This window comes from Lontra canadensis, unplaced genomic scaffold (assembly GCF_010015895.1).
Source record: "Lontra canadensis isolate GAN:19392208 unplaced genomic scaffold, GSC_riverotter_1.0 scaffold28, whole genome shotgun sequence".
Classification (NCBI taxonomy): Eukaryota; Metazoa; Chordata; class Mammalia; order Carnivora; family Mustelidae; genus Lontra; species Lontra canadensis.
The window spans coordinates 5,582,151-5,726,329 of NW_022631022.1; the positions used below are offsets into that span (position 1 = coordinate 5,582,151).

Below are 144,179 nucleotides of genomic sequence, written 5' to 3' on the forward strand. Positions count from 1 at the left end.
CATTTTCATCTCCACTCTCAACTCTCAAGCATGATGGTAACCTTCATGAAACAAAAAAAGCCTAACAGGAAGGATAATTACTGGCAGAATTCATTTCCCTAATCACCTATTCATTACTCCCTGCTGTATGATGACATTGAAGGCTAGAATAACAACAACATGATCTGAATTTGGCACATAAATTAACGCTAAATAGCTTTTTATTTTTTTCTCATGTGAAGGTTTCATCTACAAAAGGTATTCCAGTACTACTGTCTGGTGAGAAAGGCAGCTGAGCTTTTGGCTGGTTTTGGCCCAAATGACTGGACCGAGTTCTATAACAACAAACCCAAACGGATGGAACCAGGTTCGATGCATTCAATAAGAGATGCTTTAAAATGGAAACCTTGCTCCTATTTTCTCTAACAAAAAGGCAAGACTTTTCCTAGAGGCTGCACTAGGTCTAATTACCTTTGTTGAAGAAGAAGAAGAAGGAGAAGAAGGAGAAGAAGGAGAAGAAGGAGAAGAAGGAGAAGAAGGAGAAGAAGAAGAAGAAGAAGAAGAAGAAGGAGGAGGAGGAGGAGGAGGAGGAGGAGGAGGAGGAGGAGGAGGAGGAGAAGAAGGGAGCTCAAATAAGAACAGAACAAAAAATCATTCTGTTTACCATTAGCTATCTCTGTTACACTTATATCAACAAGTTAATCTATCTCCCTATAGGTAAGCTTTCTACAAACAAAAATCTAAATCCAATACTTGTTAACTTTTGCAGACAGGGATCCCAGTAGAGGCTGGGTATTACAAACGAAACCAGCAAGTTAAAGAGTGAACTTAAAAAAAAATACATGGCATGTATTATGATGCTGATATGACAGAACCACAATAAGATGCTAAAATAAGATCTAAATGGTACATCTCTCTGCCTATGTAAAGTTTCAGCTCAAGAAGTTCACAATTAGAAACAGACAACAATGTTCAAATACGTTATGTTTTTGATCACTGAGTGGTTACAAGAGGTCAAACATAGGAGAGAATAGTAAATATAAACCCCAGGAAACGCAATATTAAGGTGATTTCCAAATGTAGCTTCTAGTGATCAGAGAGAGGTAATCAATTGAAAAAGTGACTTATTCAGCTACCCAAACTCTCCAACAAAAAGGTCGGGAATGAAACAAAATTCTAAATAACCTGAAGAAATAAAGGAATTATGGCCTCTGATGAATAGATGGACATTTTCAATGAATTTTTTTTAAGATCACTTGTATCAGAATTTAATGATTCTTATTTAAGGAAATCACAAATTAGAGCCCTTAAAAAAATTCTATCAATGCAACAACATCTGGCCACATGACCCAGACTAAACATCTTTTAATTTTAGTACGTTAACCTCTGCTTTAAATGTTTTACTTTTTTCAAACATCCTCAGGTGCACAACTTTGTCTAGAACTTATAATGAGGCAAAAGTGTGCAAATATGAGTCTGAAACTATGCTGTAGCAGGGACAGGCTAACACTGATGTGCAAAGTGAAAAAGAAAAGATAGCAGCTTCTGGGACAAACCAAAGGAAAAACAAGTTAAGTCCTGCATATGTCTCCACTTCATTGCTTCCATGTTTGAAAAAAGGAGCCTGTTAACTTGATAGGCCATGAGGCTGAAATCCACATGGCATTCTGTGTCGAGAAGTCTAGGTTCAGTGGTGCTCTCAGCAGCAGCCAGGTGGTGTGATTCTGAGGCTGGCTGACCTGTGCTTTCAGAGAAGCAGGAAAGGGTCCTTTAGGTGTGCTGCAGTCTCTCAGAAACTGAGTTTATCAAAGTAGCGAACAACGGAAGAAACTGGTCTTCTTTGATCGGTTCTCTGTTATTTTCACTGGTCCACCTGACCCTGATGAATTGCTGTCATTCTAAAAAAGGGAAGATGAAGTTACCAAGGAAATAAAAGTTTCATGGTTTGATCCCAATTATCTAAAATGTACAAATGTCAAACTATGCCACAAATGTGTCTTTGGTAGAGTATTTTATTAGAAAGGGGACTTGTTAGGCTCTGATGTTGTCCATATCTTTGGAAATGGTGGATTAAAATGAGAAACATATTTTTAGGATAGCACCTTTAAATTAATAATGTATTCGATGGGAAGCTCCCATTTCCAGTTCAGAAAAATAGCCAATGGAGTGTAAAGTTTCAAGGGTAATGATGGAAACAATGTTAGGATATCGGTATAGGCAATCCTCTTGCTAGAGGTAAGAACAGTTGCTAATGTAAGGTATGCAGTTATATTCAGGATTCTGGCGAAAACAAACTTTCAAGGTGTTCTTAATGATTCATCACTGACATCATTTCTAATTTAAGTGAACTTTAGCAACTTTAAGATCATAATTACATATACATATAAATACCTGTCACATTAAAACTAAACTAGAAAATTTCATGGCAAAAATTCGTGTCATTATTATTTTAATTATTCTGGTCAAAATTCCATTAAAGACCGCCCACAGAATTAGATGAAAGAATGGAAGCAGCCACAGTTCAGAAGAAACAGAAATAAAAATCAAAATTCAATCAGGTGAATATGTGAGTCAGGAAAAAATGAGTCACTGTGACTATGTTACAAACAGCCCTATCCTTTTAATCAAATAAATAAACAGCAAAAATAAGAAAAACAAATTTAACAAATAGCATAATGAAAGTAAAAAAAGTGATACAAACCATTTTTCTGTTGAGTTTTGTCATTATATCTCGTGCAAGTGTAAAAAATGCCTAAAGGTAAACCAAAAATTTTATTAATGTATGTTTATATTTTATGAAATAGAAATGTAGAATGTTATCATTATTTCATTATAAAATATTATTTGACACTTTTTAATTGAGAAAAGAACATAACTGTAATCGTAGTATACACCTGAATATTGTATCTTATTTTTCAATGATATCATGAACACTGTCAATCATGGGGCACCTGGGTGGCTCAGTAGGTTGAGCATCCGACTCTTGATTTCAGATCAGGTTGTGATCTTGGGGTCGTGGGACTGAGCTCTGTGCTCAGCATGGAGTCTGCTGGAGATTATCTCCCTCTCCTTTTCCCTCTCCTTCTGCTCCTCCCTCTGCTCGTGTATGTGTGCTCTTTCTCTTGCTAAAATAAATAAATTAAATTAAAATAAAACCCTGTCATTCATTCACTCATCAAATATTTTCTGCACATAATACCTAACACAAGTTCCTCATGCGACACTTGTTGAGTTATAGAAACCTTCCTCAGTGCAACAAAAGCACCTGTGGGGGCAGAGGCTCTAGGTCACCGCAGGTCCTCAGAGCAGGGTGCAGTGTCTTGTCTTGGAGATGCTGAATAGGTCTAATAATTGAATGAATTATGCTAGAGCTCTAGAATCTGTTTCCACAAAAATCTCTACCTTTTATCCCCAATCTCCTCTCTTTCAAATTGCTTTCACTCTTGTACCTGAGAATTGTATCATCTTCTATGTCTTAGCTCAGCTCGATTCCCTACCGTGGAAATAAGTTCAAACAGAAAGAGGAAAAATCTGAGTAATCTCAGTGACATTTTGTGCCTAGTGTGCCTTGACCCAAATGAAGTATTTTTTAAACCTATCATTTCTACTTTGTTTCTACAGAGCCAAGACTTTTTTTTTTTTAAGATTTTATTTTTAAGTAATCTCTACACCCAATATGGGGCTTGAACTCACAACTCCAAGATCATGAGTCGCATGCTCCATGACTGAGCCAGCCAGGTGCCTCACTACAGAGCCAAGACTCTTAAAGAATCTTCGGTTGTCTCCATGCTAAACCCACAACTGTCGGTCTCTTTGTTCCCAACCACCCCTGATGCCCCCGAAGATGTTCAGGAGAAGGTTTATGTCCAATCAAGTTAAAGAGAAACAACATGATAACCACTCTCCTCACTTATTACCAATGTTGCACTGTCACACTGGTCACCTGTGAGTCTAAGTTTCAAAGGAAGCTCATCCCAGTTTCTAGGAAAAGCTAACGACACTAAATTAAAGCTCTGGGAAAGCTGCTAATTTCTGCCAAATGCCTGGTCAGAATAAGCAGCTCGGGCAACTCTCAGCTCTGTACTCGCATAGCTCACAGCTCTCTGTAAGCCACAGATGCCATCACAGTGCAGCCACAAACAGAGACCTAAACCTGCTCCATTAAGCCACGGTACAGAGTTCACTTTGTGGGAGAAACCCTATCTGGGCCATCTCAGGGCACACATTTTCTCCTGTTTCTACTTAAGAAGTTCCCCTCTTTCTGATGGAAGGAAATCCTTTTGTGGCAAGCAGAAGGAAGCATTTTTCTGCTCCTCTATGCTTGTGTAAATAAATCAACAGAAGCCTCCTATTTCCTAACACCCATTAGCCAACCTGAAACAATTAGTGGTAGTTATTAAAAACACGAAGAAAAAGTTCTGACCAGTGTCCCTTAGCTAATAAAGTCATTTAAATCTCAATTTTAAGCCATAATGGTTACGGTGAATGGTGGTAGTCTAAGAAATGAAATGTCTATAAAACCATCAGTATTACTGTCCATCCAGTTGCACGTATTAACACACACTTATCATTTTTACAACAAGTTTTAAGAATGTTATTAATGGCGCACCTGGGTGGCTCAGTTGGTTAACCAACTGCCTTTGGCTCAGATTACAATTCTGGAGTCCTGGGATCAAGTCCCGCATTGGGTTCCCTGCTCGGGGGGGGGGGTCTGCTTCTTCTTCCAACCCTCTCCCCTCTCATGCTCTCTCTCTCTCTCACTCTCAAATAAATTCTAAAAAATTATTAATTAATTTGTCAGAAAGAGAGAAAGCACAAGCAGGGGGAGCAGCAGGCAGAGGGAAAAGCAGTCTCCCCGCTGAGCAAGGAGCCCAGTGCAGGACTTGATCCCAGGACCCCGGGTTCACGACCTGAGCTGAAGGCAGATCCTTAACCAGTGGAGCCACCCAGGCTTCCCTAAAAAATGTTTTTAAAAAAGAAAATATTATCAACAACTGCCCTTGGTAAAGAAAATTTATTCTTAGAAGACTCTAGATGATTTGTCTTTAACAATTAACTTACTGAAAATTTATTAAAACTACTCTCTGATAAACACATTTATTTCTACTAAATGCCGTTGTGTTACAATGTATCATGCTCAATCTAAGGAAATCTGTTCAATAATCAGTTTAATTCTCTCTTGAGAGAGTACAGACATGAAAGTAATTAAGATTCTCCTGCTACATGCTACTACTATAGGATGACACAAACCATGATAAATAAGCAGAAAACACTGTGCTTGTTCGGCGAGTGCAGGATTTCTGGCTTCCTAAACAAAGGGCAAAGCTGAGCTTGAACGGAACTTCTACCTTCTGCTCAGTGAATCTTAATCAAGCAATCTCATATAGCCCATGTGGGGGCCGGTTGCTAGAAATTCAACAACCTGGGTCCCCATAAAAGTCAGAAGCACAAAAATTCACAAAATGGAGGTGGAGCTCACAGAAGGCATTCACTAAGAAAAGGACAACTTTGGAGAGTTGCTTGAACATAAGCATCTCAGCTCTAATGTTACCCCATAACAGGTCACCGAACATTTCTTTCTTACCTCTTCTACATTTGTACTGGATTTTGCACTTGTCTCCAAGAATTTAATCCCATAGTCAATAGCTAACTGAAAGGCAAACAGTAACATTTAAATTTTGTTCAAGTTGCTTCAACATATAAAGCATTTCCTTTTTCTAGGTTGTTCAAAGTCCCAAAGGTAGAGGATCTAGTTGAAAACTCTTGTGGTTCTCAAATTTCTTTGCTTTCTTCTATGTGTTTGAAATGTAGACATCTAACTTAATTATCATAAGTAAAATGGCAGTGCTTCCACTCAAGACATGACTTAAATTATTCTTTTGTTCTATTATGCTTTAGTTCTCTAGTATGCTTACAAGAAAAAGCGTGAGACAGATACTTGTTCCTACCATTAATTTGGGATTCGCTGACCCCTTTCACCTGCTCCCAAAGTACAACTCTCTAACAGTTACTATACTGACTTTTCATTATTTTTTAATAAATTGGTACATAAAGAATGAAAGCTTAAAATACTAAGTACTCACTGCTTTCGTTTTTATTTGGTTTCTATTTCCATCTACTCCCCAAAAGTTCCCAGTTTATTTAAAATAACAAGATTAAATGAATGTTCTTACAGAAAAAAAGTTTGCAGTCAGATTTAAAAACAAAATACATTTTGCATGCATCACTAAAAAAAGGCCAAAGCAAAATTCCAAGACTTAAAAACTGAAGCCTCTAAGTTAATTTAGAAAATGTTATAGAAATAAATATGTACATGTAATAAATTCTTGCTTTTTTTTTTTTTTTGCAGGTACAAAATAGAAAACACCATAAATGACATCCACAGCTTGATGAATTAAAAGTAGATTAACCACAATGACCTAAATCTAATATGGTGTAAAATAGTCTTAGGAAAAAAATAATGAATTGGAATGTGATTACTGGTTAAGCTTCACCTATCCGATCGCTTTTAATTGAAGAGAATGATTTATTTGCCCTTTAAAACTGGGCATTTTCACACGGATATGGAAGAAATAGCCTGAACTCTCAGCTGCAGGAATCTGAAAAAGGACCAATTTGTATCTCCCAGAAAACAGCAAATTCTTCAGGAATGAGTCATGACTACACAATATATGGAGCTGGATCTCGAATACTAATTCATACCATTCAAGTATGGATTACATCTCTTTGTTGTTTTTTTTAAAGGATTAAAATACAGATATTCTTCAAACTGAAATCAATAATTAAGTAATACTAAGAAAATAACTGCTTAGTGTGAATAGATTCTAATCTTTACGCATTCAGTTCAAATTTACCTTCTCTCCTCTTTCTTTTGACACTTGTCTTTTGTCATTCATATCACATTTGTTACCCAGGATCATTCTTTCAACATCTGAAGAGGCATGCTATGGGGAGAAAATAGTACGTTGTAAAAACAGCCAGAGCAAAACACAGCTATTCAACAGACAAATCCTAACCTGTCAGAAACATATCCATAAATTTAATAATAAGAAAAATAATCTTTTGCTCCACACAAAGCCTGATGCAGGGAAAAATTTAAAAGCTGGGAGGAGGGAAAAGGTATAGCATAAGAGCCTATGTGAACTTTTTCCCCAAAGGCTTACAGTCATTCTTGTGCCTTTTTTGGTACATGAACAAACTGAAGTAGAACTTCTGGTTATCCAACAACAAAACTTCCAAATACTAGTTTGGGTCAAAGAAGGAAAAAAATAAGTACTGAGTGAGCCAATGAGGATGGTATTCTGGATTCTGAACTACTTAAAATATGAAATCTTGTAAGTTATTATTAATGTGTACAAAATGATTTTAAAGTCAGATTTCTTTCTGAAATGTCAAAGACATTCAAAAAAAAAGTCTTAATACCAGTCAATCTGGAATTAAACCAAATTTCAAATATCTAACGATAGAGAAAAGGTTAGAAGGGAAAAATGCTAAGTTGACGGAACAGGAAGATGTCTTTGCCAGTCAGACAGCAAGAAGCTGGGAGTCAGACTTTAAAGCTAGAGGAGCACAAGCAAGTCTCTTCTTTCTGGCCTCAGTTTTCAACATGGGTAAAATGGGGACTTGGATTAAATTATTTTCAAGATCCGGCCCAAGTTTAAAATTTGGTGAGACTGCTCTGCTGTGTGTAGCTCCCTGTTGGATACAGCGGTTCGACCTGTGGCACCAGAGATCACTCCGGCTGTGCTCCTCAGAGCAAGGGGGCCTCAGCTGCCCCTGGTGTACTTCTCAGCAGCTCAGCTGCCTCTTCCAGAGAAAGAAGGAGCCCTCCGCAAGCACCCAGAAGGACTCCTCTCTTGTATCATCATTCTTCTTCCATACATACCTCTTCAATGTTTCTTATCCAATTTTTAATATTGTCAAAGGACTTTTCATTTGTGATGTCATAGACCAGCATAATTCCCTGTAAGAAAAACCTTTATTGAGTGCGTCATACATTTAAAGTTATAGAATACAATGTCAGCGCACTCCTACCTTCCAGAAATCTTTTATTTGTCCTTTGTCTTTTTAATTAAGAGATTTATAATAAAAATTTTAAAGTACAAAGAAGGAAAAATAAATTCTTCCACTGTCTCACTGTGTGAATAGTCTATAAATCATTTTTTTTACTGTTTACTTTTAATGAATTAGTGATTATGGTGAAGGTGATACACCCTTTCTACCTGAATGCACATTGTTAAGAATCAGTACCAAATGGAGCTAAAGGAGTGTTTCAGTTAAAACAGAGATAGTGATTAGAGAAACAGGTAATCACTTCCGTTGTGTACTTTATTATTGCAAGTAGAAATGTCTTGCTTCTTACTCCTATACTAAGATCGTAACTATACTGCTTTAAAATTATTTCCTTTGGGGCACCTGGGTGGCTCAGTGGGTTAAGCCTCTGCCTTCCGCTCAGGTTGTGATCTCAGGGTCCTGGGATCGGGCTCTCTGCTCAGCGGGGAGCCTGGCTTACCCCTCGCTGCCTGCCTCTCTGCCTATGTGATCTCTCTCTGTCAAATAAGTAAATAAAATCTTTTAAAAAAAAAATTCTTTTTTAGGGGTGCCTGGGTGGCTCAGTGGGTTAAGCCTCTGCCTTTGGCTCAGGGCATGGTCTCAGGGTCCTGGGATCAAGGGATCCTCTCCCTGCTCCTAGGGGAGCCTGCTTCCCCCTCTCTCTCTGCCTGCCTCTCTGCCTACTTGTGTGATCTCTCTCTCTGTCAAATAAATAAATAAAATCTTTTAAAAAATAAAGTAAAAAAAATAGTTATTTCTTTTTATACTTAAAAAATAAAACCATTTCTTCAAATATGGGTTGATCAAAATATCACTATCTGTCTACATAAATTGCAGACACTTAAAACATAATACATTTGTTATACAAGTATAATGAAAGGCATTGTCATCGTATTTTTAAAGATCCTCATGTCTGGTATTTTTTTTTTTTTTTAAGATTTTATTTATTTATTTGACAGAGAGAGAGATCACAAGTAGGCACAGCAGCAGGCAGCGGTGCGGCGGGGGCGGGAGGAAGCAGGCTCCCTGGTAAGCAGAGAGCCCGATGCAGGGCTCGATCCCAGGACCCTGAGACCATGACCTGAGCTGAAGGCAGAGGCTTAACCCACTGAGCCACCCAGGCGCCCCATGTCTGGTATTTCTAAACGGCTTATCTCCTAAATGTATCAACTGACACTTACATGGTAACTATTCCAAAATCTGTATCACCAGACCACCCTCCTGTATTAAGAGCTAGATCTACCCATCTGTCTGTCCATTCAACAAATATTTAGTGAGCCCCCACTATGTGCCTGATCTTATACTTTGTGTTACCAGTAGTGGACAAGTAGACAAGGCCCCTTCCTCTCATGGCCAGCTAGCAAAGAAAACAATAAACCAATAATTACACAATTAGTTACAACTTTGACAGTTGCTATGAAGAAGTATGGGGAATTTTGAGTATAAATGTGGCTAATCTGGCTAAGGGGATGAGGTGGTCAGGGAAGGCTTCCCTGAGAAAATGACATTAAAGCCAAGACCTGAGGTCTGAGTAGACTTGAACTGGGCCATAGGGCTGAGGCTGCGATGAGAAAGCCCACAGTGCCTGGCACACAGCAGAAATGTTGTCAAGTACCCTGCTGACGAGAATGGCCCAGAACCCACTGGACTGAGTGAGAGAGGCAGCTTGTTAAGAGTGCATAGATCCAATGGCAGAACAGCACAAGGCGAAGCCGAAGAGAACAGTGTCAGATGTGTTTTGGAGACCAAATGTCCCGTGTGGTTACCAAAAACTCAACTAAGTAAAACACAAGGTTGTCTGTGTCCCCTCCAAATCCTGTCTTCCTCCTTATACCCTTGTTTTGATAAAGGGTGATACAACCCTGCCAGCCAGCCCAAGCAGACCCCTGAGACTTACCTCCTCACAGCCAGGGTCACTAAAACCTGTTATAGGCCCGAAAACCACACAATCTCCCGATTCTGACCCCTCAACTCCTAAGCCCGGTCTTATTCCTATTCTCGTCTATTAGCCTGAATTACCGTCATTGCCTTTAACTGGTCTCCCAGCTTTCACTAAGATATACAATTGCTCAGAATGTGTGGAGGAGTTCCAAAACATCTACAAACTAATAACCTGATGAATATTACAAAGACCAATGTCAAAGCATGCAGTTACTGAACAGAGAACATAGAAAAACCCTTTAAATGTCTTGTTTTCACATCCCAAAACCTATCTCCCCCATTATGCTAGACTGTAGCTTAGATCCTAAAATCCTGAGAAATGAATATGCATGTTTTACTCTCACCTGAAGAGTTATAAAAACCCTCAAACACACTCACCATGGCTCCTCTATAGTATGCCGTTGTGATGGTTCGAAATCTTTCCTGACCTGCTGTGTCCCTAAAATTTGAAACAAAGGAGAAAGTGGTTTTAGAATTATCACCAGCATTGCTGAGGAGAGACCTTAAGCTGTAGAGAGAATTCTGGGCAGCTCACAAAGGCAGCGGTTTAAAGGGCAAGGCGAACGAGCCGCATAGGGAGCATGCTGTGTGTCTGTGAGCTGGAGGCGGAGGTGGCCACAGGGGCCTGTCAGGAGCTCACAATGACTTTGGTGGGAAACTTGGACCTTGATGATAAAAGCAGCAACAAGAAAATACATGGCCCTGCTAGGAACTGGCATGTTCTATTAGTCAAACACACGTGGGAGAGAACAGAGAATAGTTCTAAATTCTTGGACCCCTGCAGGTAGTTATAATCCTGTTTGTAAATGCCCGATGATTAAGGCATTTTGCTCTCTGATTTCTGTACAGAGTCTGATTTCTGTACAAAGCAAGCAATTGGGTTGCACTTACTACTGTGTGAATTCTGCTCAGCAGAGCACACTAAAATGGATCTCCTCAAGAACTTTGTCAGCTGTAGAGCCTGGGATTAAATGGGAGCCTGGAGTTTCACATAGAATGGCTGACAATGTTTCTGAAGACTTTAAGATATGAACAACACCTCAAGATTATATACACGTTCATGTATTCTTGCTTTCTGGCTGGTGGCATTCTCTTAAAATCCATTCTGAAAAATTCAAAATCTCTCATACTTTGCTTGAAGTGATCCCTATAAAGGGAGTCAAATTTCCTTGCTATTTGGGAAAATCAGTATTTCTAAATTTGCCATGCACCACCAGAACTAATTCTCTCCCTGTGCTACTAAGGCAAATGAAATTGTACGACTTAACTGCAGGGGAAAGAGAGGCATTTGTGGAAATACACGTTGGCATACCAACCCAAATAAGAGATGGAGGCCCAAGGGAAATACAGCAAATTAAAAACATTAATAAATACCTTAATGTTTATTTATACCTTAGAAAATACATTTGTCTGTGCTCACGTGATACCCACCATAGCCCAATGTAGCAGTAAGACAGTCATCCTCATTCTGTAGAAGAGGCAACAGGCTCAGCTGGGCTATGGTCTACCACTGAACCATTAAATGGCTCAGCCCCTTGAATGACCCTCAAGCATCCTTGGTCTCAGCGGTTTAGGGCAAGGCCAGGCTTCCCACCACAGTCATCTTCTCCTGCCATTCTCTCACTGATCAGTATTAGATACCCAGAGCACTTGCTTGGTATATGGAAACACACCATGCGGAAAACAGAAGCCAAGCATCTTGGAGCCAGCTAACCATATTTTGGTCTTACACGCTACTGGATTTAGAATCAGCTCTGCAGTGAGGACAGAGGAGAAACCCCTGCCATACTAAATACAGGTCGTGAAGACTGAATGGAGTCTTATTTTGCTGCTAAGAGTGCTATGATATTATATTAACTTCTAATTAGCTGACTGCCCACAGGCTCCTAGTAACAACTCTTATTCAATTCTTATTCATGGTCAGGACTGTTCAGCATAGAGTCAGAAATTCTCTTTGCTTCTCCCTTAGACTTTTTCTTTAGATCTTTAAAATATTTGGTCTCTTACTAAATATCAATAGATGAAAAGGGCAACCTGTGGTAACCTTCACCATGTTTCCCAATGAATATACCAGGAACTGTTATCCTACACTGATATGTAAAGCTGACACGATGCTCCAGATCTGGGGAGTTGTCTCAGCTTTATCAGTAACCCAGACAGAATTCCTCAGATGGACTTAACCACTCTTAAGTCCTAGGTTCTTCCTCTTTAAAGAAGGACCAGTGGATTTCAACAAGATGCTCTAGTTCTACCCTGGTTCTGAGATTCAAAGAAGAAGAATGGCCTAAGGAAAAAGCTGATATATATTATTTTACTATTTTGCCCTGCCTGCTTCTTAATCTAGGCTGCTCTGAATTTCTAAGCTTTGACTACTGCTGTCATCATCACACATTAGATGGGTTCAGTGGTCCTCATTTTTTTTTTAATTTAAAGAGAAGCAACATGAAAGCAAATAATAAAATGTTAGATCTGCAGGGGCTCTCAGATGTCTTCAGGCTCACCAACCAATTTACCAATGAGGAAAAACAGGACCTAAGAAGGAAAGCAATTGGCCCAAGCCCTCAGCTGAGAGGCAGAACCTAGAATCTAGATCTGTACTTAAGAAGAACCTGCTCAGGGTTCCTACCATGTGACAACTTTTGCCTTATCTGATTTCAAAGCTGCAACAACTACAGTGAAAAAGTGTGTACACTCTTTAGGTTTTCTTTCCTTCCTACAAAATTAGTGTCTGGGAAGAATGAGTTCTCAGATCTCTTTCAGGTTTAAGATCATTCCTTACCTTCCCATTCTTGGTGGAGATACCTTTCAATACTCACCCACTCCCCCTTGGTTCTGGTAAAGAAAAGATGTTTTAGCTCTCACAGGTTACCACTAACTTACCACAATTCACATTTTAATCCCCACTTTCCATTCCAATTAAAGTAGAAACTCTGTGTATAATTTTTTTTTAACTTACCATATCTGAAGCTTAATTTTCTTTCCATCTAGTTCTATCGTTCTGATTTTAAAATCAATTCCTGCCAGAAAAAGAAAAAGAAATGCTAAATTTCTCCAACTATAATCCAAGTCTTATTAGGAAAAGGACAAAGATTTCTATTGAAAAAAAAAAAAAAAAAAAAAAGGCTCTCCAACGCACTGGAAAATGTGAATACAGAGAGGGTGTGAATGGTATGTTTCCTCTGAATACAGGCTGAAGAAAGGAATGCTAATCACTCTGCGAAGAATTCCCACACATGTTAAATGAAATGTATTATATGCCTCATTATTTTGATACAAATGGATCACATCCCTTGAAGTTACATAATTTAGATAGACTGAGAACACGCCATATTCTCGGCTTCCTGAAATACATACAAACAATGATTCTTACCCTTCCTGACCCAGTCTTCCCTAAAAATGCCATGAGACCTCTTTAGAATGTCTTCCTCCATCTCTTGCCATGTGTTCTTTAGGACCTACAACTGGCTAAGGAGAAAAACAAAACCCTAAGGCCCCAAACCTGCCTATTTAGCTGAGGGACGGGAAAACCTACATATTTATTTTATACAGCTATCAAGTATCCTATGTACAATTTAATAAACATTTCCTGCTGCTTACAGGCTGGAGCCAAAATAGCTAGAATGGTTTTTAGCCCTAGATGAACTGTAGGATTACCTGGAGAACTTTAAAAACTATTTATGACTAGGTCTGTTCCTTTCCCCAAATTCTGAGATTCTGACTTCATTGGTCAAGGGTAGGATCTGGGGCACCAGGGTGGCTCAGCATGTTAAACATCTGCCTTCGGCTCAGGTCATGATCTCAGGGTCCCGGGATTGAGACCCACATGGGGCTTCCTGCTCAACAGAGAGCCTGCTTCTTCCCCCCTCTACCCCCTGCTTATGTGCTCTCTCTATCTCACTCTCACTCTCTCTATCTCAAATAAAGAACGAAAATCTTTAAAAAGGAAAAAAAAAAAAAAGTGGGGTAGGATCTGTGCATTGGTAATTTTAAAAGCTCTCCAGGTGATTCTAACCTGTAAGTAGCACTCAGGTAGGCCAGACAGGTACCATGTAAAAGACGTTTGGGGGCCCTGGCAGTTAAAAGTCCAACCCTCTCTCACCCATCCACACCCCCAACCCTGCACTATGGTAGTTCGAAACTTATTAGAAATTTCAATTACAAAGAACCACAAAGTCCTTGACAAATATCAGAATGCTCCACACTTATCAGGAATAAGCTGCTACTCTTTGAAGGGACAAGTTAATGAAGACAACCTAGATGCAGTTTGCTAAATCTTTATCATCTGGCCACTCAGCTTTTAGATTTTTCTATTCTTTTGCATTCTGTTCAGAACCCCCTAAAAGCGGTTTCCACGACATTTCAAGAAAACGTGTCAATTACATATCTGCTAAATTGACTTAAACATTAAATGCAGTTATGCTGGGAGGAGAAAAGCCTTCAACAGCTATGTTACTACAATGTTTCTACATATAAATATTGAGAGTACCCAAAAAGACTGCCACTTGGAGGCTCCCTAAAATCTCAGTCACTCTCCATTCCTTTAAAACATTTAGGAAACTTTCTCTCGACCCAGCCTTTTGTTTGTTTGTTTGTTTTTTTAAGATTTTATTTATTTATTTGACAGAGAGAGATCACAAGTAGGCAGAGAAGCAGGCAGAGAGAGAGGAAGAAGCAGGCTCCCCGCCGAGCAGAGAGCCCGATGCGGGGCTCAATCCCAGGACCCTGGGATCATGACCTGAGCCGAAAGCAGAGGCTTTAACCCACTGAGCCACCCAGGCGCCCCGCCTTTTGTTTTTTTTGTACTTGTTAGAAGGATCACCTTTCTGTAATCTGAGGAGGTTCTACCATTATCTGTAATACTTCACCATCTTTTCACTATTCAGAGGTGTTCAGTGTTTAGAAGAGTTGGGACCAGTGGTATTTAGCTTCTGTTTACACTGCTGTCAGGAGCCAGCTGATAGACAAATGCAGAGAGCAGAGTCAAATTAGTACAACCAGAGTTTCACTAATAATGGAAAATGTCATTTATATTATTATTGAAAAGCAGTAGACCTGAAAGTCCAAAGACCTAGACTATAGGTTGGGTTCTGTCACTGACACCTTTTGGGAGGTTCTTAACGGCTCTGAACCTCTGTATCTTCATCCAGAAAAAAAGGGTGAGGGGACTTAATTAAATAACGTGTTTGAATGTGCTCTGGGAACTCTGAAATTCCGTATCAATGTAAGATACTACATATTCAGATGCTATTATCCTATAGCTCTTGTCACCTGATGAATGAATTACGGTAACAGCTTCCCAGGACTCGGTGCCAGCTTCTCTCCCTGGTCTAACTCCTCTCCATGCCACTGCGAGGGTAACTGTCAACCATCTCTGAGGTAATGGCACCTCACTATTAAGGTGTGGAGTCAATTTCCTCTGCCGGGCAATACAGCCTTTCAGAGGCACTGCTCTCCTGACCCTGCCACCCTCAGAGCCTCTCTCCAACCACCCCCCACCTCCTCCCCTCTGCACATGCCTGGCTACCTCATGCAGCAGCCTTGCCTGAGGATGCCACTCCACCCATGGGTCCTCCCCAACTTCCTCCCTCAGCTCTTTCCTTGGCCACATCCTACCCTGACATGACAAGTCCTGGCTTAATCCTGTGTTATTTGGTTTTGTTAACATATTACTCTGAATTACTCTCAAATCAAGCAAAGGGTCCATCCTCTCTTTGATAGTTCAACTGTATTCAGAAACACATATACAGTAGATAATAAAAGGTTAAATACTCTCATCTAAGTAATAAGTAAGTAAAGGTCACATTCTACTAAGTATGGGGAGAACTAAGAACAACTTGAAAGTTCAAAGTTTTCTTAGCATACTGTAGTAACAATAGTAAGGATGTTAAAAAATCTATTACAATATGAAAATCAAGATCTTATAATTAGTTTGACAATAACAGCAGTAGACTACAGGTGGATTAATATTCACTTCAAAATGTAAAGATAACTTCCTGAGACTACTCCAGAATTAGAATAACCAGTCATAATACAGTAATGTAATTATATCAATTAGGATGCTCTCTGCTGCAAATAATAGAAACCTCAAATCAAACTAGCTTAAGGTAATTTGTTGACTCATGTAATAAGCCCAGTGATGAGCTGAGGTTCAGGGATGGCTCAAACCAGTAGTTCCGGCTCATTTCTCTGTACCTCCTTTGGCTCTGCCCTCTTGGGAATGTCAGTTTCATCCCCTGATTGGTAACGGTTCCTGACCACAACAGCAATGCCAAGAAGAAAAGAGATCATCTTCCTGTGCCTCTCACTTCAAAGTGAGGAAATGTTTCCCAAAAAGCCTCCAGCGACCTTTCCTTCATTTTTCACTTCTAGAATTATAGCAATGAGAATGTCAGGTTCTAGGGGCTAATGCTGAGTTCCAAAACCAACCACGGGCCACCAGCAGTCACCAAGATTGGATTAAGCTAAACTCCTCCCTAAATTTAGATTGATCAAGACCCATCCCTGCAGCTGGGTCACTTCTCTGACCCACAGGATGGCTAAAAATAGGAGAGAATGGAAAAGCTGTTGAATTGATAACAGTATCTGTTAGAATGATACTCCAATCTATCAATTAGTAAAATTTTGTGTTCATAGCTATAGGAAATGGGCAAATCATAACAGCTATCACTACCACCCTGATGTGTAGGTTACCAGGTTTTTGATAATAACTCTAGTACTTCATCTAGCGTTCAGCCACTAACAGACAATATGAAGGAAAAAAAGGACAATGAGCAACCCAGGTAGTTGCCACGACATCTCTGCACTAATCCATGATCTTCACAGCCTGAGAGTCCCTGAGACTATAGTTCCAAAGCACTGGCCTGTGTCCTAGCCTCAGGTGATTAGAGACTGCAAAGAAGGAGGGGGCTGTCAGATCAACAGCAGCAAGAACCACAGCTCACTCTGGCAGGAAGGGAGCAACTTTTTCTTTTTTAATTTAAAAAGACCATACAATCTCAAAAATATAGCTTCTGAAGGGCATTATGCTTAGAGTAAAAAAAAGCCCTTCATATTTCAACAGTCTTTTAGAAAGCATCATTTCTTGGCTGCACATAATACGATAATTCATGTTCAAAATGACGACCCTGAGTCATCCCAACTCATGAGCAATGCATTGGCCTGCCCAGCTGGCAACACAGCCCAACATCTACTCTAAGGAGACAAGACTCCAACATTGCTTCCATGTTTACTAGAATAAGCCCAACCATTAACTTCTTGATGGCTTTAAAGCAGTGCCAGTTTTGTCATTAATATTTATCTAGTCAATAGAATAGGAAATCTACATGGTAAGAAAACATTCCCAAGGGACTCAAAGTCATTTTCATTTTGAATTTAAATACATGCACACAGACACACAAGAGTTTTGTTGTTGTTGTTGTTTTTCCTGAACTGATTCTCATGCTAAGCAGTTGCTCATCACTGACAGATACTATACTCTGTAAGGAGGCAGAGAAGCCAGAAAGGAATCACAGAATTCTAGGCTTGGAAAGAAACTTAGAGGCTCTTTAGTTTAGTCCTTCCTGTGTGCCCAAGCAAACTGAGGCCCAGGGAGGCACAGCAACTTACCCAGATTCACAAAGACTAACTCAAAAGAGTCTAAAATCAAGCTTGTCATTTAAAGATCCTTCCAAAGGCCTTCCAAAGAGATGTGTGCAAGAATGTCCATATCTCCCTGGGGAGGCCTGCTCTTTAAGGGTCAATAGCAAAAGGTTAGCAACAACGGAAATGGCCCCCAGTGGGAGAACACCTTGGTATACAGGGGATATCCAGGAACAGTGAACAAGAGTCACATGTATCAACATGATTGAATCTAAAAACATAGTATGAAGTGAAAAAAGCCAACTGCAAAATTTCCCAGAGTCAAACCATTCCTATATAATTTCAGAAATACCCAAAACTATAGAACGTATCATTTATATATACATCCATGTGTAATTAAAGTATAAAAACATATGAGAATGACCCAACAAAATCCATAGAGCTGTTACCTTTGAAGAGAAATGGTAGAAGAGGTGATTAAAGAGAGGTTCAGAGGGACTTCAATTTAATCATTTATTATTTCTAAAACTGCATGGTGGTATCTAAATGTGGGAGTGTCTTATAGTAGGTATACTCTGCATGCCTGAAATTCTTACTAATTTTTAAGAAGCAATAAGTAGTTATTTGAAAAAAAGTGATATCTGAAGATATTCATTAATGATAGCAGAAAAATCTAACCAAATTTAGACATGAAAGGCAATTTTAAAAACACAGTGGGAACTAGCAGTGGTGGAGGCAGTGGGTGGCAGGCACTACTCCATACCGTGCTGCTCAGTATACAGAGGGCCTGTGAGCCTTGGTGACCAGGTGTGGGCCACAGCAAGACTGGATCAAGTTCAGAAAGTGAGGGGGCAGATTAGGGGCTTGGGGTAGCAAGGAGTGTTGGCCATTCCGATTTTATGCAGGGAGTTCAGGGGCATTTCCTTCCCAGCCTGGAGGAAAAAGAAGGTTCTGTTTGGGCTAAGAATAATGAAAGAATACACATTTGGTCACTGCTGGGAGTGGCCCTCTAGGAGAGGAACAAAGGAGATCTGATTTTCCATTCCAGTGAGAGAAGGAAGAGGATATCCTCCCTCGACCCTCAGAACGCGGGTAGGGAGCTGTGCCCTGTACCTCTGAGGAGTAGGTAAAGTTGTACTTGAGGACTCTGCATTGTCCAGGGTGACCCACATTAACAAGAGCCAGTAGAGACCTGGCAGCGAGGCTCTAGGAAGATGTGGCGTGAGCACTCGCCTAAAGCATTGCTTATCAGATACTTCTCAGAAACCAGTAGTGTGGTTGGAAGCAGCCAAGAAGGGAGGGCCTGGCCTGCAGAACAGAGGGAAGGAAACTTTGAACTTGACCCATGTCCATAGTTAACAGACCTAGTAGGGCAAAGGAGGTTGGAATGAGCAGTACTGTGCCCCCTTTCATTCCACAAATTAGATATAATTTAACACAGAGAGGGAACAGAATGACAAAATTATTTTACACTGATGTCAGTTAGTCAGCCAACAGATGTTTATTTACTAACAACCTTTTCTGTTTTCAGAGCCGAGGGAGGTTGCTCTGGGTTTGTGCGGGAGTGTGGAAAGAGTATGAAGAAGGACAACGGCTCCAGGCCTCAACAACTCTGGAGCCAGCTAGTCGTCCTGACCGTCAGGCTCGCAGTGATCTGGATGCATTTTTGCCCTGTGGGTCCTGTAGCTTAGAACACACAGAGCTCTCTCTTCTACCTTAGAACGGTCTTGGGTTACTTGGTGAAGTAGGCTGACCCAGGACAATCAGAGAGGGGAGGGCAGGGAGAGAAACAGCAGAGACCTTTTACTGACATGTTTCACACCTGGTTCCCACTCAAGTGCTTTTATAAAAAGTCCACTTGGGCTGCAGCCAAGATATCCATGGGGGGAAAAAGTCAAATTTCTGGGACACTTAGCATTTCAATGAATGATAGCAATGCAAAATTCTAATGCTGGGATTACTCATGGTTCCATACATCAACAGCAAAAAAAACACAGGGTATCTATCCCCTCTGACCCACTTTAAGAAGCAGAAGTCCAACACTGCACTTTCACAATTAAAAGGGGAAAAATGTACTTTGCTTCAAAGGTACATTTAGAAACATCTGTGATTCCAAACTATGAGAATATGAGTTATGTGGTTGGTCTATTTACATGTCAGAGGTATTCCAGAAATAGAAAAAAACTGTCCTAAATATTGAAATCTACTTTAGAGAAATGCTACCTTCACTTCCTTACTTGAGATTTTTATTATTAATGATGAAGATGCAGTATAGATGGATACTGCTATTTTGCAACTTTGACAACTTCATTTTGCTTAGGCTTTTTTTTTTTTTTTTTTTTGTGGACTTTTAAACACCAAGATTTACTTTTAAATGTGGACTTTTAAACATGGGTTTTAGAGTACCTGACTTTAGGACAATTAGCTAAAATCTCTAATTAGAAAAACAGAGTACTGAAATGGGAAAAAATAAGAGTCACAGATTGAAGCCTCAAAATATTTTTTTTTCCCAAAATAAAGGACTTGGAGAAAATGTGTTGAAGTAGAAATAAAGTTAAGAATGTAACTTAGATTGGGGCCCCAGGGTAGCTCAGTTGGTTAAGTGTCAGACTCTTGATTTCAGCTCAGGTCATGATCTCTGGGTCCTGAGATCGCCTGCTTCAGGCTTTGTGCTGGGGGTGGAGCCTGCTTAAGATTCGCTCTTCCATCTTCCACTGCAGGCCCTACCCTCCCACCCCACCACCCCCCCCCTGCTTCCAAAAAAAAAAAAAAAAAAAAAGAAAGAAAGAAAGAAGAGAAAAGAAAGAGAGGACTTGGTTCAAGGCATTGTTCTTTTGTAAATACACATTCTGTAAGTTCATAAAAGCATGTTCACCAAGTACCAATTCTGCTGCCTATATTCAGAATCATTTAATTTTTTGTTTTGTTTATATTCAAATTTATAATGTGGTTTCCTTTTTGAAAATCAGAAAGTTTAAAGTTTAGCAGAAAAAAAACATTAAAAGTAAGCTCTGAAGGCATTTAACAACAGTTTTAAATGAACATAGTGGTCTGTGAATATAATCTGCCCTTTTAAAAAGACACCTATCATACCAAAAAGAAGAAGTTTTCAGATTTCTTTGGTTCCTCTATTCTGTGAATAGGAAGCAGTTACTTAAACCTCATTTATGGTGTATATCAATAGTGACACATAGTACTCCTTCCTACGGAAAAAGCTACACATCTTTACAGTGTTTTAAAAGTTCCTACGTGTCAGGACACCTGGGTGGCTCAGCTGGTTAAGCATCGGTTAATGCCTTTGGCTCAGGTCATGATCCCAGAGCCCTGGGACCCAGCCTTCATCAGCCTCCTTGCTCAGTGGAGAGCCTGCTGCTCCCTCTGCTTATGCTTTCTCTCTGACAAAGAAATAAAATCTAAAATAAAAAGTTTCTACTTGTTGCCGAATTAAAGTCACCTCTTGGCATTCTTGGCGTTAAGACAGCTGTACCTATACAATCTAGTCATACCAACAAAAGATAAACTCATAAACTAATTTTAGAAATTAGGAAGGATTTACTTCTTTGAGCCATAAATGTACGTGTGGCAGATACAAAAACAGTGCAGATAAGAACAGTTTTAAGTAAGGTCTCAAAGGGCTTTATAGATTAAATTATAAAGATCTAATTAACCCTTAAAATGTCTTTGGGAAATAAAAGGGTAAAAAACCAACTCATTATGTACCAAATGATAACTGCTAAAATAAGCTATGTGTTGAATGACAAAAAGTTTTCAATGCTCAAACTACAAAAATATCAAGAGGAAAAAAAACAACAACAACCTGGAAATAGCAAATGAGGTGCAAAAAGACAGCTACAACTCAGATGAAGTATGCGGGAACACCTAGGAAGGACAGAATTTTAAATCTGATTAAGGGGCCAGCAGAGATTATCCAGCATTCAGTTCACCACTTGAGAATGGCCAAATGAATGCATGACAAGTCCCTTTTGCAAATCTTGCATTTTCAAAAGGAAATGTGTTTTAAGTGTTACTCAATCTGGAAGTAGCAATGTGCTTGAAGTTGTTAAAATGTGGATTTTAGAGGTTTTCAATGAACAGATGTTTTACATTCAAAAAATCTCTTTTCATAAAGAACCTAATACATGAATTAAGCTTTCTTGAAAAATAAAAGTTCAGAATGCCTTGGAGATTTCCATTCCTTTCCCCGTTATTAATTCATGACCATCTCAAGAACCAAACTGCTCCCAAATGAAAGCAGACACATCTCCTCTGCTCTAGCCACTGTTTCTGAGAAAGTGTACCTCTGTAGCAGGCAACCCCCACCAGTCTGAGTCACTATCACTTTCCTAAACCTGGAATTTCCTTGTTTGTCTCTGACAACTCAGGGTCAGGTCTGTTTCATTTAAGGGTGAGGGAATACTGTGGTTATTCAGAAAATGAAAACAGAAAAGCAAATCCCTGATTTGACACACTGTTGCTGTGGGAAAACTCTACTGCCAAATCACTGGAATTATCACTGGAAAAAATTACAACTACATTCCAATGATGTTGCACCAAAAATGCAGTAAAACTGATCCTTTGGATCTTTCCAAGTATTGACTGTATAATATTTTCCATTCATTTGGAGGCAAACGAAAGCTAAAAAGAAAATAATACATAAAAATAATATAACTAAGTAACAACATTATGTGGTGCAACTAACTAAAAACAAATGATGTATTTTTTTTCCCTTTGAATGAGTTCTTAAGAAAAACAAAAAAGATTTTATCGATGTAATATATCGGTTAGCAACTAGGGCTGAAATAAACTTTAGCTATAATTTTATTATTTTTCAGGAAATCACTTATTTACAAAAGATTTCAGCTTATATTGGTCCAAAACGCAAAATTAGTAATTTTCCTCACCAAGTTAATACAAACCAACTTTTCTTTTTTAATGGGGGAGCAAGTGGGTAAGCGTCCATACCAAAGTACGGCAGGCTGAAGAATCATCAAAAGTCATAATCTCTTTCCTGCAACACCTACCTCACCCCTTCCCACCTTCTTCTCCCACTGATTGTTCTCAAGATAAAAGGAAAGTGATCAGAGATTATAAAGTAAAAAAACATAACTGCAAACTCGTAGTGCTGAGTCTAGTTAGCAAAAAAGCCTTTTCTTGATCAAAACCAGCATCAATGCCACAGAAGTATAGTAAAATTAAGCAGCATTTACAGCTCACTGTAGCCAGGGTGACAGATGGGTAATTATAATAAGCTACTGCTAATGAGTAAGGTTAAAACAGATGGGAGTATATGAAAGTAAAAGGACAACACAAAGATCAATAAAAATGGAATAAACAGAATATAGTTTTTCCCAGTCAAAAATGAAAAACTTCTACAAATGATTATATCACCCGGATTTGTAAACACACTCCCTCGCAATACCAAAGTTTAAAGTTCACAGCACTATAACCTTACATGCAAAGGAAGTAAAGACTTCCATGGGCCCACTATGCTATCTTTTATATATATAAATGGCTATCCACCTCTACATACTTAAGACATTTTACTTACTTTAGAGAGTGATAAGCATTCTGCACCTATTACTTCTTTGGGTTGGCTTTTAACAGAATACAATGATACCAACACCCAGTACCAACTGGGTTGGTAAATCCAGATCTTCTCTTAACTCACGTTTCAGATCTACAGGATGCAGTCTGGACTAATGAAGGACAGAATACATCATATTTTCTTTTGTTTCCCTCTTCCCCCAGCTATTGCCACTTTAACTTTCAAATACAAAAGAATGAGGGGGCGCCTGGGTGGCTCAGTCAGTTATCCTCGTCTGACCCTTGGTTTCAGCTCAGGTCATGATCTCACAGCTGTGGAATCAAAACATGCAGGAGGCTCTGGGCTCGGCACAACGTCTGCTTCAGATTCTTTCTCCCTCCTCCTCTACCTCCTGCTCATACTCTTTCTCTCTTTTTCAAATAAATAAATAATCGTTTTTTGAAAAGACAAAGAATGATAACTCTATCAAAGCATAAAATGAGTTGGCTATCAAAATATGCTACCCTCAGACTTCCCATTTGATCATTATGCTCCCTATTTCCAAATCCCAGTATTTGGGGTTAGGAGGAAAGAAAATCTAAACAATATGGACAAGAGATCATTTCTAAAAAGCTGTCCTGATACCTGAATGGCTCAGAGAATCATCCATTACCACATAAAATAATTTTCCTAAAACTGACAAATTTTGGGAAATTTTAGAAATTTTAGAAAATAAATTTCCTAAAGTTGACAAAATTTGAAATAACATTTCAAATTGTATTTTATCAGCTTGTTTTTATTAAACCGATTTCAAAGCAGAACACCCCATTCAAGGCTGTCCACCCCCATTTCCAATAACTAAAAAGAGGACCCAGGCATCAGAGCAAAAAAACTAACTGCACAGTTTCCACTCTGTAGCCCTCAATCTTGAATAAAAGAATTATTCACTTATGTTTGTCTTTATCCACTTCTTCCAAAATAGACTACTCTTTTCCCAATCCTGGAGGAACGCATTAAGGATCACTGAATGTTAGCACCTGTCTTTCTCAGGCAAGTTTTTCAAAGTTACCAATACAAAATGTGTTTTTTAACAGGTCATAAGCAGGAGGGTGCCCCAAATGACAGGCATGTAAGAAAGATACAGAAGACCGTTGGCAGTCTCCAGCCTGATCTTGGGTCCTGGAAGGCAATGACCCTTATTTCCCACTACAGAATACCGAAGAGTGAGTGATTTCTTCTTTTTCTTCTTCTTCTTCTTTTTAAGTAGGCTCCCCACCCAGCACCGAACCCAGTATGGACTCAAACTCACGACTGTGAGATCAAAACCTGAGCTGAGATCAAGAGTCAGATGGAGGCTCGATCCACTGAACCACCCAGGCACCACTGAGTGTACACTTTCTTGAAAATAACACACACACCTCCCACATCCCTACCCTCTACTTCCCAAGGCTAGAGTAGCCACTGAAGGCTGAGTCTTTTTCACCATGACGGAATATTTTTAAAGTATATACACATATATTATATATTAAGAGTACTATATTTTAATATATTAAAAGTAACCCTTGGTCATTGTGAACATATAAACTTGGAAGGCAGTTACATTATAACATTACAAAAGGAATAAGATATAAATGAACTAGGTCTATAACATTCAGTAATTTTGAAAAAAAAAATTCCACATGCTATAGCTGAAGTAGTACTCACTATGACTATACTTCAAATTCTAGATTAAAGAAGTAAAATGAGTATATGCCATTTCTCTGGGGGAAAAAGTATTTTAAAAGGCACATCAAATAACTAATTCACATACTCCATCTGAAAGATGGAGACTAAAGACTGTAACCATTATCTACCAAGGAGACTGGACAAATCTGTCCCTCTTTCCCTAATTTCTTCAGTTCCAGTTTATTTGCTGCCACCTGCAAAAGAACGTATGGGAAGACAAAGAAAGGATAAGGAAATGTGAGCTTGCTTTCACGTGATGTGTCTTTGTGGCATCTGCAGAAACAAAGCCAAGAAGAAAGACATCTGAAGATTTCATTTTTCCATGCTATCCTGGTCCCTAATTAACACAGATAATTTTGAGTCTGCCATACTATAATTTATTAATCATATTCAATTAATCTAATCAGCTGTAAAACAGGAGAGTGCAACAGAGCTAGCATTAATAAAAGTGAGCTCATTGGACTTTAAAAGCTGCTCAGCTGAGGCTCAAGGCAAATTCCCATACACACACAAGGGCAAAAGTGGCCTTGGTGAATAATCTGCTTTGTATATTTTTTTAAAAGATTTTATTTATTTGACAGACAGAGATCACAAGTAGGCAGAGAGGCAGGCAGAGAGAGAGGGGGAAGCAGGCTCCCTGCTGAGCAGAGAGCCCAATGTGGGGCTCGATCCCAGGACCCTGGGATCATGACCTGAGCCGAAGGCAGAGGCTTTAACCCACTGAGCCACCCAGGCGCCCCTGCTTTGTATATTTTTAACTCATCTTTGTACTCATAAGGCCCTACATTACAGTGTCGTTTAGAAAAAAGAAATGGCAGGTGTATACAGATTATTTTAAAGTAAATACTGGTATACAGTGGATAGAGAATTCTGGCCTTTGGGTGTATGGCAGATAGACTGAGCCAGACTGTGGTCACATATAAAAAGTTGAGAAAAAGCTAAACATAATCCACTTGACCACTAAGGTGGAAATTTTCTCTCTGCGATTGAAAAGGTGGTATTTGCCAACATTAAATTCATCTACCCAGTGTTTGGCAGAGCCAAAAGTACCCCGGCAGTACCCTAACTGTGACCCTCAGTTATCACTATGAAAAGCAAAAACAGAACTCCCCACTCACATGATCACTTTACAGACACACTGTCATTTCAAGGATGTCCTCAGGCAAGCCTGGGGCAGGATTTCCACATCTGGTAGTCACAATGTGAGTACACCCAGTTTGGGCAGCGTTGCCATTAGGTCAGGAAATGCGTACGACAAAGGTCTTAAGAAATAAGAAACATGATACACAATGACTATGTATTTCTAACCCCAAATGGTCTGTCAGCAGATTGAGGAGCATGAGGGAAAATGTCACTGGCCATTTTGGGAAAAGAAGAGATCATAACCACTGGAGTGTGATTCTTTGCATGAATTTCTGAAAATAACAGAAGAAAGCAAAAAAAACCTGTACATTCAGAAAAACTGATATTTAATCTACTTCAGATAAGCCTTTATGGGCCTCAAGGCTAGAGTCCACGTTTGGACATTATGATACAAAGGGCAGAGAAATGTCAGATTTGGCCCTTTTTCAACTGTACAACCAATTCCAATTCTATGTATGAATACAGTCTATTACTCAAATTACAAAACAGAAAACTGGCTACACAAAGATCCACGAAGGAGTGTTCAACCACATATGACACACAGTGAGGTTTAGCTTAGTCAAATGGAAATCAAGTTAATTAATGAAAGGACAAATTTCAATATGTGATTTGATAAGAAGTCTTGAGCCTGACATGAGCTTGACTCTTTGCAGGCCCCGAGCAATACAGAGATGAAGTTACAGGCCTGAAAGAGTTCCTAGGCCATGACTGGTCATTACACTCTCTTACCGAGAAAATCCTATGCTTCACTTCTGTCTTTTGTAAGAGGTAACATTGTACGGTCTGCTCCTCAGGAGCAGGAACTAACGACAGATGATGAACCCACAGAATACACGATTTCCTAAGATAGGGAACTGCCTTCTTCGATTCTGTCACTTCCATAAGCAAGCGTGTAATTATCTCCCCAAAGGCTGAAAGTAAACAAGTGGCATTTGTCTATCACAAATGGCAAACACGGTAAGAGCAAATTTTCACTGTTTAGAAACCAATTTGACTTAAGGTTTCAAGACAATTTAAAAGAAAAGGGAGGGGGCACCTGGCTGGCTTGGTCAGCAGAGTGGGCAACTCTTGACCTCGGGGCGGTGAGTCTGAACCCCACGATGGGCAGAGAGATGACTTAAATAAATAAATAAGTAAACTTTAAAAGGGGAAAAAAAGGTATTCACTATACCATCACCTTCACATTCCCTGCCAATACTCCAGTATAGATACTATTGTCTTGGTCAAGTTTGAAATTTTCTCTGAACTCTAAGAACTTTAAAGATGAGCTGAAAATGACAATGAGCAAACATAATATTCACAAGGAATGGTAATATTAAAAACTCTGCCAGTTTTAACTTACATTGGCAAAGGCTAAGGAGCTCAGCAAACCTCTGCAGCTCTGCTATAATCTTGAGTTCCTGACTCCAAAGTCCTTTGTCTGATATGCACCATGAGATCATATTAAAGAGCCACCATTTACTATGAACTTACTATATGCCAAGTATAACTCCAGGAAATAGCTACCATTCCCTCCATTTCACCCAGGAGGAAGCTGAGGCTCAAAGAGGTCAAGTAACTTGTCTAAGATGACAAGCTGGTGAGCGGCAGAGCTAGGTCTGGCCAGCTCCCTTCATTGGGGCATCCACTGTGCTAAGGATGAGAATTCTGTGGCTCAAGTGATGAGAACAGGGGGTTCACCTTCCAGAGGCCCTCCCCACCACGTGCTACTAACTCAGATTACAAAGGACTGGGGAGGAGCCAGTTTCCAACAGAGCACTGAAAGCTGAACCTATTTCCAGGTCTTCTCTGTATCAGGAAAGAAAAACAGGTCCACTCTGAGGAGACCTGAACATCAGATATTCATTCTTTGAGTCCTTGGAGTATGCACAGTGCAGCCACTGCATTAAAAATTCTTATTCTGGATTAATCTGAAATAGATCTGATCATCCTGGCATCTTCCAAACTGGAAAAGACTCCATCACTCCAAGTCTATTTTGAATCAAATTGAATCTTTCCCCCAAGGCAAGGCACCAAATAAGGGGAGTTCAGAAGAAAAGAGAAGAGGCAATTGTCTGCTCTTATGACTGAAATCCATCTCATGTTAGTCTCTAAGACAGGGGCTGTGACATGTATGCTGCCCTAGGGAAAGTGCTTGTGGTTCTGCAGGAAAGCTAGGAAGAACCAAAAAAGTTTGGGATGCCTGAGGTATTATCAGTGGTCAAATGTACTTCCTGGCCACTTGGAGGATAACTTTTACATGCACATTAATGTCTTCCAACATGAGATGAATGCTTTACATAATTTGTCTCTATCTAATTGTGTTTGGATCTTCCAACTCTGAGTTTATAATGAGGAAGAAACTATGATGGAAATAACTACAAGTGTTCATAAAAATTTTAATGGTCACAGACAGTTCTGTGACATCACCGAAGCTCCAAGCTCAGTGCTCTTTTCACTACATCACACTGCTTCATCAGGAGACAGTTGGATAATGAAATGGGTTATTTTAAACCTATTTCTGAGGCTGCACCACAGGAGAAAAAAAAACAACAACTGTAAAAGATAGAAGAAAAACTTATTTTTTGGAGCAGTGTATACGTTATAGTCCAATCAGGAAAAAGAAACCACTTCCAAATATTTACTACATAAAGAATTTAATGCAGGGAATTGATGACAACAAGCCATGAAGTTGCTGAGTTCCAGAGGAAATGGCCAAGGGTTTAGCAATAGCAGGAAGCCAGTACCAGGGCTAAGCTGGAAAGGCAAAAGGAGGAGAAGGTGTTGCCCAATAAGAGGGTGGGCCTGTCCAGTGAAAACGGGAGTCCCAGAGAAACAGTAGCTTCCTCTGCTGAAGAAGCTACCCGAGGCACAAAGGCAAAAGGAGAAATACCCTGGTGTCTCCTTGTTTCCTTCTCTCACATCTCCTGACAGTGTCTCTGTCTAAACCAGTCTGAAGCCAGCTAACCAAGGAGCCTGGGCAGGCAAAGAGGGAGGAATAGAGCTGAAGGAAAGCTAACCAAGGATACGGTTAACCCTTAGCTGCATGAATGAAATGTGTGTTACTATTACATGCCAGAGACTTGGGAGCCGAGTAACAGCAAAAGTTGAATGATAATCAAACATGATTTCCCGTTACCATGAGATAATGTTATTAATTATTTTCAATAAGTGCTTTGAGGAAAAAATTGCCACCATTAATTTGTGGGCCTGGGGCAGAGGGCAAGCACCTGTATCGATCTGCAACCATGCCCTGGTGCTCAAGGAGAAGCCCTCAGGGAACCCGTCTAGGAATGCAGCAGGACCCCCAGCTCGAGGGGGAGGCAGCCCTGGCTATTACGATCTTGCAGATAGTCAACTGGGCAGTTGGGGATAGGATGACCTGGGGAACTCTGAGTGTATGCAAGCCAGGAGCCAGGCCTGTTCCAAAAAGGAAGTCTGTCACTGAGTCAGCGATGTTGCCAAGCCCCAAGCCCAAGCAGTCCCAATATAGCTCAAGGGTGGCTTCGGACAGGGTGACTCCAAGCTTTCTACTTATAATAATTCCATCCCAGGACTGGCTTCCAGCACTGTACTTACAGGGCAGCCTCATCTCTATTTATAATCCCTCCCTTCTCCCAAAGTAGACTGTAAGCACCCTCAGGATGTGGGGTACCTTTTCAGCTTACGAAATGCTATAATTATCCATCCACCTTAAAATACATGTCCCCACCCAACATACCCAGCCTTACTTCTCACAGTTCCTCAGAACACACGCTCAGAAGTGCCTCCTTCATGCTCCACTCTGATATTCCCCGCCTCTAAGCATTTGTCTGGATTCCCCCACTGTCTGAAATATTCTCCATCCTTCCCATTGGAATGCTGACATCGGCTCAAGACTCAGTAACTCTACTTCCTCTGTCCTCCAGCTATCGTAACTGACTCTGCTCACTCTCTGCCCCAAATTCCTAGAGAATTTAGAATAAGTACCGTTGGAGATGGCATTTAATTATTCTTTTTATTTCATAGGACACAATTCGCCTTCCCAATTAGATTTAGGCAGACAAATGAGCCCAGTGATACAGCAGAGTAAGATGTTTATAGGGATGAATGAAAGGTAAGTCCTTATGAGGCAGGAGCCTCAACTTCTACTTACAGCAATTCTTTAGAAACCTCCCTCTTGTTTGCTAAGCACACTGCAGGTACTCAAAAAGTACTCCTTGACATTGATTAATTACTTCTGAATACAATCAGGTATTCATCTCCAAACTAATCTTCTTGGAATGCCATCTTAATGACCGACAAATTAAGTTACATATTTGGATAATTTTAGGTGCTAAAGAAAAGACAAACACACACACATACACTAAAATATTTTCATTATTGTTAAAAGAACAAATCACAAAACACAGTACTGAGCACACATAACATAGATGTCTTTTCATTTTAGAATGGGAAAAAAAGACAACAAGGCAGTCTCTTCTAGAGATACAGGATTGAATTAAAAGTTCTGTTACCAGAACGCCTGTGTGGCTCAGTAGGTTAAATGGCTGACTTTGGATCAGGTCATGATCCCAGCATCCTGGGATTAAATCCCCCTTCCGGCTCCTTGCTCGGCAGGGAACATGCTTCTTCCCCTGCCTCTGCCTGCCACTCTGCCTGCCTGGGCTCACTCACATTCTCTCTCTCTCTCTCTCTCTCTCTCTCTCACAAATAAATAAATAAATAAATAAATCTTTTAAAAAAAATTTAAAAGTTCTGTTACCATTGTCTCAATTCTAATCCTTAAAGTAACATGTTAATTTAGATAGGTTTAGGGGCATAGGTGATTTTTAAAAATCCACACGCAAGTAAATAAAAACCAATTCTGTAATTAAATCAGGAGGAACAATAATACAAGTGCTACCACCAGGGGGAAGAAAGAATTGGGTATTTTATCTTGGTTAGAGAGTTTTACTTTCTCCCCCAACCACAATTTTCTTCAAACTCTGGCAACAATCACAAAACCGTATGTCACAGAAGTCTCTGCTGTATAAGAACTTCTGCCATTGCTCCACCAGCCAGAATGGCTTCCAGGAGCCACTTAGAGAAGGGAAAGCAGGACACCAAAAAAAGAGAGACAATAGGCTCATTACCGGAAAGACCCTAACAAAAACAGAGCAAGTCAAACCATCAGCCAAGCCCTCCATCAATAAAAGCCTTGACAGTTAAAAGGCCCAGTTTTCTTTCACGGGAAAAAGGGGTTTTATCCAATTAAACAGCCTCCAGATAATTGCTGTTTCAAAAAAAAAAAAAAATCTTGTTCTTTAACTCTTCAGTGACAAATGCAACCAGAGCAGTGGCTCCTTAGCTTTTTTTTTTTTTTCCAGAGAGTGTGGGCAGAAGGGGGGCCAGAGGAGGGGGCCGGAGGGAAAGGAGAAGGAGAGAATCTCAAGCCCACTCCATGCTGAGCCCAGAGCCTATGTGGTATTAGATCTCACAGCACTGAGCTCACCACCGAAGCCAGAATCCTGAGCTGGCTGCCTTAACCAACTGCGCCAGCCAGGCGCCCCAGATTTCTAGCCCTTTTGACCCACAATTGAGAAATACTTTTTTTTTTTTTTTTAGAAATACTTTTTACATCACAGCACGTTACACATATATGCATATGTATGCATGTTATACATGTTATATAACTGAAACAAAAGTTTCAAAAACGGCAGCTGACTTTCATCCCTTGTTATTTTTATGCATACAAGGGACTCTTGTATTTTCTATTCTCTTGTGTTCTGGTCTATTCTCTTCCCCTCCATTAAAAAATTAAAAAAGTTGGTCTGGACACACTAAACTGACTTCATGACCCAATAATGGTTACAACCCATACTGAAAAATGGTGGCCTAAAGATCATTCTGGAAGTCAACCAAAAGTCACATGCTCTTTCTTTCTTTTTTAAGATTTTATTTATTTATTTGACAGAGAGAGAGAGAGATCACAAGTAGACAGAGAGGCAGGGCTGAGCAGAGAGCCGGATGCAGGGCTCCATCCCGGGACCTGAGCCAAAGGCAGAGGCCCCACCTACTGAGCCACCCAGGTGCCCTCTTTCTTACTTTTTAAAAAAATCCATTGCTGATAAGGAGAGGCCACTCTAGCTTCACTTTTTAATGACAGAGAGAGAAAAAAAACAAAGACAACTTCAGGGCCCACTAAGGACTAAAAAATGTGTTAAATGTAAGAAGCCATTAAAAAGAGAGTGTATGCATGTTGTTCTTTCTGTTTTGTGATTAAAGAAACATACAAAGCAGCAGGGAGCCAAGCAAACCTTAAAGTAGAAAAAGGAGAATTCTAATAATGGAAATACTGCCTGGGCCATATGCCCAATTTTTTGAGCCTAACATTGCCAGAGGTTTTGCTTCCTCTATCACCTGAGATACTTCAATCCATTGGCCTCAGGCCAAGAAGCGAAAGAGAGAAAGGCCCATCACAAAAAAGTAGAAGAGTTCAATCCCGATTGGTAATTGACCTCATTCCAATTGAATGGAATGGGACTGAACCTTTTAAATGAGGAAATGATTGACTACAAAATCATGGACTCCGGTTTAAATCAGTCCAGAATGGCTACAGCACAAATTGTACCAAAGAACAAAATGTCAAGCAAAATGGGCATCAGATTAGATAATTCTGTATAATGGAATCAACTAATACCCCTCAAGAATCTCTCCTGAGACCCCTCACCCCCTCAATAGATAATGATGTTGACAACTATAATGAGATAGGTCATCACTAATAAAAACAGCTATCACTTCTCAAGAGTCCACTTAGTGCCAGGCACTGTGCTAGGCAAACTTACTGTATTTTATCACTACTCTCATAACAAGCCTGCCTGGGGGGCTAATGTGCCCATATTACACAAGAGGAAAATGAGTTCTGGGTGGAGGAAGGCAAATGTCCAAATCAAGGCGTGGAGGAGGGATGTGTATGCAAGAGGAAGGGTCCTGGAACTGAATTATGCAGACACCAGTCTTCAACTTCCAGATTCCCTGAGACCCAGCTGCTGGTTTGGGGCAAACGTGGTATTTGGTTGTATTTGGTCGTAAACAGCAATGGCAGGTATCTGCCCTGTTTGGGATGGGGAAACTGTAGAAAATGCAGACACCTGACTGTGATAATGAGACGCGAGTTACAAGGACAGAAGAGCTTTAGATATCCTGTTCAATTTGAAAGAACTTAATTATTAAACAAGAAAAATACATATAAATACTATGTATTTCATTAAAAATATTTTTCCTTTAGGAAAAAAATAAAAAACAAAAAACAACTCACCCCTACACACAGTTGTTAAGTTAGGAGGGAAAAACCAGAAATGTGAATTCTCAAAAGCAGGAACTCGCATCACAAGGGTTACACAAGAAAAGAGAAATGAACTGCTGAACTGAAATTGGAGGCTGGAGATCCCGCCCGGGGCCACATCCATTGTCAGATGCACAAGCTTTGGAAAGAGTCAGAAACTGAGCACACCCATTTCTAAGGAATTCAACACCACTGCAGAATTCCTATTTCAAACTGAAATTAAGCTCTTGGGGAGTTACGTCAGACAGACCCTTTACCTCCCAGGCTGTAACACCGTGGAAAGAATGACCAGTTTGAATTTTTAAGCACTGGAAATTTCTACATTTGACAAAGTTGGTGCAGAAAAGGAAGCCACTTTATATTTTGTTCTTAAGAGCAGATGAGATATAGAGATAAGAATAAGTGGAAAATGTAGAAAGTTACTTGGAAGACAAAATTTACTTATTTAAGTTTTCATACTCACAAACAAAAGCAGTTGAGAAGAACTCATGTAAGAATTGCCCTTAACCAGAGGAAGATTGTTTTATTTTTTCAGAGGTTTCTTTTTTTTTTTTTAGTGTCCATATTACAATTTAAATTTACAACTTGAGCTTTTATCATTATTTTTAAAGTGGAAGCTGCATCATCTAAAGTCATAAATGCACAGCCTACTGAATTTAAGAGACACACGTCATAGTTTTAAGCATAAATTGAGTGACTAAATGAACCAGAAATTCTTTAGGCAGTACAAATTAAGACTCTCCCTAAGGTACAGTGGCTTTTCTGGGCATTTGGCATTATTTGGAGGACCATGATTTACTAAATCCAGCAACCTAGTCATATCACGATTGCTCCCATAACTTTACCTCTGCCTCCCTTCCCACATGCCACTTGTTTTGGGTAGTGAAATAGTGCCTACAAGACATTTATCCTCATCGGATTTTACTTGAAGAAAGAAGTCAGAAAGCAATTATCTAGTACAACTTAGTTACAATGGCAGGTACCGCTAGAAGCAGAAAATGAAAAATTCTTAAATCTGTGCCTTAAAGGTTAAATGATCTCTAGTTTTGAAGAGATGTAAGTTAGAACCTAGAAAGTTTCCTTTTGATTTCAAAGGGGAGAAAGGGAAGAAAAAGAAGGAAGGGAGGCAAGAAGAGTGGGGAGGGAGGGACAGAGGAGAGAGGGAAGACTTAGATGCTAAAACATGCTTTAGGCTTCTGCCAGAATCTTACAAAAACCTAACACAGACCTCATAGTTATAACTACTGACAGTGGCATGTGCTTTTAATTATATTCTGAAAATGTACAAGCAAGCAAGGCAAAATTATATCATGGTTCTCATTTACATTTATCATTCCTTCTCTATGGGAATATATAATCACATACAGACATCTGTGGATGATTATATGTGAAGACGGGCCTTTCAAGATCAAGTTTAAGAGTTCTAGTGTCTTTCTTCCTATTCATACACCAATTGGGAGGCAATTCACTTGAGCTGTTTTAGAGAATAGGGAAATGTGAGGAAGTCCACGGGGAAGGCTATCTCCCCACCATGTAGAAAAATTTTGAAATAATTTAATAATAACAAAAAAAATTGTAATAATTTCCCTGATCCCCAACCCCCTCCTTCACCCAGTAAAGCTCAGAGATGACTTTCTTTGCCCTATTTGTAAGAATCACTTTGTACTTTACAATACTTTTCTTTGTAAAGATTCCCTATTTTTTTTCTTGAGTCAAAAGTAATGCCAAATCACTTCTGAGGCTCAATCAGAATTTCCCCTCCCCTAGTTGAAAGTGACATTTTCTAATACAAAAAATTTCCAAGCAAAATGGGGTCTGATTAGAATAAATATGAGTCACAGATGAACATGAACTGAAACAGAAAAGGGGCTGGTGAAATCCCTCCCTTAACTTATCTCACAACCTGGAGGTTTAAAAATGACAAACACGGTGACCTATCCAACAGCAACCTGGGTATCAAGTTTCTGTTGCTGTCTGGGTTTTTTTGCTGTGAACTACTTCTGCATGCTCCGCTTGTTACACACCAAGGATGCTTTTATACCAACTCAGGCAGGACCACAATGTATTGCGCTGGGAAGACAGGGCTCCTAGGGATGCCGTTAATAGGGAAATTTCAACTCCGGACAGGATATATATGAGGGATATGGTCAGTCAATATGAAGCAATACGAAGGAAAATGTAGTGCTTGGCAAAAAAATCACCAAAACCATAACTGGATTTAAGTGGAGGTTAATTTTGAACTCTACCACTCTCACTCTCACTTTTACTTTTAAGAAGATATTTAGAGGCACCTGGGGGCACAGTTGGTTGAGCGTCTGACTCCTGCCTTCAGATCAGGTCATGATCTCGGGGTCATGGGACTGAGCCCCTCATCAGGCTCTGCACTCAGGGGGAAGTCTGCTTGAGTTTTTCTCTCCCTCGCCCCTCCTTGCATGCTCTCTCGCTTTATCTCTCTCTCAAATAAATAAATCTTAAAAAGAAAAAAGAAAAAAAAAAGATAGGGTACCTAGGTGGCTCAGTCACTGGGCGTCTGCTTTCGGCTCAGGTCATGATCCTGGGGTCCTGGGATCAAGTCCCACATCAGGCTCCCCACTCTGCAGAAAGCCTGCTTTTCCCTCCCACGCCTCCCACGCTTGTGTTCCCTCTCTCGATGTGTCTCTCTCTGTCAAATAAATAAATAAAATTTAAAAAAAAAAGACATATTTTAAGGAAGTATTTGCCAAACACAGTATCAAGAAGTTTTATAAAGAAAATTTCAAATTAAGACTCTCCCTAAGGTCTTACACATTCTTTCCTGTTCAAATGGCCAACATAGTTAAGATAGAACAGGGTAAACGCAGCCAGTCCGTGAGAGATAGAGTGAGTGTATACAGCCTGGAAGAGAGCACAGTTATAATATTCCAGTAGGTGAGACAATAATCTTCCAACTTCTCAACACATAAAGGGGCAAGAGCTTTGCTGTAGTGTCATTGTTTCCCCACAATCTCAGCAATTTCTATACTTCTGATGTACAAAGGATATTGAATTACTGGTCCCCAGTCAAAAAAGAAAAGGTGGGCTGGAGAAGCCAAAAGAGATTTTAAAGTAAAACACTTAAGCCAATGAAAGCAGAGTTGATCATTGTCTTTTACTTGGATTTTTACAGATAAGACACACATCTCCAACAAACCACAGAATCCTCCCCCAACCGCTTTTATTTATTTTTTTTAAAGATTTTATTTATTTATTTGTCAGAGTGAGCACAGGCAGACAGAGTGGCAGGCAGAGGCAGATGGAGAAGCAGGCTCCCGCTGAGCAAGGAGCCCGATGTGGGACTTGATCCCAGGACGCTGGGATCATGACCTGAGCCGAAGGCAGTGGCTTAACCAACTGAGCCACCCAAGCGTCCCTGTTTCTGCTTTTATCCTCTGATATTGCAAGGGCTCGAGTGGGTCACCACGCAGCAGTATCTTTTGGCAAAAGAACTTTCCTTAGGTTGAGTTAAGGCCTGGCCCTTCAGAGTTAATTAGAACCATACCACATAGTACTGTTAGTATGCCGCGAGAAAATGCCTGTGGTATGATGTTAAGCTTTCATTCTCCCCAAGAGACAATTCAATTTCTCATCTTTTATTTACATACCAGTTACTCATGATAGAAAACCAACAGAGCTTAAAAAAAGGCAGCCACAATCTGGCCCAGTGGTCAGTGCCCGCAGCTGTGGCTGCCACCACTGCCAGTGCCCCTGGCCACCCTCCTCCAGCCTTTCTTCAGTAAGAACAGAGAGACCAAAGAGGTAGCGGCAAGCTCTTCCTTCTCCTGCCAAGGTCCTCTATGTCAGAAATCCTGCCATTTTCTCCAAGTCGAAAATGATTTCAGTGCCTCTGTGGGAAATGGTGAGACATGGTTCCAACTACACCAGGTCAAGGACCCAAAGGTGGAAGGTGTTTTGCACTGAAGGTTGCCTCAAACATATACTAAGGAGGCCTGGCCGCTGTCCTACCTATTTCTCATCTAGGTATGCTTTTGCATAATTCAAACTCAGTAACCAAAGATTTGAGAGGGGAATGGGGGGTAGAAGCAGACAAAGTGGGAAGAAAAAACCTAATTCACTTTTTAAAAATTGTCTTAAAGAAAACTGAAAGTGGCAGACTCATATACGACTCATAGATGGCTTACTCACAGACACAGAAAAAGCCTCGTTATCTAGATCAGGCCTGAGTTCACAGAGTGATGATAACTCCAGAGAAGACTAGAGGCCAAGAAACTGGCCTATCACCTAGGGGAAAGAAAATATTCAGGACCTCTTCTGTCGAAATGAAATCTAAATCAACGTTACAACAAAGATTTCACAGGTTTCACAGAAGATGTCAAATGTGTAATTTCTCACTTTAACCACTACAACCACAGCAGACCTTGATCCAATGCTTGAGATAGCTAGAGCTACAGTCTAAGATGGTTTTGTCTTTAAAAGATAAATGGGCAGGGGCACTGAGTGTCTCAGTCAGTTGAGCATCCAAGTCTTGCTCTCAGCTCAGGTCTTGATCTCAGGGTCATGGGGTCACCCCAGGTTGGTAAAGATAAATGGGCAATAATTCTCAACATGTTTTAGTAAGCAACTATAATTTTAATTTCGGAGTCATCAAAAAAAAAGTCTGAACTAAAACTTTTTTAAAAGAACCTTTCCCCCCGAAGATGTGAGCTTTACCTAATCCCTTCATCACTATCATCCTAGGACTCCAGTTCCGTGATAATTCTTTTGAGCACCAATTATGTGCCAACTACAACGTCTAGCAATGCAAACAACACAGACAAAAAATAAGCTTCTGTCCTAAAGAAAGTTATCATGGGAGTGGGGAGGTGGGGATGCAGAGAAGGAGGCCAGTTCTACTTGAACACAGGAAGAACATGGAAGATGTCATGCAAAAGTCCAAAGTGCTACAGGGTACAAAGTACCTCTGAAGAAAGAGAAAGCATCTTCCAGTGGGGGGAGGGCAGGGACAAGGCTCTGACATGGTGTCCCATGAAAGGAACATCCTGAGGAGCATCAAGAAGGAAAGGTGGGACATCAACAGGCAGATAAGAAGTGTGTTCATGAAACAACCCATTCAGGGTAGAGCAGTGATTCCTAGACTTTTGAACTTTGTGAACTGGTAAAATTTGTGAACTGGAAAGAAAAAAAGATGGTGGTGGTAGGGGGATTGGAAAAAGTTGAAAGAAGGGCTATACTAAGCTAGGAACTGTTATCCCATAAAATTTGCTTGGGGAGAAAACTGAGCTAGAAATAGCATTTTCTCCCTCAGAGAAACAAAATTGCAAGAATTTCATTGCAATTTATCTTTTTAATTTGCAAATGATAATGAGATAAATAATGACCATCTATTATCACCAGCATTTTACAAGTAAAAGAACATCTGAATTCCAAAAATGTAGGATGTACGTCTTCTCGGGAACTGAAAAATGGTGTTCCTTCTCACAAAAGGACAGCTAGGAAACCTACACTGGTCAAGTGAAAGCTTGGCCACAGCCTGCTGGTACACCAGTTTAGGAGGCCATGGGTTTGAGTGTAGGACTCCCATAAGAAACAGAAGGAAATACAAGCAGACACCTCACTACAGGGAATGTGGAAGGATAGACTGAGAAAGATGCATTCAATTAGGCAAAGTGAAAAATAAGACTTTTAACAGGAGAAGTAAGGGATTAGTATGATTAATATCTAGAGCTATGCTCTACAGTGAATTGATCAAAGTGCACAGGTAGAATGGGAGGCAGGGGTATTGCCCAAGCGAGTCTGGAAGTGTCCAGGCCACCTGGGGGACACTGCAAAGTTCAGGCATGGAGGGCCTATATGAGGGTGGTAGAAGAAATAATGGAAAGGGGTTGGAAACAACTTATATGCAAGATTTTTGAGCCTAGATAAATGAAAACAAGACAAAACAAAGCTGATGGTAGTGTTAACTGATACATGAAAATTCATGAAAGGGTACAAGATAGGAAGAGGAAATGACTTCATTTGGGGGCAGAACAGGCAGCACAGCAGGTTGGGAGAGGCTGGGGATGAATGAGATATGAAGCTGGGGAGTCCTACCTGGAAGACTTAGAAGGGGGCAAGCCCACCACCTTCATCACTTGGGGATTTTTTAACTCTACAAGCCAAGCACTGTACTAGGCAGTAGGGACAGGTGAAGAACAACAGAGCCACTACCTGCACTCACAGAGAGTCAATGTGGCAGGAAGACAGAACTTCATGCAGTAATCACACAGAGGAGCATGATTACGAATTACATTAAAGTGCCTAATTTCTAAGAGAAAAAGAGAAAAAAATTGAGAACAGACACTTGGACAATGACTTCAACTAAAAGGCAAAATGAGGCTACCAATGGAAACAGAAGGCACAGTTATAAGAGTAGGAAGCAAACTGGAGCAGACAATTCCTGGAAGCTGGTAGAAGAATGAGCCTCAAGGAGCAAGTAATAAACAGTGTCAAATGCTGTTGAGAAGCCAAGGGGGTCAAGCTTGGAGAAAGGCCCACTGGCCTGTTCAATGAGGACGACAGGATGACCTAGACACAGTGTTGAAACTGGTGGAGCAGATTTCAAGGGCTTAATGCGTGAGGATACAGAAAAAAGTGCACGGGACAAGACTTCTCTCTCTCTCTCTCTCTTTTTTAAATTAACATATAAAGTACTATTTGTTTCAGGGGTACAGGTGTGTGAATCATCAATCTTACACAGTTCACAGCACTCACCATAGCACATACCGTCCCCAATGTCTACCCCCCTCCAAACGCGGCGCACAAGACGTCTCTTTAAAGGAGTCAAACAACAATGGAAAGGAGAGAGATAGATGGGTGACTTGAGAAAGTCATGCATTTATGGGGTCTCTTTATTAGAATAGGGACAATTTTAACAGAGGAAGAGAAAGAAAAAAACAGGATGTTAGAGAGAAAGTGTTAATGGCGGGGGGGGGGGCCCAGTCCCAAGAGAGAGGGAAGGTATTACAAGAAATCAACCAACAGGTCAACACTGCCTCTTTGGAGAGAAGGGGAAAGGAAGCGAGGGAAGGTTACCCAGAAATTAGAGATGGCAAGAAAAAAGGTTGAGGAAACTCCTGTTTGGGGGTGGTGGGATCTTTCCTGGAAACTACAAAAGAGATGTGAGGGAGCCATGGGCAGCTGGGACTTGGGGAGAGGGCATCGGCCATCAATTGGACATTCACTCAGCAAACATTCCCTGAGGGCCTTCCATGTGCAAGAGAGTGTGTAAATATGCCTGATCATAAATGAAGTTAGCAGGCATTTGCTCTCTGGGTAAAAGAGAAATAGGTTGATTTTCTCGCTCTTGCATCTAGAAAAAGACCATCAGCAGTAACAGGTGATAATTACACATCCTTTGAAGCTGATGATGTGCTAATGGATGAGACATCACTATTGCCGGAGCCCCAGATCCATTCCTCAGAAGGAAATGGATGGTGTTAGTTGACTTACTCCACAAACAAATCCTGTGTGCCTGAGCATCAGAAAAATGAGCTCTGAAGGGGCATATCACAGTTGCTGTCCTCCAGAAGGTCACAATCAGAAGTGATGATCTGAATGCTTCTGCTCTTTCCACCATTTGGCACATTTCATTGCCTGGAGCATTAGCCAAATCCACCATCACAATCTTTACGCTTTATTATAAGGTAAGCCTCTGGCCATCTGAAGGTTGTTAACAAGATACTCTTCTGGACGCAACATTACATTATGGAATGGACTGGAATAGCATGGTTTTTCAGTGCCATTAAGCCTCAAAATGAACTTTTTTTTTTTAAAGGATTTTCTTTTTAAGTAATCTCTATACCTAAGGAGGAGCTTGAATTTACAACCCCAAGATCAAGAGTCACATGAGCTCCACTGACTGAGCTAGCCAGGTGCCCCCAAAATGAACTTTCTTAAAACCATGGCAGCTTTTAAAATTACAAACCATATGCACATCACCCTGCCTATGTTCTTTCAATTAGAGTCAGAATAAAATCTATGCTCCTGGGGTACCTGGGTGGTTCAGTGGGTTAAAGCCTCTGCCTTCGGCTCAGGTCATGATCCCAGGGTGCTGGGATCGAGCCCCGCATCGGGCTCTCTGCTCAGCAGGGAGCCTGCTTCCTCCTCTCTCTCTGCCTGCCTCTCTGCCTACTTGTGATCTCTGTCTGTCAAATAAATAAATAAAATCTTAAAAAAAAAAAAAATTTATGCTCCTTACTTTAGCCCTCGAGGCCCTTCATGATGTGGACCCCGCCACCTCCTGTACCAGCCTTATATGTATATTTTTAATGTTTGAAAACACTTTTAAGGGGTGCCTGGGTGGCTCATGGGTTAAGCCTCTGCCTTCGTTCGGCTCAGTCATGATCTCAGGGTCCTGGGATCGAGTGCTGCATCAGGCTCTCTGCTCAGCGGAGAGCCTGCTTCCCCCTCTCTCCCTGCTGGCCTCTTTGCCTACTTGTGATCTCTCTCTCTCTCACTGTCAAATAAGTAAATAAAATCTTCAAAAACAAACAAAAAAAACACTTTTAAGCTAGTGAAGAGCATCTCACCTCACCTTCCTGCTCCAAAGCAAGTACTGTACAAAACCAAACCCAATTTCAGATTTATGCCTACCATGTCCATGTAATCATTTGTTAAGTACTAACTATCACAAGGGGGAAAAATCGTGCTTTACACTCATACTGACACATTTATTCCCCTAATTCTCTTGATGAGATAGTTCAATGATTAAAAAAAATTAATGGCATGTATCAATATTGTAAAAATGTGATTAATGACTTTTTTGAGATTAAAGCATCATCATCTTGATTATTTGGTAAAGAAAAGCCTATCAACTAATTTCAAGCTGGGTAATTTACTCCATTAAAATCAGCTACGGTGTTTCAAGATTTAATGTATTGTTCAAATTCATGTATGCAAACAAACTCATTAAAATTCAGGAGACTTCACTCAGAAACTCGCTGTACTTAAAATTCAGGGCCCTAACAGAGAACATTGAGCTGGAATATTTAAATTGAAACATTTGTCCCTCCTAGACAGGGTACTGAGCACTGTGTCTTGTTTTTGTTTTTGTTCTCGCCCCATGGGAGAATTCAAGATGCCCTGGGAGTCTGCAGTAGCCAGAAGGCTGCACAAAATTTACTCCTTACATTATACTGAGATGTTGCCCCTGATGTCAAGGGCTGCTCCTGGACACCTTCTTAAAGCCAGCCAAGGCCAGGGACAATTCCCTTCACTTTGAGAAGGAGGCTCAAGACAAATATTTCTAATTCTGGCTTTGTAAAATCCATGTGGGCCACAACTTTCAGAATGAATTTTCTAGAAAACCGAAGCACACCCCACAAAGTAACCAGAATGTTCCCATTCACAATTTTTATGGAACTCACTCTAACAAGTGCCTCTTAAACTACCTGGAGAAAACAAAACCCCTCACCAACTACTGAGCCGGGCTGCACACTAGCCCCTGTGCTGAGCACTGTACTACAGCACTGTCACTGCAGCACCTCACAGCCATCCTCTGGGCAAAAGGAAAACTGATACCAAGGAGGTCAAAAGACTTGGTGATACTGCCCAGCTGGTCAGGACACCTGGCACTACACTGCATCCTTGAAGATAACTAATTTTTTTTTTTTTTTAATATTTCTGAGTCACTGGTGGTGTAGAAAAGCACAGTTGTTAAAAACAGACTCTGGAATAAGACTACCTGGATTCAGATCTGGGTTGGTTTCACTACTTGCCAGCTCCGTGCCCTTGAGAAGTTGTTCAACCATTTTGTGACTCCATTACCTCTTCTGGAAAATGGGAATAATAACAGAATGTACCTAAGAGGTTGTTTCGTGAACGACATGGATCAATCCATGAAAAATGGTAAGCCATGTAAAATGCCCAGAACTGTACCTAGTATATATAGTAAGCACTCAATAAACGTTAGCTCTTATTAAAAGCAAGTGCTCTAACAATGAAGTCCCAGGGGATTGTCAAGGTCCTCCCTCACAGCTGTCTGGGCCTACCTCAGTGAGTTGGGAATGAGTTCACTCACGCACATGCCTTTTCGTGTGTGCGTCCCATGTGCCGAAGATAATATACACATGATGGTGCATTTGATTCTCAAAATAAAATGAAACCAAAATCCTGAAATGGAGTTACTATCCTTCCTTTATCAATAAAGAAAATGCTTAAATCATTTGCCCAAGGCTCTCAAACAGGGCTTGAACTTGAACTTGTCTCAGCAGCCCAAGTTCTTTTATCCATACCATGTTATTTTGTGTTCCTAAGTCTATTTTTCCATTTTGTCAGTGAATCCTTTGGTTATAACTCAGGATCAGTTCTAGAAGGGTCTTTGGAGTGTATTGCTCACAACACTCTGTTTTTGCTTTGAAGAAATGGAAGCCCAAGGAAGTTTACCACTGAGCTGCCCACACTCCTATAATGAGTATCCCAGCTGCAGTGGCATACTGCCACTTTTTCCTCTTAGATGTTGGTGGCCTGCCTCTCGGAGGACCTCAGCTCTGCTCCTAATCTCCTAGAGACTCAGAGAAACAAATGACCACTGTAAAAATCCAGAATGCAAAGCTAAAATGAGAGACCCAGGGGCTCCCCTAGCAGGCAACTTCATGAGCTTTAGCAGATGGGACTTTGTTTTATCAGGTTTAGCTGCTCTGGCCTTTCTGCTTTTTGGCTCACAGCAGCATTCTGGAAACTCAGGGCTAGCAAACCAATCAGGTGTTAGTCCAGTCTACAACGCCCTGCGATTCTGAGGAAAACTGCCAAACAGGGCTTTACAAACAAAACCCAGAGTAGAGATGATTTCACCCTGCAGAAAAGAACAGGACAGGCTAGCACAAAGTTTAAATTTAATTTGCCAAAGGAAAGAAGCTTACAATTAAAGCAGCTATTCCTAGCACATTACAGTCTAAGGCCAACAACATACAAGTGTAACAACCAATGGCCCCATGTGGAGAGGCAGCACTGCGTTGCCATTACAATTAGTTCCCTTTTCACGAGAGAGTTGGATTCATAATTAAACTCTGTCCCTTCCTGCCTCCATTCTGCTGTGCGCATATCTGACTGCCTTCTAAGGGACGGGGTTAGAGGCCAAGAGACAACCCCAAGCCACAGGTCCACTGACCTCTCAGGGTCAATAGGCAAGGTGAAGCATGTTGGCACGAGCTGTATAAGAGCTTCTCTGGGGAGAAGGTGATTTCATCTTTCCATGCAACACACTTCTCAAGTCACTTTACACGGTTGTTACTCCAGCCTCAGTGCCAGTACAGTCCCTCCCACGGAAAACTCCAGAACCTGTTCTGGGAAGAGCAGGTTGATGTAGACAAAAGTGTGGTCGGGGCTCCTCTAAGATTTATTTGTTGGATCAAGTCAATTACTGTCTCAGGACCTGAGCTTCCAGAACAGGGACATAGCAATGTCTATCCATAGATTTCATTACTGAGGAGTTTAAATTGAAATATAAGTGAAAGCACTTGGTGAACATAAGGGTCCAAATGAGGTAAAAGGCAACAGATACCGTCTGCTGATCTAACTGGTCTCCTGCATAAAATTCTCAGTGACTCCTGCCCTTCTCAGGACAGAGTCCAGACTCTTGAGCAGGTCTGAAAGCCCATTACAACCTGCCCTTTAATTACCTTCAACTTCACCTCCCATCTCACTTGAGGCTTCAGCTAAACAGGATGTCTTGAGTTCCTCCAGAGGGCTATGCTGTCTGGTGCACGTGCGGCAGGAGCCCTCCGTCCCCCCACACTCTCTCATTCTACCCAACTAAGTCCTCCTCCAGGTTTTGATTTTAGCTTAAATGTCATTTCCTCATAGAAACTTTCCTCTACCTCACCTCCAAGCTTTCACAACCTCTTTTTTTTTTTTTTTTTTTTTTACCCCTTTGGAGCCCTCTTCATCATTGTGTTAAATTGCCTGGATACTTGTTACTCTTTCCCCTCTCAAAATTTTGTGGATGAAACAATGTTGCTGGATGAGTGAATTTAGAGAAAATGAAAAAGACTTAGTGTCTTACATTAGGAAATGACTAACAAATCTCTGCAGTTCCCACCCTGCACTTCACAAGCAACCTCACCCCACCACTAGCCTCTCCTTTTAACTGGTAAGAAAGTAAAGATCATGAGAAGGGGCTAAAAGGTTTGACCAAAAGCATTCCGTTGATTAAGGACTCTAGAGATGTGCTTGGACCCTATATCTCTGGTTCAATGCCTGAATTTTCTACAGAATGTTGACTATGTCCAGATTTTATGCTATATGTATTTTCATAGCAAGAGAAGTAAAGGCAGATGAGATGTAAGAGAAAGGAGACTTGAAATCCAAAACCTGCTGCTTAAGGTCTGGCTCTGTGAGACCTGGAGCCATCTCCATGTCTCCACGCCTCTGTCCCTTATCTGTCAAATGAAGTTCAGTACCAGCAAACCTAAGCAGCAAAAAGCTTCTTATCTTTTTAGATTATTTTTCACCTACCTCCACCATGTTTTATGTAAAGAAAATGAGGTAAGTTGAAAATACTTTATGCATCTCTTCTCAAAGAAGTATTTTTTCCAACTTCTCATGTGGTTATATTTTTGGTGACATTCAGTTTTATTATTCAAACCAAAGCATTTTTTAGAAGAGGGAGGGGAAGGGGGAGAGGGTGAGAGAGAATCTTAAGCAGGGTCCCGGCTTAGTGTGGAGTCTGAGATGGGGCTCAATCTCATGACCCTGAGGTCACAACCTGAGCAGAAACCAGGAGCCAGACACTTAATCCACTGAGTCACCCTGGCGCCCTGAACCAAAGCATTTTTTTGAGCACAGGATTCAAATTCATTAAGCAATCTCTTTAGGACTACAAAAAAATTTAACTGATTTACAAGATCAACACAGGCTTGGCTGGAATTAACTAGGGCTACTATTTCTTCCTTCTGACTTCATGACATCAAGACACTAGTGTTCACCTGCAGAAAGAACCCTTGCCCATAGTCGTTAACTGAAGAAAGAAAGGACAAACCTTTTTCTTTACACACACTACTTGATTTCATAGACTCATAGAATGCTGCAGCCAGAAGAGAGTATGAAAACCATCGAAGCCTGTATCTGCCTTTCACAATGAGAAAACAGGCCCAGTCTCACTCCTTGGGAAGTGCTTAAGCAGGGCTGATTGCAAACACACACCAATTGTTTTTCGCAGTATTACATATTTGGCAATAATAGATGATTTGAAAAAAAATTGTGGTAAATCATATTCTAGATCACAACACAAATTTCAAATGTAATGGTATTTGTCAAAGCTGAAGGTTGAAGGGCAAAGATAGAGACACAACTGATATTATGTATGCATGTTTTAAAATTTGATTATGATGGAATTTTCTGGAAGTAAAAGAGATTTTGCCAGTCCCACCAATTTTCCATGCTTCTGTAAGATTGGAAATTTTCAAAACAATAGTAAGTAGACAAAATGGGAAATGCACTCAAATTATTTTTTTGTGGACAACAACCTCATTTGACACTGTTTGTTACTGTCTGTGACTGAAACAAGCACTAAATTTTTACTAACTAGTTCTAAACAACATAGATAGCAATGAAGTCAAAAGTCACTACTAATCCTCACACCCTTTTATTTATTTCTTTTCTTAAAGATTTTTAAGTAATCTCTACCCAGTGTGGGGCTCAAACTTACAACCCCGAGATCAAGAGTTACACACTCCATCGGCTGAGCCAACCAGGTGCCTCAGTCCTCACACTCTCACAGGCAGAGGTTTCTAACTCCTTTCCCAATAGTTTCTCCAACTACTAACAAAAGCAAAAGAGACTGAAGGAGTAGCCAAAGAAATGGACAGGGGTGGAGGGTAGAATGTTATTTTCATTCTTAGGTAACTTTTTTTTTTTTTAAGATTTTATTTATTTATTTGATAGGGAGAGAGAGAGATCACAAGTAGGCAGAGAGGCAGGCAAAGAGAAATGGGGAAGCAGGCCCCCCGCTAAGCAGAGAGCCCGACTCGAGGCTCAATCCCAGGACCCCAAGATCACGACCCATGCTGAAGGCAGAGTCTCAACCCAATGAGCCACCCAGGCGCCCCTGTTATTTTCATTCTTTTCCTCTTCCCAATCCAAACCCTCTCCCCAAAAAACTGGTAAGGGTGAAGTGTTAGTGGAGTCTGAACTGAGACAGTCTCAATCATTCCAAAACTGAAGGAGTTAACTCTCAATAAAAAATTGTTTTCCATGCCATCTCAAGATTTTATTCAGAGACCTTTAGAAAAGAAAAAGTAAAAATTCCTTGTTGAAAACCATAAACAGTTACCCCATCCAAATTCATAGGCAACAAACAAATTTCAGTAGGGTTAGTCACTGACTGCTTACAATACAAACCCTTTTATTTATTTTTTTGTGATGGAGCTTGTGTATTTTTGTGTATGAGATTGGAATATTTTGTAATACCTATTCCAGATAAATTTTGCATAGGGCCATAAGAAACAGACTCTTACAATTCAACTTTTAAATAGATCACCCGATATTTCATGTCAAAACATGACTGGGTATTTTAGAGAATGTCCCTCTACTTCGTATATCAGGAAAACATCTATAAGTTATTAAAATAATCACTGCCAAGTTCTTTGCCAAAATACGCAAAATCACAACATGATGTGGGGAAGTCATGCCAGTCCCAGCTCTGCCAGCAGAAAGCTATGCAACACGACATATTGCTTAATTGCTTTGCAGTTGGTTTTCCTCAATCGTGATGAGGTGGGATTCCATCCCTAACCCGACTTTTGCAAACCAAGCGCTTTAAAGTCCTGCAATGCTGTCACTGGGCTGCAACTAGAGCTGTCCTAGCCTCTCTCTTAGAGATAGCAAGCCTAAATTTGATAAACGTGAGGACATAGAGAGCTTTAGCATTTTTTTCCTGGGAATCGAGAATTAACATTCTGGGCTGAGGAAGATGAGAGCTACTTGGAAAATGTCCAAAAGTTCAGCAACAGGTACATACCAAAGCACCCAATCACACTGATGCAGAATGCTACAGGTACGACAACGAGAAAATAGGTATTTCATCACCGCCAAGTAACAGGTCTGCTGCAGAGAACAGTTTCCAATCGCCCCACCACTTTATGTGGCTTCTCAAAGGAAGTCCCGAGTAACTTAGTAACTTTAAAGGAAAAAAAAAAAGCGGACATTTCTTCCTCTAAAGACAATCAAGTACCTACTTTCTTTAAGGTTCCTATTAATTCAACACAAAATAAGAAAAAATCCCCAAACACAAAATGAACAGAGGATAAGGACACCTCTCCAGATACAACACATCCAATTATCATCCCGGACAGTATTTTTAATACTGAAATTTAGCCCTCACATGATGGACAACAAAACCTATTCCCTTGCAAGAAGAGATAGCCAATGTGTAGGGCAGAGCCACCCGCCCTCTCCGGCCCTCTCCCTCCCTCAGCACGGCAGAGATCAGGGACCCGTCAGCCCCTGGTCTCCCCCAGGGTCTCCCAAGCTCAGTGCTCTATGCCACATAGCGCTGAGGGTGTCCGCCACCACTCCTGCCCATGCTGGCATTCATGCTGAAGTCTGTTTCATCCCAGCTTTGTGTATTTCTCAACATACTCTGTCCAATATTGAAATACTGAAATGGGTCTTCAAAGAAAGCCACTTCATGACAGTAAAGCCCTTCATCTAAGCCATAAGGTGGTCATTTTTTTCTACCTTATGTAATTTTAGAACGGTAATAACAGCAGAAAACATAACTGGAAACATTCATTTTACTCCAGACCCTGCGCCATTCTAGTGAGATACACAAGAAGTTCTATACAATAAATGTTTATATTCATCTCTTTAAAAACAGAATTTGGCTTTATTCAACCCAAATGCCCAGCCCAGTTCCAATCCACTCACTACCCTGTCACTCAAACAAGCACTGGGCAGAATATAGACACAAACAGAGCTCCATCTGCTAATTAAAACTGGGCATGAAACTGTTAACAGGCATCTGTTGCATTGTTTGAAGCTAATGGGCAGAGACAAAGCTGAAATGGCTCTTCTAAAGCAAACCCAGTGATTTCACTCATTTTCTATTTGGTATTTATGTCAGTGGGGGATTGGAAGCCGAGCGTCAAACAGCTTATTATGGAGACTGAAAGATAAGTGATATCTTACCTATTCTAAAACATCCCTTTAAAACAGATAATAGAAAGATATATAACACTTTATACTGGGGAAAATACCATTGTTGTGGTAAGAATTCCAATTAAGCACTTTTGATCATATCTCAGACATAATCTAATTATAATACTATGAAAGAGAATAAGAACCAAAATTCAAGCAATGCTTTATAGCTCATATAGGGCTTTCACAATTTATCCACCAAGCCATTCATTCATCCAGCTGATGAGTCATTTAACATGGGCCTTGGAGACTTAAAAGGTAAATAAGGCTTGATTTCTGCCCTAGGGAATTCACAGCAACCCTGAAAAGTTGGTATAATATTAGACTCTATTAGAGATGAAGGAACTAAGGCTCTAGAAGGACAAGTGACTCACCAAGGCCAGAAAACTAGGAATGGCAGATGCCAGGACGTAAACTGACTGCAGACCCACTGCTCCCCTTAATTCACCATGCTCTCTCCCTAACACCAGACGTGAAACAGTCCACTTCAACGGCAACTTAAATTTCAGAAGCTCCCTATTATGTTAGGCTCCACAGTATTAATTGCCACCTGAAATCCACTTCCTCATCCCCACTCCAAGCCTCTCCTCATTCTGCATGCAATCTCTTTCCTGCAGAATCCTCCCACTTCTAATACACACAAGAGAGCTGGTCCCCAGAATGGCTCCACGTGCGGGCAGGCAGGCAGGCCTCAACAAGACCCAGCCTTGGGCTGTGCCAGCAGCTCCCTGGAGGTCTTCTGCTTCTGGTTCCATGGTTCTTTTCAGATGCAGTTATTGGATTTAACTCAAAAATCAACTGCTAATTTTTTTCTGGTCTTCAAAGGCTAGGCTTATTTCCCTTGAAGACAATATCCAAACCTATTTCCCCACAGCTTTCTCAGTGGGTCCAAAACAAAGCTTCTCCCTGATTTGCTGCCAGGCAGAACAGCTGGCAAAACTCTTTTTTGTAAAGTACGCTTAGTCTTAAAACATATCCATATTGTGTCCAAGACTCAGTTTCCCCACACCCACTCTATTTACTGAATGGCTTTTCTCCCTCACTAGAACAGGAATTGAGGAGGTTAGGTTTAACCCTTTATTATCAAGCATTAAGCTCTACTTTTTCTGAAACAGTATTGTCAGGAAAGCTATGGCTTGGATGGAAAATCTCCTGACAGCTTCGAGAGAACACAATGACATTAAAATAAGGCTTTATGTACAAAATGTTCAATTTGAAGTTGCATGTTCCTTGCATATTTCTGCGTGAGAGGCTGAAACCAAGGAAAACAACTATGAAAATTAAAATCCACTTACTCTACGTATTTAGCTGATGCTTAGTCAAATGTCAATGACATTTTGGATAAAAATGTAAATATGACGAAGTTTGTTTTTCAGTCAGTAATTCTTGATAACAGCCTTGAATTGTTACCAACCCAAAAAAGTTTTTTAATTTTAGGTTAGGGTCGACAAACTTTTTCTGTAAAGGAACAGTTAGTACATATTTTTAGCTCTGTAGGACACATATGGTTTCTGTTGCATAGTCCTTGTTTTATGTTTTAATAATCATTTAGAAATGTTAGCAAGCATTCTTTGCTTGTCAATGGGCACAAAAACTACAGGCCACATTTGGCCCCAGGGCCATTCTTTGCCAACCCCTGATTTTAGGAAAAGTGAATCCAAGAAAAAAATGCAACGTTACAGAATAAAATATCTAAAAGTGCTCTGATGAGACCAGGCGGCAACAATTAACCAGCATACTGCTATTAACATGATTTCATTAGCTATTTTGCACGTGGAAGGAATTTTAATGACAGGATGCACTTTGATCTCCCAACCTGTAACTAGGGACACAAAAGAAACAGGCAAAAGAGGGCTATCATATGCAGAGTTATCCCAGGAGAAATCCTCACAGAAAAGTTTAAGTACAAAACCTAATTCCTCCCCAGGAAAGGTGGCGACTTGGATTTATGGAGTCGATCAGACTGACAGACTGATCAGAAATAGCAGCAGTGAGAAGTCACGCAGACTTGAATTAGGGGCTTCATGAGAAGTTCTGCTACAACCAGCTGTGTGATCTTGACACTGTCAATTCAACCTTAGCTTTCCTACTTACAAAATTGGGGCAGGGCTAGAAAGTTGATAATCTCCAACTCTTCTACTGTCAAACTACGACCATACTAAATAATGAAACCACTCAGGAAATAGCCTGACAGGAAGAGGGGGGAGGGGTGGGGAGAGACAGCAAAGGAATGACGCTCACACTGTCCAGTTAAAGGACAGGGCTGGGTTTTCTCTTTAGACCACCTTGCTCAGTACAGGCCACTCCGAGGTGTCGGTATGGCCTCCTATCAATAGTAAACTGCCCCCACGTCCCACAGGAAATACAATGCACAGGTATTACTGTTTCCTGGTTGTCTTAACATCACATCTTACAGACATTTAAAACATTAATTATTATTATGCAGGAGGCTTGGGGTTGCTCATCGAAAAACTTTTTTCAGGGGCACCTGGGTGGCTCAGTTGGCTGAGCTTCTGCCTTAGGCTCAGATCATGATCCCAGGACCCTGGGATCCAGCCCTGCATCAGTCTCCCTGCTCAGTGGGGAGTCAGCTTCTCCCTCTCCCTCTGCCCCTCCCACCACTACCCCCCACGCCCACCCCACTGGTGCTCTCTCTCACTCTGCTGTCTCTCTCTCTCAAATAGATAAATAAATCTTAACAGAAAGAAGAAACAGAAAAACTTCTTTCAGTTCTCAAACCTCTGAACTGGAAGGCTGGTTGGTCGTAGGCACTGGGCCTATAATTTCAAATGGATATACCCTCCCAACTCAGTAGTTAACGAGTATTATCCCACTGATACACTGAAAGATTCGCAATGGGTCAGGTGAAAGACAATGCACCTTCCACCACCCCCAAAAGCAGAAAGGAAATGAGGAGAGCTGGGATCTCAGAGAAGGTAGCAGAACCTTAAAGAAGTGAGAAGAAAGTACTTGTGAGAAAGCCATTACCTGTAATCAAAATGACTGTCTCCTTCCTTTCATGATGGCCTAACCACTATCAAAGACCATCTGAAGATGGCAGATGCCTTTTTAAACAATGACTTGAACTTTGACAAAGCAATATTAAAACTAAACACGTATCTGCGTGGGAAGACACAAGCACACATGCATATCTACCAAATCACACACACCCAAACCTCAGGTGTTAAGAAATGGCTTTTTCCTGTGATGCTGACCTTATCAAGTTTAGTCAGCAAGGCTGTGGCAGACCCTGTCAAAACCCAGTCAGAAAAGCCCAGAACTTATACACTTAGGTATCTCAAAAAATAATTATGACTGGGAGGAGATGGACCACCAACTCTTACCTCAACAACTTCAGATGACCAGTGGATGCGGGAGAGGGGGGCAGGGAGTGGATAGTGCTGCTAAAGATGTGGACACTCCATGCCTATGTGTGTGGTTAGTGAAGAATGTGTGGAACTTTTTTCATGAGCATGGTGTTAATATTCACCTTCTTTTCCCAGCTTAATTTCAAATGCAAAGCATTAGGTTTCAGGTAAAAAAAAATTTCTGCTGTTTGAAGACAGTGTGATACCACTTCCTGTCAGGCTCTGTGGCTCAATAAGAGGCATGGATTTCCCCTCCTCCATGTCAACTGAAAACGCAGCTCATAGCCTCTTTTAACCACATCCACCTCACAGAAAATATGAAGACCAAGATCACATTTGAGACTCATTCCGACTAATGTCTGCCTTCTGTTCAACAGTTTCAGGACACTGGTTTTCCTGCCTTCATAGCTGCAACCCTTTACAGAACCAATTTCAATTAAAAAAAAAAAAAATCCACACAAAAAAGATTCTAAGCCAACCGCAAGAAAAGTATATTTTTTTTAAGATTTTATTTATTTATTTGACAGAGAGAGATCACAAGTAGGCAGAAAGGCAAGCAGAGAGAGAGAGAGAGAGAGAGAGAGAAGGAAGCAGGCCCCCCGCTGAGCAGCAAGCCCGATGCAGGACTCGATCCCAGAACTCTGGGACCATGACCTGAGCCGAAGGCAGAGGCCCAACCCACTGAGCCACCCAGGCGCCCCAAGAAAAGTATTGTTAAAAGCTACTATCACAAAAGGAAGCAGATACCCTTACAGGAAATATGGGACAAAAATTAAGGCAAAAAAAAGGGGGGGCTAATAAAGCTATTTCAAATGACTGAAAGTCAACCAAGGAGCTTAACAGAAACCGCATCATTGAGACTCACTTTTGATACAGAAGAATGCTTCTGGGAGGGTCACACACGGAGAGAATGGACAAAAGGCTACCTACCCACTCAACTTGTTAGAAATTGTCCTTTGCCATCTGGACTACACAATGCATTCAACAATGTAAAAGGTTTATTCGGGGTTTTGAAATTAGTACCAGCATCCAAAACTAACGTCCTTTAGTTGCTGTGACAGCTCCCACCAAATCTCTTAGGAATATACTTGAGACATGACATTTAAAATCTGCTTCCTCAGAAAAGAAAAAGTCCCACTCAAGAATGACTGCCAAGAACTTGCAACTCAAACTTCCCTAAGCCCAGACAGCATAACACCGGGGAGGTTTCAGAGCACTCAATCCGTAAGAAAGAGGCCAGAACAAACAAACCAACCATAGACTTCCCTAGTTCTCAATTTTAAGAGCGCTCCATACCCAAATATTCTTTTTTTTAAATGGTAAATTATCCTTAAAACACACAGTATTCAAATACAATTGTTACCATAGCACCATAATAATCCCAGAAATTCACAGTGAAATATGCTATAAGAACCATGTGAAAGGTGCTTAAGTGAGCTACTATTAGAAACTACAAACATCACCCAGACAACTGAAAGATAAAATTCTTAAGGTATTTAATTAACTGCAGCTATTTAACAAAGGAAATGATGTTAAGGTCACTTGCATAGGCAGTTTAAAACCAGCCTTGATTTGCTCTTCAGTTTATGTTAAGTTACTTCTCTCCTTACCTGAACACAAAGTCAGCCAGGACAAAAGTAGAAAGGACAGCTCCCCGCCAAGATCAGGTAAAACGATTAATCAATTCAAAGTAATTGGGGGTTACACTGTTATGTTGTGATTCATTCAGCAAGCAATAATTAAAACCAAGGCAAAATGCATAGGGAGTCAGGCAGAATGTAAGATCAATTCCTCTGCTGAGAAGTTATTAAACATTCAAGCCCAAGAATTTACAAAGTTGAGCAGAAGTGTTGCTTCTCAGGAGATGGTAGTAAAGGAGTGAACCATATTTCCCTGATCACACCATTCCCAAGAGTCGCCAATTCTCTTAACACCAGTTAATGCTCACAGAACACTTTACACTCTGTAGACATTATTCCACCATTAGTCACGTTTTGATCTTTTTCCTGCACTTGAGCCAAAGGAAAGGGAGAGAGAAAATGGTAACCAGGGTTCCCAGTTACTGGAGAAAGTCCGGTGCCCCACGTTTTCCACTTCCTCTCCCTTTCCCATTTTCTCTGTCTTCTCTGCTTAACCTCTGGACTATATATTCTGCTTCTCCTTTTCCTTTCTATCTCACACCCAGTTTTCCTTTACTTTCTCCACCACCTGTCCTCGCTCTGACCTCTGATCCTCTGAACTCTTCTCCCCATCCTGCAATATTTGTTCTGCACCCCCTCCATGACAAGAGATCCAGACCTCTTGTGGCCAGTGCCCCTCATCCCTCACCTCCTGATAGCTCATTCCTCTCAATTCCCTTCCGATTGTTGGGTTCTCGCCTCTTGTCCCTTGTGTCCTCTGTTCTTTTACTTCACGTCCCTCCCACTCCTCCCGAAGCTTCATTTCCCCCTTCGCATTTCCTTCCTCTTTCCTGTCTTTTAATCCATTTCACACACACTATCCCCTTCTCTTTCTCTATGAGATTTCGTGTCTCCCGCCCCCCACTTTGTCCCGCTAAGACCCTTCCCTGTCACTCCCCCAACCCTCTCACTTCCCCCAATACCCCTAGTCCTTGTTGCTCTGGTTCCCCTTCCCCTTCCTTTGCCCCCAAGTTCCCTCTTCACCGCCCCCCCAACCTCACGTCCCCGCCCGCCCCTCTCCCTCACTCCTTCACTCTCTCCTACTGCCCTCGCCACCCTGCCGTCCCCGGGGTCCCCTCCCTGGGGCTCCCAAGCTCTCCTCCAGCCCTCTCCCCGGCCCGCTTGCACCGCCCCCCATATCTCTCACTCCCCGTCCCCGGCCGCGGCCCCTCCCTCACCGATGGTGGAGATGAAGGTGGTGTTGAAGGCGTCCTCGGAGAAGCGGAATAGGAGGCAAGTCTTGCCTACCCCCGAGTCGCCGATCAGCAGCAGCTTGAACAGATAATCGTACGTCTTCGCCATCTTCTCGCTCCGACCCTCTGACCCGGGAGCGAGAGAAGCGGCGGAGAGAGGCGGGGAGGGGGCCGTGGACGAGGGGGCGTGTCCGCCTCGCCGCCGCCGCTCGCCCCGCCCCGCGACCCGCCCCTTCCCTTGAAGAAGGCCTGCGCGCCCCGCCCCGCGCGGCCAATCGGCTGGGGCTTCGTCATCATCGCCCGCGTCCCGGGGTTAGATGGGACTTGTAGTTCCTTGGAGGATCCTCGGGCGTGCCCGGCGCCGGCTGTCGGAGCAGCCCCGGGGGATAAAAGAAGATCCGCTGGGTGCTGGGGGAGTGGGTAATTAGACGTTTCCACCCCGGCGGGGAAGGAAGGCTCGATTTCGAACTCTGCGTGTCGTGCCGCTGGAACTCAACTTCACGGTTTCTTTGTGTGTGGGCGCCTTTCAATTCCAGACCTCTGAATCTGAGTCCCAGGACTACCGCATCTCTTCCGCCCGGACCCGGAGCAGAGATGCTTTCTTTGCTTCACGCGGCTGTGGCGCAGCCTGTGGATTATCTGCAGGGTGCGTTATCTGGCTTCGTCTGCAGTTCCTGCCCGGCACCACCTCTGTGCCCCCTTCCTCAGCCCCTCAGTTGCAGATCTCGAAAAGAATGAGTGCCGTTCTAACTTGAATCCCAGTCATGTTGTCTTCACGCCATACAGACCAGAGGCAAATACGATTGGCATTTTAGAGGATCTGCTATGCAGACCACTCCCCTCCCCCCAACAAGACGGTGGATAAAAATCTGGGATTTTTAAATATTAAGGCTTGCGCTACGGGTCTGTGTCCTATAAAGTGGCAAGCATTATGTGAGGCAGGAACTATGACTGTGGGAATCTAAAGAATAAGATCTGGATTTTGGTTCAGCGGCTTAACTGCTCCCTCTCTGCGACCCAGTTTTCTCATCTGTAAAATGGGTATAAAGTAAGCTATTTCCTAAGGCTGTAGAGAAAATGAAATGAGATGCTTAATATGAAAGCACTTCGAAATCCATGGGCATTGTAGAAATGTTAGTGGGGATGGTTACCTTCTTAAACCCTCTGGAGGTTCTCAATGCATGACAACGGGGGGTGGGGGTGCATTCTGTTACACTCACTTTACTCCTCTATTTACTGGTTTAGACTATTCTTTGTTTTGTGGATATAGTGATCAGCCCTCTTTCATTTGCTAGTGACAGAAACCCATCCAGATCAAGTTCTCTTAGAAGGGAGGTTTCCTGGTTCAAGTGAAGCCAAAGGGCAAGGAATGGCCATACAGGTCTAGAACCAGAAGCTCTATCCAGTCATGGCTCTTTCATCTCTTCCCCCTTCTCAGTTTTAATTTTTAATATGCCAAATACTGATTGATAAGATTGATAAGACCCACATGAACAAAAGCTCTTCAGGGTCCTCAATCATTTTTAAGAGGACAAAGGGGTCCTAAAGTCAAAATATTTGAGAACCACTGGCCTAGGCATTTACCTTAGATCTAAGTAAAAACTTCCTGAAAGGTTGGAGGAGGGTATTAAGGGAGGCAGTGGACTCAACCATTAGTGGAATAAGGAAAAAACTTGGGACAGTTAGTTAAACAAGATAAGCTTTCTGAAACACATCTTGAGTGCCTTGTGACTTCATGTATGGTGCCAGTGATATTCCATTCTTGGTCTTGTTGTGGCAGAATATTCAGTTGGTCTTAGTACTGGCCTTCACCTTTTATGTGGAAAGAAGATGAAATGTGTGATTTACTCACACTTATTGATAACACAGTACCCAGAGAGTTGCTGCTAATCTAATATCTAATTCCTAAAGCCCACAGATGGGAACAAAGCTCCTAAGGATGTCAATGTCATTTTCTGTCCCCTCAAGAGAAGGGCCCCTTCCTCTGCCTCTTTGACCCAGCCAATTCTTGGACAAGTCTGTGAATTTGGCCTCAACTGGGGCTGAACAACCATGAACAGTTCAGTTCTATACTTCACCTTCATTCTGGAAAAGAAGGGAGAAAAAATTTTCCAAGACCAGTGAAATCTTTCTTTTATAAAATGTGTATTGGGGCACCTGGGTGGCTCAGTGTTAGGTTAAAGCCTCTGCCTTCGGCTCAGCGTCCTGGGATCAAGCCCTGCATCAACCTGCTTCTCCCTCTCTCTCTCTGCCTGCCTCTCTGCCTACTTGTGATCTCTGTCAAAAAAAAAAAATTTTTTTTAATGTGTATTGATTAAAAAAATTTCAGTCCCACTATCTGCATGCAACTGTTGGCATTCGTTTTCGGAATGAGTAAGAACACACTGATGTGGTACAGAACTTAAGTTCAGAAAGAAGTTAGTTAGGAATTTTAAAGTCCCTAAATTTCCTTAGGGGAATTTTGTTAATTGATGGGAATTAAAAAAAAAAACAACAACTCTGTCTTATTTTCACTTCCCTGGTTTTTCTTTGCTACCAAGTGTATATAACTTTGGGACTTTCTAGGTGGTAAGTCTGTGCATCACAGTTGAACCATTTAAGAATTTTGATATATGGACACTATTTCAAGAAGAATCCAAATTTTTCCCTTTATGCATTATTTTTATATTTATACAACAATGTTTTTAGAATACAGATTTGGTGGTAGTAACAATACTACTAAGTCAAGGTACTTTGCTCAAAGGGTTGGACAATAAGTATATCTGTAGAGCTGAGGGTATCACATGGAACAGGTTGCTGGTTGCCACCTTCCTTTCTTTCTCCAGATGGCATCGGAGGACCCCCTTTCTAAAAATCCGTGCTACTGTGCTCTGAGGAAACCACATCAATATTTTTTGCCAGTTGCCCAAACCCATCTTTGAAATGCTACATCACTGCAGAGCACTAGGAAGACTAACACATTCCATCTGATTCTGTAAATGATTATTGAAGCCTTTGATAAGGTTAACGTGGGTATAGCAGCTTGACTTACAGAAATCTGGATGTCCAAGGAGGAGCTCACCCTCTGTGGTTTTTGTCAGGCCAGCACGCTTTCTTCCTGCTTTTGGAAAGCTCCTCCTTTCCCCCTGATGGCTGTGAATCATGGTACTTCACTCCTCCAGCCAAAGAGATGGACATAAGACCAGGCTGGCTCAATCTGAGTTCTTCCCTGTGAATCTTCTAATGAGGTGGGGTAAAGATGCTGAAAGGAGGTCTGAATGGTAGGAGGTCTGTGTGAGTTTCAGACTGGTTTTGATCAGAGATTTAGTTCATTTTCCTGTTTTTTCTCTCCCTGCCCTCCTCGGCACGTTTATTCTGTCCTTGAGCTGGCTTGCCTTTGCCCATGTTGCACAATGCCAAGGGATTATTCACTTCTTACAGTTTATTCATTTGGGGATCAAAGACAGCCCCCCTCCCCAAGAATCTATACATATTCTTGAGGGTTGGTGTGTTCTCTAGGAAAATTTTCAAATTATTTCAAGCATTCTTCAACTGTTTTAAATTGCTCTATAAAACTTGCGTGTAAGGAAAGTTACCTTTCTTAACTGCTTACATGAAATTAAATTTGGCTGAGACCCCTACTTATCAAGGGCTGGCAAAACTGGTATCTATCATTACTGGGGCTTTTCCTCCTCTTAACTGCACCGTTTAAGAATCAGGAGCTTACATGGTCCTGAAAAATTAGGGGCAAAGCAGCTTCTGGTCATCAGCCTGCACCCGTCAGCGTTGACACTTTTGTCTAAATACTCTTGCATTCTGGTTCTCTGCCATCTGTTGAGCACAGCTGCCCCGGTGGGCTACAAAGATGTCCTTTATGGTGATTATTTTCACTGACTGATGACTCAGCCATCGAATAAGTTCTCTGTTATCCAATAGTTTGTGTACTTCTTTGTCTTCTCCCTTAAAACTTGAGCTCTTTGAGGGAAAGGACATTGCTAATTTCTCACTGTGCCCCCAGCATGCCTAGCATGATGCCTTAATTGAGCAGGTACTCAATTAAGTTGTCAAATAAATGAATAAACATCTGACTATCATGCCAGTTTTCTAATTTTTTAACTAGCTGGGACACCTTTAGTTTATTATTCGCTGTAAGGCCTAGGTATTTTTGACCTCACAAATACCTTTCTGGTTGTATGCTATCTTATATTAATGTTATTCATTCTGTAAGTATACTATTCATTGTTGTGTTTAAGAGGTCAGTGTGATTATATCTTATTTCTCTAGCTTGTCAAGATCATATTGAATGATAATCCCTCAAAAATACCTTATCACCTGTGTGTTATCCAAAAACATCCTATTTGTTTAGTGATATTCCAGTGGGATAACTCTATAATTATCTTCATCAGAGAGGGACAAACTGTACTTTTCCCACCCACTGATCTTTCCTGAGTGATCACAGGATGAATAATGTCCACTCAAACAAATATCCATTAAGCTCACTATGAAACCAGCTCAGCAAGGCCACTTGGAAAATACTAAGTGATCTATCATGTGGTTCCTGCCCTCAGTTTGCTTCCCAGTTAATTGAGAGGAGAATCCACAAGTGAAAAGTTCAATGATAAATGTAAGACAGGTATTTGGTTGTATACACTTCATTTATCCGGATGGGTCAAGTATTCATTCTGATTGGTTGGCTTTTAATTCAGACTGGTCAGTCATCCACTTTGATTGGTTGGGTGTCCATTTTTATTATTTGGGCATACATTCTGATTGGTCAGACTTCCAACCTGATTGATCAAATGCTCATGCCAAATAGATTATTAAATATTTTGCATATCATGACTAGATGCAAAAGTTAGATAAAAATGATATAGTACCAAAAATTGCTGCCTGAAAGTACAGTATCTGCTTGATTAACACATTTCAACAAACCTAGCTTCTTAGAACAGAGTCAGTAGGTGTATAACAGAGGTGTAGGGGGGATGAGTTAATGAACATGACTGAATGGGAGGCCATATTAGAATATGGGCGAGGACCATGGCCATGCCCAGATGAAAGCAAAACTCTTTCTTGAGTGTCAGGAGTTAATACCTAATCATCTAGAATGCAGAGGAAGCCACCCGAGTTGCTACAATTCTGAGTGGCTCCATTTCTGGGTAGGGTCCAGCCGACAGAAAGGGGAGGTCAAGCTTAGCCTGCATGGAGAATTGGGATCAATATTTTACTCAACTAGAGGGTGGGCTTTAAAGAATCCATTCAAATACCTCTTATTTCTTTCTCTGATATAAAGTGTCTGACAATAAAATATTTTACAAAATTGATAAATATTTTAGTAAAATCCATTCCTTTCACTAATCTAGACATTGCTATGTAAGATTTTGTGTCAAATAAGACATATGCAACAAATCTTATGCATTTAGGTAGAGTTCCTTATAAGCTTGAGTAATTAAAAAAAGTATTTTAGGACCAACTTTAAAATGGACTCTGATTCAATGGCAAAATGAAGATACACTAAAACTCACAATCAGTATCATGACAGATCTGAGATGCTTATGGCAATAAATAATAGAACACTGCATGGCTTAAATAATGAAAATAGTTACTGAATCACATACTGAAATAATCAGATATAAAACTAATGACAGGTGAGTCATCCAGCAGCTCAAATGAGGTGCCTGGGACCTGGGTTTTCTCTCTCTCATTTTCTTAGCAATGCTTCCTCAAAGTAACACATATTTCAACAGGCCAGCCCAATGTGGTTGCAAGATGTCGTCTTGAAACTCCCCAAACTCCTTGCTTCCACAATCAACAAAGCAGAATGTAGAGAATCCTCTTCCTCAAAAGTTTTTTAAAAATCCCCTAAAATCAAGTTCCCTGGGACTTGACTGCCCCGCCAGGGAACAATCATAGCGTGGAAGAGACTGACCTAGACCAGCCGGGGTGGGGCTGAGCAGAGGGTCAAGCTCAACGTAGGTCATGGACTCTGTGAGAAACAGAGGAAACAGGAGACAAGACTACAGAAGAAACAAATGAATACTATCAACTGTTTCAGTGTCAAGTGCACATTGATATGTGCATTGAGTACTGTGAAGTGATTGGTTATGTTGGAATTTCTAGAGAAGTAATGGAGCTGAAATCCAGGAAAATTCTGACTTGTTCTCTTAAACAGGTGGGTCCATTTTGAGCTGGAAAATAGAGGCAAGAAGCAAATAAATGTTTCCCTAAAGAGGGGATAGGTGATCCAAATCTAGATTAACATAGGCACTTAACACCTGGCTCCTCTCTATTCTATCTCAACTCAAAGCAAGCAGCAAAGGTTAACCATTTTGCCAGCCTTGACCTTTCTTTTTTCTTTTTTTAAAAGATTATTGTATTGATTTGAGAGAGAGAGACTGTGGGGGAGGGACAGAGGGAGAGAGAGAATCTCAACCAATCTCCCTGTTGAGCAAGGAGCCTGACAGTGGCTCACTCTCACAACCATGAGGTCATAACCTGAGCTGAAATCAAGAGTCAGACACTCAATCAACTGAGCCACCCAGGCATCCCAGGCTCGAACTTTCTAAGTTCTGGGGTTTTGTAATTGAAAGAGGATTGAACTAAGCACCAGGTGACCTGAATTCTGTTCCCAGCTCTGCCACTAACTAGCTCTGCTCTGTGACCTTAAACAAGGACAACAACCTTTCTATGCCTCAGTTTCCTCATCTGTAAAGTGAGGGGAGGCTGGGTTAGATAATCCCTTTCTGTCTGTGGAATACTTTGGCTCTTGAATCCAAACCCCATAACAGGTGACCCTCCCAGGCCAACCAAACACCCTGGGGAATCAAGGGGAATTATCAACAGCCTCAAGGCCTAGCAGGTCTCTTGGAGGCCAGGCAGGGCGTGGTGCTGGGAAAGGAGCCCAAGATACCTAGTTCCTCATTCCAAAGAGCATTTAGTTCACCCTATGACTCAGTTATCGGTACTTCTCTCTTTCCAAGGAGTGCAACGTTTCAGTCCTCTCTGTGATGGCAACAACAACTTACGACAGTGCCGGTCTAAAAGTTTAAGAGAAAAATGAGACTCTGCTTTGTATTTTCAGCCATATCCAGTCATATTCCTGCTTCCAATTCCTACTTAATATGGGTAATCATTTCCTGAATAACCTTACACATAGACTTCCTTTCTCCCCCCTAATTTAACAGCAGCAAGTCTTCTTAAATGAAGTTAATTAGGGAACATGTCGAACACTCCAGAACCTATGACAGAACACCCGATCTCTCCTGAAATTCTTTGCTCTCACTGTTCAGGCAGAACTGAAGCAGTTAATATGAAATCAGGCAGAAGTCTTTGATTACTCATTTTTAAGATTTACAATTATCAGTGATGGCTGCAACACAACAGAATGCTTTAGAAAGAAGGCTGAATAGGTGATTCTTTGGGGCCAGGATGAATATTCAGATTAAGAAAAACTGCTAATGAAATCCTAATCACACAGTAATTTCCCACGTGTTACTCTCTGAAACTCAAGTAGCTATATGGCCTAATTAGGCCTGTTTGGGAGATTATCACAACATCTTATTTCTGCAGTGAATGGCATCATTCAGCGTTTAATATTCATTGAGGCTTTTATGAAACAGAGAGGTTTCCATATGTCTCTAGAGCAAAACATTTGTGTTTGCCATCTGCTACTCAAGAGTAGTTTTGTAGAAAAAGAATGCAAATTGCTTGGTTCTTTAATTGCTTTGGGGTTAGGCTACACTCTAGTTGGGACTGTGGGACACCCAATTCACCGCTAGGAGCCTACAGTTGTTTACTTAGCTACCAGTTTACAGAATTCTTTACAACCAAACAGCAGGAAAAGAAAGCAAAGCCTAAAACTATCTTTGTCCTTTAAACTCAAGGCAAAGTCCATTACGAAGTGATTGTAAGACTTTTTTTTTTAAGTAAGCATTAAGGAGACACTATCTAGGACACTGGACTTTGAGGCTGGTATAGCAAATATCAGTTCTCTTTTCTTAATCCTGAAACCAAAGGAATAAATGACTCAATACTTGCAAAAAAAAAAAGAAGAAAAAAAATCAAAGGATTGCCTTTAACTCAGTATCAAAAAAAAAAGGAATTTACTCTTTGTTACTCAGGAGATAATTACTTGGGCTTTGGACTCTCTGCTGTTTGTTTCGCTTTTCCCCCTTCTCATTAGTTTCTTGAATTGTGGATAATTCTCTGCTCAGTAACATCTCCCTAGCCTATGGATATGCGCCATTAGTTTTGCTTAATCAAGAATAACCTCAACCAAGAATTTAACCCGAAGTGGAAACCCTGGAGCTTAGCGAAAATCTGTAGATCTCAATTACTGATGCTCTTTGGAGCCCTCCTCGCAGTAGAATTTCATTCCCTGGGGTTATCGGCATATGGAATGTAAGAAATTGACAAATGAAAGGGACCTAATTTGGCCATTGACTGACTATTTCTAAAACTGTTTTCTGTTTTAAGATGCTATAAAACCAATGAATATATGAGATCATTTATTGTTTCCAAAGTTTGTACCTCGGAGTACCCAGTGTTCATCAGTGGGTGAAGTCAGAAGGATGGGTTTCATGGCCAAATGGTTTCAAGAGATGCTGCTCTCACAGTGTTTTCATGATATGGTTTCTCTGAGTTCTTAATATGCTGATGTGCTCTGTGACTGACTCTTCAAACTGGGTGCAAAGTGCGGCCTTCCTCACGCTTCTGCTCTGAGGCATTTTTTGATGGAGCACCTTCTGGGACCTGTGTTTAGCAAAATACACGCTGGGAAACTGATTGCATCTAAACCCTTAGTACCAGATATGAAGAGTGAATAAAGTAAATTCCTACTGTCATGATGAAAATCAGCATGTTTACAGGAAGCTGACAAACTGGACTGGTTTCTCCTGAATCCCAGGGCAGGGCTCCCTCTTGTCCTCTCTCTCAGGACTGCACCCACCCACAGAGAGACTGGCCAGGGGGCAGGGCTGATGTGATGGCTCCTTTCTCCAGCTGCCTTGCCCCCAAGTCTTGGGGGACAGACATGGTTCTGAATGGAAATGAAAATCACCTTATATCCAGAAGCAAATTTACCCAGCATTCAAAAAGTGCAAAAAACTAGATTCTTAAATGAACATTCTGGAGGTTGAATTTTTTCAGGGGAAAAAAAAAAAGGCTACTGTCAAGTAATTCAGCTAACATTTGCTTTTTTTCTTTTGTATTATTCTATATTTTGAGTGAGTTATGGGACATGTTAGAGGGTCACATCACAGCCAGGCTAATTTTCTACAGTGACATCTAAAGTTCTGTAAAATGATCTGTATAATAAAATGCTCTTAAAGATAACTTATTTAAATTTCTTGAGGGTATGAATTATATTCATATTGTGTCCCTAATGACTAACACAGGGTTTGGCATATACTAGGTGCATAGCGATAAATATGTTTGCATTCATTAGTAAATTATAATCTGATGATTAGACTTTAATAAAATAACAGCTACAATACATTAATGGTACTAATGACATGCTACCTTTTCAAAAATCTCAAAGATAAATTCCTTGACGTGGTGAAGGTTTAAAAGCAGAAGCTAGTTAACACTCTTTATTTGTAATCTTCTATGTGATGTAACTTTTCTTTCAGGGAATAATAAGTGGGATCACTTCTGTTTTACTTTTAAATACATGCACATAGACTTAGAAATGGAATAAATCAGTAGACACCAAGTCCTGTCTTCCAGCTATTGTCGAATTCCCCTGTCAGCCACTTGGCCTGTATTAAATATTGCCAGAGATAACACATGTAATAATAAGCCTGAACTCTGGAGGGCCTGAGTCATCAGAGGAGGATTAAGTCAGTGTTGGCAAGCTATAATTTGTGTTCTATATTTTCATTCACTTAATAAAAATCTTTTTTTTAGCACCTACAATACATAAAGCGATCCATAGGTACTATAAGGGGAATAAAGATGAAATTGGTACAGACCATCCCTTAAGAAGCCTGCATGAGGGGGTGCCTGGGTGGCTCAGTGGGTTAAGCCGCTGCTTTTGGCTCAGGTCATGATCTCAGGGTCCTGGGATCGAGCCCCGCATTGGGCTCTCTGCTCAGCAGGGAGCCTGCTTCCTCCTCTCTCTCTGTCTGCCTCTCTGCCTGCTTGTGATCTCTCTCTGTCAAATAAATAAAATCTTAAAAAAAAAACCTGCATGAAAGGTGGGGCACCTGTGAACATAATTACAATGCTGGGTAAAATTATGATATGCCAGTAATGTACTATTGTGTTAATTTGTAGTTGTTTCCTAATTAGTTTATTTTTCTTTCAAAACTGGTAGTCTATAGGTCAGCAGATTCCCCAGTTTATTAGAATGCCCCATTCCCGGATTATTCTAGATAAAGAGCATCTGGGACATCAAGCTTTATGGTCATCAGCATCATCTGACAGCCATGCTTCTTATTAGAGAGCCAGACAGCACCACCCCAGCAAGATCTTTTGACCGGCCTTAGGTCACTTACTTGGACATATAATTCACTTGAAGGGGCTGGTTAAGGAGGATCAATCACAATGCCATGGGAGTCTGAACTGGTGGGGAAGCTGAGGGCATGCCTGCAATGCCTGCAGGAAGGTGGGTACTTTGGGTGGTAATGCCATAACAGTTGGATCATCTAGTAATAGATGGGTCAAGTTGTCAAGTGACAACCAGAAATGGGGTACCATGAATTGTCCCTGGCTCACAGAGTGGCTCTGTCTGAACAAAGTGTATCTGTGGGGGAGAAGGTTGGGAGAGCCAGAGGACAATCTGTCTGTCCACACCCCAGAGATGACCACCACCTGATGGTTTGAATTAACTCCTTATTTCTGACTGGGGCTGTGTTTTTACCTCCGTTAAAAAAATTTTAAGGAATTTATTTATGTAACCAACATCCAAACATCATTAAAGAAATAGGTCTCTCACATGTTAGGAACGATGATGTCAGAGAAGGCTGAACTAAAGCCTTTATCTGAGCCAAGAATCCAGAATCCAATGCTCTTACCATTGAAATACACAACAACAACAGCAAACTATCATCAAAGTATACATCTTATACATTTCACTATTTACCTCTTTTGCCTTGAGAATTGAAGACTAAAAATACTTTTTTATGAGTAGACAGTTTTCTTTTAATTAAATGTTGTAGATCATTAAATGAAATCGAAATATGAGTTAACAAAGAAACTCATAATTTTAACTTTTCTGTATGTCAAGCCAAGACTGAGATCATGACTCTGATTCTGAGGGAAATCAGGCAGACGGAGGGATTGGTTTTGTCCCATAACTCCTTGCAACCGTGGCTGACCCAAGAGCAGGGCAGCACACACCCAGGGCCCCGGGGAGTCACTGCTCTTCTTCTTTCTATTTGGTCATTTTGGGGAGGCAACAAAAAGGTCACCCAAGCCAGGATTACCACCTAGAGCTTTGGTATCTGGGTTCTCATGGGAGCACAACCTCTCCAGTAAAATATTTGATTATGGAGTTTATTCATTTGATTTCTGGCCCTTATACCTACTGCAGACCATGCCTACTGCCCAGAATAAATTATTTGTGGGAGGAGAGCAAGCAAAACACTTGAAGCAGTTCACGCCCGTGTGTTTTATAGTTGAGGTAGCAATTTCTTATGGTATCCAGATTTGTGCAGACTCCAATATTAACTCACAATATTAACTCACACTTCTTTATTATTTAGCCAGATATCACTTGCTCTTATGTCTAAGCAAGAGGGGCCCCTCCCCTGGGGCCAGTTCTTTAGAGAGTCCTACTCTTGCCATCTTCTGGTCACTAATCCCCACTGGGCGAAGAACCCACAGGCCAGGTGGATGTATTCATTCAGAGCCATGCTCCCTTTCTAGAATCTACTCTAGGTACCTAGACCCCAGAATTCCCTGCCAAAGACCCTGCTTCCAGGAATGGTAGTGGCCTCTTTTCCTCACTGTGCCATTGGTGTGGCCCCACAGGCATAAGCAATGGCCAAAAGGGGGTGCTAACATGGCCAGAGCTTGAACACATGGTCTGGCATCCTCACTGTTTGTGTATGAGGCCCTTAGTGATCCATGTCCTGACTGGAGGTGGGAAAGCAGGGCATCAGTGCAGGCTGTGACTGCTCTCCCAGAATCACCACATTCTGGTAGGGAGTTGTGTGGAACCAAAATATTCTAAATTTCTTATCATATTTTAGGCCATTATAAACATATATCTGTCAAGGTAGGAAATTTATTATCTTCGCTTACAATTTTTAAATATTTAGACACAAGATATGTGGGCCTGTTTTCAGTTTGTTGGTTTGTTTTTTTAGGATTTTATTTATTTATTTGACAGAGAGATAGAGAGAGAACACAAGCAGGGGGAACAGCAGAGACAGAGGGAAAAGCAGACTCCCCACTGAGCAGAGAGACAGATGCAGGACTCGATCCTAGGACCCTGAGATCATGACCAGAATTGAAGGCAGACTTTAACTGACTGAGCCACCCAGGCACCCCATTTTCACTGTTTTCTTTGTTTTTTATTATTTCTTGTTATTGTTTGTTTTCACTTTTTTCACCTCAACCCCCACAAATTATGGGACTAGGCCTGCTCTCAGAATAGGTTTGATTCTGAGTTTGTTTAAAATCATAATACAAAGGATCGGTAACAGAGGTTTCAAACATGGGTGGTGGGTGGGCTGCTTTGTCATCAGGTCAAATGTAGCATTACTCATAAGCAATGTTCCAACTATGTCCCTGTGTCCTGGCTCGGCTCCCTGGCCTGATGGGAGAAATTGTGCGTGTGTGTGTGTGTGTGTGTGTGTGCATGTACTCATGTATCTAACATCCAGTGGGAACCAGAAGAATATGACTTGGCTGTTTTCAAATAATTCAAGCCCCACACTGCTGCTCTGCTCTCGAGTGCTGCCATTTCCCTGCCAAGAAGCTCTTCCCAGTTGACTTCCTTAAGCTGCTTGGAATTAAGAGCTGGGCACCGTGAAGGCCTCTTTCCAGGCAAAAAGGAATGAACCAGAAAAAAGAATTGGGCCAAGCTTCCTTGATTGAACCACTTCACTTCAGCAAATCCCTAAGCCTTTCTGTCTCTTTTGTCAGGAGTAAAAGGAGCAGACTAACTCAGTCCTACCTCAGAGGGCCATGAGTGGCAGGTTTAATTAATGATGATTGTGACAGGCTTTGTAATGTAAAGTCATACATAAATGAAAAGGAGCACTATAGCTATTTTTTCCAAAGTCTGGAGTGCATCCTGCTTTCCACTGTCATGGTGAAGCTACACACTTCAGGGGGACAGAGAGGCGCAGCCGGGCTTGCATTACCTGAAAAGAAAGCAGGGTTGGCAATGGGAGTGGAACACAGGGCAAAGAATCAGTGCACATCTCAGATTCCTGGATGGCAGGCAGCAGCACCAAGACCCACTGGGCCCAGCTGGTGGCAGATGATAGACCGGTTTCTGCAACCAAAGTCCAGAAACAGGTGTATCCATTTATTTCTGGGACCATTCTAGAAAGATTCTTGAGATCTAAAGGGTCACATTGAATAAAGAGCTCTTTCCAGAGATCTTCCCTGCCCCTCTTCCTCTTCTCCCTGCCTTGGTTTGCTGGCTGACAGCTCACATTAGAGGTGTTTACTGAAAATATGCAACAACGATCAAGCCGTAGAGGATGCATTTCTACCTTTAAAGTCATGGTCTTATTTATAAGGGTGACATTCCATGGTTCCCTTAAAGACTTAACTGCATGATTTACCAGAAGTCACCCTAGTCTTGTTAAGCAGCACGCTTCAGAATTGTTACTTTGGTTAAATGGTTAATTGTTACTTTGGTTATATTTGGTTACTTTGGTTAACATGGGATTCTGTCTCTCTTCTATAATTCATCTAACAATATTCATGTGCAACAAATCATAACTGTTTAAAAAGATTTTATTTATTTGAGAGAGAGAGAGAGTGAGAGTGAGCATGAGAGGGAGTGGGTCAGAGGGAGAAGCAGACTCCCCGCTGAGCAGGGAGCCTGATACTGGACTCAATCCTGGGACTCTGGGATCATGACCAGAGTTGAAGGCAGTTGCTTAACAAATTGAGCCACCCAGGTGCCCTAAATCACTACTTTTATACAGTAAGTAAACATGATTGCTCCTTCCCTTAATCTCCTCTAAACTTCATATTTCTAGGATGGTGTATCATATATTGAAATTATGTTTATACAGCCCTTTCCTTATTATTAGATGACCTTAAGCTCCTTGAAAATCCCAAGAGGGTCTTAGTCATCTTTACATCCCTCCTGACATCAGAGCCTTCTTTATAGGAGACACAAAAATACACTTAATCAAATAGAGTGAAAAATGAAAAGACCTAAGGAGTAATGAAAATGATGGGAAACTAGGGGGCTCCTTCCTTCCTTCTTCCCTTCCTTCCTTCCTCTTTCTTTCTTAGGGTGCTTCATTTTCAAATAATTTTTTTTTTAAGTAGGCTCCATGCCAACATGGAGCCCAGTACGAGGCTTGAACTCATGACCCTGAGATCAAGACCTGAGCTGAGATTAAGAGTTAGATGCTTAATGGACTGAGCCAGCCAGGCACCCCTCAAATAACTTTTTTTAGAAAGAGAGACAGGGGAAGAGGGGTAAAGGGAGAGGGAGATGGAGAATCAGGGCTCAATCCCATGACCCCTTAGACCATTACCCGAGCCAAAACCAAGAGTTGGATGCTTAAGTGACTGAGCCACTCAGGTGCCCTACCCTCAAATAATTTTTTTTTTAAATTTCTTATCTGAATCTCTAAGTATATTATATTGGTTAAGATCAAAATTCTTGAGCTTCAGCCAAACCTAGGTTTACATCTTAGTTCTGCAAGTTAGCATTCATGAGGTCTTGGGAATGGTACTTAACAAGCTCTGTGCCTTAGTTTCCTTATCTATGAAATGGGAATACCACTACTATTTATCTCCTACAGATGTTGTAAAGATTATCTGAGGTAAATCCATGTAAAGTGCTTAGAACAGTACCTGACATGAAATAAGTGTTCAGATAATATCACTGTCATCACCACTGGAGATTATAGGGTCAGAAGTCTTGGTTGCTCGCAGAGCCTTAAAAGATAGCCGTCAGATTTAACCGCTTACCCAAGAGTTCCTCTCAATGCCGGCTTAGAAATATGAAGCAGGAACCTGCTTAGGTTAGAAACAAAATCTTCTGCTCCTAGCCCCTGTTTGCAGATTTTATTTAGAGACTTGAAGTATGGGTAAGATAGTTCTCATTCAGACATAACATGAGGACTGTTTAAAAGGCTCTTGGCTGGTTGTAAAAATACATTGCCAGGCAGTGTGGATCCTTATAAGTGGGCACATTTCCAATGTACTTGGGATGTCTTTAAAATGGTATCCCATTGGGGGTGCCTGGGTGGCTCATTTGGTTAACCTGAGGGTGGAACCCGCTTAAGATTCTCTCTTCTCCTCTCCCTCTGCCCCTTTGCTGCCATCTCTCTCTCTAAAAAAAGGGGGGGTGTGTGCCTGGGTGTCTCAGTTGGTTGGGCATCTGACTCTTGATTTTGGCTCAGGTCATGATCTCGGATGGTGGGATCAAGCCCTGCATCAGGCTCCATGCTCAGTCTGGATTCTGCTGGTCTCTTTCCTTTGTTCTGCCCCATGTTTTTGTTCTCTATCTCTAAAATAAATATATTTTTAAAAATAGTGTCTCTCGGGGCACCTGGGTGGCTCAGTCGGTTGAGCATCTGACTTTGGCTCGGGTTGTGATCTCAGGGTCCTGGGATCAAGCCCCACATCAGGCTCTCTGCTTGGTGGGGAGACTGCATCTCCCTCTTATTCTCTCTCTGTGCTCTCCCTTTCTCTCTCTCTCTCAAATAAAGAAATAAAATCTTTAAAAAAAAATGGTATCTCTCCACAAATGTGGTCTCTAGATTTGATTATTCTACATGAAAAAAAATGTTACTGCATATATTCATCACCAAAGAATGTATTCATTGCTGAATACAAACTTCAATGCTGAAGTTTGTGGAAAAAGTGTTTTTAGTCAACAGACCCCATCTAGAAAATAACCTGATGCTTCAGGGAGAAGACAGAGCAATAGCAAGGCAGCCTGAGGAGAGGACTTAGACCACCAGCTGCCTTGCTAAAGGCAGTAGTGACAATGGTTTGGAGGGAGTAGGCAACCTTATGGAGTCTCTGTCCAACCTATGCCTCCTTTCCTAAGAGCTCCCCCCACTCTCTTCCACTGGGGTAGGCCCTAGGAGTCACTATTATTCCAAGTGCCCAGAGACTACTGGAACCCACACTCCTGACCCAAGCTGAGACAACCAGCGTCCCTCGCCGATGCATCTGGAACTGGGACCCAGGCCTTCTGGTTGGTCACTATTGGCCCTGGGATGAGGACAACATACAACAAGGGGCTAGCATGGCCACTGTCACTATGTGTCCTGAGAAGCAGAAAAACTGGGGTTTGGGAGAGTAGGTTAAAAGAGTGGCAGGGAGACAGAGAGATGAGAAACCAGGTCGCCCTAAGAGGAAAAGGGAGGTGGCAAGATAAGAATTGTCTCCACTCCCAGGGCCTCTGAGGGTTTTGTTCTGGCCCCCCACCCCCACCCCGAGGCCCTGCTGCCCTTCCTGCCCTGGCCCACCTCCAGCACTCTTTCCATTTGAGCGTAGGCAAGCTGAAGATGTATCTGTTACGTGAAACCCAAGGAGGCTTGGCTGCAGAGTGGGTGGCAGAGAGAGAGAGAGGCTAAGCCAGGGACTCGGGCTGCACAGGCAGGGTCTGCCTGCGGCTGCCCACCCAGGAGAGCCCATCACACTGGCTGCCCAAACCAGACACGCACACCAGCCATGTTTGCTGATGACGGAAATGGATGGGACAGATTCACAGCTACTCCTGAAATACATTTTTGTCACTTCCTGATACACTTTCTTGTGCAGTAGGGAAGAAAGTGGCATCCACGAAGCCCACCCAGAATGTTTTAAGCCTGAATACGTCTGCAGGGGTTTGTTAACTGCAGCTGTCATTGGTCATGCATGTTGCAGGGAAAAAACAAAACAAAACAAACACTGGATAGGCACTGATCGCTTTAATGTTCTGTCAGTCCCCATTCTGGGTCACTGGACATTTGCCCGTAGCTTTGGCTCTGCCCCAGATTCAGTGGCAAATCCTACCTCTAGCTGAAGGTTTCAAGGAGCCCTGGTACTGGAGTTCAGGGGACAATGAATGTCAGGTCACTCGGGGACTTGTCCTACTTCATCAAATGCTCTGGTTCTGGGCTTCAGCCTCATCCCAGGATTGAGTCAGTTTGATTCTGGGTCGTAAGACCGGACTCCTGGATGCCCCAGGCTTCAGTCTCTGCCTCCATAACCCCGCCGGGACCCTGGCCCCTTCAAAATCAGTACTCCCATGTGCATACAGCTATTCTTCCTTGGTAACCCACTGGAAACACAGACCAAGCTGAGACCCTGTTACCCGCAAGCCGTCCTGTGTGACCCACACTGCCACTATGGGTTACTCACACAGTTATTGCCAACACCTCCCCCAGCTCTACTACCCCCACTTTCACCAATCATCATATTTGCTTCACTTATGGAACACCTTCCTTTTCGTGCCTGAATCTCTCTAAATCACCCTGTCAACTGCTAGCACTCTGCGGGTCCCTACGTTCCTGCGGTTCTGCTTGCCTGGAAGACCTCCTCCCTCTAACTTCAACTGGGCACCAATCACGGTGCCTAGCACATAGCAGGGTGACTGGGAAGCAGTGCGGTGGAAGGAGCGTGGGTATCTTGAGGAGACCTAGGTTCAGATCCCTGTTCCCCCACTTACACAAGGATCTTAATTCCTCCAGAACGCCAAAGGATTGTTGCAATGATTATGTGAAATTCTGTGTTTGGCAAGATTTCGTGGTTATTTGATAAAACACATCCACTTTTCTTTCCTGCACTTATACTTTTTAACAGCTTTATTGATATTCACATATCATACAACCCACTGACAAAGAGTGCAATCCACTGGTTTTTAGAATATTCACTGGATGTAGATTTCTTAAAATGCAATTAGAGCGTGAGAAATAGGAGGTTTAGTAACACTTGAAAAGACTTAGGGTGTTAGTCAGCTACAAGGTTATGTAAATCAACAGTGGGATGCCATCACATTGCCAAAAAAGCATATGGGATATGGGGCTGAGGTGATACACATGTGATGATCAGAACAAGGCAAGTACCAGTTCCCTGTGATTCAGAGCTGGCAATGTGTTTGGTCACCGGGCCTATTTTAAGAGGGATGTGGGCAAATTGGATCATGTCCAAAGAAATGTAAAAAGGGTGATGAGAAACTGTGAATACTATGATATGCATCCTAGAGAAGTAAATTCTAAGAAGGGGTGAAACCCTGTCCTCTATTAGCTTAAGGCTGTTGGTTGGGAAATGAAGGACATGCGTTTTTTATGTCCCCTTCTTAGGCCAGAAATTCAATAGGTGAATTTAAAAGCAAGCGGACTTCGAATGATAGAAGGAACAATTAAAGCTGTTGAAAAGAGGAATGCATTGTCCCTTCCTAACCTGAAATTCCATATTTAATATATTACTACATTATTAAGAAGTCTGAGAGCAATGGCTTGTAGAGCTCTTGTTCTGCGTAATGGGCTGTGTTCGGGTGGATAAACGATCTAGTGGATCAACTCTTCTTTATTCAAGGCCAACCATCCAGTTTGTGGGTTTGTCTAATAGCCCATTCTTTCTCCCATTTTAAAAAAAGATTTATTTAGGGGCGCCTGAGTGGCTCAGTGGGTTAAAGCCTCTGCCTTCAGCTCGGGTTGTGATCCCAGGGTCCTGGGATTGAGCCCCACATCAGGCTCTCTGCTTGGCAGGGAGCCTGCTTGCCTTCCTCTCTCTCTCTCTCTCTCTCTGCCTGCCTCTCTGCCTACTTGTGATCTCTGTCAAATAAATAAATAAAATCTTAAAAAAAAAAGATGTATTTACTTATTTCACAGAGGAAGAGAGCATGCAGGGGGGAGGGGCAGAGGGCAAGGGAGAGAGAACCTCAAGCATGACTTGGGGCTCAATCCCACAACCCCGAGATCATGATCTAAGCTGAAGCTAAGAGTTGGTCGCTTAACCCACTGTGCCACCCAGGTGCCCCTACAATTTTTCATTCCTGCTTTTGATGTTAATGAAAAGGATGCCCCAAAGTGTCAATATGGATGTTTTATTAGCAGTTTTGATTACTGGAAATATTCCTAAGATAAGACTCTGGCATTACCTGATCAAGAGGATTGTGCCCCTCTCTTCTCCACTCTATATGAAGTCCTTTCAATTTAGTACTTGAAATTGACCATGGTGCAAACATTTATGAAGTCAGCAAACACTACAGATCAGCAATCCAACTCTCCCCTAGCTCCTTGTGTCCCACTGCTTTAGGGTCTATGCTACAAAAGGACCACAAAGCTGGCACAATTCTACTAGATTTTTGGACTAAGTATCTCTATGAAAAATATATGTAGAGCCAATGGTATTTAACTTTCACCTAGTGGCAGTTTGGAACTTAAATAGTTTAATATAGTTAACTAGTTTCAGGAGAATAGATTTTTTAGGGGGAAATATTTAGAGATTAGACTCAGTCTTACATGTATTTTTACTTTAGAAAAACTCACAATAACCCCTGTCTGTATACTTGGAGTCTATTATGCACAGCTGCTTAGGGAGTGACTGAATAACAGACTAGGGGGACAGAGCCAGGACTAAGGCCTCTGGAAAAGGGAAGATAATACTCTCTACTGGCCAGTGCTTGTCCTGCATGACAAGTGGCTCCTTGTGCCACCTATTGGACTTTGAAAGAACAATCTCTTGGTTTTTGATTCAAAGGTAAGATTCCAGGGGCATCTGGGTGGCTCAGCTGATAAGCATCTGATGATCCCAGGGTCCTGGGATAGAGCCCCTCATGGGGCTCCCTGCTTAGTGGGAAGCCTGCTTCTCCCTCTCCCACTTCCCCTGCTTGTGCTCCCTCTCTTGCTGTGTCTCCCTGTCAAATAAATAAAAAATTCTTAAAAAAAAAAAAAAAAGAGGTAAGACTCCAGCAAGTCTTTTCTGCAGATGGAACAAATTCATGATCTTCCCTAAGTCAGAACTATTCTATAAGACTTGCATTTTACAAGTCACCACGAGGGAAATCACCAGCAGCCCAAGAGTCCCAGAGCCAACTGTTTTCTTCATCAAAAAGCTCTAGGAATTACAGCTGGCACTTACTGAACATCTGTAGGATACTATGCCCTTTATAAGCAGTATCTCATTATGCATTCACATAACCTTATGAAATAGCATGCAATTATTTTCATTTAACAGATGGGGAAAGAGCTTACAAAGTTTAAGTGGCTATTAGACTTAAAAAGTTTCTGTGCTCCCAGGTAACAGGGCTTACATTGTCTTCCACTTTGTATATAGCAGACATTCTACAAATCGTAAATACGTTGTAAAATGTGAATAGAGCACCGTTCTTCTAAATACTCCGAGCCTGCTGACCCACTAACCTTTTAATCAGCTTTTATCTAATGGGAAAACAGAATGATTTTCATTTATTTTGCTTGAACATGTTTTCCAATGGAAGAGCTCACTATAATATCCCATTAACCCTATAATGACTTAGACTTATTTTTCCAGTTTTAGAAACAAGTAAACTGGGGCTTAGCCAGGATTCTGTGGTCCTTCAGTCTTTCTACCACATTCACTGGAGGCAGAGGGAAAACAAAAGGCATGCCTCAAGAAGGACTTAGAAAGTTCTCACAGGAAAAGCAAAGTTCTGGATAAATCAGAGGCAGACTAGTTAGTTCTCAAAGAAAGACCACCACATCAGTTACACTGAGTATGGGTCTCAGGGGACAGATTTCTGCACCTGCTCTCCTACTTAGGCAAGTTGGGGAATGAGAGCACATCCTGATTTTAAGAAGCCTACGGACTTTTAGGGAAGAGAACACAAAGAAACATGGACATAAGGATCATGAATTTGTAGTACAAGAACATGCAAAGAAAAACCACCGGAGACAGCAGTGGTTATTGAGAAAGGATTAATGCAGGCGTTAAGTGCTGCAGTAAAGGGAGCAATTGCATTTGCATACATTTTTGCTGAACTCAGCATCTTTGTAAAATGTCTTCACTGGATGCTGTGGAGAGACAAGAAAGTTTGAGAGAGCACCTGGCCTCTGGCCTCTCAATAGCTCACTGTCTTCCCTGGAGACTCAGGCAGGCTCTGAGAGGGTTTGTAGGAAGCAGCAGCTAGAGAGACCAGGAGACCTGCCACCTGATCCTCAAGGCAGGCAACACAGTACTGGGACACCCCATCTGGCTACCTGTTCTGGACAAGCTGAACAGCAATGATTTTTTGCCCCTCTGTATTTTTCCCTCTCCCTACCTCTCAGGAGGAGTTGCCTATAGTTCTTCTGGGCTTTGCTTTTTTTTTTTTTTTTTTTTTAAAGATTTTATTTATTTATTTGACAGACAGAGATCACAGGTAGGCAGAGAGGCAGGCAGAGAGACAGAGGAAAGCAGGCTCCCCGTTGAGCAGAGAGCCCAACTTGGGGCTCGATCCCAGGACCCTGAGATCATGACCTGAGCTGAAGGCAGGGGCTTAACCCACTGAGCCACCCAGGCACCCCTGGGCTTTGCTTTTGAAACAGTTGAGCCCTCTGAGGAACTGAGAATAGTAGCTCTCAATCTTGCCTCCTCATAGAATCACCGGGGGAGTTTTAGAAAATACTGCAGCTTGGGGCGCCTGGATAGTTCAATAGGTTGAGCATCCAACTCTTGATTTGGGGTCAGGTCATGATCTCAGGGTTGTGAGACTGAGCCCCACATCGGGCTCCGTGGTAAGTGTGGAGCCTGCTTAAGATTCTCTCTCTCTCTCTCTCCTTTTGCCCCTCCCTGCCCCACTCCCCCTATAAATAAACAAACCCTACAGCCTGGTACCACCCCCAAATGCTTTAAAACTAACCTAGAATGCTCCTCTGGGGATTCTAATGTGTAACCAAGTTTAACTATCATTGACTTAAACGTTTCCTCAACATAGCAAGAGAGAACAAGATTTGCTGAAATGGACAAAACATCCTGGAGAAGGAGGAGGGTGGGGGGGTGGTTTTCCCTGTTCCAATCTAGAGAAACATCCTTGGTTTGTTACCTGGAGTCATGGAATCTAGGTTCTGGCTTCCTTATAGTCACACAGAAACGTAAGAAGACTCCGGAGAGAATGCTGCGAATGCTGGGATGGTAAATCTAGGGCAGTGTTTCTTTCTTTCTATTTTTTAAAAAACATTGTTTTTTTAGATTTATTTATTTGAGAGAGTGAGTGAGAGAGAGCAAAAGAGAGCACAGCACGGGGAGGGGAGGGAGAGGGAGAAGCAGGCTCCCTGGATGAGCAAAGAGCCAGGTGTGGAATTTGGTCCCAGGACCCTGGGATCATGACCTGAGCCGAAGATGCTTAACAGACTGAGCCACCCAGGTGCCCCTAGGGCAGTGTTTCTCACACTGGGATGTGAATGCAATTGCCAGAGGCTCTTGTTAAAACACAGATTCTGACTCAGGAGGTCTGGGGTTGGGGCCTGAGTCTACATTTCCAACAAGTTCCTAGGTGGTCCCAATGCTGTCCGTAATGTGGCAAAAGATCTGCATGGCTAGACTCTAGGCTGTCTCAAGAGTCCCATTTTCATCTCAAGCCACAACCAGTTACACATGAATGATTCTGTAGTCAGGGATAATGGACATCCCTGCAGTGACCTGGTTGGGTTGATGGCTGAAGGGCAGACAGAGCCCATCTACAAATCTACAAAGCCTTGCAGGCTAAAGACGAGCACATTCTGGTAGGGGATCCCCATGTCAGGGTCCTGGCAGATCACAAACGGCCCACTCAAAAGAGAGGACAGAAGATAGCTTCACGTAGGTATATTTACAAGTCTGAGCACAGTTAACAGAAATCAACAAAAAATCATGCAATACCACCCCTCAAGCAAAAGAACCAAAAGGGGAGGAAGTATTGACTGGAATCCCTTACGAGCTGTAGGAAAGCGACACCAGAAGCAACTGTTTCCTTCAGAGTAACACGGCCATATGGAAGAAAATGGCCCACCAAGGATAGAACCAGGGGAGTAAATACCTCAATATTTCTCCTCACCCACTTTGTGATTTCCTACTGATGCACCTCATTGGGCCAACTCAATTAGAAACCAGAGGACAAGAGAACTCAGCAGAGGCAGCCTGTCAAGATCAGCCTCCTGGGCACAGAGAAGGGTGAAGGACAGATGGAGAGCAGATCAGGTGAGGGACACCTGGAGAAAACCCAGCACAGTCTCCAAGAATGAGGTGACATGTTCCACCAGGCCAGCCTGCTTCGTGTGTCCAGGCTATTGTAACTAAACATTATAGACCAAGTGGCTTAAATACAGACATTTATTTCTCACAGTTCTGGAGAGTGGCAAGTCCAAGATCAATAGTGTGGGCCCATTTGGAGCCCACTTCCTAGCTCACAGATATAAATCTTATCAATGGGGGCGCCTGGGTGGCTCAGTGGGTTAGGCCGCTGCCTTCGGCTCAGGTCATGATCTCAGGGTCCTGGGATCGAGTCCCGCATCGGGCTCTCTGCTCGGCGGGGAGCCTGCTTCCTCCTCTCTCTCTCTCTATCTGCCTCTCCGTCTACTTGTGATCTCTGTCAAATAGATAAATAAAATCTTTAAATAAAAAAAAAATCTTATCAATGTATCCTTAAAGGGTAGGAGGAGGGAGGGAGCACTCTGGGGCCTTTTCCATAATGGCACTAATCCCACTCATGAGGGCTCTACCCGAGGATCTATCCACCTCTCAAAAGCCTCACTGCTCAATACCATCACCCTGGGGGGTTAAGAGTCAACATACGGATTTCAGGGGGACACAAACATTCAGCCTAAAGTACCAGCCCAGTGGGCTCAGCTTCAGTCAGCAATTAAGTTGGCATGGAAAAGAAAAAAACAGGACAACAGCGTTTACACTTGAGACTCTTACCCCTTATAGATGGGAGTTTACCTGAGCGTGTCAGACATCCTCATGAATGACAGATGGATTTCAACCTGACAACGCAGCTTTTGGGACAAAGGTTGTGACCCTGTGGAGAACTGGTGAGCAGAGAAGAGGCGGGCCTTCAGCAGTTGCTGTTGATTTCAGGAACGTGTTGAGAATAAGCCACACATGCTTTGATTCCTGACAACAAACAGGTGGACCACAGGGGAAGAGAGAAAGAATGCAGCCTTGTTATAGAATTCGCTGATGACACAGATTTCTCTGAGTCTCTCAGAAAATTACTTAGGCAGGAGTGTGAAAAGTCATCTTTGGGGCTCCACCTCACACCCTGAATTTCTTACAACTAAATTTCCGACCACCTTTCTGGGAGAAGAAGGGCACAAGCCTGAGGCAGGCACGCCAGCCCAGGGGCAAATAGGTCTCTGAGGTATTTAGAACAGGTTTGGGTTAGCCTGAAATTTAGCACCAGTTAAGCTCCTGGCTTAGCTGGAACACCTGTGAGCTTTCCCAGTGTCTGAAGTTGACCAAGGTGGAAGGGAGCAGAGATGGCTGTTTCCTTCTCAGGTGAAGGCGGCTGGTGCACAACTGGAGATAGCAACGTACCTTCTCAGACGTGGCCAGATAGAACATCGAGAAAGTTCTCAGCAGCATACAGAACTCCAGCGGGCACTTCATGGTTCGTGGGGACCCCAGTGGGGGATCCTTCCGCAAGATCCCTAAGAGCGGGCTGCCAAGGCAAAGTGACTCCAGGTCCCTTTTTCTTTCTGCCAGCATTGCAAGGACCCGGGGACGTTGTAGGAGACACTGAGCTTTGGAGGAGGAGGCAGGGTTATAGAGCCCAGGTCTCCCTGACCTTCAGTTTTATTCCTTCTGCTGGTACAGTGACTTAGAAGTTGAGCGTTTCGACACCGACCCGGGCATCAGTAAGGAAGTGAAGCAGTAATTAAGCGTGATCATTGGAAAGTGTTCTGAGACTACGCATCAAGTACCAAAAAGTTAAAGAATAAATAACATAACAAAAGAATGTGAAGAAAGTTTAGCGGATGCTAAGGTGGCAAAGGCTTGTCAAAACACAAATGCAAAAAAGGAAACACCAATAGGTCTGAAATATATGTATGTGAAATTTAAAAATTCTGTATAGTTTTAAAATCACCCCATAAATTAATAGGATACAGTTAATAGGAAATAACAAGTTGAGAAAAATATTTGCAGCATATGTGATTATGGGTTAATGTCCTTAATATGAAAGAATACATAACTGGGGGCTGGTGCCTGGCTGGCTCATTCGGTAGAGTATGTGACTCTTAATCTTAGGGTCCTGATTTCAAGCCCCACATTGGGCGTGGAGCCTACCTAATTAAGAAAAAACCAACAAGGATACATAAGGAAGTAATGGATGATCATCTCAATAGAAATATGCTGGGTGCTAATAAGTTCATGAAAAATATTAATTAAAATAACAGTAAAATATGATAAAATACCATACAGTTCTTCAGGATTGACTGACGTCAGGAACAACATAATATCAGTATTGTCAAAGGTACAAAGAAAGAGGGCATTCTCAAACCTTTACAACTGAAATATAAGAGCGCCTGGGTGGCTCAGTCGATTGGGCGTGTGCCTTCCTCCCCGGTCTGATTCTGGACTCCTTGAATGGAGTCCCACATCAGGCTTCTTGCTCAGAGGGGAGCTTTTGTCCTCCCTTTGCCTGCTGCTAGCCCTGCTTGTGCTTGCTCTCTCTCCCCCCCACCTCTGACAAATAAATACAATTTAAAAAAACAACAACAATTAGAATGTAAATTGGTTTGATTTTTCTGGAGTGTAATTTGGCAGTTTATATTATAAAACCTAAAATATATATAACTTTTGACTTAGGAATTTATCTTTTTTTAAGATTTTTTTTTTTTTTTTTAGAGGGAGAACTTATCTCTTTTTAAAGATTGAGAGAGAGAGAGAGCTAGCACAAGCAGAGGAGAGGGGCAGTGGGAGAGGAAGAAGCATTCTCTCCACTGAGCAGGGTGCCTGATGCAGGACTCAATCCCAGAACCCTGGGATCATGACCTGAGCGGAAGGCAGACCCTTTACCGACTGAGCCCCCTCTAAGAATTTATCTTAAGGAAATAATCAAGGGTGTGCCTAGAGGCTTACTGACAAGAGTATTTACTACAGTAGTATTTTTAAAATGACAAATCCTTGAGAGAGGCAGTATTGAATGGTCAGACTTGACAGAGTTGGGGACTGGCTACATGGGTTTTCATTATTGCATTTGTTTCCAACTGTAACAAATTACCACAAATTTAGCAGCTTAAAACAACATAAATTTCTCATCTCACAGTTCTACAGTTCAAAGTCTGACCTGGGTCTCACTGGGTTACAACTGAGGGGCTGGAAGGACGGTGTTTCTTCAGGAAACTCCAGGTCAGAGTCCATTTCTAGCTTCTACAGGCTGCCCACGTTCTGTGGCTCTGGTCCCACTTCTTCCATCTTCACATCCAGCAACACAGCATCTCTCAGACCTTTCTTTCATCACTGCATCTCTTTCTCTGAGTCTTCATTTTCTGTCTTCCTCTTCCACTTTTAAGGACCCTTCTGATCACTTTGAGATCACCCTTGTGATCTGGGCCTACCCAGATAATACTCCTAATTATCTAATTAACAACCCTAATTCCAGTTGCCATGTAACTATAGGTCCTGGGGACTAGGCCATTGAAGTCTTGGGGGGGGGTCATTATTCTGACACACTATTTTATTATTCTATATACTTATCTTCAAAATATTTAATATTTTGTCAAAATATTAAATATTTTGTCATATTTAAAATACAAAATATTAAAAAACCCAAACCCAATGTCTACTTTAGTGTACAGATGAAAGGAGGATATATATTCATAGAATGAATTCTATGTGCTCATTAAAAGTCATAATCTAGGAAAATACGTAATAACATGGAACAATGTTCATTAGAAGTAGTGGGGGGGAATCAAGTCTACAAAAGAATATGTACAAGATGACATGTAAAACCCAAACTCCCAACAAACCTATATGCAAGTAAATAAAAAATGTTTGGAAGGTTATAGGTTAAATTGTCAAAAGTGTTTATCTCTGGATAGTAATTTTAATTTTCTTCATTTTTTTTCTGCATTTCCCCAAATGTGTGAAATAAAAGGTGATGGAGAATGTTATCTAGGACATTTTTCTGGTTAAGCATTTCCCTGGTTTCCTAGCTTTTATTATTTTTTAAAATTAACATCTAATGTATTATTTGTATCAGGGGTGCAGGTCTGTGAATCATCAGTCTTACACAATTCACAGGGCTCACCATAGCACATACCCTCCCCAGGGTCCATCACCCAGCCTCTCCATCCCTCCCATTCCCCTCCACTCCAGCAAATCTCAGTTTGTTTCCTGAGATTAAGAGTCTCTTATAATTTGTCTAAAGGTTTTATTTATTTATTTGTCAGAGAGAGCCTGGTTTCCTAGCCTTTGATCATATTCCCTCACACCCATCCCTCAAGCTCGTCCTCATCAAAAATATTTTCAAGTGTGGCTCTCCATGCCTTTTTTTCAGGCCAGAGTTGTCCGCTCGGTAAAGTATAATTCTCAGAGGCAGGAAGGAGTCGAGCGGTGAACTAAGCTCGGTAGCGAATCAGGTGCTTAAAAACTTTCTCAGGGCGATGCAAACCCAAGGCAGAGCCGCCTTCCCCGAACTTAACCGGTCCCTTGAAAGCTGGATGTACATAATTTCCTAATTTCGCGGACACGGATTAATAGTTTTGATTAATGCTACGGTTTCAACAAACGAGCGGACACCTGCGGCTCCGTAGAACCGTCGCAGAGCGGGGGGTCCGGCGGCCGGGACCGTGGAGGGGCCGCCCGACGGGCCCCCCGGGTTCCGCTACGCCGCCGGGCTGGGGCGGCCCAGGGCAATCCGTTCTCCGCTACCTAAGCCCCAGGCGCCTTCCCAGCCCGGCCACACCGCCTAAGCCTCGCCCAGGGCACCACTTGTCCGAGGCAGAGCCCTGGGGCCAGCGGCCCTCTCCCGGGAGCCCCGTAGCCGCGCGCGGTCCAGGCTTTCGGAACTACGATACCCTCACATACCCCGCGGCCGGGAATCACCACCCACGGCCGAGGCCGACCCCACCACCGAGAGGAACGCCTAGAGCGGACGGGCCCTCCTGCCCCGCCTCCTCTATCCCGGAAGTTGATGCCGCTCTCCAGATCGCGTGCGGCTCGCTAGGGGTGTCGCCTTAGAGATCTGGACTGGCCGGGATTGCGAAAGGTTCAACATGCCTGTGAGTTGTTTACTTTCTGGCTTTCCGTTTGTTTCCGGCTTCTGTGTCTGGGGGTCCTGGGGGTGGGTTAGCCCGGCGCGTCGGCGGGCCGGGGGAGAGGTCTCTGTCGAACACGGCTCGGTAGCTACGAGCCGCGCAGCCTCTCCGCGCGTGGCGGACTTGTTGGGACTTGCCCGGGCAGCGCGGCGTGTCGGGCCCTATTCTGGGCGTGGAGGAGAGGAGACCCGGGGCCGCCCTGGGCTCAAGTCTGGACTCAGTGGCTAGGAGGGGGCAGCTCCTCGGGTGACACTCCGCCTTCTTGGGTTTTGGTGGGCGCCCGTGAGACTGCAATCTTTGGAGTCTTTTTGCTTTTCTTGCGCTGGTTGGTTCTCGCCCCCTCTCGGAAGCGATTTTCTGCTGGTTTCCTTTTTAAAAAACTGTTTTCGCAGTTGCCTTGCATGTTAACTCCATCAGGACAGTTACGCTTCAGCCACGCAGAGTTCCTGTCAGATCAGATGTTGAGCCCCGGGGGCAGGGGGGCAGAAATTACCCCAGCGTTGGCACTCTCGGGTCTGCCTCAGCGATTTCTACTCTCAGCTGGCACAGGGTTGGGGTCAAGTTCTTAGCACCACAGTGTTTTTATTGGAGACTAGTACTCCGTTGAATAAAGAAGAACGGGATTAACCGTACCATATGCTTCTTGATCGTCATCGAGTTCCTTTACCGGGACTTGGAGAACACGAGCATTGTAAAAAGCATTGATTAAAGTTACTTAACAGGCTGAATAAATAACATCTGGCGTGTTGCATCTGCCGAGTATGACTGGTATTCCTTGTTTTGCATGTATCTTTCACATACGGTTAAATCTGCCAGAACTGTGGATTCCTTCTTGCGATAATAATATGCTTTTTTATTCAGTTGGCTAGAGATTTACTACACCCGTCCTTGGAAGAGGAGAAGAAAAAACATAAAAAGAAACGGCTAGTTCAAAGCCCAAATTCCTATTTTATGGATGTAAAATGCCCAGGTAAAATTTCAAATCTTAGTTCCTTTCCCAAGGAAAATTTCTAAAGGGATTGCTAGTGTGGTGTGTTACGTTTAGATAGCTTTAGGACTTTTTGTTGAGTAGAAATGGGATCACAGAATTGGAAATGTCAAAAAGGACATTTTCCTAATAAACTACCCAAACCATTGTAGAAACTATTCGTGGGTGGGAGGAGGTGGTGGTTGAGGATGAGACTCCAGAGGGGATGTGACATTCGACTTACTAAGTCATTAAACTGTTCAGATGATCAGTTTTCTTTTTCATGATGCAGTGAAAAGTATGTTGATTTTTTACTGTTAATCTGTGCTGCCCAGTGTGTGGCCATTAGCCATATGTAGCTACTGAGCACTTGAAATGTGGCTTGTCACAGTGGGAAGGATTCTTTAAGTATAAAATATACACTGGATTTTTAATATCAATTTTTAATATCACACACATAAAAACCATATTGCTTACATGCTGAAATGGTAATAATACTTTGGAAATACTGAGTTCAATAAAATACATTATTAACTTCACCTGTTGGCTCTTTCAAAACTTTTTTTTAACGTGATGACTGGAAAAGTTTAAGTTAAATATGTGGCTTGCTATTGCACAGTACTCAAGTTCTTCATCTTTTACAAGGTCTTTGCCTAGAACTCTGGTGAACAATAGGCTTTATTTTCTTCTGCTCTTCACTTTTAACATTGCCCTTTTTCTAGGTTGCTACAAGATTACCACGGTTTTCAGCCATGCTCAGACGGTGGTTCTTTGTGTAGGCTGTTCAACAGTGCTGTGCCAGCCAACGGGAGGAAAGGCCAGACTCACAGAGGGTATTCATTTGGCATTTTTTAACCCAGTGCTGAGGTTTTATTATTATAAATACCTACCTTTATTAAAAGCCCGTTTAAAAGAAATCTTAAATTCATTATTACCAAAAGAATTTTATCTTTAGTTGTATGCTCTTTCAGCAAAGAGTGCTCTGCTCAAATGGATAAGTTTATGCCTTTAATTTTGCAAATAACTCATTGAAATATTGTTTTTCTTAGTTTGGAACACCTAATTCTCTGTAGTTACTTAGTTTGGTTAATTTGGAATATTAAATGTAAGCCCAAATGGAGCAAAAGAATAAGTACATACTATAGGACATGGTGGGTTTTCAAACCCATAAATTTTTAAAATTCTCTTGTAAATATTTTGCTTTATATGTATTTCACACATTTGACTAAAGACAGTTTTTATCATTGCTAGCTAGGCAACAGATAACTAAGGTATCAATCAAATGCCAGCAGTTTGATTTGTCAGAGCGTCTACTTAATTGTTAAATAAAAATCCCATTTTATTTATTTTTTTAAAAGATTTTATTTTTAAGTAATCTCTACACTCAACACGAGGCTCAAACTTAAAACCCCAAGATCAGGAGTCGCATGCTCTACGGACTGAGCCAGCCAGGTGCCTCTAAAAATCCCATTTTAATTCCTCTTTCACTTTTGTGCAGTAAGAAAAAAATAGTAATTATGTATATTGTTTTCCATAGTAGTACTTATAGATTTATAATGATTCATAATGATACTTGAAGTTTGCTTGTGAATTTTGGGGGTGTTGTAAATTCCATGTTGTTCTCACCAGAAGAATTAAAAGTAGATTTGGCAATGAATCCAAGATCTGTTTTGTGTGTCCTGGTGAGATGTAAGTACAGAGTTGGCATATGATATTTAAGTGCAGCATTGCTTTCAAAAGCATACTTGCAAGATGTTTTCAGCCTTTGTGTCTTGGAGTTTTGTGCCCATGGCTGACTAATAGGGTATTAGAGTTTTCCTAATAGATTTGAAGAGAATTCTAATCAAAATCAGTTTCTTAGGAAAGTAATTCAGAATAATTCCTAAAAATTAAGATTACATTTTCTGGCAGCTTGCATTAAAGTTTTAACTGTTGAATTTAGGCTCATGGTCTATAGACTCTAATACAGCGTTTGAGAAACAGGAATAACAGTTATAGTCACATCAGAATAAATTCAAATATACAAGACTTATTATAGTAAATTTGTGGCATAAAAGGATAAATAACCTGTATGTGAATATTGTTCTGATATTCCTAAAACTTCGTTTTGTTTAGTTTTTTACCAAAAACATACTTTATGTCATTAAAACTATAGCAGAGATGGTGTACACTTGTGTTTAACATGTTCTCATGATTCCTTTGCAGGGTGTTCATTTAGAAGAAAGCAACACTAATGATCCACACAACCTCTTGAATTTGTGTTCTATCGCAGAAAGCCTTATCAGTTCAGTAATTCCAGTTAATCTACCAAGATAATGTAATTATGTTTAATTTTGTAAGGTTTACAACAGTGATGTCCTATTTTGGTGTCAGTTTTTCAATAAAGTTTTGATTATGGGCAAATTCCTCTTCTTTATCTTTAGTGTGTGTGAATATGCTCTATGTTTATATATACTGTGTGTGTGGATTCGGTATAAGCATTTAAAAAAGTATATTCTGATCTGTCATTTCAGGAGTAGAAACTATAAATATTTGATTATCAGACCTTTTCCAAATTGCTGTGAATGGGTTAAATAATTAAAAAATGGAAAGAAGTCCATTATTTGGTAATTCTAAATACAGTTTTGTCATTGTAACTATGGAAACACATGTACAGAAGTACATATTTAATGCAGTTAACAATCAGTATAATTACACGGTAATTACAGTGTAATGCCTTGGATTTATGTGGCCTTAACATATTGCATAATTTAGTGGATAACTGCAGCTAGGGTCTGAATGGTAGGAAGCACCTTTTGGGGTAGGAAACTTGAGAGGAGGCCTCAGGAGTAGCCAGGATATACTGGCTGAGAATGGCAGATGACATGGAATTCTCTGGTCCAGACACAAGAGCACTCCTGACTACAGATGTGTGTTGAGTGGCTCTGGTGTACTGGTTTTTTATCCCAGCAATGTCCCCAAACCCAGCTTCACAAAGATACGACATCATCAAAAGGAACGTGGTACCATATAATGTAACAACTACCTGGGACTGGAATTAGGCGTCGTATCCAAAAGGTATCAAGGATCACTGTTTTTGCTTTGGTGCCCCAACTCACTTTAGCTTGCATAGTTTAGGAATCTTGGCCCCAAGAAGAGCCAGTGGGGATGGCAGGCTATGGATATGGAAAGGAGCAAAACCTATGATAACTAACTTAGAGGGCAAATAACCTGAAAATTTCCTTGGAAAGGTTACTGAAAGAGGATTGTACTTGGAAGAACATAGCTAAGGATTAAGTTACGGAGATACTTGGCACTGGGAAGTCAATGGTGTATTGAGCTTTTTTTCATTATTAATCTAAACAGTATTACTGGGCTTGAAAAATAATAGTACACAAGGAATTACAAACTTCGAAATCTGCCACATACTTTGTTATTTACTGATTGTTTTTCTTTAATACTATTATTTATATTGACTTTGTTTTTTAATGTAAACATTTTTTTAAAGATTTTAAGTAATCAACGCCTAACGTGGGGTTTGAACTTAAAACCCTTAGATCAAGAGTCGCATGCTCCACCAACCAAGCCAGGCAGGCACCCCAGATGTAAACATCTTTTTAAAGGAAAAATTCTATCTCTTCTATAAATAGAAAATCTGGTTACATAAAGATAACTGAAAATGAAAATGGAATTCTTGGCTTCTGGCCTGATCAGATGACAAATGGTTTTCTTACCTGGTGTTCCTGGAAATCATCAGTAAAGGTTCTTCTTGTTCTTGATCTTATTCTTATTCCTGTTCTTCTTCTTCATATAATGTAGGTGTCATAAAATTGTAAAATGCAGTGGTTTTTAGTATATTCACAGGTTGTGCAAACCGTCACCACTGTAATCCCAGACTGTTTTCATTACTTCATAGGAAACTCCATATTCATTAGCATTCTCTCCCCTTTCCTCCTCTCAGCTCCTAGCAACCACTAATAGGCTTTCTATCTCCATCAGTTTGCCTGTTCTGGACATTTTATGTAAATGGGGTCATGTAATATGTGTCCTTTTGTGTCTGGCTTCTTTGACTTAGCATAATATTTAAGATGGCCATCACACTGGAGCATGTATCAGTACTTCATTCCTTTTTATGACTGAATAATACCTGTCGTAAGAATATACATTTTATTTACCCATCAGTTGGTGGACATTGAGTTTTCACTTTCTGGCTACTTCAAACATGTAGGTACACTTTAAAAAAATATATTTTATTTATTTATTTGACACAGAGATCACAAGTAGGCAGAGAGACAGAGAAGGGGAAACAGGCTCCCTGCTGAGCAGAGAGCCTGATGTGGGGCTCAATCCCAGGGCCCTGAGATCATGACCTGAGCTGAAGGCAGAGTCTTAATCCACTGAGCCACCTAGGCACCCCCAAACACTTTTTTATGTAGACATATTTTAAATTCTCTTGGGTAATACACCTAGAAGTAGAATTGCTAGGTTATAATAATCCTGTGTTTAACTTTTTTTTTTTTTTTTTTTTTTTTTTTTTTTTTAAAGATTTTATTTATTTATTTGATAGAGAGTGATCACAAGTAGGCAGAGAGGCAGGTAGAGAGGGAGGGGGAAGCAGGCTCCCCACTGAGCAGAGAGCCCGATGCGGGACTCGATCCCAGGACCCTGAGATCATGACCCGAGCCGAAGGCAGTGGCTTAACCCACTGAGCCACCCAGGCGCCCCTGTGTTTAACTTTTTGAGGAATTGCCTATTTTCCAGAGGCTGCACCATCTTACATTCTGACTAGTAATACACAAGGGTTACAATTTTTCCACTTCCTCACCAACACTTGTTTTTTGTTTTTTTGTTTTAAGATTTTATTTGACAGACAGAGATCACAAGTAGGCAGAGAGGCAGGCAGAGAGAGAGGGAGAAGTGGGCTCCCTGCTGAGCAGAGAGCCCCATGCGGGGCTCGATCCCAGGACCCTGAGATCACAACCTGAGCCGAAGATAGAGCCTTAACCTACTGAGCCACCCAGGCGTGCCCCTCCCCCCCCACCAACAGTTGGTCTTGTCAGTCTTTTGGGTCATAGCCATTTTGGTATGGGTGAAGAGCTATTTCACTTTGATTTTGATTTTCCTTTCCCTGATGATTAATTATGTTGACTGTCTTTTTATGGGCTTACTGGCTATTCATATTTCTTCTTTGGAGAAATGTCTATCCTTTGCCCATTTTTAATAGGGTTGGGTTTTACTGAATGGTCAGAATTCTTACATATTCTAGATACAACACATATAAATGATTTTTCTCTTTTTTTAAGTCCAAAATGTCTAAAAATCAAGGTTTTGGTGTGGATATGCTCCTTCTGGGGGCTCTAGGAGAAGATCTATTTCCTTTCTCAGTTTATAGAAGTTGCCTGCATCCCTTGGTATGTGGACCACATCCTCCTACCTCTAATGTCTTCACATCTCCTCTGACTCTCACTTTCTATCTTCCTCCTATTATTTTTTTTAAAGATTTACTTATTTTAGAGAGAGAGATTACACTTGTGAGCAGGGGAGGGACAGAGGAAGAGGGAGAGAAATCCTTCAGACTTCCCACTCAGCACAGAGCCCGACCTGGGGGTCAACCCCAGGACCCTGAGATCACGACCTGAGCCAAAATCAAGTCAGATGCCCAACCAACTGAGCCACCCAGGTACCTCTACTTTCCTCTTACAAGGATGCTTGTGATTACATTGGGCTTACCCAGAAAATCCAGGACAATCTCCCTATCTAGGATCTTCACTTTAATGACATCTGCAGTGTCCTTTTTGCTAAGTAAGGTAACCTATTCACAGGTTCTGGGGATTAGGACATCTCTAGGGGGCCACTGTTCTGCCTATCACAGAATACCAAATTTTAAAATGCTATCTCAGATTTGAAAACTGAGATTCTGAAAATATGAGGTTATTCATTCTTTAATCCATTCCAATAGCTAATGGTTATATGACCTCCAGCAAGATAAGAATAATTTCTACTTGGGTGCCTGGGTAGCTCAGTTGGTTAAGTGACTGCCTTCGGCTCAGGTCATGACCCTAGAGTACCAGGATTGAGTCTGCTTCGGGCTCCCTGCTGGGCAGGGAGTCTACTTCTCCCTCTGACCTTCCCCTTCTTGTTCTCTCTCTCCCTCTCAAATAAATAAATAAAATCATAAAGAATAACTTCTACTTAATAGGGTTGTTTTGAAGATAAAATTAGATAATATACAAACTGCTTAGCACAATGTGTAACACATAATAAGCACTTTGTTAATAACATTTTTTTAAATAAAAAATGATACCATTAAAAATCAAGTACTTCCAAGTTCTCTTTTTCTCTCCCAAATTATTTACCTATGTCGCTACCACACAATTATTTTGTAAAAGAGTATTTACTTTTAAGTAGTCTCTACACTCAACATGGGGCTCAAGCTCACATCACTGAGACCAAGAGTCACACACTCTACCAACTGAGCCAACCAGATACTCGTGAGCACAGTTACGTTAACTATTGCTACAAAGCAAGCCACCCCCAGATTTAATGACTTAAATTAATGGTGATTTATTTTTTCTCACGATTCTGTGGGTTGGTCTCACTTGGGCTCACTCATGCGGCCGCACTGAGCAAGAGGCTTACTGGACTGTATGGTCTATACGGCTTTAGTCACAGGTCTGGCAGTGGGTGCTAGCTGTCAGCTAGGGCATCTCCGTTGTGTGGCCTCCCATGCCCCAGTAAACTAATCTGGCTTTTTTTTTTTTTTTTTTTTTTTACAAGGTTTTGGGGCAGTATTCTCAGGGGAGAAGCTGGAAGCTGGAAGGGCTCTTAAAGACTACGTTCTGGAACTTACACAACATCATTTCCACCACATTCTTTAGGTCAAAGCAAGTCACAAGGCCAGCCTAGATTGAAGAGAGTAGAGAAACAGATTCGATCTTTGGCTCGGAAGAAAGGTAAAATCACATTACAAAGGAGTACACACAATGGAACAAGGGTAATTTATGGCCATTGGAAAACTACCACACTTTGGGAGAACTTCAAGGTTACTCATTTCCTGATCCATTAACATGTCCACAATAAATACTTAAATGCTGTATTCATTTCCCCTATTCCAGATGAGCACAGAATATAGGTGGGAAATCTACATTAGAAGAAATCAAAATGGCGAATGAGCATATGAAAACATGTCTAACTTTACCAACAATAGGTAAATGCAAGTAGAAACAATCAGGCACCATTTCCCATTCACTGTATAGTCCAAAATTAAAAGATACTGTTGGCACACAACAATAGAATTATGTTCAACCACAAAAAATTGTCCCTACTCAAATATTTTTGACCTAAAAAAACAATTTCATATGGTTCAACCAAAAAAAGGATGTTCCTTACAGCAATGCCTATTAAAAAAAATTGTCAATAAGAAAACAGTATGAAATAGTCATACAATGTAGTATTTTATAGCAGCTAAAATACACTGACCAGACCACAAAATAATGTTAAATTTAAAAAGGGAATGTAGAAAACATGTATACTATAATGCTATTTGTATAACTGTAAATAATACAAATTAATACTATTATTAGATATGGATACATACATGGCTATGAGAGAATTAAACAGGGAATTGGAAGGGTATATGCCAACTCCTGATAGCTGTTCCCTAAAAGGCAAAAGGGACTGGAACTTTGGGTGGCAGTGAAAGGGGTCTTAAGCTTTATCTCTTATGTTTTATATATTATTTTTTAATGAAGAAATGTAACTAAATGTTAACATTTTAGGGTATTGAGACTATATTGAGCATCTGCCATGTGAATCTTTTGTGCTTTCTGGCATTTTCTTTTCAATTTCACAAAACAAAAGAACAGTCTGATACAGGAAGGTAAAGCAAATAATTTGTAGCTAATGACTGCCTTGACAACTTGTAAATTACAGGGGTAAAAACAAAACAAAACAAAACCAAAACCTCCAAAATGCGAACACAAGAAACTTGTGCCAAGTTCTTTTCCATAATATTAAGGATCAGCCACACCGAGATACTATTTTGGGAGGTGTGTAAATTTATCAATACTGTTTCTCACAATATTAAGTGAGAAAAGAAGTTATCACGGCAAAAATACCTGAAAGGGGAATTCCTAATCTAGGGTCTGTAAATCCCTGACATTTGCATATCACCTCATTTTCTGAAAAAGTTCCCATCTCTTCTCAGAGCTTCAAGAATCCTAAAAAAGATGAAAAACAATGACGGCAAGTGCCTTGTTCACAATACACATTCACTAAATTCATGGGGATCTTCACACTCTGGGGACTCTCCCGCACCTATAATTCAGTCACAGTACACTTCACCCCAACACCTAGATCATGCTCTTGCCTCATCCTTTTCTCCCAATGTAAAGATCCCCTCTCTGGAGCTTCCAAGCAGTTCACTCTGTGGTCTGTGCAAAAGTTCAAAGCTTATATTGATATCACATGATCAAACTAGAACCATGGTTCTTTCACTATCAGAAACATTTTTTAAATTGTAATTCTATTTGCTTTTAGTCAAAATATATTTTAAAATTTAAATATTAAATTTAATCTAATAAAGGGAGGAATGACCTTTTTATGTTTATCAAAAATGGCACAGATGAGGGGCGCCTGGGTGGTTCAGTGGGTTGAGGCCTCTGCCTTTGGTTCAGGTCATGATCCCAGGGTCCTGGGATCCTGCCCTGCATCAGGCTCTCTGCTCAGTGGGGAGCCTGCTTCCCTTCCTCTCTCTGCCTGCCTCTCTGCCTACTTGTGATCTCTGTCTGTCAAATAAATAAATAAAATCTTTAATAAAAAAAATGGCACGGATGGAAAACTTTGACAAATACAAATAAAAGACATAGAGATCAGAAGCCAGAAAGAAATCAGAGGAGATGAAGCAGATCTGTTTTAGGGAGCTGCTTTCTCTACACTTCAACCAACTCAGAATTGCCCATCCATCTACCTTTATAGATCAAAGCAGAAAGTGAAGAATAGGTTTAGGGTTCAGAAATATAGAAAACCCCTCCTTTAGTAGAGTGTAGAAAAACTTTGGTTTCTTTTTGAATTTTCCTGAATTCAGTGTAATCTCCAATACACTCATCCAAGGCTGTTACAACAAAATTTCCTCAGATGTCAACACTCTAGCAAGCCATCTGTGCAGCCAGACTCGTACACTGAATCAGCACAGGTCTGTGTGATCATGAGAATTTCGTGTAAGTGATGGTGTATGACTTTCAAGGCTAGATTACAGAAGACGTTGTGGTATTTGCCTTGTTCTCTCTTCAATTACTCAATTTGGGGGAAGTTATAGGACAGTCATTAAGCCAGCAATGGAGGCCTCTTACCTATAGCCTTTGGGTGAACCATATTAAAATAAGATCTTCCAGCCTTCAGATGACTGACATTCTGTCTGCAGATCTTGGAGAGACCTTGAGCTAGAGCAATTCAGCTAAGCTGCTTCCAAATTTATGAAACACAGAAATTGTGAGATGGGATAATTTGTTAACACAATAGATTACTGATGCACACTATACCAAATGAAAGAAGCCAGACACAAAGGGCCACATATTGTAGCATTCTGTTGATACAAAATGTCCATAATAGGCAAATCCAAAGAGACAGAAAGTAGGTTGGTGGTTTCCAGAGTCTTGAAGGAGAAAGGAACAGAAAGCAAAGACTAATGGGTAGAAGATTGTTTTTTGGGGGGATGGATATACACCTTGTGGCTATACTAAAAACTACTGAATCATACACTTTAAGGTATATGAGTTTTGAATTATATCTGAAATATGTATTTTTTACATTACAGATTTGTTACCTGGAAGTAGAGTGAGGTTCTAACCAAAACCTAAAATATGGGAGTGGTTTTGGAACAGAGCAGTGGTTGGAAGTTGGAGTGAAGTCTTTTGAAGTCTTAGTGAAAGCCCCAGGAGCCTTGAAGAAACTGTTCAGAAATATGATGGCCTTTCCGGAGGCTGCAGGTGTGGACTTAAATGAGAGTAAGGAAGATCTTACTGGAAATTGGAGGAAAAGGAATTTTGTAGTGTTAGAAAGTTTAGCAACACTGTTGCCTGCAGGAACAGGAAAAGTAGAACATATGCCCAATGAACTGGGTGATCCAGCTAAGATGTCCAGTATTGAATGTGTCTCCTAGCTTCTTCCTACTGCTTATATCAAAATACACGAGAGATATAAGCTAAAGGAAGGACTACTAGACAAAAAGAATATTGGATGGTTTGGAAAATTCCCAGAATCTCCGGATGGTGAATGAAGCTAAAATGGCTTCAGGGCAAAGATAAAATTGAGGGCACTTCCAGGAAAACATTTTCTAAAATGAAGCTGAAGGGGTGCTTGGGTGGCACAGTTGGTTAAACGTCTGACTCTTGGTTTTGGCTCAGGTCATGATCTCAGGGCGGTGAGATAAGCCCCACATTGGGCTCCAAGCTCAGTGAGGAGGCTGCTTAAGTTTCTCTCTCCCACTGCTCTTCCCTGCACTCACACACACTTTCTGTAAAATAAATAAATATTTTTAAAAAAAATTTAAATGAAACCGAGGGTCTGATTAAAATCATTTGACTGCTGAAAAGAACCAAGATGATGTCTCAGAGAGCTATATAAACAACAGGGTTTATTAGAAACAAGTTTTTTCTCCAATTGTCTCAGCAGAATCCTAAGTTACAGAAGGGCCTTCTTTGAAGACATTTGGTGGTATGCCTTTCGTTTACTAACATGGACCCCAATGGGATCTGTAGGATACTCACCAAGTTTAAACAAATTGTATGGGCAGGAACACTACTCAAACTGAAAGGCGAGACAGAGTACAAAAGAGGCCTTTGAACCTCCAAATTTATATAAGCAGAAAGCAGGCTGGGAAAACCACTCAGCTACAAACTTTACATGCTACCTTTCATGAAAAAATAATAAGTCAGAGGGTAGAACTGTGAGCCGGAGAATATAGCCCAAGAGCCAAGAATTATCCCCAGGCCCTGAGTACCAATCAAGGAGCTGCCAACCTGTGTTCGGTTGGATTTCAGAATTGCAAGAATGTGTCTTCCATTTCCCCCCATAGGGTCCATAGCAGTAACTGCATTATGTTGTGCCATTGTATGCTGCCCACTGTATGTTGCCCATGTGGGGAGCAGGTAACTTGTCTTTAGTTCACAGGTCTTCAGATAAAGAGGAACTATACTTATGGAACTACCCCCAGGAACCTCATCTATACCTAGACTTCCGTGATAGTTTTGAGCTGATACTATAATGGAATAAAATTTCTGGAAAACTTGGGAGGAGGTAGGAAGGACATTAATCACTAGGGACCAGAGGTCAGACCATGGTAGATGACCCCCAATGATCCCTACCTCCTGATATTCATACCCTGTGTAATCCCTCCCAGATTGTTATCAGGGTTGGTCTGTGAAAGCTAAAGAATATAGCAAATGTGATGGTATGTAATCTCTAAGGCTATGTTATCAAAAACATTGGCTTCTGCATGGCTCATGGCTCTCCTTCCGGGCCTCCCTCCCTCTCTCAATGTCTCTTGAATCACTCGCTCTGGGAAAAGCCAATTAACGTGACACTGAGATACTGAAGGAGTCCTGCAGATAGGCCCACATGGAGGGAAACTGAGACCTCTTGCTACTCACAAGCCAGAGGACTGATACTTGCCTCCAGTCAAGTGAGTAAGCCATTTTAGAAGCATGTCCTCCAGCCTCAGAGAAGCCTTTAGATGACCACAACATCTTGTCTGCAACCTCATTAGAGAATGGTATCAGATTCACCTAGTCAAGCTACTGAGCCTTGGAAACCATGAGATAATTTTTTGTTCTTTGAAGCTGCAATAGATAACTAATATACATTTCTCATTAACTTGTTTCTGCTGTCATATTAAAATAGTAATATTTAAAATTCCCTGTTGAATGAGATTTTCTTAATATTACACATTCAAAAAATCTATTTTTATCAGAATATTTTATTTCAAGAATTAACACTTTTTTTGAAAAGTAAAAATAATATAGTTACTTCCCTGAGTATAAAGAACTAATCCTACAATAAAAGACAATTACAAAATTAAGTAATTAGAAGTCATAATTCTCTGCATTCAATTATACTCTATTACAAATCTATTTTTAAAAATCTCATGTATTTTGGGATTTGAATGTTTTGAACAACAGAAAGAACAAGAACAAAACAGCTCCTTTTGCACCTGTGATGTTAAGATACGTCAGCTCTGTCTTTATCAAATTCCAGAGCAATCTTTAAAGCAGTGCTATTGAGGCCAACAGACTGCATGTTACATATGATAGAAACGACTATTCCTCTTGGGGGAACCTTATTATTTATAGGTTCCGCATCCAGTTCTTCGGGAAGGACCAGCAGGACACTGCTGGCGCCCACCGCACCTCCGGTGTGTGAGGCGTAATGCCGCTGCTTTCTACAAGAACCATATGTTTGCTTCTTTTCCACAACGCCCCACGCCATTGCGTATTTGCCCTCTTTATCCCAGGACATCTCTGTGTTAGGGACTGGTGTCCAAATCATAACCATTGTTTCTGGCTTGAGATATCCGGGTAAAAGATTTTCATGGGAGTTCTTAAAGAGCCCGACTTGGTAACCATACAGCATTGCATTCCCGAATTTCAGAAGGTCACCCACTGTAGACAGAAATCCACCACCAGCCCATTTATAGGAGTTATCCACGTATGGTGTGTTGACAAGACGTCTCTTTTTATTGTAAACATAAAATCTAAAATGAAATAAGAATGGTCATTAAAAACTTAATAGTCTATTACGGACTTTACATATGAGGACGGATAGGAAGATATGTACATGAGACAGGTTGTTTCAATGTACTGATCATACATTCTGAGAAAGCATTCATTTTCAGTCTGATTCAGATTCTAATAAAACACAGATAATTGAGTAATTAAAGCATAGAAAGCGGTTGTTGTTGTTTTTTTCCTACTGGCATGGCTTGCCCATCTTGAATGTGTCAAACTTTTAATACCTGTAAAAATGAATTAATATTACATATGATACATTTGCCTGGTGCATATGCAGAAACACTACTGTCTGGTAGATATTTATAGTCCTTGGACTCAGTGAGTCAAATGTTGCATGTGAGTTTTATAACGAAAAGAGTATACACCGAGACACTTAAGATTAATATTTGTAAGGAAGCTATACCTCCTTTAAAAATGCCATAGGAATACTATGTGTCATGATGTGACGTGGGACTTTCTTGGTGTAGTGAGAGAAGCTGGAGCTTGCAAACCTGTTTGAAACCCAGCATACCCTTACTAGCTAGTAAAATATGCTGGTTTTATCTGATTAACACTTGAAAATTCTTACTACGTGCCAGACATTGTTCTAAGAACTCTATCAGTATGAACTAATGTTCAGAACTAATCAGTCTGAACCTTGTTACAAGAAGGTTCTTGTAACAAGGTTCAGAGGTAGGTACCACTATAATTCCTATTTCACAGATAGAAAACTGAGGCACAGAGAGTAGAAATAACTTGTCCCAGACTACATAGCTTGTAAGTGGCAGACCTGGATTTGAACCCAGGTGGTCTGCTGCCTCTCTGCTTCCGCATCCTAATTTGGGAAGCGGTGACAAAAATATCTTCTTTGCAGAGATGGGAAAACATGTATCAATCACGTTACTTACTTCTGGTAGCTACCTAATAAATGACAGCTGTTACTTACTCATGCATTCAACAGTTACTGATAGAGCACTTCCTGTGTGGGAAGCACTGCTTGAAATGCTGGAATAGTGTTAAACAAGAGAGACAAACTACCTGACTTCATAAGGTGTCTATTCTAGTATCATGTAAATGAAATGAGATCACAAAATAATTAAACCAAAAATGAAATGTGGCTAAAGAGAATCCTTTCTTTCAAGATTCTTAATAAAACGTGTCCTGAGGGGCGCCTGGGTGGCTCAGTGGGTTAAGCCTCTGCCTTCGGCTCAGGTCATGATCTCAGGGTCCTGGGATCGAGCACCTCATCGGGCTCTCTGCTCAGTGGGGAGCCCGCTTCCTCCTCTCTCTCTGCCTGCCTCTCTGCCTCCTTGTGATCTCTCTCTCTGTCCAATAAATAAATAAAATCTTAAAAAAGAAGAAGAAGAGGAGGAGGAGGAGGAGGTGGAGGAGGAAGAGGAGAAGAAGAAGAAAAAAAAACATGTCCTGAGGTTTTCAGAGTGCTGTCCCATCCGTAAGAATCTTCATCTTCATCCCACCGTGGCTGTTCGTAAGACTGTCAGACTGAATCTCACCATCACTTTCACCCACTTTATGGGTAAGGTCTCAAACTCAGACATTTCTTCCTAGAACTAGGGTTATCCAATCCGGCCAACTCTCCAACTGAGCCTGCTCTGTGCCCTCATTGTGACCCCCTCTATTCCCCTTGACTCTTCCCAATTTCCTAGGTCTTCTAGTTCCTAATTTCACTGAACTTTCTGTTCTAGCCTGAACTGTTTCAGCTGTGGTCTCACTAGTACCTTTGAGTTCTTCACTCCTCCAACCCAACCTGACAGTACACCAATCTGCCAATCCTGAATAAATCTAGGTACCCCTTTCTTTGGTTCTTTATCTGGGAAGAAAAGCTGCAGATATTCACATCACAAAGCTGACTGGTATCGATTCTCACTCTTGGTAGCGGTCTTCACTGCTGCTACCAAATCTCATTCTTTTCCTGGTTATTCCTCACAACAGCTAGTCCCAATCTCTTCCAGTCCTCAGCCCGGGAGACGACTATATCCTTTGTTTTACTGTGAAGATTCCAGAGTACTTTAGACAACTTAGATGGCCTCAAACCCCCATCTTTATCTTAAAATGCATTTATGGGGGCGCCTGGGTGGCTCAGTGGGTTGGGCCTCTGCCTTCGGCTCAGGTCATGATCTCAGGGTTCTGGGATCTAGCCCCGCATCAGGCTCTCTGCACAGCGGGGAGCCTGCTTCCTCCTCTCTCTCTGCCTACTTGTGATCTCTGTCGAATAAATAAAGAAAAATCTTTAAAGAAAAAAAATAAAATGCATTTACATTATCATGCATTCTTTTTCCTTCTCTCCAGTCACTTAAGAAAATTTCCTATTGTTTTTATGACTAATTCTACTACCTGCATCCCTGACTGCCTTTTCGCTTCTATAACATTATTTTGCCAGTTATACTTCATAGATTATTTTATCTCCTTGCAGTCCATTCTCCATGCGGAAGCCTGAGATTTTGTCTCACCCTTCTTCCATCTGTTTGAAACCTTCCAATGATTACCAGTGTAATTACAAAATCCGAATTTCTTATGATGGCCTAAAAAACAATCAACAGTCCTCAACAGAAGCAGTACCAACTCCTTAAGGGAAATTTTTGGAGGCCTTTTTTTTAGATGCCACAATTACTAGAGAGCTCTTACTAACATTTAGTGGGCGGGGGGCTCAAGGGTCCTAAATGTCCTACAACGTGTGGAGAAGTCCCACACAGTAATGTATATTCTCCCTTATGGTGGAAGACCTTCAATTATCCTACCAGTAATCATTTAAGTAAAGTATCTGTTTATAATGAGCTGAGAATAGAACCCTCTCCATTTTATTTATAAACACAAAGTAGTGAAAACCGAAGAAAGACTGCACTGGATTTCGCTCACACCTTTAGCCAGAGGTAGCCACCAAAGGCACCAGTATGACACACCCGTATTGGTCTGCATTTACAGTTGTTACATTTATGACGCTTTTATGTCTTAGGTTGTATCTGACTTTATCATGTCTTCTAATGTTGTGACTAAACCTTACATATCAAAATATCTATAATTTATTATAAATTATATTTTTTATTTATTTTACATATTTTAAAAAATGATTTTATTTATTTATTTTACAGAGAAAGTGAGATACAGAGACAGAGCATGAGCAGGAAGCAAAGGGAGAAGGAGAAGCAGACTCCCTGCTAAGCAGGGAATAGGGCTCGACTCCAGGACCCTGTGATCATGACCTGAGCTGAAGGCAGAGGCTTAACTGACTGAGCCACCTTGGTGCCCCTTATTTTTTATTTTAGTTGAGTAGTGAGTATATGGGGGCGCCTGGGTGGCTCAGTCGTTGAGCATTGGACTTTGGCTCAGGTCATTATCCCAGGGTCCTGGGATTGAGCCCCACATCAGGCTTCCTGCTCAGTGGGAAGCCTACTGCTCCCTCTCCCACACCCCCGCTTGTGTTCCTTGTCAAATAAAATCTCTAAAAAAGAAAAAGAAAAAAAAGGAGTAGTGAGTATAGGTTATAGAACATATAACCATATAGATCATTTCAGGAAACTAAAGGAGGTATAAAATACTTGTTCAAATAAGGGGGGGGTGTCTAATGGCACTGAGAGTCACTGTCCAATGCAATTTAGCCCCTAGTTACTTCTGTGTTCTCATCACTTACAACATCTTGCCTTGCTTCTTTTTATGTCAGACTTATTTCTGTATTTGCAACAAGGCAATTTAGATTTCCTTATCAGTCATGTCTAAAATGTATTTTAAATAGATCCTCTACATTCTCTATTACTCTATATAACATTGCTTTGTTTCATTTTCTTCATATCAGTATCTGAAGTTCTTAGTCTACATGTTTGTCTCTTCCCATAGAATGTAAGAGTCACAAGGGCAGGAGCCTTACCAATATTGCTCCTTGATGATTCCCCTATCTAGAACAGTACCTGCCACCCACTAAGTGCTCATTAAACATGTTTAGGGGTGCCTGGTGCAAGCATCTGACTTCAGTTCAGGTCATGATCTTAGGGTCCTGGGATCAAGCCCAGTGGTGGCAGGTTCTGCACTCAGTGGGGAGTCCCTTCACCCTCTCCCTTTGCCTCTCCCCCAGCTTGTGCTCTCTCTCTCTCTTAAGTAAATAAAACCTTTTTAAAAAATTAAAAAGCCAAAAAAAATATTCAGTACATGAAAGCATCATTTTTTGGCCAAATAGTTAATGGAGACAACTTGCAAGGCACTGGAGAGACTAGTTAAAACATACACTGTAGCTGCTTTCAAGGCACTATGAGCCTTGTCAGACAGTTCTAAACTCAAAGCACTATATGAATCACCTGGGGATCCTGTTAAAATGAAGATTCTGCTTTAGTTGGTCTGGGAAGGGGTCACAAAATTCTGCAATTTTAACAAGCTCCCAGGTAATGTCAATACTGTTGGAGCCTGGACCACATTTCAAGGAACAGGTTGTAGAGTGACTACCAAGATGGATGGGAGGAGTCCTGAGCACTAGTGAGAGTGAGCCTTGTTCAAATGGCTGATTACAAAGGCCAAGCTGGGGAGCAAAGCAGTTCCATTTGGCTATAGCAGAGAGCTTGTGGGGTTAAGTGGTAGAAGGTGATGCTGGAAGAGTGGAGAGGGGACAGGTCACAAAGGACTTTCTGTGCCATGTTAGAAGCTTTGACTTTGACTCCTTCACTTCAGTTAAAAAAATGCTCTGTTTTCTGTATCCTAAGGGAAAAACAACTTTTTAAAAAAATTATTTCTTTGTCAGGGAGAGAGAGAGAACACAAGCAGGCAGGGTGGCAGGTAGAGGTGGAGAGAGAAGCAGGCTCCCCACTGAGCAAGGAGCCCAATGCGGGACTCAATCCCAGGACCCTGGGATCAGGACCTGAGCTGAAAACAGCAGCTTAACCAACTGAGCCACCCAGGTGTCCCAGGAAAAATAACTTTTATCTTTTTATCCTTGTTCTAGCTTCCAGCTGCCAGTCCTTTCTCCCTCATCATTTACTGCCAAACTACACAGAACAGCTCAGACCTTCTGTTTCCAGGCACTCACCCTCTCTAGTCCTTTTCAACTCCTTAAAATCTGGCTTCTGGTCCACCATCACTAAACAGCTTTCTTCTGGATTTTCAAGGCTCTTCTAATTCTCTTGTATAGTCGATATCCTATTTGCTTCCTGCAGCACTGTTAACCAGCACTTCCCTGATACCCAATCTTGGCTAGTCTGCAGCTCTGAGCTCTCTCTTCTAGATCTCAAACCCACGATTTCCTACATCCCTCTAATCACTGCAGCCCCATGTGCCCAGGTCTTCCCTTCTACAGAGAAAACTTTAGGTCTGCATTATTACCACAACCCTTCTTCCCAATCAGATTCTCTACTAGCATTAGTAATTCTCAAATCTGGTTTTGGAGAAGGGCAGGACAGTTGTTTTTCAGAATCACCTGTGGGCCTCCTCTCTCAACATGTACCCTTCCCTCAAAATTCATAACTTTGGAGGTCTGTGGGCATATATAATTTGAAAACTTACTCCTTTCTTCCTTCAAGAATCTTCCATGTCCCCTAAAAGTCCAAGTCATAATACTGGGTGAACCAAGGGTGGCCAAAGGCATGTGCTTTGAGATTAAAAAAAAAAAAAAGAAGACCACAGAGAATCTAAATATGCTCTCTTGAAAACCAATGACTAAGGGGCCCCTGTGTGGCTCAGTGGGTTAAAGCCTCTGCCTTCGGCTCAGGTCATGATCTCAGGGTCCTGGGTTGGAGCCCTGCAACAGGCTCCCTGCTCAGAGGGGAGCCTGTTTCCTCCCTCTCCCTCTGCCTGTCTCTCTGCCAACTCGTGATCTCTGTCAAATAAATAAATAAAATCTTAAAAAAAAAACAACACCCAAAAACCAATGCTTAATTCGTGTGCTCTTCTCATTTCTCAAAATAAACTTTTTTTTTTTTTTTCTTAAAGTAGGCTCCATGCTGGGAGGCTTGGACTCATGACCCCAAGATCAAGACCTGAGCTGACACAGAGTCAGAGGCCCAACTGACTAAGCCATCCAGGCACCCCTCAAAACAAACATGTCTAAAACTAATCTCTTCCAAATGTTCTTCTCTTACTTCTCCTCTCCATTATTTAAAGCCTTGGTTGAGGGGCACCTGGGTGGCTCAGTTGGTTAAGTGTTTGCCTTTGGCTTGGGTCATGATCCCAGGTCCTGGGATCTGGTCCCACATTGGGCTTCTTGCTCAGCAGGAAGCAAGCTTCTCCCTCAGCCTGCTGCTCCCTCTGCTTATGTTCTCTCTCTCTCCCTCTGGCAATACGTAAATAAAATCTTAAAAAAAAAATTACAACCTTGGTTTTCTCTCTTGCCCTCAACTCTCACATCCATCAGGATACTAAATCCTATTATTTAATCTTCGCTTTGTGACTTACCTTTTCCCTTTCCTTCATTCCTATGACCTCTCCCATATTTTAGGTCCTCATTACTTTCTTCCTGAACTCTAATTATACTTTTTTTTTTTTTTTTTGAGAGGGAGAGCAAATCTTCAGCAGGCTATATGCCCAATGCACAGCCCTATGATGGGCTCAATCTCACAACCCTGAGATCATGACCTGAACTGAAATCAAGAGTTGGGAGCTTACTGACTGAGCCACCCAGGTGCTCCATTCTTTTTTTTTTTTTTTTTTTAAGATTTTTTATTTATTTACTTGACAGGGAGAGATCACGAGTAGACAGAGAGGCAGGCAGAGAGAGAGAGAGAGGGAAGCAGGCTCCCTGCTGAGCAGAGAGCCCGATGCAGGACTCGATCCCAGGACCCTGAGATCATGACCTGAGCCGAAGGCAGCGGCTTAACCCACTGAGCCACCCAGGTGCTCCATTCTGATTATACTTCTAATTCCAGCCAACCGAATCTAAAAGAAACCACATAATAAAAATACATTTTCTTGCTGACAAATATATTTCTTACTGTGAACTCTGAGCCTGCAAACTAGGAGAGAACTACCTGTATATTTTCACTGATAATCAGCTTTGTGTAACTTTAACAGTAAAGCATTCTAAACCACTTATGTCAAGGCTGGAAATTAGGATTCTTAGTCATTCTTCCCTTAAGGTATAAAAATGTGGAGAATTCTAGACTTCGGTCTAGAACTCTATACTTTTAAGTAAACAAATTCTAGGCTTTAATCTCTTGATTCCTTTTCACAGAGGACAATTAATGGCTTTTCATGGAAATAATTTTGTTCAACTAAAAGGTAAGTTTACTATTTCAAATTGTTAAGGAGTTTCTGCAGTAAAAAGAACACAATATAGACACGAGTTCTTGAGTAAGTTACTGAGACATCTCTGTAACTGAATAACTGATGGAATGTTGCCAGATAACAAAGAGCCTCTTATTTATTTAAGAATCTCTAGATTCTGCACTAGAGCACTGAATAACTACAGATATCTATACCTACAAACTTAGAAATTCAGAATACTTTTATTTCTGCAATGCTTCTTAAATGCCTTCAGTAATAATTACGTACTGGTTTGTGTTTTGTTGTTATGAGAAGTTTAAAAACCCACAGAATTTAAAATGCATATAATAAAAACCAATCCCAATTTAACATTTAGCATTAACATTTGAAACCTATTACTATAGAGTCTATCAGTTAATGGCATAGAAAAGAGCTTCATGAAAAACAGTGCTTAGGATGCCTGGGTGGCTCAGTTGGTTAAGCATCTGCGTTCAGCTTGAGTCATGATTCAATGTTCCTGAGATCAAGCCCCCATCAGGCTCCCTATTCAGTGGGAGCCTGCTTCTCCCACTCCCCATGCTTTTGCACTCTTTCTCTGTCAAATATATAAAATCTTTTAAAAAAATGCTTAATTTTAGAAGATACTTTTGCAAATAAAAATAATAATCATCATAAAGGTAATAATAGAAAGTAAAGACCGTATCTATAGTGCCAAAATACAGCAAACACTTCAGAAAATATCCATTGTATTTGCTTTTGGTCCCATCCAATTATAAAAGAGATTTTTGTTGCAAGTATTGTGCCAAACTCATGGAATATGAACAGAGTCTAAAAATAAGCTAATGCATTGATTAGGGATTCCCCTATCAACAGAATGTCTTTCAGTGTCAAGAACAATCAGTCCACTCCCCCATGGGCATTTGCTTCAAGGGTTATTTTAGTTTACTTGCCTATACAGAACATACTTGTTATATAGAATCAATATATCTATTTGTGTATACTAAGTCAATATTCCTAGTCTTCCATTTAAGAAAGTTCCAGTTTTATTCAGGACAATGTACCCTGCTAAAAACTAATTTCTCTGCATCTCTTACAGCTAAGTGTGGCCTGTTGCTAAAATTCTGGCCAAAGAAATATAAGTAGTATTTTGGGGTAGGATTATAGGGAAATATCTTAAAAAGGTGACAGACACTAGGACTGATTGTTTTGAACACACACACACACACACACACACAGAGGAGCAAAAAGATGCTAAGTATTTACTCTTGGGTTACAATAACTCTAAAAAGCCTAGGTTAGGATAATATAAATATATTTAATTTGTAATTATTATGAAGGAGTGAGTAAACACTAACAAAGCTGCAAACTTTTGCTGGAAATTTTATTTCCTGCAAAATGACAAACATAAACAAATAGAAACATATGCATTTACTAAGTTTTACTTCAAGTTTTTTTTTTAAATACTTGTCTTTGAAGTTTCCTTTTACTCCCTGAACTCCCTTAAAAAGCTGGTGCCTTTAAGCTCTTTTAAAATAATTATTAACAAAAAAAGAATCAAAGTAGACTTTTAGAGTCCCAAATAGATACTGCATCAAGTAAAATAAAGATGAAGGGAGTGGACAGACCATTTTCACAGGTAACATTCTTTCTTTTTTTGTGCCCTTTTCAGCAGCCCATTTAATATAACTAAAATGAATCAACTACCCCTTTAGCACCATTCCATACTTCCAAATCTAACAAACTCAGAGCTGATAGGAACCTTTAACAGAAGAAAAGGAAACCCACTGTCTTTTTTTTTTTCTTCAAAGAATGGGCAATAAAATGAAATTAACTCACCATCATATGCCTTATTTTGATGATTTTACTCATTAAGAAAACAGCAAACTGCTTTGCAGTTCTGTACATGCAAAGACTCTTAATTTTCAGTTTAGAAAACAGCTCAGTGATGATACCTAATGTTCTTCTCTCCCTTACATATAAGTGTAGGCATTCATTATCAAACACCTAGATTTAAATCAAAATAAAATCATGCATCCACACCATCTTTACTAAAGAATTTTTTTTTATACTCAATTGGCAATCTCCAGTATTTGTCAGTTTTTCTTATGCTTTCCAGTACAATGTAATGTTGGATCCCAAAATAATAAACACTAATTGAAGTGGTTGAGAATTACAGGCCATTTTAAAATTAAAATTCATTGCTTGCTGCTAACCTAATTTCTTTTAAGTCCAAAAAAACCTCCTTCAGGCTGATTTGCAATGCATATTTAATCCTTTTAAATATACTCGTAATTTTAAAATGGTAATTTAACTAAATATAACAGAAGACTGAACAAAACTAATATAGGGATAAGATAAAGCTAAAATAATCCCACAATTTCCTCTATTTCAAGTACCATTAAGCCATCTGCAAAGCATGTACTAAGAAAAATATGCAAAGTAAAAGTAACAGTTGATTTGTTAAAAACCTTACCTTTCTAGTGAACCAAATAATAATGAGTAAAATGGAAAACATAACCATAAAACTCGTAGTAGTCATTAGTCTCAAAATTCTCTCCCAATGCCCCTTCTACGAATCATAATTTAGAAAAAATTATGATAAAATTTAATTTGGTATATTTCAATGAAACGACTTAAACTTTTACAGGGAGAAAACCCAGCAGGTACCACCTCAACAAAGCAATTAAATCACCACCACCAATAATGGGACAAAACGACTTCATGTGACTTCTGAGAGACATGACAACAAAATGTAATGTATGATCCTGGACTATATCCTGAAGCAGAAATTTTTTTTCTCTCCCTTTTCTTTTGCTACAAAGGACATTAGTGGAAGAACTGGCAAAATTTGAATAGGATCTATAGAACTGATGTAAGTACTGTGCTGATATTAGTTTCCTGAATGTCCTTTTTTAAAAAAAAACCACACATTTAATTATTTATGGGTGAAAGGTCTGTCTGCAACTTATTTCCAAATGGTTGAGAAAAAAATAACAGATAAAGCAAATGTGGTAAAAGGATAACATTTGGGGGAATCTGGCTGAAGGGAATATGGGAATTCTTTGTATTTAGGTTTATAATTTATCTTTAAGTGTTAAATCATTTCAAAATTTTAAAAAGTTAAAAATAGTAATATAAACAAAATATTAGTTACAACATAAAAAAACGGATGATGGGAGAGCAAATTATAGATAAATACACATGATAGGAGCAATTTTGGTTTAATTATGCAGGAGTTTAAATTATTATTGCTGTCTCTCATCCAAGGATCCTGGAATACTCTGCAGCAAATACATTCAATTTCCCTTACTTTATAGATGGAAAAACAGACATGTAGAAAAGCTCTCAAAATGTGGCAAGTGTGATTTTTGGAATGGAGACAATGAAAGTCTGACTTTTAATGAACAGCACAGTGTTAAAATGTGATATAGTGAGACACACCAAAGGTATCATTTACCTTGCTCTATTGTAAATCACTGGCTCATTTTCCTCCTGCACAGTTGTCAGCATATCCAAGTCATGGAATATTTTCTGCATATAGTCCAAATATTTATATCCTGAAGCTCTTTCTACTATGGCTGCCAGTAGGGTATAGCCAAAAGTTGAATACAAAAACTGACTACCTTGAGACATCATTGCAAAGGGGGGAAGAAAAGAAAATGGTTCATTATTATTTAAAAACATGTAAAATATTTCCCACTGAAAATTGACATACCTTTATCTTTCTACTTCAGCATTCAGAAATAGATCACGGATGATATAGTAACAAATTTAGTCAACTTTGTAATGACCCTGCTTATTCCATGATTTAATGATGATCAGAATATGACTCTACTTCTTTCCATGATAATGAAATAAGCAAATCAATCCTATCTCAAAACTAAATTAAAATCCTTCAAAAAGGTACTAAAACAGGAAGGGAAAGAAAAGCAAATTTGATTTCTTGAGTTGATTTTGTTCTTAATATATCTTATACTCATTGTTCAAGGCATAAATTAGTTGTGCACATTCCTATTTTAATAAAGTATATGTAAGTATAAAAACAATTTCAAATAAATATTAAAATACAAATACATATTCAAATACAGCTACTGTTTCAAATAAAAACCTTTGTATCATTTGGGATTCTGGAAACATAGAGTGTATGATCTGTACTAATAACTGGAACCTTATATTTTAAGACAAAATCCATAAATATATTTCTTTGCCCTTTTTAATTATATCTATATCTATTCATGGTAAAAAAATAACTTTTAAAATGAAAATGGAGGGGCCTCTGGGTGGCTCAGTCATTAAGTGTCTGCCTTCGGCTCAGATCATGATCCCAGGGTCCTGGGATCGAGCCCCACATCGGGCTCCCTGCTCTGCGGGGAAGCCTGTTCTCCCTCTCCCACTCCCCCTGCTTGTTCCCTCTCTCATTGTGTCTCTGTCAAACAAAACAAAACAAAACACAAAATCTTAAAAAAAAAAAAAAAAAAAGGAATACAAGTACATAGACCTATGGTAAATTGAAAGACATTAAGTGGTTTTGGTAGGCATCGTATCAAAAAATACATTTAAAAAATTATTTTTATAGATCAGTTTTTCGGGAAATAAAATTAGTTGACGAAAACCAATTTGTTTAAGGAATGAAGGCAAAAAATAAGTTGAGAAATTTAAGTACTAAATTGATCACTAACTAAATACTGACATATTAGCAATATTTTATCATGCCCTCTTTGGTCCAGATTTTATTTGAAGAACAATTACTACATTTCTCCATAATTTTCCACAAATAGTTTGATCCAGAAATCCACTAAATGAACTTGAGGCTAAATCTAAACAACTAGCTACCTGGATGCTAGGCTTTGTCAAGAATTACAGACAAGAAGGCACACCCTGGACTGACGACAAAACCCATGCTACAAGCATCAACCACATCCAATGCCCTCAGGATGGGATCATTTCAGATGTTCTGAAAATTAATACTTCAGTAATGATGACTTTGTAAGAGAAGGAATTAACACTCACCAGGTTTAAAGAACAAAGGGTCATTTTTAAATAATCTTAGTGATTCAATTGAATTCTCAAACTTTTCTTTCAAATACAATTCACCTTGTTCAAAATCATTCTTTTTCTTGCCAGGTTTTAAGTTCCGGCCTTTGGCATCAGTATCTTGCTCTATCTTAGCTTTAACAAAGTCATTCTTTTCATTGCATTTGCCTCCTTTTTCTTTGAACTCTTTTTCTTGGTCAGATTCCACTGTCCCTTTCGTCATCTTCAAGGCTTTGTAAGCTTTCTCTTCTTTCACCTTTTTCATGTCCTTTTCATAATGACGAATTCCACTTAAATGGGAAATCAGTAATCTTGTTGTGACAGAAACCTAACCATAAAAACATGGAAATTCAATTACAATATTAAACTGTATAATAAAAAGTTAGCAGGGGCACCTGGGTGGCTCAGTGGGTTAAGCGTCTGCCTTTGGCTTCGGTCACGATCCTCAAGTCCCTGGATGGAGCCCCACGTCAGGCTCTCTGCTCAGCTGGGAGACTGCTTCTCCCTCTCCCCATCCCTCCCTGTTTGTGTTCTCTCTCTCTCGCTCGCTCTCTCTCTCTCTCAAATAAGTTAATAAAATCTTTAAAAAAATAAGAAATTAGTGGCCTTGGAATAATGCCTCAGTAATAGTTTCCATTTTAAACTGCTACTGAAAAACATGTCATATACACATCTTCAGCTTTAAGTTTCAGAAAAATACCCAATCGATTATCACTTGAATTAAGAAACCCCTTTAATCCATTAACAATAGTTAAAAACAAACCGAAGAATCTTATGAAACCTTTTAAACAATTTAACATGCGGTTAGTAAAATGAACTGTGAGTTTCATTACCTTTTCACCTTCATATTCTTTTTCTGGGAATTCAGGAACATAATGTTGTACTGGCATATCAAGATCCAGTTTCCCAGCTTCCCACAGTTTGGCAAGAGCAACCATGGTGAGGCTTTTGCTGATACTGGCAATTCTCATAACGGTCTCTGGCTTGCATGGTACACGGTTCTCAACATCAGCATAACCTAAGCCTTTAGAAAAAGAAAAGCAAAAATTCACTAATAACAGACTTCATGGTCAAAGGAGTCCTCAAAAACTGAAATAATACTATCTTAGAACAACCCATGTATTTATCTAAAGGAAAAGATATTCCACTTTTATAAGCTAATTAAGAGTGGGTGAGAGTCTTAGTAATGCTGGCAACAGTAAGCCTAACAACTTAATCTTATAACTAAACTGAAATTGCACTCTGTGCACAATAGTAATTTTCCATCTGGTTCAGATATTAATTTTTCTTAGTTTATCTAGACAATTTAGTCATCCCACATTTTACATAAGTTATTCTATGTTCTTTAAAGAAAACATCATTGTTCTTCAGGTTATATTTACTTTGATTCTTGAGTTTCCACTAGATTCCTTAAAATAACCACCCAATAAAAGTTAATGTGAAAAGGTGTCCTGCAAACCCAATCTTGGTAACCATCAGTTTACCTCAGCTGCAAACCAGAAAAAAAAGTACTAGTAATTCAAAGCTCCTGGAGACTTTTTTTAAAAGTCTGTTTTCATCTTCGGGAGGCTGAAAGTGTGAAAATCTAAGCGATTTTAGAGATCTAAAAAGAATGAAAAGATATATAATAATTGTTTTTAAACTATAAATATAGATTACGCTGAAAAATATTTGCAGGGGAAAAAAAGCCCTCACCCGTAAAGCTGACATTTATGTAATTTTTGATTACAGCATTTCCCATAAATTGGGTATGCTGACCAGGCTATACTTGGGGGAAGAATCATTTTTCTTTAAATTCAAAACATTATTGCTCTTAAAACTTCTAAAAGTACTAATTCCTTTACACGATGTCTGAAACATTTCCTAAAAGTAGGGTTCCTAAAAACCTGGGATGACCAGTTGGACCAATTTATGTGCAATGGATAAGTAAATCAAATTATAAAATACGCTTTGATAAAATTATCATAAAATGATTAGAAATCTCTTTCCCAAAGCTTCTAGCTTTTGGTTCGGAAAAAATAGCTAACACCTCTGCCCGGCTAAAAAAAAAGTAATAAAGGAGATCGTAAACTCCTTTAGACAAGGAATCACGAATGGCCCTAGTTCTTGGTACAGTGGATTTTACAGAATAGGGGACTCAATAACCTGTTAATGAAACTGTTAATAAAAAAGAAAACAAACTTCTGACGTTTTATCCAGAAGTAAGAGTTATCTACAAATATGCAGGTATCGGATTGCTCTATATACAAGTTTGAGAACAATAAATCCAGCCTTAGAAACAAGCCATCTTTAAGACTTCAAGAGTCACATTTAAATCTTGCTGTTTACAGAAAGCCCGATTCTTTACTGTTAGACATGTTTTGTCTACAATAAGTACGGCTTTATGAAAACTGAACATTTCATGAGATCTACTCCTAGCAGTAAATTTCACTTCATTTCATGAAATCAAAATTTCATTCATCAGCTGGCACAAAACAAGCCACTAAGTAACAGTTTTCTGAGCCCACCTTCTGACCAGACTTCTTTTCCATCTACAGAGACTCCAACCACTATACCGGGGGCGCCCACCTCATCCTAAAAGCGAAGGGGAAAGGACACAGTTCAAACACAAGCCGAAACGCCTCGCACAGCGCACCCCGCGAGGCTCCGGGGCCTTCTCGAGGTCCCGCCCCTCCGCCAGGGCCCTGCCCCTCGGCCCGGGCCCCGCCCACCTCGGCTCCGCCAGCCCCGGCTCTAACGGTGAGGGGCGTGCCTGGTCTGCACCGAGGGCGAAGGGGAGGTGTCCCGGGCGGGCGGTGTGACCTCCGCCCCGACTTGGGCAACCCGCAAGAGCTTCTGACCATGGCCGGAGAGCCAGGGAACGGGAAGTCCTTCTCGGAAGCCGGCCGCGGGCATCCCACCGCCTGAGATGGGGTCCGCTCGGGCTCGGGAGATGATCACCAAGGGGCCCCATTCCGAGGGGTCGCGGGCGGTGGGGCGCCGGTTTCCCGGCCGCCTACGCCCGCGTCTCCGCACCTTGATCCGGTGCAGCAGGTCGCGGCTGCTGTCGATGGCTCTGGCGAAGCGCCGGGATGGGGGCGGCATCGGGGTCTGTGCAGACCACGGAGCGAGGGGCTGCTCCTGTGGCGGCAGCGGTTCGGCCTGGGGCGATCCCTCGGGGTCGGGGGCCGCCGGGGACTGCACGGGGGCCGCGCCCCTCAGCCCGCCCGCCAGCTTCACCCCGAGTGCCAGCCCCAGCCCCAGCCCGAGGCCCCCGACCCAGCCAGGGCCAAGCAGCGGCAGCCCGGCGCGCTGGTGGGTTCCGCGCCTTCCGCAGCCCCAGGCCCAACCCCCGGGGGTCGCGGCCCGGGCCGTCAAGGCTGACAGGAGCCGGTACATGGCGTCCGCCGAGAGCCGGCAGCCTCAGAGCCCTCGCAGGCTGGGCGGGCGGGGGAGGCACGGCGAGGGGAGGGGACTAGATAGAAGGGAGGGGGCGGTGACCGCGCGCAGACCTTAGCAGTCGACGCCGGATGCCGGAGCGTCGATCGCATCGAGCCTTTCCTCCTCTTTTCCCTTTCTCTCTTTGCGTTGTCTCAGTGTTTGTTCATCTTACCCCACACTGCTTTTCTTCCCTCTGCCTCTGCTCCGATCAAGTGTCACCTCCTCAGAGAAGCCCTCCCAGTTGGCATCTAAATGGGAGTACTCGCCACACCTTTTTGACCCGCCAGTGCGCACACCTCCTTAACACTTAACACTTCGTTTCATTGAACTTACCAGACTGTGCCCTCCTTAGAGAGTCGTGATTTTTACTTTAGGATCATCAGCTCTTGGAACAGCGCTGGCACACAGCAGCCACTGAGCAGGCATCTTCTTTGCCCCTAGGACTCACTCCCTCTTGCCATTTCCTTTCTTTGTGCCTCATTTCAGCTCCTTCCATCTCCCTAAGGCCCTTTTTAAAATCTCTTACTTCTGGAGGTCCAGAGCCACACCACATCAAACATTAAGTTATATGTAGACTTATTAAAACAATTTTTCTTTTTGCTGAAAACATTAAAAAATTTTTGTGCACTTGAAAATTTTTAAGACAAAAGTAATTAATATAATTTATAATTAGCTATGATTTCTGACATCTGTAGACGATCAGAAAGTCTTGTGAAATAAGAAATCTAACGTCAAATTGCTGCAATATGTAAAATGTGTGCAATCCTAACTGAACAATTAATGGCAATGTTAATTTTGAAGATAATTAAACATTTACCCATTCCTTGTACAACACACACACACACACACACACACACACACACACACATTTTTTGAAAGCTTCTAGTCCTTAAGTACAGGAGCAATATACCCAATGTTTATAATGACCCTGTGTTCCCTTGTAGGTGGAATGCATACACAGAGAGTTCACAGATTTGAATTGACAATTAATTGTCAGGGGAAGAAGCTGTAAATATTAAGTTAATAATTGTTTAATTATTTAAGAGGCAATAATGGTAACCACACCTAGTCAGGAGATATTGGGGCTAAATATAAGTGTTGGGGCTGCTAACAAAGCTGCCAACCAGAAGAAATCAGGGTATCCTAAGATTCGGGAGTTTGGCACTGAAACTCACAGAGGTTTCTGGAGCACCACCTGCAGTTAGAGTGGACAGGTGCATTCTGTCAAGATGGTATTGTTGGTTCCCATCCTGGGAACCCCACTACTCCAAGCACATGACAGCAAGAGCAAAGTGTAAAAGACATAGCTAGTCATGGTTACAGTGACTTACATGGTTATCATGCTTTTAAAAATTTTACATATATATTTTATGTACTCTTCTGTACCTCTCATTGGATGAAAAATGGAACAGAAGCACAGAGCCATGCAGAGAGCAAAAACCAAGTTTCTGGTGGTCTTCTACCAGTTTAGAACCAGGAAGAGGCCACCCGAAGTATGGCTTCTGTGAAGGTAACAGAGAATAAATGCTCTCCGTGCAAGCCAAGTACCTAGGAGGCAACCAAACCAAGCAGCTGGCAGATGTATGGCTGTGGGTCAGGAGGCCAGAACTCCACTGTTTTAGCTTGCTCTGGACAGGGAGTCATAGAAACCAGATAGAAGAAAAGTAAACAACTACACAGGGAGGGGAGGGGAGAAGAAAGGAATAGAGGAAAAGGACAAGAAAGAAAAGGACAAAGGAAATAAATTTTCACTAAAATAAACCCACAAACCAACTTTCTAAAACATTTGAAGGAAAATACTTCTAAGAAATACTGGCAACAAAATCAAGAATCAAAAAGTGAAATCATGGGCAACCCTCTTGGGTCTCCTCCCTCTTTGGCAACTTTATACTGTCAATAAACTTTGTTTTGCTGCCCACCAAAAAAAGAAAAAAAAATGAAATCACCTCAAACAAATGAAAGCAGTAGAACAATCTATAGGAAATGAGAAAAAAAGAGGCCATTCTCTGGTTTTAAAAAAGCCCCAAGAAACCCACCCAAAACACAGTGGGTTGACAGAAAACAAAGTATGTTCTTTCAAAGAATCCTTTGTTTTGTATTCACAAAACAAACCAGGGATTATGAAAAAACTAGGAATAAGTGAAACAACATAAGGACGTAAAAAGGAAATTATCAGAAATTGTGGAAATAATCATGGGAGATTTAAAAAGAGCATCTTTTCTGAAATTGGACGTATGAATTTGGTGGGCTGTCTCTATGTGAGGTCAGCTTTCGTTTTCCCTTAACGTTTACTTTTGCAGGCTAACCTTCTCCAGATGCTCTAATCGTTCTTTATATCTGAAGGTTTTGAGGCACCAGACTGGCTCTAAGAACTAGTTAGACAGAGTGCTTGAGGGTCCACCAGTAAAGTAAGCCCATCACCTCCCCTCCTCGGGACAGTCAGTATTTTTACCAGTTGAATCACAACATTGGTTCAGAATGAATATGTGGTCAGCAATCAAGTCTTTTTTTTTTTCTCTTTTTACATAAACAATATAGTCAAACCCATCTTCCCTTCTATGTCATATATTTTCAAGATTGATTAACCTTCCTCTTATCTGTTTTGGCTAAGTATTTCCATTGGTGGTGGTATTATTGTTGTTTGAGAGAGAGAAAGAGAGAGAGAGTGATATTTTAGAGAGTGAGCACAGGTGCACAGGGGAGGAGCAGAGAGAGAAGAGAGAATCCTTAAGCCTGCTCCATGTGCCCAGCAAGAAGCCCGATGAGGGGCTCAATCTCACGCCTCTGAGATCATGACCTGAGCTGAAATCAAGAGTTAGACACTTAACTGATTGGGCCATGCCAGTGCCTCTCCATTGGTATTATTTTTAGCCTAAATTCTGACATAGTCTATATTGTAAACCTTTTAACTTTCTTATGATCTGCAAACAACATGTTTTGTTTGCATATGTCTTGTTCAAATATTGAATATGTCTTGTCTTGTTCAAATACTCAATATGACTGGACCTCCTACAGAGTGTATAGTACACCAATAGAATCTTTTCTCCAGGGGATCGGAGATCCAGTAGCCAGTTCTCTTTATATGGTTGTTCAAACCAGAGCCCATCATTGCCATCTGTGACACGCTAGTGTGTGATGTCCCTGAAAGTACTTCTGTTTCTTCTGTTTTCCTCTTCAGAATGTTTCCCATTGCACTTTTTTTAAAAAGATTTTTATTTATTTATTTATTTGACAGACAGAGATCACAAGTAGGCAGAGAGGCAGGCAGAGAGAGAGGGGAAGCAGGCTCCCCGCTGAGCAGAGAGCCCAATGCAGGGCTCCATTCCAGGACCCTGAGATCATGACCTGAGCCGAAAGCAGAGCCTTTAACTCACTGAGCCACCCAGGCGCCTCTCCCATTGCACTTTTAATCTCAGGTTCTTTAAAGGCTGTCACAGAACCCTACCCTTAAATCATCCAATACATATATATGGATATCTGCTCTTTTTCAGACAAAGTTGGTGCTGAGGTTACTAGGCTTACTCAAAAAAGGCACATGCCCAGCCCTCCTACAGATATGAGGCTGGAGGGTAATATACTCACGAGTCCTATGAACACACAAGTACATGTAGAATTCTGGCTGTAATAAGTGCTGTGAAAGAGAGATGCATCCTGTGTTGAGAGATTTTGAGATTTTGAGATTATGATGGTGAGATTTTATATCGTCTGGAAGATTTTTCTGTTGATGTAAAATTAGATCTAAGACCTTAAGGATAAATGGGAATTAACTTGGTCAGAGTACAGACTGAAAGAGAGAGAAAGTATTCCATGCAGAGGAATCAGCAAGAACAAAGACCCTGAGGTAGGAGGGAGGAGGTTTCATTTGAGGAATTAAAAGGTCATGGTGGCCATGAAGAACAAAGGGGACTGGAGTGAGAGATGAGGCTGAGAACTGGCATTCAAGACCCTATCTCCCTCTCCTATTTCTTTGGAAGAAAGACTCCTCTCCTAGAGCTGCTTCTTGCCACAAGCCCTGTTCTACGATATCTCAGTACAGTTTATAAACTGTACATATCTAGTATTGCTATTTGTTTTCTTGTGATAATCTCAAAATTTCTTCATCACTCATACTCTGTGCTTTGGTGTGGAGATATCAGAGGTCATAAATATTACTGTTAGTCAGCTTCCTGCCCCACCTTCCAACCACAAGAATTCAGAGCACTTCCTCTTTCATGTTGCTACTTTCGTGTTACATTTGTCACTCCATACTTCTAATGTTTTTTTTGGGTGGTTTATTCTTTAATCCCTTAAAATGTAGTTGAGGGTACACCGACTTCGGATGGCAGCCTGGGAGTATTTATTAATTGTTAAAGAAATGCTTATAACATATGGCCCAGCAAGATCATTTTGAGGTTATATACAACAGAGCTGTGATTTTCAAAGCATGGCATTTGGACCACCATTATTTGCATGACCCGAGTACTTGCTAGAAATGCAAATGTTCAGGTTTTGCCCAGATTTACTAAATCAGACACTCTAAGAGGGGTGCCCAGCAATCAGATTTTTTTTTTTTTTTTTTTGAGAGAGAGAGAGAGGGAGCTCGGTGGGGAGTCTACTCAGGATTGCCTCTCTCCTTCTGCCCCTACCCAGTTGCTCACTCACTTGTGGACACATTCAGTCTCTCTCAAATAAATGAATAAATCTTAAAAAAAAAAAAAGGCAATATGAGAAATCCTTGCGGTGATGGACCTTTTCTCTATCTTGACTGAATTGATTCTCTGCATCCTGGTTGTGATATTATACTATAGTTTTGCAAGATGTTACCATGGGGAAACTGGGAAGAGGGTACACAAGATCCATCTTATTTCTTGGAACTGGGTGTGAATCTACAATTATCTCAAAATTTGAAAGAGTTTATTTAAAAATAAAAGATGTAGTATGAACCGGGATGAATATTCTGAAACTGAAATACAGTCATGTGTATCCCCTACTTAAATGCTTTAAAGCTCCCTCAACCACCAGCAGAAAGTCCAGACCCCTATGGTTCATCATGTGGCAGAAAAACCTATTGAGAAAAACTCTTTTTTTTTTTTAACCTTTTCAGAACTGGATTTACCATAAAGAAATGAACCACATTTCCTTTCTTGTCAAGAGGGCAGTGAGGCCTCTTGAGTTCTGAAGGTCTGGGCTTTCCTTACCTCCTGGAGGTAGTTAACAACTGAGGCTGGTTGTCAAGAGGTCTCTACCCACCCAAGTGTGTGCAAGTAGGTGGTCCTTCCCAGCTATCTACTTTGCTGGGCCGAACGAATCCCTTCCCAACTGGGTAGAAAGGAATTTAAGTGACATCTCTGTCTGGTCCAAAACCTTTTCAGCCACAATTTGCTATGAAAGTAGTGTAAGGGGGCGCCTGAGTGGCTCAGTTGTTAAGCGTCTGCCTTCGGTTCAGGTCATGATCCCAGCATCCTGGGATCGAGCCCCACATTGGCCTGCTTCTCCCTCTCCCAATCCCCTGGTTGTATTCCCTCTCTACTATCTCTCTCTGTCAAATAAATAAATAAAATCTTAAAAAAAAAAAAAGGAGTGTAATATCAAGGGAATATTCAGTTGCTCTAGGTACTATTTCCTTTGCCAAGTGCAGTTCAACACCTTCTCTCCAGGAGCTGGGCAGGCTGCCTCTTGCAGGGAGGCCATGGCAGGGATTGAAAGGGGCCTTCTGCTTGCTTGCTTTCATCTCCCTTTCCCTTCCTTCCAGTCCCTTGCCCTCACAGTCACCACCAGGAGCAGTTGTGGGGCAGCAAGCCCACAGGAAAATAGTGGTCGGTGCAAGCTCCGAGTGTGGCCCTGAGTCTGGGCCAGGCAGCTGGCAGAGCCTTAGAGAGCCTGCCCCTAAAAGGCATGGTTGCCTGTGTATGTGGAGTGGGAGCCTCCCGAACCGGGAGCCTCCCGAACCTTTGCAAAGCTCAGGGAAGACCTCCCAGGACCATGCTAGATGCTGATGGGGTTAAGTGTCCAGAGAGGATTCCCACCTGCAAGCAGCCTCCATGGACCTGGGGACCCCCACAGAACACCGCAGCAGCAACAACCATAGATGAGGGCCAGCAACACGACCCCACAACTTTCTGGGGTTCTTGTCTAATACTAAGGAGGTTTAAGGGGTCCCTCCCCTACAAAGAAGGTCAATATAGTGCTTTTTACCAACCTTGATGGGTGGAGCTTCTGCTAAATTTGATTTGATTTATGCAGATGAAAAGATAAGGTGTTATTTGTACCCTCAGCCCCAGGGACACTGCCTTTTTTTTTTTTTTTTAAAGATTTTGTTTACTTGAGAGAGAGAAAGAGAGCACAAGCCAGGGCCAGAGTTGGGGAGGGGCCTGGGGGAGGGAAAAGCAGACTCCCAGCTGAGCTGGGAGCCCAAAGTGGGGCTTGATCCCAGGACCCCGAGATCATGACATGAGCCAAAGGCAGACACTTAACCGACTGAGCCACCCGGGTGCTCCAGACACTGCCATTTAAATGAGCGGAATAATTCATTGTGTTCTTCAGCCCTGAATCAAGGTGGAGGGGATATTTGTCATTCCTTTGGGTCCCTTCAAAACCCTTCCTTTCTTTGAGAGAATTTCTTATGAATGCCACCTCCCTAAGGAATAACAATGATAATAGCAAAATCTCACACAGTGCTATCCGGTGCCAGGCACAGGTCTAAGCTCTTTACACATCATTTCATCTAAACATCATGCCAACTCCCCAGGCAGCTGGTGTTCTCATCCTTGTCATCTTAGGTGGAAATGGGGTACAGGGAAGTGAAGTAATTTGCCCGCAGCCTCACACCTGGCAGGTGGTAGTGTCAGGAATTTATTTTCCCAGTTTCCCTTCACTTGGGGGCAGGTGTGTGAAGTAGGCTCCACCAATCAGAGGTGCCCACTTTGGGAAGCTGGTAATGCCATCAAGGGCGTTTCCTTGGACCAGATTCTCGTCCAGTGTCCAGTGTCTCACTGGGCAGCAGGGCCGGGCTATGCTCCAGGCTGCGCAGCTGCTCTCATGTTCCCAGCCTCAGGGAGTGCCCCCCTGTTAACTCCCTGCGTGTCTCCTGCACATCTGCTCTCAGGCATAATTAAAAATAGCGCCCTTTCCCTCTTAAATGGGGCGAGAAAATATACAGTCATCCCACCCAGTATGTCTCAGGAAAATTCCTTTCCTACTATGGGCTATAGGGTTCTCTGTAATTGGCAGCTTACAATATGCTCCCTCCTTTCCTACCTCCCTCATCTCCCACTTCTCACCAAGGCTCTTGACTCAGTTCTCTGAAAACAGGCTGCTGGATGGCTCCAGGCCTTTGCACAGACTTTTCTCCCTGGAATGATCTCACCACCAGTGTTCACAGGGCAAACCCTGCCCTGGAAGATGTCAACTGCTCCCTTCCTGCCTCCATCTTGCCCTATATTCCCCTCTGTGGCTCTTAGCCCTGTGGTACAACTTGACCTAACTTTTTGGATTTGCCAATGATCCGTGAGTTCCTTCAGAGTCCAGACTGTTTCATCTGGGTTTAGCCCTAGTGCCTGGCACATGGTAAGCTTTCAACAGGTATGCATTGAAAATCTATATGAATGAGTGTAAAATCATACTTTTTATAGAAACACAGGTGCAGTCTGCTGCTAGAGTTTCTGAAGGTTTTCATTTGTTTGTCTTGCTTTTGAGCTTGAGAGAATCCTATTGGAGCACTGGAAAATGGAATTCATATTGGGAGAAGACCTTAACAGCACTGGGCTATCTCAACCCCTTAGGGAGGAGAGTTCACCATTATTAGACTTTATTATGTGCTGGCTACTTTACACACATTTGTTCATTTCATAGTGGGCATTATCTCCCAGACAAGTAAGAAAACTGAGGCTAAGAGAGGCTAAGTTTCTTACAGAAATAAAATCAAATGGAACAACTGGAACTAGGGTTTGCTCTGAGGTCCACCCACTTCCTTGCTTTGCTCTCCCTGGGGATTTGTACAAAGTGATTCAGGCAAGGGAGTATGCATTTGATGTGGAGACTTACAGAGGAGGAAGGCTACATCCTTCATTCCCTGTCCAACATTTCTGCACACTGTCTTTTCAGCCTGTTTCTTTGGCTCTATCTTCAAATGGAGACAAAACAGCCTGTGGTATTACTGTAGGACTGTAAAGCTGAAAGCCATATTAGAGGTTTTCATGGGATGGGGCTTTTGGAAAGGTACTGAGGGTTTTTTTTTCCCCTTCTTTTTTTTTTTTTTTTTTTTTTTTTTTGCTTATCCTAACTGGAGGAGGGGAAAAGGGTCCCTGACGTTCAGTAGAAGGGCGCTCAGGATGATTCTGAAAGCCCTTCAGACTGTGGGAGAGTTGTGCTGGCAAAGATTTCCTCCCTGACCAGACTCTGGCCGGCCTCCTCTGAGTCCTCTCCTTGATTCAGCTTCAGCCTTCGCTGTAAAAAACGTGAACTGACACTTCCAGTTTCTAGTGGGCCTGCCTGACCAAACTCAAGGCTGCCCAAAGCATTTACAGTTTGTTTCAGTCAACACCTGAAGACAGGCCTCTGCCTCCCAGGCCCTGTGGGTGGGTAGGAACCTAACTTGAGCAAGTAGCAGCTAACAAACCCAGATGGGTTTCACACGGACAAGCACCTCACCCAGGTTTGAGTAACATGCCCTTCCCTGACCCTGTTCATTCTGGCCCCTCACTGCTCCCTCATTCTTCCTTTAAAATACTCCCATCACCTGGCAGGAATCAGAATGGCCCTCAGCTCTTTCCCCCACTGCCGGTAGTTCCTGAAGAGAATCTGTTTTCACCACATTAACTGACGCCCTGCTGTGTCTACATTTGACAGTGCACAGTGGATTGTTCATCCCCAAATACTACCCTTCAAAAACAGAGTTCCTTGTTTTCAAAACAAGGTCTTACAGGTGTGTTCGCTTTGTGATAATTCATGGAGATGTATACTCCTAATCTGTGCATGTTTCTATTTTTATTTTACATTTTAATGGAAAAGTTCATGTATAAAAAATAAGAAAATAATGATAATGAAGGATAAGTTAAGAATAATCATTGAAATAGTGTTAAGTGGAGAAAGTAAAACATTCTGATTTTCAATGGCAAAAACACAAACATTGTGTAAAGACATGAGAACATGGAGGAAGAGGAATTTGTGGGATTGTAGGGGTTTTTAGAAGTATGTTCTTTAATGGTGTACTTACAGGACACTTTGTTGAGATGTAATTGAAATATAATAAATTACATGTATTTAAAATATCAACTTTATAAGTTTTGACACATGTATACACCTGTGAAACCATGACCAAAATCAAGATAATGAACATATCCATCACTCAATAATCCTTTCCTCCCTTTCTACTTATTCCCCTATTCACTCCCCAAACAATTACTGATCTATTTTCTGTCACTATAGATTAGTTTGCATATTTTAGAATTTAATATATATGAAATAATACTATATATATGTGTGTGTGTATAGATATATATGTATACATACACACACACATATATATAGTATATATATATGTTCTTTTGGGGGCTTTTCTTCTTTTATTCAGCACAATTATTTTGAAATTAATACATCCTAATTCACGTGTTAATAGTTCCTTCCCTTTAACTGATAGGTGGCATTGCATTGTATGGATATACCACAATTTGTTTATGTACTTATTGGTCGGTAGACCTTTGAGTTGTTTCCACTTTTTGATTACTACCAATAAAGCTGCTATGGCCCTTCAAGTTTTGTGTGAACATACATTTTCATTTCTCTTGGGCATATACCTAGGAGTGGAATTGCTAGGTCAGATGATAACCATATATTTAATCTTTTGAGAACCTGCCAGATTGTTTCTCAAAGCAGCTGCATCATTTCACTGTCCCACCAGCACTTATGAGAGTCGTCATTTCTCCATATCTCTGCCAACACTGTCTTTTTGATAGTAGCCATCCTTGCAGGTGGGAGGTAGAATCTGATATGACTCTGCTTTGCATTTCTCTGATGGCTGGTGATGTTGAGGTTATTGGTAATTTGTATACCTTCTTTGGAGAAATGTTTATTCAGATCATTTGCCCATTTATGTAACATTCTCCAAATGAGAAAATTAGGGAAATGGAGAACAGATTAGTGATTACAAGAAGTTATGGCCTAGGGCAGGTGAAGTAGAGAAGGGAGGTGGGTATGCTTATAAAAAGGCAATATGAAGGATATTGGTGATGATGGAATTGTTCTTTATCTTGACTGTGGTAAATACATGAACATATAGTTTGTGGGATTAAACTACACTAAATAGAACTAAATAGAACTAAACAGAACTAACTAGAAACACACACACACACAAATGAGTGTAAGTAAAGCTGGGGAGGCTGATTTGGATTGGTAGATTGCAGTTATATCAATATCCTGGTTGTCATATTATACTCTAGTTTTGCAAGATGGCAACACTGGGGGAAACTGGGTAAAGGGTACATAGGATTTCTCTATATTAATTATCATTGCATGTGAGTCTACAATTATCTCAGAAAAGAAAAAGTTTAGTTTAAAACATGCAATTAAAAAGAATGCTTACGGTCAATTCTTCAGCGAAACATAGTAATTCTTTTTTTTTTTTTTTGAAACATAGTAATTCTTAATGTGTACGCACCTGACAACAGAGGGTCAAATAAAGTGAGGCAAAAACTCCTATATTCAAGGAGAAATAGATGAATCCACTATTATAGTTAGACTCTTCAACTCCCCTCCATCAGAAATGGACAGGCCCTGCAGGCAGAACATCATTAAGGACACAGTGGAACTCATTAACACCATCAACAAACTGGATATAATGGACATCTATAGTCCATTTCATCCAATAAGAGCAGAAAACATGTTCTTCCTAAGCTCACATGGAACATTCACCAAGGCAGACCACCTTCTGGGCCATAAAACACAAAACACTCCTTAACAAATTTGAAAGAAGAGAAATCATACATCTGTTCTCAGACTCCAATGGAATTAAAACAGAAATTAGTAACAGGACAAAAATTTTAAAAATTTAAAACATTTTTTTAAAAAAGGTAGTAACAGAGAATAGCTAGAAAAATCCCCAAAATACTTGGAAACTAAACAACACAATTTTTGGAAAAGATTTTATTTATTTGAGAGAGAGACAGCAAGCATGAGTGGGAGTTCGGCAGAGGGAGAGGGGGAAGCAGACTCCCCACTGAGCAGGGAGGCTGATGTGGGGCTCTATCCCAGGACCTCGGGGATCATGACCTGAGCTGAAGGCAGAAGCTTAATGGACTGAGCCACCCAGAAACTCCCACACTTCTTTTTTTTCTTAGTAAATAATAACTGAATTATCTTACAGAATTTATATATCATTTAAAATCCTCCCAAAAGTAGGAATATTCTTTATATGGTCTGGAATGAGCTTATATTCAGATTCCGAATTCACTTATTCAGCAAATATATATTAGCCCTATTATAGACAGGTCCTATGACAGAAGCAGGGAATACAAAGATAAGTAAGACATTGGCTTACCTTCAAAGTATTTATACTTTATGGAGTACAAAAATAAATGGAAATAAAAGGGAAAAATCCAAAATGTAAGAGACACTGGAGAGACAGACAAATTGAAGATTCATCCCGCTGACAGCCTCTGTAACTACATGTTACACCATCTCTCCAGCCTGAACAACACACTTCTAAATAACACATAGAACAAAGAAGAAACCTCAAGGTGACTAAGTTAAAAAGTATTGAACTAAGGGTGCCTGGGTGACTCAGTTAAGTGTCCAACTCTTGATTTCGGCTCAGGTCACAATCTCAGGGTCTGGAGATTAAGCCCCATATCTGGCTCTGTGCTGGGCACAGAGTCTGCTTGAGATTCTCTCTCTCCCTCTCTCTCTGCCCCTTGCCTTTCTCTCTCTCTCAAAAAAAAAAAAAATTGAACTAAATGAAAATGAAAACACAGCTTATCAAAATTTGTGGGATGCTACAAAAGCAATGCTTAAATGGAAATGTATACCACTGTATGTATATATTAAATACGAAAAAAAGACCTAAAATCAATCATTTAAATTTCTATCTTAGAAAATTAGAAAAAGAAAAGCAAATTAAATACAAAGCAAGCAGAAGAAATAAAAATTAGAACAAAAATAAAATTGAAAATAGAAAATCATTAGGGAAAAGCAATGAAATTGCTGAACTTCAGTCTAAGATAACTAAAGAAAAGAAGAGGAGAAGAGAAGAGGAAAGGGAAGGGATGAGAAGGGAAAGGAAGGAAAGGGGAGGGGAGGGGAAAGGGAAGGGAGGGGGAAGGGAATGAAAGGGAAGGCGAGGGGAGGGGAGAGGAGACGAGAGAAGAGGAGAGATAAACTATTAATATCAGAAATGAAAGGGGAACATCACCATAAACCCCACATATTAAAAGCATAATCAAGGAATACTATGAACAATGCCATGCCTACAAATTTGATAACCCAGATGAAATGGACCAATTGCCTGAAAGACACTATCTGCCAAAAGGCACACAAGAAGAAACAGACAATCTGAGTAGGCTTATACATATTAAAGAAATTGAATCAATAATTAATAACCTTCCAAAACAGAAAACACCAGGCTCAGATAGGTTCACTGTTGAATGTTAATAAACATTTAAAGAAGAAATTAAACCATTTCTCTACAATCTCTTTCAGAGATTGGAAGCAGAGGGAATACTACCTAACTTATTCTATAAGGCCAGAATGACCCTAATACCAAAACCAGACAAAGATATTACAAGAAAAGAAACTACTGGGGCGCCTGGGTGGCTCAGTCATTAAGTGACTGCCTTCAGCTCAGGTCGTGATCCCAGAGCCCTGGGATCGAGCCCCTTATTGGCTCCCTTCTCTGTGGGAAGTCTGCTTCTCCCTCTCCCACTCCTGCTGCTTGTGTTCCCTCTCTCCATCAAATAAATAAAATAAAATCTTTTTAAAAAAGAAAGAAAAGAAACTATAGGCCAATACCTCTCATGAACAAAGATGCAAAACTCTTCAATAAAATATTAGCAAATTGAATCCAACAATATATAAAAAGAATTATAGGCCATATGCCATGGCCAAGTAGGATTTATCCCAAGTATGCAAAGATGGTTCAACATTTAAATATCAATGAATGTAATCCATCATATCCGCAGGCTAAAGAAGAAAAATCACACAATCATTTTAGACGCAGAAAAGCATTTGACAAAATCAATACCCATTCATGATTTTAAAAATGTCTTAGCAATAGAGAATTTCCTCAGCTTGATAAAGAATATCTATAAAACCCCCTACATCTAACATCGTACTTAATGGTGAGAAACTTTCCCACTAAAATCAGGAACAAGGCAAAGATGTCCCCTCTCAGCACTGATTTTCGACATTGTACTGGAAGTCCTAACTAATGGAATAAGATAAGAAAGGATATATAATATAATATAATATAATATAATATAATATAATATGATATAATATAATATGGATTGGGAAGGAAGAAATAAAACTTTTGTCTTTTGATGAAATGATCATCTATGTAAAAAATCCGTAAGAACTGACAAAAATCTCCTGGAACTAATAAGTCATTACAGCAAGGTTTCAGGATGCAAGGCTAATATAGAAAAGCTAATTGCTTCCCTGGTATACTAACAATGCTCAGGTGGAATTTGAAATTAAAAACAATACCATTTGCAGTAGCACCCCCCCAAATGAAATACTTAGGTATAATCTAACAAAATATGAACAAGATCTATATGAGGAAAACTACAAAACTCTGATGAATGAAATCAAAGAACTAACTAAGTGGAGAGATATTCCATGTTCATAGATAAGAGGACTCAATATTATCAAGATATTAGTTCTTTACAACTTGATCTATAGATTCATTACAATCCCAATTAAAACACCAGCAAGTTATTTTGTGGATACCAATACACTGATTCTAAAATTTATATGGATAGGCAAGAGTCCAAAACGGCCAACACAATATTGAAGGAGAAGGACAAAATTGGAGTATTGACATTACTCAACTTCAACACTCCATTTAAAGCTACAGTAATTAAGTACTAGCAAAATAACAGATAAATAGATCAGTGGAACAGAATAGAGAGTCCAAAAATAGACCTACATAATTATAGTCAACTGGCAATTTTTTAAAGATTTACTTATTTATTTTAGAGAAAGTGTGCATGCATGAGTGTGGGGGGGAGGGGCAGAGGGAGGGGGAGACCCCTGCTCAGTGGGGAGCTCAAAACAGGGCTCCATCCCAGGACCCTGAGATCTTGATGTGAGCTGAAATCAAGAGTCAGATGCTTAACTGACTGAGCCACCCAGGTGCCCCTATAGTCAACTGGTCTTTGACAAAGGAGCAAAGGCAACACAATGGAGAAAAGTTAGTCTTTCAACAAATGGTGCTGGAACAATTCACATGCCAAAAAACAAAACAAAAGATACTAGGTACAGATCTTATGCTCTTCACAAAAATTAACTTAAAATGGTCCCAGACCTAAGTTAAAAATGCTAAACTATATAACTCCTGAACGATAATATAGGGGAAAATCTAGATGACTTTGGGTTTGGTCATGACTTTATAAATATCACACCAAAGACTGCATGATTCATGAAAAAAGTCGATAAGCTTGACATCATCGAAATAAAAAAATTTCTGCTCTGCAAAAGATACTATCAAGTAATGAGAAGATAAGCCACAAACTAGGAGAAATACTTGCAAAGAATATTACCTGATAAAAAACTGTTGGGATGGGGTGCTTGGGTGGCTTAATTGATTAAGCATCTCTCTTCAGCTCAGGTCATGATACCAGGGTCCTGGGATCCAGCCCCATGTTGGGCTCCCTGCTTTCTCCCTCTGCTGCTCACCCTATTTGTGCTCACTCTCTGTCAAGTAAATAAATTAAAAATTTTTTAAATTAAAAAAAAAAAAAAACTGTTGGGGGGCCTGGTGGCTCAGGTGGTTAAGTGTGTTCCACTCTTGATTTTGGCCCAAGTTATGATCTCAGGGTTGTGAGATCAAGCCCTTTGTCAGGCTCTGTTGGGCATGTAGTTTGCTTAAGTTTCTCTCTCTCCCTCTCCTTCTGCCTCCTCCCTACACACTCCCTTCCCTGCCATGCTTGTGCGCATGCTCTCCTCTCAAAACAAAATGAAAAACTGTTTACCAAAAATATACAAAAAACTCTTGAAATTCAACAATAAGAAAGCAAACAACTGAATTAAAAATGTGCCAAAGACTTTAGCAGACACCTCACCAAAGGAAATACAAAGACGGCAAACAAGCATATGAAAGAGTGCTGATGACATCATATGTCATCAGGAAAATTCAAGTTAAAATGACAATGAGATACCACACACCTATGTGAATGGTCAAAATCCACAATACTCCAACACCGAATGTTGGCAAGGGTATGGAGCAACAGGAACTCTCATTCATTGCTAACTAAGTGGAGAGGTATGCAGAATGGTACAGCCACTTTGGAAAGACAGGTTAGCAATTTCTTACAAAGCTAAACATATTTTACTGTACAATCCAGCATCTCTCTCCTTGGCATCTAGTCAAAGTTGAAAACATGTCTACACAAAAACCTGCACATGGGCATTTATAGAGTTTTATTCATAATTGTCAAAACTAAGAAGCAATGAAGATGTTCTTTGGTAGGTGAATGGATAAACTGTGGCCCATCAAGACAACAGAATACTGTTCAGCAGTGAAAGAAATAAGCTATTAAGCCAGAAAAGACATGGAGGAAACTTAATGCATATTACTGAGTAAAAGAAGCCACTTAGAAAAGGCTACATATTGTATGATTCCAACTATACAATATTCTGGGAAAGGCAAAACTAGAGAAAGTAAAAAGATCAGTGGTTGCCAGGGATAGTGGAGAGGGAGGGATACATAGGTGGAAAATAGGATTTTTAGGGCAGTGAAACTACTCTGAATGATACTATAATGCTCATTAAAATTTGGCCAAACCCATAGAATGTACAACACTGAGCGTCAACACTAACGTAAAGAGTGGAATTTGGGTGATAATGATGTGTCAGTTTGGGTTCATCATTTGTAACACATGTACTGCTCTGATGGGGAATGTTGATGATGGAGGAGGCCATGCACGGGTGGAGGCATGGGATATATGGGAAATCTCTGTACCTTCTGCTCAATATTGTGGCTATCCTAAAATTGCTCTAACAATAATCTATTTTAGAAAACCTAGGTACAAATGAAATTGTGATGAGTTCTGAAGTGGGTTCAAATCCCTTCTCTGGCACTAACTGTATATTAGAAAATTCAATCTCGCCACCTGCAGAATGTTTTCATGTCTTTTCCCGAATGTGATTATTGCACAACTTCCAAGTTCCATCTCCTGCATGTAGACTTCTTTGATTAGATCAGCCCTAAATGTTCTCTCCTTTACCTCAATCTTTTGTTTTGCAATTACTTCCCATGTTGTTTATTCTGATTTAGTTTGCAAACCACTGAAGGCATAACTTTGTCTTAGACAGGTTTGTGTCCCTCCTATACAAAGCTCAGGACCTGTGTTGTGGTCTCTTGGGTCTGATTTTGGGTGATGAGTCCTGAAGACCTCCCACCTCAGTTTCTTCATCTGTAAGTTAGGGCTAATCATAATGACATTGAAAGCTTGATGCGATGAGAAAATGTGCTTCAACTTGTCAAAAAGATGAAATACAGGAGTGCCTGGGTGGCACAGTTGGTTAAGCATCTGACCTGTCATTTCAGCTCAGGTCCTGATCTCAAGGTCGTGAAATTGAGCCCCATGTTGGCTCGGTGGTCAGGGCAGAGTAGGCTTGACTCTTTCTCCCTCAACCTCGGCCCCACCTCCCCACTCTCTCTCTCTCAACCATATAAATGAATTTTTTTAAAAAAAGATGAAATATAAACTTTAATGAGGAGACTGGCTGATTAGGAGTCAAAATTAGAACAGTTTATTCCCCTCTAATATTATTTTTAGTGAAAATACAAAAACGAGAGGTCAACTTCTAAAGTCACCGGCTCTTTTCCTGCTGCATGGCAACTACTCTTCCAGTTTATAGTTGGATGGTTTGTCTTCCTCCCACCTCTCTTTCCCTGCACTTGTCAACCTAATTGTTTGGTCACTGCCTCAGTGATTAAAGACAAAATAGGAATTCAATTCTATGCCTCTCCTGGATTGGGACTGATGGGAAGTTAACAAACAGCCCCATCTTGAAATGTCATAATGACCTTTTTAAGGAAAGGAATCGAGTCACACATGCATGCATTCTCACTGGAGTAATAAGAATTTTAAACTCTTGGGAACTGGAAGCAAACCCTGCACCCCCCCATTCTGCGGCCTATCTCTACAGATCAGCAGGGAGCTGGAAACTCTGCTCCATTGTTCCTGTGGCTCTGTGTCTCCCGATATAGCCATAAGGGAACCTGATGGGGATCCCCACTTTGCTGCTGGTCAGCTTGTGCTCAGAAGGGATCCAGTGGAGGGTCTTTCAGGCAGGTGATTTCTCCTGTGGCCTTAATAACAACTAGCCTCAGACAGAGATTAGCTCTGGGGAAAGTAGATTTTTTCCCCCCAGATCCAAAAAGCAAAGAATGAGGTAACAGACTGCCGCAGGCATCTATTTTAGCCTCAGAGCTCTGAACAATTTGCAGTTGCAGATGTTAAAATAACCAGAATCCATGGAGAATAGAACAGATGACATTATTCCGCCCGCCTCTGCAGCTCGGGGGGCCTCCTGCAATTCACAGCATTTGATGACTCATGTGGGGAGCAACTCTGCGTATGCTCCCAGCCCGCAGACAATTCACTTCAGCTTATAAAATCTTTTACAGAGAATCACTGCAGGGCCAGACTTCTGCTCTGGGGATATACAAAGATGAATAAGCTCCAGAGGACCCTTGGGAGCTCACAGCAGAGAAGACAGGTGGGGAAGTGCTGCACATGGTCCAGCAGGCTCTGTCCCGCACACAGGTGCCCGGGGAGGACGAGTGGGCTGAAATCCAGCCTGGGCTCCTCTTGCCAAGCTGCGTGCCTGGGCCTGGAGGAAGGGGTGCCTTTTTCTAACACACACAAAGGAGCAATGTATGTTACTGGCAGCCCTGGACTGAGTTACAGACCTAGAACTTAATCACACAGAAACATAAGTGCTCTGATAGAGACAGGGATCAGTAACTGTGACAAGGGAGGAGAGAGAAAGGAGTTAAGGAGAGTGACAGAGAGGGAGGGACGTTTACAGAGGGTCTTGGAGGAGAATAGGAAGAGTAGGAATTCACCCCATAGAATCGGTGAAAGAAAGGCCAACAGGCAGGGGAGAGTGAGTGAAGATGCAGAAGCTTGACAATATAAGGCCTGTTTCTGGAACAGAGAGTGGTTCAACCTGGCACATGGAGGTGAGGCCAGAGGGTGGGCAGGTGTTCCAAATCACACTGAGGACGCTGAGCCTCAGCCAGTAGGCTGGCTGGTGGTTCTCCATTCCACAGGTTCATTCATCTCCATTCTATAGGTTAGGAAATGATGATTGAAGGAAGTAATTTGTTTATAATCATGTGACCATCGAGGGGCATAGAGAAGGGATTTCAACTCAGGCCCTTCTAGTGCCAAAGTCTATGCTCTATTTCCCAGAGCTCACCTAACAGCCCACATAGAACGAATTAATTATCAGTGACCGGTGTCGTCTTTACAGAGAAGAGCCAGTGGTTCCTGAGGCCAGGCCAGGCTTCCCAGTGGAAGGACCTTAGAGGGAAGCTGAAGTCAGTTGTCTGTGTTTCCCACTATGTTTCTGAAATTCATTCAGAATTTTCCATGAGAATAAAATCTTAAAAAAAAAAAAAAAAAAAGGCGGGGGGTTGTGCCTGAGTCGCTCAGTCGTTAAGAGTCTGCCTTCAGCTAGGTCGTGATCCCAGGGTCCTGGGATTGAGCCCCAAATCCGGCTGCCTGCTCAGTGGGAAGCCTGCTTCTACCTCTCCCACTCCCCCTCCTTGTGTTCCTTGTCTCTGTCAAATAAATAAATACAATCTTAAAAAAAAAAAGAAAAAGAAAAAGAAATGTTCCATGAGAACCTGTGTGTGTGCCAGGCTTGCAGGAAGGACCTAAGTGTACAATAGTGAGCAGACTGACCCCGGCTCTCATGGAACCTAGAGACCAGTAGGGAAGATGGATTTTTGTCAAATAATCACACTCATAAATGTGTAATTAATAATGAAGGTAATTGCTCTTAAGGAAAGAAACATGGTTAATGAAAACTTAAAATAAGGAGACTTGTCCTAGATTGGGGATCCTCAAGGGACACTTCCTCAGGAAGTGCCATCTGAACTGTGATCATCAGGTGGATGGAGGGGAGTGGAGGAGGAAGCCGTGAGGTTAATATGACCCCGGGCTGAGAGGGTTGAACAGGAGGAGGGGTGAAGATGAGGCAGCAGAGGCAGGCAGGGGCCAAGAGAAGCGTTTTGAGTTTCAGCCTAAGAGTGAAGGGTCAGACTTGGGTGCTGAAACCATCATTCAAGTTTGAGCACGGATAACAGATTTTAGGTGAGGAGAGGGTGGAACTGGTGCAGAGAGAGCACTTAGGAGAAGGCTCTCCAGGTAACAAAGGCCAGACACGAATGTGACTTGGCCACTGTGGTGGCCATGGAGAAGAAAAGTGATTGGCTGGTTCTTTGTGGAAATTTGGAGGTAAAATCCATGAGGGCATGGTGAGAGTTTGAATATGAAGGCAAAGAGTGGAAGATTTCAAAGAGGAAATGATGCTTTATGGTTTACATAAACTCCAACTAGCTGCCCTACTGTTTACATTCAATTGCAGTGAAAGACTGTTGAAAGGACAAAATGCCGGCTCTTGTGTATTTTATGAGAGGCCTGATGAGAACAGCTGCCTTGCATGTGAGAGAGCTGCACATCCTCGTGAACCTCAGACATGACCATGGTGGTGGCTTCCGGAAGAAGTTTACATACCCCGGTTCAAGCCCTTGGGTGGCCAACATGGTTACCCACTTTTCCCGTAGGAACCCCCTAGGAGTCTCCGTCGTAGGGGGAGGGGCTGTCTCTAAACAGAACCACCAGCCAGAGCCTGCTGACCTCAGAGTGAGAGGCTTACAACAAATCGGAGCATTCTGGGAATCCAACCCCAAGAATGCTGGCCCCATTCCCCACTTGTGACTATCTTTCGAACTTTAGGATTTGGCAGTTGTTCAAACCAAATAACTCCGGGGTGCAAAAGGCAGTGGAGTTCAAAACAATCTCTGCCACATTGTTTCACATTAAATGTCTCAGAGTCCTTGCCCTTTTCCCTTTTCAGTTAGAGTTATCCTCTGGTATAATGAGAATTTGCATAAACATTTTTTTTTTCTCAATATGCTTTCCGCTAACGAGGCATTTGGTTGCTTCACTGGGAGAGAATTTCTGAGATTTCAAACTTGAGTGTCTGGTCCTAAGTATTCTGGTGGCACCACCTGGACGTCCTGATTAAAGTGTAAAGTCAAGGTCACTTGTTAAAGGCAGTGGGTACCTTTGGAGCAAACATGTTGTCATGTTCTACTATCCAAGAGTCAGAGACCCAGCCTCCCAGCTCAGCAGAGAGGCAGTGGGGGACAGGAGTGTGTCCCCTGGGATGAACCCTGAAGGCTCCCAAACAGGGACCACGGCCAGTGGGCTCAGATCCGGGCCATCACTGTGTTCAATTACACGTCAGGAGAAGGGGAAGAAATAAGGAAAGCAATTTAATACTTAATAACCAGTGCACCCAACACATAACTAAGACTCTAAAATTTTATAGCTGAGGTCTATGCACACCTGAGCCCTGACTCCCACCAAACCCCCTATTTCATCATCAGCATCTGTGATTCTCAACCTGCACTTTGAATCATGGGGACTAGGGTTAGGGGTGGAGATGAGAGTGTTAAAAAACAAACTAAGGCCTTTGGTAATGATTTCATGCATTACTGCATAATATGTAAGTCACCCCAACTCACTCTATTTGGGGCCTCCATTTTACCTGATGGCCTATAAGGCAAGCTGTGGCCACTTCTGTTCTGTCATTTCTTCTGCCTGTCCAGCACACTCCTTCCCCCAAAAGGCACACACCTCTGTTTCCTATTTGAGCTCGGTCCCTGCATCTTGTGTTAGCATTGAAACCTTGTACTGTTAAGAACATGAACATTCACTCATCCCTCTGGCTCTCTCCTTTCTGGCCTCCTCTAATTCTGGCTTCTCTGAACCAGATCTTGGTTCTGACCTGCTTGGTCAGTGCCTACACCTGGCCGTGGGGAATGTGGGGCAGATACTTAGATTCGCATAAGCCATTTGTGAAGTGGAAACTAATACATTCCTCATTTTACAGCTGGGGAAATAAACCTCAACCAGGAAGGTTAAACGACCCATGTGATACCACCCTGCTCTGGACTTCACTGCTTTTGAGTCTGTAATCCAAATAATCTATTATTCTAGTTTTAGCTGCAAAACAGAAAAAAAAAATTATGACCCACTTACTTGGATGGTGAGGATTAAAGATATAGAGATGTAAAATTAGTGAGACTGGCATACATAAGACTCGGGTCATTGGGAGCCAACTGAATAAACTGTGGGTGTGAAACGTTACCCACCAAATACCCAGTATTTTGTATTAGTCAGCTTTGGCTTCCATAACAGAATGTCATAGACTGGATGGCTTAAACAACAGAAATTTGTTTTTTCATAGTTCTGGAGTCCGAAGTCTGAGATCAGTGTAGCAGCAAGGTCAGGATCTTGTGACGACCCTCTCCCTGCCTTGATCACCTGGTGAGCACGAGGATACCAACCCCATGGTATCAGATCCTCACCCCTGTGACCTCGGTTAATCGTAATTATGGCCTTACCGGCCCTGTCTCCAAGGACAGTCACATTGGGGATTTAAACCTCAACTTACAAATTTTGGGGAACAGAATTTAGTCCATAGCAGGTTCCTCTAGGACTCACTAAAACTTGGAAATCACACAAAGTCTTTCTTTTCTTGCACATTCCTTCCTAGTAACTCATGGATTTGCTCAGCCTTCTTTCCTGCGGTAGGGTGGAGGGAGGGGTACCTTTTGTTTAGATTCTACCCTTAGGCTCCAGGAAAGGTTATCCAAACAGATTTTAATTGTTTCTTTCAAAGGTTTTTCCTGGCCTCGGGTTACTTAGTCACACAAATACATCAGGGATTCCCAGAGAAAGTCACCTGAATTCTAAGAGGCTGGCTTCTACCCTGGATTCAATGATTTGTTCCCTTGTTCACTCAGCCAATCTTTCCATGTTAAGGAAAGGGAAAAACTAAACTGCACAGAAACTTTTCATATCTCCGGAGCCATTTTACACTTTAGGTAAAGAGGATGTTGGAAATCAGTCCCAAGTGCAGGCCAGAAGGACTCATCCCAATGATAGTATTGGCCTCCAAAAGCATCCTCTGTAGGACAAGGGCAAGCTTCTCTCTGTAAGGCCGTACCTTCCCATTTTTGTCCTAAGAGGCTTTTTCTTATTAAGTTGTTAGAAGCTGTTAGAATCTGGGCTCACTGAGAAAATCTGAAGAGGCTCTTGCTATGATACAAGAAGCTTAAGTGAAGCTCTATCAGCAGGCACTCTTTTGACTGGGAAGCTAGAACACATTACTATGTCAGGGACTTCAATAACACTTAGGAAAATCACAGTTGGGAAATTTCCAGAATGGGAGGGGCCCTCTCTCAGAGATCTGTACTATCAGAATGCAGTAAAGGGGTAAGGACTCAGGAAAGAAGCCCCAAGGTCCTTCCATTTCAGAGGATCCACTCAGGCTTCAACTGACTGACCAGAGGGTAAACCCTGTCTCTGTGGTCTACCATTTTGTTGCCAAGTCACCCTGGTCAGTCTCCTCTTTCCTGAGCATAAGCCTAGGAGGGAGTGCCTCCTTAAATTTGCGTTAAATGAAGAAAGAAAGAAAGAAAGAAAGAAAGAAAGAAAGAAAGAAAGAAAGAAAGAAAGAAAGAAAGAAAGGAAAGAATGGTGTTAAATGTGTCTCCTTAATTTTGAACCCCAAGTGCCTTGCTCCTCTCACCCTAGCCCCGCCCTGGATGATCACATCTGCCTCTCGGGGCTTTGTGAAGATGAAATTATGGAATGTATGGAAGTGCCTGGCAGGAGGTGTACATCGACTAAATGCTAACTTTCTTTCTTGTCCTTCTTCTAAAAATATCATTGTAGGAGGGACTCTACCCTTAGTCATCACCTAAAATCTGACTAATGATAACTGCCATTCTTTGAGCTCCTATGTGCCAAGCATTACCCTAAAGAATGATCATTTATTGAGTTCCTTCTAGGTGTCAAGAGCTTTATAAGTATGATTCAATGTGTTACAGATTGTAATCACCTCCAATTTAAAGATGAGGAGTCTAAAGCGAGAGGCTGGATAATTTGTTGAAGTTCCTCTCGCTAGGGTGGAAATAGAGCTCAGGAACTGGGGTCCAGGGCCAGTCCTGAGAACAAAATTAGGGAATAAGGCAGTTCTTGAAAGGGGAGAGAGAAGAATCAAAGAGTGAAATGCTTTTTAACATCTTCTTTTAGAAATCAAAAATGGCTGCATACTTTCATCTCGAAGTGAATCCCTGTAAGAATCCTGTGAGATAGGTAGATACACTCTTATTTTGTGGAGGAACTTGAAGAAGTAAAATTTCTTGTCTGGAGCACCTAAAATTTCTCAGCAGGTGGACACACATCTGTGTGGGTTTTCCACTGATAACGACGACATTGTCAGCGTCTCTGGGCTCATGAATATTGTACCAGTCTCAGCCACTAGTCAAGGGCTAATTTTCTGCTCATACTTGTCTTTTTTGAGTCAGGAATGCTTCACAGTGCTGCAGAGGCAGGTATGTATTACCTGGGTTTTGTGACTGTGTACATATTCAAGAGGTTTTGTATTTGTAGCCGTGTAACTGTTAAAAGCACAAGGAGTTTATATGTAATTCCATACTATCATATATTTAAATAGCATTCAAATAAAATTAATTTTGGCAAGCCTAGAGGTCTATAAGATACTGCCCTTTAAATGTATATAACCGTGAACCCCAAATAACTCAAATCAACAATATCAGTTTAAAGATGTTTTGCTAGGGATGCCTGGATGGCACAATCAGTTAAGCGTCTGACTCTTGGTTTCAGCTGAAGTTGTGATTTCAGTGTCGTGAGATTGAGCCCTGTGTCAAGCCCCATGTTGAGCCCCATGTTGGGCTCAGCCTTTGCACCTAGTCTCTTTGAGATTCTCTCTCCCTTTCCCTCTGCTCCCCCCACCTCTTTCTCTCTCCCTACCTCTATTTAAAAAAAAGAAAAAAAAAATAGAAAGAAACTACCATTTGTCGAATTTTGGTGTAATACCAAAGAAGAATGTCCCTAACTACCTGAAAGTCTATTAAAATACTCTTTCCTTTCCAACAACATATATGTGTGAGGTCGTATTTTGCTCATAAATTCAACCAAAACAATGTATCAAAATGGGTTGAATACATAAGCAAATATGAGAATCCAGCTGTCTTCTGTCTAGCCAGACACTAAATAGATTTGCAAAAACGTAAAATAATGCTACTCTTCTCACTAAAATTTTATTTTGCAAAATATATTTTCATTAAAAATGTCAGTTATGTTAACATATGAGTTATTGTCATTAAAAATAAATTAGTAAACAAATCCCAATTTTAATATATAATACATAAATACTGATTGATACAACTCATAAGCAAAAGCTCTTTGGGGGAGGGGGTAGGGAGAGGGTGGTGGGGTTATGGACATTGGGGAGGGTATGTGCTATGGTGAGTGCTGTGAAGTGTGTAAACCTGGCGATTCATAGACCTGTACCCCTGGGGCTAATAATACATTATATGTTAATAAAAAATTTAAAAAATTTTTTTAAAAAGCTCTTTGGGATTCTCAATAATTTTTAAGAGTGTAAATGGATTCTGAAACCCAAATCCCTGTGCGGGCCTTCATCCCTATATGCCCTGGAAAGGACACGCTGCTCACCTTTTTTGGATATCTTCCCTTGACAGGGCTCTCATGTCCTTGTTATGTCTGTACCTCATGAGCTGTGTGGTAACTATGCATAACCACCAGTTTTCTGGTTGAGCGACTGGGAAAGTTTTCCTCATACGATGTTATATGATGTCTTTGGCCTCTACTTCTTGACACTACATATATCTCTATTATTTTTTCCTCTAGTTGTGACAATTCACACAGCATTATTTGGCCCCAATACTATCTAATGCAGCATCTGTGGAGACACTGAAATCGTGTGGCCCAGAACCTGCAGACATTAATAGTATTTTAAATAGGCATCAAATGACAGGATAAGGGGCGCCTGGGTGGCTCAGTGGGTTAAGCCGCTGCCTTCGGCTCAGGTCATGATCTCAGGGTCCTGGGATCGAGCCCCGCATCGGGCTCTCTGCTCAGCGGGGAGCCTGCTTCCTCCTCTCTCTCTGCCTGTCTCTCTGCCTGCTTGTGATCTCTCTCTGTAAAAATAAATAAATAAAATCTTTAAAAAAAAAAAAATGACAGGATAAAATCTGAAAGTCCTCACGGAGCATTCACAGACACCTGAAGAGGGAGTCTGTAGCTCCCAGCTGGCGAACCCCCGCTAGCTGGCCCAAGCACAGTGGCCAGAGCCCTGTGTTGAATGAACCTCAGAGATACTGGAAATGCTGCTGTTCTCAGCACCAATTACATAGTTACTTAGTAGTTTCTTATAAGCTGTGCCTAAATACCATCTTAAGAACTGTTCTTATTTCTATGCCCTGGGACTCAGTTTGAAATGCTTTCCTCTCAGCCTCCTGGGTCACCAATGCACCAAGATCTACGTCCAAGTCTGCACTTAGTTCTTCCTCCCGCAGTTTCCATCAGACACATCATATGCCTTGTCTCTCTCACAGATGCCTCCTTGTGTGCGTACAGATGTCCTGAGTCATCTTCCTTCAACCACTCCATAACCTGGCTTCCCCACCTGGCTGCTAAGCTCTCCAACAGGCCATTGTGCGTGTTTCCCAGGTACACTAAACCAAAACCTTCCTTTCTTCCCAAAAAGTCAATCAATGTTTCCTCCATAATTCCTATACTCCACAGTTGCATGCAGACCCTCACAGGAGTCTGGTCATGTCCTCTTATGTCAAATGGTTCTCAAGTGTTCGGTTCCAGCTCTTCCACTTGCTAGCTGGGTGAACTGGGCAAGTCACTTAGCTCTCTGAGCCTCAGTGTCCCCATCTGTAAAGTGGTCACGATACCACAAGCACTGCCTCTTGTGTGGAGTTGTTATGGAACTAAATGTGATCATCTGAAGGGTGTGAAAGTAGTTTGAAAACGGTAAAGTGCTAGTCAAAGGCAGGTTGGTAGAAAGACAGACACTGACAAAGTTAATAGCCACTTTATGATTCCTCCCATCGAGGCTGGACAAGAATGTCATTTCAGCACAACTGAGGTACTGAAGATTTAGGAACATGAGATTCTTTTTTTTTTTTTTTTTAAGAGTTTATTTATTTATTTGACAGACAGAGATCACAAGTAGGCAGAGAGGCAGGCAGAGAGAGATGGGGAAGCAGGCTCCTGCTGAGCAGAGAGCCCGATGCGGGAATCGATCCCAGGACTCTGGGATCGTGACCTGAGCCGAAGACAGAGGCTTCAACCCACTGAGCCACCCAGGTGGTTAAAGCCACGGAACATGAGATTCTTTTTTTAAGATTTTATTTATTTGTCAGAGAGAGAGAGAGGGAGAGAGAGCAAGCACAGGCAGACAGAACGGCAGGCAGAGGCAGAGGGAGAAGCAGGCTCCCTGCCGAGCAAGGAGCCCGATGCGGGACTCGATCCCAGGATGCTGGGATCATGACCTGAGCCGAAGGCAGCTGCTTAACCAACTGAGCCACCCAGGCGTCCCGGAACATGAGATTCTTAAAGAGAAGATTTCTTCCCCCTGCATAGTATCTGCTTCTTATAATTGCAGTATATCGTGTTTGAATGTTGTAGTGCTTGATGACATTTTTTGGCAACCTATTACTGATGGAAATGAGAAATCATTTGCCTCTCCAAACAGATTGTAACCGCCTCCTTGTTCCAAAAAGAGGTGCTCTGTAGAGTAACTAGGTTCAATTTACAAATAGAATATCTGCACCCTGAAAGGCCAGGTTTCTTTTTATAATGTAACCATATTTAAGACTAGTTGGAAATAAAGAAATAAAAATAACCCAGAATCCTACTCTCTGAGTACATCTTTTTGTGTACTTTCCCATTACTGCCCAGTTATCACCCATAAGCACAGACAGCTTAAGATAGCTGTAATTATAATGTACACACCATTTGGTATTCTACGTTTTTTTCCTCCTTCAACATTGTAGCAAAAATTTCTCCCCATTTCTACATAGTCTCCATGTTCATTATTATAATGGCAAAATAGTATTCCATGAACCTGATCCCCTTTGGGTTAATCATAATCCCCTTCAGGTCAGGATTTAGGTTGCTTCAGGTCTCTCTTTTGCTACTATTAATGATGCACAATGGATAGCTTCCTAAACATAGCTTTTTGCCTTACTGAAAGATAAACTCTCAAGGGTAGAATTATTCTATTCAAAGGGTATGAAAAATCTTTAGTTTGTATATTTGCATTGCTTTCCAAAAGGATTTCCCAAATTACAATGCCATTAGGTGTATTTGACTTTTTAAAATTTCATTGCAAACATTCCACAATTGATCAATTTGTTGTAAAATTTTATGGAGTAGGTGTAAAATGCTCTCGTAGAGTTGATTTGTTTTTATCTCCATAAAGGAAAGACAGTTTTCAAGGGCTTCTTTTTAGAAGAGAAAGTCTGGGCACCAAGAAGAGAAATCCAGGCAGCAGACAGTGTCTTCATTTAACAGTTTGTCCACTGCAAGAAGGCAGAGCGTAAGCTGGTTCCCGGTCTCTGTTTCAGAGGATGAGAACAACAGGACCTGCCCTGGAACCCACATGGCACCCAGGCCTAGAGTATGCAGCAGAGGAAGAGTCCTGCGGTAGTCTAGACATATTTGCTGGAACTCACCAATAGAGACTTTCAGTTTTGCTGAACTTCAAAACCAGCAATGCAAGTTGCAACTATTCCAGGAAGGGATATTACATTGGCAACATGAAAGTTGATCATCACCCAACTACTGGCATCTAGACCCAGTCAGAAGGAATTTTCAGGCAAACAGAATCTGGTGTGATGTTTATTGCTACTTGGAGGGAGCCAGGCCTCCTTGCTTTGCTAGTTGGACAAATTCTGAAGGGAACTTGGGTGGCAAAAGCCCACTCTAGTTTTCTCAGTTTCATGTTCCCCATTTGCTAGATGCTTTGCCTGAAAGAAGTGCTATGAGATGTGTGAACTGGAATCTTGGAAATAACTCTGAGAGTTTCAGAAGCTACAATTTTAATTATGAAAGCTTGTTCCATTAAAGAAAAATCAGCCAACACCAAAGAAATACAAACAATTATAAGAACACATTATGAGAAACTATATATTAACAAATTAGGCAATCTGGAAGAAATGGATGCATTCCTAGAGAGGTATAAACTACCAAAACTGAAACAGGAAGAAAGAGAAAACTTGAACAGATCCATAACCAGCAAGTATATTGAAGCAGTCATCAAAAATCTCCCAACAAACAAGAGCCCAGGGCCAGATGGCTTCCCAGAGTAATTCTACCAAACATTTAAGGAAGAATTAATACCTATTCTTCTGAAGCTGTTTCAAAAAATCAGAATGGAAGGACGCCCAAACTCTTTCTATGAGGTCAGAATTACCTTGATTCCAAAACCAGACAAAGACCCCACCAAAAAGGAGAATTACAGACCAATATCCCTGATGAACATGGATGCAAAAATTCTCACCAAAATACTAGCCAATAGGATCCAACAATACATTAAAAGGATTATTCACTGCAACCAAGTGGGATTTATTCTTGGCTGCAAGGTTGGCTCAACATCCACAAATCAATCAATGTGATACAGGACATCAATACAAGAAAGGACAAGAACCATATGATCCTCTCAACAGATGCTGAAAAAGTATTTGAAAAGGTACAGCATCCTTCCTTGATTAAAACTCTTCACAGTGTAGTGATAGTGGGAACGTACCTCAGTGTCCTAAAAGCCATATACAAAAAGCCCACAGTGAGTATCATTCTCCACTGGGAAAAACTAAGAGCTTTCCCTCTAAGGTCAGGAACATGACAGGGATGTCCACTATCACCACTGTTGTTCAACATAGTACTAGAAGTCCTCAGCAATCAGACAGCAAAAAGAAATAAAAGGCAATTTTGGCAAAGAAGAAATCAAACTTTTACTCTCTGCAGATGACAAAATACTTTATGTGGAAAACCCAAAAGACTCCACTCCAAAATTGCTAGAACTCATATAGGGATTCAGGAAAGTGGCAGGATATAAAGTCAATGCACAGAAACTAGTTGCATTCCTATACACCAACAATGAGAAAAAAAAAAGAGAGAGAGAAATTAAGGAGTCGATCCCATTTATAGTTGTACCAAAAACCCTAAGATACTTAGAAATAAAACTAACCAAAGAGGCAAAGGATCTGTATTCAGAAAACTACAGAACACTCATGAAAGAAACTGAGGAAGACACAAAGAAATGGAAAAACATTCCATGCTCATGGATTGAAAGAACAAATATTGTTAAAACGTCTATGCTACCTAGAGCAATGTAGACATTCAGTGTAACCCCTATAAAATACCATCAACTTTTTAAACAAAATTAGAACAAATAATCCTAAAATTTGTATGGATCCAGAAAAGACCCGAATAGCCAAAGGAATGTTGAAAAAGAAAACCAAAGTTGGTGGCATCACAATTCCAGGCTTCAAGCTCTATTACAAAGCTGTCATCATCAAGACAGTATGGAACTGGCACCAAAAAACAAAACAAAACAAAAAAAAACCACATAGATCAATGGAACAGAATAGAGAGCCCGGAAATAGACCCTCAACTCTATGGTCAACTAATCTTCGACAAAGCAGGAAAGAATATCCAATGGAAAACAGGCAGTCTCTTCAACAAATGGTGTTGGAGAAAGTGGACAGCCACATGCAGAAGAATGAAACTGGACCATTTTCTTATACCACACAGAAAAATAGACTCAAAACGGATGAAAGACCTAAATGTGACACAGGAATCCATCAAAATAATTGAGGAGAACACAGGCAGCAACCTCTTTGACCTCAGCCACAGCAACTTCTTGCAAGACACGTCTCCAAAGGCAAGGGAAGCAAGGGCAAAAATGAACTACTGGGACTTCATCAAGACAGAAAAGGAAACAGTTGACAAAACCAAAAGACAACTGAGATATTTGTAAATGTCTTATCAGATAAAGGGCTAGTATCCAAAATCTACAAAGAACTTATCAAACTCAACACCCAAAGAACAAATAATTGAATTAAGAAATGGGCAGAAGACATGAACAGACATTTCTGCAAAGAAGACATCCAAATGGCCAACAGATGCATGAAAAAGTGCTCAGCATCACTCGGCATCAGGGAAATACAAATCAAAACCACAATGAGATACCGCTTCACGGCAGTCAGAAGGGCTAAAATTAATAAGTCAGGAAATACCAGATGTAGGCAAGGATGCAGAGAAAGGGGAACCCTCCTACACTGTTGGTGGGAATGCAAGCTGGTGCAGCCACTCTGAAAACAGTACGGAAGTTCCTCAAAAAGTTGAAAATAGAGCTACCCTACAACCCAGCAATTGCACTACTAGGTATTTACCCCAGAGATACAAGCGTAGTGATCCAAAGGGGCACCTGCTCCCCAGTGTTTATAGCAGCAATGTCCATAATAGTCAACATCCATCAACAGATGAATGGATCAAGAAGATGTGGAATTTATACACACATACATATAATGGAA

The 144,179-nt window shown here is 41.3% G+C and overlaps 3 protein-coding genes across 4 annotated transcripts; 1 reads left to right on the forward strand and 2 right to left on the reverse strand.

Moving 5' to 3' along the window:
* Positions 1–1,314: 1,314 nt before the first annotated feature.
* On the reverse strand, positions 1,315–55,816 carry RAB8B (RAB8B, member RAS oncogene family). The gene is made up of 8 exons (XM_032864774.1): positions 55,602–55,816; positions 12,929–12,989; positions 10,351–10,411; positions 7,865–7,942; positions 6,834–6,923; positions 5,564–5,629; positions 2,681–2,731; positions 1,315–1,877 (listed from the first exon to the last, which is right to left on the reverse strand). Exons 1-8 carry the CDS (start codon positions 55,723–55,725, stop codon positions 1,785–1,787), a joined length of 624 nt encoding a protein of 207 aa, XP_032720665.1. The 5' UTR covers positions 55,726–55,816; the 3' UTR covers positions 1,315–1,784.
* Positions 55,817–83,772: 27,956 nt separating this feature from the next.
* Positions 83,773–87,305, forward strand: RPS27L (ribosomal protein S27 like). The gene is made up of 4 exons (XM_032864775.1): positions 83,773–83,899; positions 84,797–84,905; positions 85,625–85,735; positions 87,108–87,305. Exons 1-4 carry the CDS (start codon positions 83,894–83,896, stop codon positions 87,134–87,136), a joined length of 255 nt encoding a protein of 84 aa, XP_032720666.1. The 5' UTR covers positions 83,773–83,893; the 3' UTR covers positions 87,137–87,305.
* A 9,530-nt stretch (positions 87,306–96,835) lies between these two features.
* On the reverse strand, positions 96,836–113,299 carry LACTB (lactamase beta). Of its 2 annotated transcripts, XM_032864776.1 has the most exons (6): positions 112,892–113,296; positions 112,384–112,450; positions 110,710–110,900; positions 109,853–110,204; positions 108,300–108,465; positions 96,836–97,629 (listed from the first exon to the last, which is right to left on the reverse strand). In XM_032864776.1, exons 1-6 carry the CDS (start codon positions 113,252–113,254, stop codon positions 97,098–97,100), a joined length of 1,671 nt encoding a protein of 556 aa, XP_032720667.1. In that variant the 5' UTR covers positions 113,255–113,296; the 3' UTR covers positions 96,836–97,097. The 2 variants fall into 2 exon arrangements, with proteins under 2 accessions (XP_032720667.1, XP_032720668.1); XM_032864777.1 differs by lacking the exon at positions 96,836–97,629 and having other exon boundaries at positions 108,306–108,461; positions 112,892–113,299.
* Positions 113,300–144,179: the final 30,880 nt, after the last annotated feature.

What these genes read in the sequence shown, in the direction of transcription:
- LACTB (XM_032864776.1), bottom strand. Translation starts at nt 113,254, where the DNA reads ATGTACCGGCTCCTGTCAGCCTTGACGGCCCGGGCCGCGACCCCCGGG. An exon ending in AAGAATATGAAGGTGAAAAG is followed by an intron (nt 110,205 to 110,709) that starts GTAATGAAACTC and finishes TTTTATGGTTAG; the next exon opens with GTTTCTGTCACAACAAGATT. An exon ending in CCCTTTGTTCTTTAAACCTG is followed by an intron (nt 108,466 to 109,852) that starts GTGAGTGTTAAT and finishes TGATGTCTCAAG; the next exon opens with GTAGTCAGTTTTTGTATTCA.
- RPS27L (XM_032864775.1), top strand. An exon ending in TATGGATGTAAAATGCCCAG is followed by an intron (nt 84,906 to 85,624) that starts GTAAAATTTCAA and finishes CCCTTTTTCTAG; the next exon opens with GTTGCTACAAGATTACCACG. An exon ending in AAAGGCCAGACTCACAGAGG is followed by an intron (nt 85,736 to 87,107) that starts GTATTCATTTGG and finishes ATTCCTTTGCAG; the next exon opens with GGTGTTCATTTAGAAGAAAG.
- RAB8B (XM_032864774.1), bottom strand. Translation starts at nt 55,725, where the DNA reads ATGGCGAAGACGTACGATTATCTGTTCAAGCTGCTGCTGATCGGCGAC. An exon ending in CACCTTCATCTCCACCATCG is followed by an intron (nt 12,990 to 55,601) that starts GTGAGGGAGGGG and finishes TTTTTCTGGCAG; the next exon opens with GAATTGATTTTAAAATCAGA. An exon ending in CATACTATAGAGGAGCCATG is followed by an intron (nt 7,943 to 10,350) that starts GTGAGTGTGTTT and finishes TTTTTCTTACAG; the next exon opens with GGAATTATGCTGGTCTATGA.